At 43.5% G+C, this 144179-nt stretch overlaps 1 protein-coding gene across 1 annotated transcript; it reads right to left on the reverse strand.

The window, feature by feature from the left end:
- Positions 1-23149: 23149 nt before the first annotated feature.
- On the reverse strand, positions 23150-96498 carry LOC126249106 (uncharacterized). Its single transcript, XM_049950756.1, has 4 exons — positions 95629-96498; positions 30038-31574; positions 27746-28015; positions 23150-23172 (listed from the first exon to the last, which is right to left on the reverse strand). The coding sequence occupies exons 1-4, from the start codon at positions 96496-96498 to the stop codon at positions 23150-23152; spliced, it is 2700 nt and encodes an 899-aa protein (XP_049806713.1).
- Between the last annotated feature and the right edge of the window lie 47681 nt (positions 96499-144179).

A 144179-nucleotide genomic window follows, 5' to 3' on the forward strand; every position in this document is an offset into this window, starting at 1 on the left:
AATAATAAATGAATGGCAATGAATGCCAAGTACGGTGTTTGAATGAATTATCCTGTTAGAATTCAAACTTCCCACCATTTTTTCTGAAGGTTAGGTTAGTGGACGTAGCACAATTGGACTATTCTGCCGCCAAAATCCGCCATCTTGGATGACGTCATGCGATGTTGCCAAGTCTACATGCCGCCATCTTGGATTAAGTCATCGCCGCCATTTTGAATAAATTTGGCAACAATGCAACATGTGCTGGCACGAACCTTGTCCCTCTACTATCAGTGTTCAGTGGCTATCCAATGGGCCTCCTTACCACTAAATCTGAGGGAGGTGCCATGGGTGGTTCCTGTCGGCAGGAGTGCTGGGGGCAGTCTACTGTGGGAAGCGAGTTCCTCTTTCAGACGAGTTTAATAACTATTAACGGCGTGTTTAAATACATGAAAGCTCTCGGTAACAAGATAACATAAAGACGTTTAGTGGGCACTTTTCCATTGACACTGATTTCCCTTGGGCCCTGCATGGAGCTGAGCGTTGGCAATGTATGGTGGGCAAGGCGATTAGTGCGCTCACAGTTCGTTGTGGGTCTTATTTCTCGTGGGCCACACGCCACAGTTAGTCAAAAGTGGAATAGCATTTCTTGATCCAGAGTATTCACGGGGCAAAAGTTCTTGACAAAGTGGACTAAAATGCCTCAGATGGAAATGCATATCACCAGCAGCAACATGTTCATTGGTTTGCTCCAAAATTTATAATTGCAACGTCAAGATGATGGATAGCACTTTCTGTGAGGCATGACTGCATCATAATGCATTTTCATCACCACAGAAGATTCTCTGCCTCCATCAGGCACTGTTCTTTTTACACTTCGTCCGCGAACCAGTATTTCCTGAAGTCAGCAGTAAAATTGTTAAAGTGCAACAGTGCGTAATGCAGCCTGTTTTGTCCCAATTCACTTACATTACTAGGCTCCTATTCAGATTTAGGGAATAGTCAGCTTCGAACCAATATGGAAGTGTTAAAATAACTCAAGTTTGTTTCAAGAAGTGATCAGTTCTCCAGGGAAGTTGTCTTCGATTTGAAAGCAGGCATTTGTTCAATCATCTACGTGGTAGATTAAGTAATTCACTGCGGAGTAAACCTACAATGTTCTACATAAACAGCTAATTTGAAAGTATTTCACGGAATTTAAAAGGTCAAATGAGCAACGGTGACTGCAAAGTACATCTATGGATACCACAGATTAAAAGCATGCAACATTTCTAAAAGTGCAGTAGATTAGTAATCAGTGAATTAGTTCTTGTTCATGTTGCCAATGTCTATTCCTGTTGACATTCTCTCATTACGCTATAGACAGCATAGCAATATTCAAAAAAATGGTTCAAATGGCTCTGAGCACTATGGGACTCAACTGCTGTGATCATAAGTCCCCTAGAACTTAGAACTAATTAAACCTAACTAACCGAAGGACATCACACACATCCATGCCCGAGGCAGGATTCGAACCTGCGACCGCAGCGGTCGTGCGGTTCCAGACTGTAGCGCCTTTAATCGCTCGGAGCAATATTCAGTTGAAGTTTGTTGAAAGTCTTTCTTGGAGTATATATGCACTTAGATTTCTGAAATGAAATGCAAGAAAGTGAAACGTCCCCTTTTAATAATTTTACACGACTGTGCTTAAACTGAGACACAATATTTTATAGCGCAACGCAGTCTGACTTTCAAAATTCCCTACAAAAGAATGGCCCTGACTAACATTAAACTATACCTTTCACAAATCACTTACCTCACAAAAATCTTCGCTGCTCAAGCTACTGCAATACAGCGAGCGCCACTACTGCCAGCTAAATAAAAGATTCAAACTATGGAAGGCACTAACTACTGATAGGGATAGTTAGCAAATGAAAGATATTAATAGAGAACAAAGAATGTATTTACCTTGATATCATCATATATATAGCAGTTCATGACAAATTACAAAACTCCATCTCTCTCCCCACATCCACCACTGCTGGCGGCTCACCTCCAACTGCCCAACGCTACGCGCTGTTCACAGCCAGCTGCCTAACACTACAATGGTTGAGTATTACAACAATGCAAAGCAGCCACAGACTGCACACGGCACAGCCATTGATTTTCATACAGAGGTGGCGTTACGAATAAAAAACCTAAACAGCCTACTTACATAGCCCCCATGCTCCCCACAAAAAATTTTACAAATTGGTTTGGGCAGTGTCCAATACAGATTTGAAAATTTTTTTCATAATTACAATAACAAAGAAGTCAAATGCACACACTTATTGATACAATGTTGGTCAAAAGTTAAACTTTCTCACAGTCCATAAAGACAGTCCTAATCGTTCATCACAGTAAAATATCAGTGTTTTTCTCAAAGTCTGAGCAGTAAAAGAAAATGCACACGGAAGTAGTGGATTTCCATGCAGTCTTGAAGAAGTAGTGTTGTCCTTCCAACGGAAAGACAGTGCTGACTCTTGACATGCTGACAGGTAATGGGTCACAACAGAGCAAACCCACAGCGGAGTCAGTCGAAGTTTTGAAGAGTATTGGTGGGTAGGTCATCACAGAGCAGACCCACTGTAGTCCTGGTAGAGATTACGGTATTGGTGGGCCACCAGAGGTGCAGACCCAGTGTATTCCTGGTAGAGATTGTGGTACTGGTGAGTCAGCAAAGATGCAGACCCAATGTAGTCCTTGTAGAGACGGCCAACAGCCATCTGTTGCGACTGTGCAGGTGCACAATCACCATCAAAGAGTCTTGTGGAGAATATAGCAAGTCCATAACCACCACTTGTGCACTCACAAAGTTTTTGGAATTGTCTTTAGAACCAGCAATGCTGTTATCCAGTCCCTTGCTGAATTATTAACACACGTGCAAACACTAACAGTCCCTACTTACATATTGTCCATATACTATGACCAACAGAAACGTGTGCAGAGAAATGTAACTCACAAGTTAATAATATGATGAACTGGTGACAATTACAATTTTATAACAGAAGAATACAATTACAAAGGTACAAAATACATCATTCAAGAACGTAACAATACAGATAACATTTGTGGTAATAGGGGCTTTACAAAAGAACAGAAATAAACATATACGTCAGTGTTACAGGAATTATGAGAAAAGTAGATAAATAAAATAATGAGAATAGTTTTCGAAACATTAATTTCACATATGAGAATTGAAACAGAACAGAATTAATAATGTGTAAACATCTTTACAAAGAAAATTACATATTATAAATGCAAATTATATTTGAGGATAACAGTATTCCTCATCATAGTGAATGTAGCTTAGTATTAGAAGAGAAAAAAAATTCTATGAAACAGTACACAGAGAAAGGAAGAAAACAAATACACAAGGGTACACAAACACATAGGGGGATAACACAATGGAAAGGACAGGGTTCGTTTTCAGTGTAACTTTTGGTACTGCAGTATTTTGCGAACAAAACCTTTTTTGTTCTTGGAGATCTCCCTTCGTTCATCATTATTCCCAAAAAGTCCTATCTAAACCTCCTTCCTGTATTCTATTCATATTTCTCTCAAAATAATTATTTCTCATTGTACAATACTCATTTGACCCAAATCTTTTTTATATACCTTGTTAATGCATTGCTTCCAATTCATCATAGTTTCTTATATAGTCTACCCCCTCTTAAGCTAACTTAAATCTACTGAGCTCAGATATATATACCAAGGGACGAGGCAATGCAGCATCACATAAAACAATTAATATAAACAGCAATGAAAAAAAACGCAGATTTGCGAAGCAAGCAGCATTAAGCAATTAGCAAAGCAATTGTAATATTACAACTAATCTAAGGCAATGTGCAGCAAACAATAAAAATAAATCATTAGTAAAACTGGCTTAACAGAATAATACAAAGTCAAATTCAATAACACTATGCCTGGCAAACAGCAGCAACTTATACCTAAACATGACATAGCTCAAGCAGAAAAAATATTACAGTAAAAATGGCCATGTATGTCACATCTTAACACTAGAGTGATGCATCACGAGAACTTACACTAGCAGATAAGTTACCAAATCGTAAAGAAATTGTTTATGCAATTCCTGTGAAGGGAAATGTCTTTTTATGCTCCCTCATTTTTTGGAAATATATCACAAAACTATTATTTACTGGATCTGGAGACAGAAAATATTTATATTAGTACATCTATAAAATTCTATTTTAACCAGTGCTGCAGTGCAGCTAGAAACTAGATAATAAACCAAATGAGTAAATAAATACATAAAGCAAGCCATATGGCATTTCTCTCAATTCTCGTAGATAGACACTTGTCCTAATCAGGTGTGCAGACGTAAGAATGTTTCCAAGTTATTATTAGCGTGTCGTATTTACGATGCTTTCTACAAACGAATGTCAATAGCGAGGTTAATGGCCTCTTTTTTTTTCTCCACCTAATGGCTGTTTCTCCAGGTGGCTGGCACAGGTGGCCGCTCAAGACGCATTACGTCAAGGTCACTTACCTTTCTTAACGAAATATTTACGACAGCAGTTTTCGCTACAGCGACAGTCTCGTATAAAAATATTTCACAGGTCAAGAATTAGCATTGCAAATCTGTAGAAACAAAATCCTATAAATATGTGTCCCAAAAAAAATATTCGTCAGCATTGTGATACAGTCACGCATTTACACACATTTCCTACCTCTTAAAGTACGATTCTTGGTTTCCAACATATGTCTTCACAAGTCAGAGTTCCTAACCGCTACTCATTACTCCTTACCTTATTACACATATAAATATTCGTCGACGCTTCTTCAATATTTCACCATAACATATGAAATACGTAGCATAATCAAATTCCTCATATAGTATCAGCTTCTTGACCATAAACATACCTCAGCAGCATAATACACATCGTCGTCGTAAAAATAACATCATAATACCTCAGTCAAATCTCAAAAACGTCGTAGCTTTCTGCAATTATTTCAAACCCTAAAAAATATTCTCTGCTCATTTCAATAGTGTCATCTACCTCAAACGTACCTTAAAATCATGATCTCATACCAAATACATCATTCAAAGCTCTCATAGTATCACAATGGTTCCGGAAAAATATGAACAGTTTACAAAGTACAGACAAAATACAATTTCATAAGTGTGAAGGTATCCAACTGTGTAATTGCATAAACATCTGTCATTGATGTGGTAAAAAAAAATGTTTATCTCTGTTACATGATCAGATAGCTGTGTAATTTGTGTGTTACAGAAATATGGTACCGATGTGTAAAGTTGTATAAGCAAATACCATATTAGCTAGGGTTCCTTGTGGTTGCCACACACATGGTACACAAAGTAAGCGTGTACCCCCCTGAGGATAAATGTAATTATACCCTCAGGTGTTACAAATTACAGCAATGGAATGAAATGTATCACGGAAAACTTTCTTTGTAATAAAAAATCTTTAAAAATAAGTGTTTTAAGTATAAGATTAATCACTCAAATGGGTGTACTGTAGCGCTAAACTGTGTCTCTTGTAAGATAATCTCTGTGGAAGTGTCATAGTTATCGTCCTCCGAAAGCTAAGTTCTGCAGAAGTCAATGTACTTACCTCATGATAAACAAAGGTGAAATGCTTTGCGTATAGATATTGTAGTTATTACGCTTATTGTTGTGATGAAGAAAGTACTGTACTGTAACGTATTGTTGTGCCACGAAAAAGGCTGTCTCATTGTTGCTATACCACAAAAGTTACTACTAAAACATGTTTTACTTTTCAGAATAATACAGAAAAATTGTGCAGATATAAAACAGATACACCGCAAAAGCAACAATGTAAATTGTCACACATTAGTAGCGTCGTGATATAGTCGTGTAGCTGTCAAATAAACTAACCACTGTGTCACCTGGTATCTCTCAGAGAGCACCTTGAATCCATAATGTATTTGCAAGTAAACCAAAATGTTGCATTAAAAAAAGCAGATTATCTTTCAATAAACGGTTTTACATGTGAAATGTGGTGTAAACCTTTAGTCTTCCTACTACGCAGAGTTTCAACTTCAACGCAATTATAATGTGGTATACGTCGGATTCTGTAAGGTCCATTGTAAACTAGAAAGAATTTGTGACTCAAGTGTTTCTTCTTATGTGACAATGAATGAGCTTTAATGAGAACTTTCTGACCAATATACAATTTCTTTGCATTTGCTTCACCGTGTAGTTTTCTCCTTTTGTCTGCTGCAGATTTTATATTTTTAAGAGCCAAATCAATTATGTCTTTGTGTCGAAGTTTACGTGTATTCGGGAAAGGTACAAGCTCTCTGATTCTGTTCGGTGGTTTTTCATTCTTCAGTACAAGAGTAGGTGGTAAAGCAGTGGAGTCGTGAGGCATTTCATTCAGCACGTTTTGAAATAAGTGTAAATATGTCCCAATGCTGATGCTTTCTGTGCCAGTCTGCAAAGCTTATTGATTTCTTTCATAATCCGTTCGGAGAGGTTACAATGTGGTGAGTACAATGAAATAAAAACAAGTTTGATTTTATGGTTGCGAAGCATGCGAGACCAAACAGCAGATCTGAATTGCGGTCCGTTATCTGAAATGACTTTAGCAACGTGGCCAACTTCACGTAAGAAATTTTTAACAAAGGCGTTGGATACAGATCGTCCAGTGGCTTTACGTAACGGAGTGAAAGAAACAAATTTGGAAGTAAGTTCAACAGCGACTAGAACGTACGAAAATCCATTCGATGTTCTGACAAGGGGTCCCAATAGATCAACTGCAGCAAATTCTTTTAATTTAGAAGGAATGATAGGAAACAACGGAGCATGATGTGAGATAGATGGTTTTGCCTTTTGACAAAGTTTACAAATAGACAAGACTCTTCGAATTCTCTTTTCCATATTGTTAAAATAACAAGTCGTTCGAAGAATATAACATTTTCGTGGACCAAAATGTGCGTAGCTGAAATGAATGTACCAAATGAGCTTATTAACAAAATCGTAAGGAATGCAAAGTACCCATAGCTTGTCATCAACAGTGCAGCGTTTGAACAGTATGTTGTTTCTAACCAGATAATAATGCCGAATCTGTGTGTGTGTGTCTTTTCATGCCATTTGATGTCTTTCCAAATCGGATCTTTATCTTGTTCATGAGCAATGTCCTTTAAAGATGTGGTGATGAAGTTTTCAAAGGCGACTTTCTGAATGTAAAGAATACTGAAATTTTTCTCAATGTTGCCTTCTGTGTTACTTTTCTCAAGCCCAGCCGGTGGACGTGACAGCGCGTCCGCAACAATGTTCTCCTTGCCGGGAATGTAGACTATTGTGAAGCGGAATTCTTGCAGAAACAATGCCCAACGTTTTAACCTGTCATGATTTAATTTTGAAGACATAAGAAATTGTAATGCACGATGATCACTGTATACTTTTACGTGCTTACCAGAAAGAAAGAAACGGAATTTGTTAAATGCCCAAACGATAGCTAAAGCTTCTAATTCAGTAACGGAATAATTTTTTTCAGATTTTGTTAGCACTCGGCTAGCAAAAGCAATGGTTTTCTGAACAGTAGTGTCATTTTCTGTGGCTTCTTGAAATAAATGGGCACCAAGACCGACTTTAGAAGAATCCGTGCTAAGGCAGAAATCTTGTGACAGATCTGGATGAGCTAGTATTGGCGCGTTAAGAAGCGATTCTTTCAAAGAATTGAATTCCAACTGTGCGTGTTCGTCCCAGTTCCAAATAGTATTTTTTCCAGTGAGAGAACAAAGTTTTGGTGTAACAAGGATTTGCATATTCAGAAAACGACGGTAAAAATTTACGAGACCTAGAAAACTGCGGACTTGTCTTTTTGTGGATGGAACTGGAATGGCTCTGATTGCTTGTAACTTTTCAGGATCCGGCTGAATACCTTCAGAAGAAATACGTCCCAAAAACCTCACCTTTGACCTACCGAATTCAGACTTTTCCAAGTTAACTGTAATTCCAGATTCTGCAAAAATACGTAACAAACTGTTGAGGATGCGATTATGTTGTTCCCATGAAGCTTCTGCTATCAGAATATCGTCCACATATAAGGTGATGTGACGTTTTAAGAACTCAGGTAATATGGAATTTAGCCCACGAATGAATGCTGCTGAAGAAATGTTCAAACCAAAGGGAAGTTTCCGAAACTGATAACAAACGCCGAAACAAAGGAAAGCTGTGTATTTTCTACATTCTGGATGAAGTTCGATCTGATAAAAGCTGGATCTGAGATCAATGGAAGACAACACGTTTACACCATTAAAATTTTGAAGAAGTTCTTCCAACGTTTGCGGCCTGTCTGTTTCAGGAATAATGATAGTATTGATTTGTCTCGAATCTAAGACAAGCCTGATCGATCCATTTTTCTTCTCAACAACATGTAATGGATTGTTGTATGAGCTTACTGCAGGCTCAATAATGCCCTCGTCAAGCATAGATTGTATTTCTGTTCTAACACGGTCCCTATAATGCGCCGGAATTACGTATGGTCTAACACAAAATTTAGTATGCTCACGAACACGAAATTGGTATTGAAATCCCTTGATTGTTCCTGTTTTGTGAGTAAAAACTGTGGAATGTGCTTGTAAAATCTCAAAAAGATCCTGCCTATCAGTGTCATTACAATTCTCAATTGTTTGAATTTTATTCTGAATTAACTCATTAGTATCAAGTGCGCCGTCGATATCATCCCTGTCAGTACTTGCAGAGTGATTGTTAGTGTCTAGTTCCGTAGAAAACTCCGAACTGTTGTCTAACAGAAGGTAAAGCCGATTAATTTCCTCGTCATGGTTTGGGAGCCAATCTTCAAATTTCAAAGCTATTGACTTACCTTCTTTCTCTAAACTTATTTCAGCATCGTGAAAGCTTAAGATTGCTTTGTATTCATTCAAAAAGTCTACTCCCAGTATAATTTCCGTCGATAATAATGGAACAATAAGAAAGTTCATAGAGAAACTGTGGCTTTGACAAGAGAATTCTAAGTTGGTTTGTTGGCGTACATCTACACTTTTCCAAAGATTGCACCTTGTAATTTAATCTTACGTAACGGAAGTGTGGGGCAATCGTTCGATTTGTTGCATTTGCTAAAGGCTGTTTCACTAATTACTGAAATGGGACTGCCAGAGTCAAGTACTGCCGTAAATTTTACGTCATTTACTGTAATGTGAATCACAGGATATGCAATGTTAATATGTTTTACGTCGTGTTCTTGGAGTAAGCTGTCCCTAATGTCTTCCATTTTTACGTAATTACTAGCTACGGCAGCTGTGTCGTTAGTTTCATACGTGCGTTTTGTTGCTGCCAGCGGTGTGAGTCATTGCCTATTGTCTCTTTGTTGGCGCGCATCGTTATTGGGATTTGGAGACCTAACTTCTACAAATTCACCGTGACGAGAGGACCCTGCTCTGTTTGAATCCCGCCAGTTCTGATGCAATTCAGGTCTGTCGGTATGTCGGTAGATTTCATAATTTCTTCCTTGTCCTTCACGTGGTGGAGAATTTCTCCCTGAATCGTAACTGCGCGCTGGACCGTTGCGTCTAAAGCTATTCTGTCTCCCGTAATAATAATTATTTTGGTTCCCATATTGTCTGTTTCTCTGATTGTCTCTGTGATAGTCATTACTGCGGAGAGGTGATCTTTCCCTGTAATTATTACTACTCTGCCAACGGTTGTCATACGGGTGGTGTCTGTTTCGGTCACGATTTACGTTGAAAGAATAGCCTTGTCGTGTCCAATTATTACTTCTTTCATCGCGGAATTGCGACGGATGTGACCTGTAATTGTTGTGTTCCTGGTTTCGCGTTCCGCGATTGTGAGTGTCAATTTCTAATTCTTGTAAGAGTCCCTGAAATGCTTCAATGTCGTCTTTGCAACGTCCTGCTAAAATAATATGTCGTAAATGTTCAGGTAGTTTAAGCAAATGCGGATGAGTTCTGAGGGGCTGTATGGGTTTGAAAGATACTGATTCTTATGCAACATGTCTTCAAAATATTTCATAAGACTGGAAAATTCAGACTGTTCGAAACGTTTCATCATTATGATGCTATGTTTTACTCGGTCTTGTGTGGCTTGAGACCAATATGCTGAGAGGAAGGCATGGTAAAATTCTCCTTCACTGTGGCAATCGTGAATGACCGATCGCATTCTTACAGCTGGTTCATTCTCTAAGTCCACACATAAATTCTAATCTGTGCTCTATGGCCAGTTTGGAGGCAAACAATGAGAGAATTGATGGAGCCATGCTTGTGGATGAATGTCGTTGGCAGAATTCTTAAATGTTTTGAATTTTTGTGTAGTAATAAATAGCTTATAGTCAAAATCATCGTGTCGGCGAGTAGCATATCTGTCATTGTTACGTCGTGTCGGCGGTTCCATCTCAAAATTCGGTGCACCTTGCCAATTTCTTTCATAATTTCCGAAGTGTCCTGTGTTATTATCTTGTGGGTGTTCCGTATTTCTAAGTCCCTCTTCCCGTGTTGGGGCGCGAGTATCCTCTGAAATACGTAATTCTTGTATAACCTGCGTCAACTGATCTTGTACTTCCCGGATTTCTCTTTTGTACTGTGTATTGATTTGGTTTTGATTTTGTTTGAATTTTCTAATTTGTTCATACTCTTCTGTGTCAGTGAAGGCTAAAGGTCTTGTCATTCAGATCATCATATACCTTTGTAGATAAGTTAGTGACCTGATCCGAAAGTTCGGCTACTTTCTCCGATAGTGAACACATTTCCTCAGTGTTTTTTTTCTGAACCAAGTTTCAGAGTGTCCATTTGTGTTGAAATCGAATCTACTGTGTCCTTCCAGTTTTCCTGTGTTTTTGCAAGTTGCGTAACCGAATCGGCAGATGCAACTGAGTCAAATTTAGCTTGCAAGGTCTCATGATTTTCATGAACAGTAGTTTGCAGTTCTTTTATGGCTGCTTCGTGATTCTGTAGTGCATTTTCATGACGCGAAAAAATAGGTTGGAAATGCTCACAAATTTGTGTTTTTACGTCGTTACAGACTTTTTGACATTTCGATTCAATGTGATGTAACTCAGTAGTTAAATCCTCACGTGTTTGTTCAAGAGTTTGCTCCAATGAGTCTAACTTTTGAAGATTTTGTTCCATTGCGTCTAACTGTTGCTGTGTTTGTCTCTGATTTTGTTCAATTTGTCTCTGATTTTGTTCCATTTGTTGCATTAATTGCAATAATAATGTATTAGTGTCTGGAATCTGTTTCTCTATGCTTTTTGGCAGTGCATTTTCACCGGCAACATTCACATTTTGACAAGCAGAAAATGTCTTGACTCATTTGAGAAAACGGTGATGACCCAGAACCTGAATCTACAGTATTTGCGAAATTGTGTCCTGTCATTTCGGATTCCTGAGGCGAGCTGTCGCCGACCGATCGATCGATAATGCTTCCCTGTTCTCTAATTGTTTCGCTGTCTACACCATTGTTTGCCGCCCGCTCCATTTCCCTATGCACAATTACCAAATTATTACTTTGAACATCAGTTAATTCATTACTCGGTGGCGCTAACACACTGCTTTCGTTTTCACTGTCATTTCGCAGTTTACTTTGGAGCCTAGTATTACGTTTTTCACACGCCATTATTGTCACAGTATTTCACACGACAACACAGAAAAACACAATTTGAAGAGCAAAAATAAGAGAACACATTAACATAACACAGAAAATAATATCTAGTTAATTGCCGCTGCGAAATACTTGGTGCAAATCTACATGCATGCCACAACTGTTTTACTGTAAAACAATGAAAGACAACTACAAAGGAAATTCTCTCTATAATTACGCGCTAGCAATAAACAAAATCTACACTAATTACACAAACTACAAGAAAAAATCTGAGGTATCCTAGGCTAAGGGTCGACATATGAAACGTCCCCTTTTTTGAACAATTTTACATACGACTGTGCTTAAACTGACACACAATATTTTATAGCGCAACGCAATCTGACTTTCAAAATTCCCTACAAAAGAATGGCCCTGACTAACATTAAACTATACCTTTCACAAATCACTTACCTCACAAAAATCTTCGCTGCTCAAGCTACTGCAATACAGCGAGCGCCACTACTGCCAGCTAAATAAAAGATTCAAACTATGGAAGGCACTAACTACTGATAGGGATAGTTAGCAAATGAAAGATATTAATAGAGAACAAAGAATGTATTTACCTTGATATCATCATATATATAGCAGTTCATGACAAATTACAAAACTCCGCCATCTCTCTCCCCACATCCACCACTGCTGGCGGCTCACCTCCAACTGCCCAACGCTACGCGCTGTTCACAGCCAGCTGCCTAACACTACAATGGTTGAGTATTACAGCAATGCAAAGCAGCCACAGACTGCACACGGCACAGCCATTGATTTTCATACAGAGGTGGCGTTACCAATAAAAAACCTAAACAGCCTACTTACAAAAGAACTAATTTAGGGCCCACATGTGCAAACATGAGACAATGAAAAGATATCAATAAGCAGAGACTAAAGTGTATGTTAATAAGAGGCGAAAATGTCTGGTGGTTCCTTCAAAAGTTAGTAAAATTTTTAAAAAATGTTTACGGAAATCTTCTAATGCCAAAAAATTTTCTGAATAAAAGAAAATAGGCTAGCTAGTTTCGTATGTAAGTAAACCAATTTCACAGCATGCATATGAAAAATAAAAGTTGAACATGAACGGGAAATACCAGTAGTACATGTTATGCTGTTACATGTATTCATGTAGAAAGCAACATGAATTTCAAATTTTTGACCACGACTGAGTCACGCTGTACACTATATTCTTCAAACTGGCAGTATCAGTAAAAATCATACTTCATTAACTTTAAACTGTATGAAAAGGTTAAAGTATTTATGCACCGGCACAAACTGAGAGGCTTAACGCCCTCCTACTCAATAGTGAACCATAAAACAGAAACTGCCCCCCAGGGGATCCACAACTCTTTTGTGGATACGTGTGTAGCGAGCAGAGGACCCCGAGCTGATGTGGCCTTCTTTCCTTTCTGGGCTGCATACCTTCCCTTTCCGCATCCTTCCCCATCCCCCATCTTCGCCCCCCTCCCCTCACCTCTGGCTCTTTCCTTCCCTTTCTCCCCCTCTGGGGGTATGGTTTGTGCCTACGTCCGGAGACGGACGCTTGTAAATGTACGAAATTCTTCGCCTTCCTTGCTTGTAAGTCTTCATCCTTCCTTTGTCCTTCTCTTTTCCTTACCTCTTCTCTCTACACTTTTCTCCGCTGCGGCGTTTGAGACCTCTCTTCTTTCCTTTCCCTTTCTCTTTCTTCCTCCCTGTGCGTGTCTGAAGGCTGACCCACGCACATCCATGCGTAGCCGGTGACGGGGTAACGCATAATTCCCCACCCCGGGTAGACAGGTAGGACACGTACGTACCCCCTGGTAACTGCCAGGCCCAGGGAGGGGTGATTACCCGAGCTGATAACTACCGAAAGTGCCGATTGGTCCCTCCATCCGTTTGTCGGGAGGTGTGATCTGAGGTGTGAACAATCACCTAAGGCGGGAGTGCCCTCTGAGAGGGCCCCCGCAAGGGAGGAGTGCCCTCTGAGAGGGCCCCCGCAAGGGAGGAGTGCCCTCTGAGAGGGCCCCCGCAAGGGAGGAGTGCCCTCTGAGAGGGCCCCCGCAAGGGAGGAGTGCCCTCTGAGAGGGCCCCCGCAAGGGAGGAGTGCCCTCTGAGAGGGCCCCCGCAAGGGAGGAGTGCCCTCTGAGAGGGCCCCCGCAAGGGAGGAGTGCCCTCTGAGAGGGCCCCCGCAAGGGAGGAGTGCCCTCTGAGAGGGCCCCCGCAAGGGAGGAGTGCCCTCTGAGAGGGCCCCCGCAAGGGAGGAGTGCCCTCTGAGAGGGCCCCCGCAAGGGAGGAGTGCCCTATCGGAGACGCCGGTAATCATGGGGGATTCTTCCACAATGGTTTCCTCACCTTCCACTATGTCTGCTCACAAACGTAAGTTCACTGAGTCTCAGCCACAGACAGTTCTTCCATCGTTGCCACAGTTCCTTGTTTCTCGGTCTGCCGAAGGTCACTACTTCTCCACAGTCAACCCTTTCATTATTCAGGAAGGTGTCGACGCAATTGCAGGTCCTGTAAAGTCTTGTTCCAGATTACGGAATGGCACCCTGTTAGAAACCGTCAGTGCCCGCCAGGCACAAAAATTGCTGCGTACCTCACTACTACACACTTCCCCTGTCCGGGTGGGACTGCATCGTACCTTAAATTCCTCGCGTGGAGTCGCTTATACACGCTCCCTCGATGGACTGTCTGACGAAGAAATTCAGCACTACCTGTCTGACCAGGGCGTAACGGCTGTTTATAGAGTTTATGAAAAGGGTTGACACAAACATCATTCCAACCCGCACTGTCTTCTTGACATTTGACAAAGTTCAACTCCCATCGAAAATCAAAGCAGGCTATGAGAATTTCTGTTCGCCCTTGCGTCGCAAACCCTACGCGTTGCCATCGGTGTCAGCGGTTCAATCACACCAGCCAGTCCTGTTCCAATCCGGCCAAATGTGTTACGTGTGGCAAGGATGCCCATGAGGGTGCTTGTCCACCTCCAACCCCTCGCTGCATCAACTGTATGGGAGACCACGCTGCTTCTTCTCGAGATTGTCCCGTTTTTAAGGACGAAAAGCTCATCCAAGAAGTTACAGTAAAGGAAAAGGTCTCGACCTTTGCTGCTCGAAAATTATTCGCCAGTCAGCAGCCCACTGTGCCTCAGAAAGGAAAATACAGCACTGTCCTTGCTTCTCCTCGGCCAACAAAGGAGACGGCCACGCAGACTTGCGACATCACCTTTAGTGCCACGGTCGTCAGATCGGCCAGCGCAAAGATCGACCGTTCAACCTCACCACTTTCGCCTGCCCACTCTCTGGCTCACCCTTCGTCGAGTTCTGCTAAATCTCGAGCCCACAAGTCAGACACCAAGACTTCGAAAACAGAGCATACTCGTGAAGAGTTTTTACGTATGGCAATTTCCCAACCATCGTTTCCTCCTTCCTCTAAACATGATACTTCCAAGAAGGCTACAAAGAAACCCAGTTCCTCTCCTTCTCCGCCAAGGCGTGTCCCATCTACAGCACCACCTGGCGGAAATCACCCTCGGCCGTCTTCTGTGTCGCCGAGGCGCACTGCTGGCGGCCGATCAACCGGCCGGTCGCTGGTGGCAGGAGCTGCTCCTGACCAACCTATGGATCAGGATCTTCTGCCTTCGGCTGAAAGCCATTCCATGCTGTCGGTCGCAAGCTCAGAGCAGTCGTAGAGTTGAAAGCGACCTTGGTCACATTCCTCCATTTTCTGTTCACCCTATGTCCATTATCCACTGGAATATCCGCGGCATTCGAGCCAATCGGGATGAATTGTCGATCCTCTTACGATCGTACTCGCCGGTCATCTTCTGTCTTCAGGAAACAAAGCTGTGTCCCCATGACCGCTTTGTTCTCCCTCATTTTCAGTCCGTCTGATATGATCTCCCCTCTGTTGAAGGCACTCCAGCACATGGAGGACTCGTGATTCTTCTCCATGAAACTGTCCATTATCACCCAATCCATTTAAACACTTCCTTCCAAGCTGTCGCCGTCCGTCTTTCCCTTTCCGGATACACGTTCTCGCTTTGTACTGTATACATTCCATCGTCCACACCAATGGCACGAGCTGATCTCCTTCATCTTCTTCGTCAGCTTCCACCCCCATATTTGCTGGTTGGGGACTTCAATGCCCATCACCCGCTTTGGGGATCTCCACATCCTTGTCCACGTGGCTCACTATTGCTAGACGTCTTCCACCAAGCGGATCCAGTTTGCCTCAACACTGGGGTCCCTACATTTTTGTCTGCCTCCACGACAAATTTATCTCAATTGGATCTTGCGGTCGGTACTGTTCCGCTAGCTCGGCGCTTCGATTGGTTCGCCCTTGATACACACTCGAGTGACCACTTTCCTTGTGTCCTTAGACTGCAGCCTCAACTGCCCTTCATGCGCCCGCGACGCTGGAAGTTTGCCCAAGCCGATTGGACACTTTTTTCGTCTCTAGCGACATACGATGACCGTCACTTTCCCAGCGTCGACGATGAGGTCACACATATTACCAACGTTATTCTTACAGCTGCGGAACATTCAATACCACGCACCTCCGAATTGCCCCGGCGCCCCCCAGTTCCTTGGTGGAACGAGGCGTCCCATGATGCACTACGTGAGCGGCGACGTGCTCTTCGCGTTTTCCGCCACCATCCTACTATGGCCAACTGTATCCGCTATAAGCAGCTCCGAGCGCGATGCCGTCGTGTCATCCGCGATAGCAAGAAGGCAAGCTGGAAATTCTTTATTAGCTTATTTAACACCTTCACTCCCTCCTCGGAAGTTTGTAGTCGGCTTCGACGGTTCTCAGGCGCGCCTAGTTTTTCCCCGGTCTCTGGGCTCACTGTCGCGCATGACACATTAGTGGACCCCGCCGCAATTTCTAACTCGTTGGGTCAGCACTTTGCCGAGATTTAGAGCTCTTCAAATTACTCGCCAGCGTTTCTCCCGAAGAAACGTGCAGCGGAAGTGCGACCTCTTGCTCTCTCCTCTCAAAATGGCGAAAGCTACAATACTGTTTTCTCCATGCGGGAACTCCAACATGCAGTCTCTTCTTCTCGCTCCTCCGCCCCAGGACCGGATGGTATCCACGTCCAAATATTGCTGCATTTATCAACCCATAGTCTGCGTTACCTCCTTCGCCTTTATAATCGAATTTGGACAGACAGTACTTTTCCCAGACCATGGCGGGAAGCTATCGTCGTTCCTGTTCCGAAACCTGGAAAGGACAAACATCTCCCCTCTAGCTATCGCCCCATTTCTCTCACGAGTAGTGTCTGTAAGGTTTTGGAGCGTGTGGTGAATTGCCGTTTAGCGTGGTGGCTGGAATCCTGCAGTCTTTCAACACCTGCCCAATGCGGATTCCGAAAGCATCGTTCTGCAGTTGACCATCTTGTTGCTATCTCCACCTATATCATGAACAATTTTCTCCGGAAACGCCAAACAGTAGCAATATTTTTTGATCTGGAGAGAGCATACGATACCTGTTGGAGGACAGGCATCCTCCACACACTGTTCTCTTGGGGCTTTCGAGGTCGGCTGCCCCTTTTTCTTCGCGAATTTATGGCAGAGCGCACATTTAGGGTGCGGGTGAACACTACTCTCTCCCGTACCTTCTCCCAAGAAAACTGGGTACCCCAGGGCTCCGTGCTGAGTGTTGTACTGTTTGCCATTGCCATCAATCCAATTATGGATTGTCTCCTTCCTGATGCCTCGGGCTCCCTCTTTGTGGACGATTTTGCGATCTACTACAGCTCTCAATGGACCAGCCTTCTTGAACGACGTCTTCAAGGATGTCTCGATCGCCTCCACTCTTGGAGCATCGAAACAGGCTTCCGTTTCTCTCCCAGTAAGACCGTTTGTGTTAATTTTTGGCGACGTAAGGAGCTGCTTCCAGCCTCCTTACATCTAGGTCCTGTCAACCTTCCGTTTTCAGACGTCACTAAATTCTTGGGTCTTATGTTTGACAGAAAACTGTGCTGGTCCTCCCACGTTTCCTATCTTTCGGCTCGCTGTCTGCGATCCCTTAACACCCTCCGTGTCCTGAATGGTACCTCCTGGGGAGCGGACCGAGTGGTCCTTCTCCGCCTCTATCGCGCCTTAGTGCGCTCGAAATTGGATTATGGAAGCATAGTCTACTCCTCTGCTCGGCCGTCTATTCTTCGGCGTCTCGACTCTATCCACCACCGTGGATTACGTTTAGTGTCTGGAGCTTTTTACACCAGCCCTGTGGAAAGCCTTTATGCTGAGACTGCTGAGCCTCCGCTGTCCAATCGGCGAGCAGTCCTTCTGAGTCGTTATGCTAGCCATCTGTCTTCCATGCCTGCTAATCCAGCCCATGACCCTTTTTTCGACGCCTCCTTTGATGCAGGGTATGCCGGTCGCCCCTCCTCCCTACTACCACCGGGAGTCCGCTTCCGTCAACTACTCCATTCTCTTTCCTTCCACTTTCCTAAAACCTTCTTGACAACTTGGGGTACAGCACCGCCTTGGCTCCGTCCCCGGATCTACCTGCTCCGTGACCTTTGTCGATTTCCCAAGGATGGTACCCCTTCACTTGTTTATCGTCGGGCATTTGCTGCTCTATGTGCACAAATGACGGACGCCACATTTATTTACACCGACGGCTCGAAAACATAGTTAGGTGTAGGGAGTGCCTATATTGTTGGCGACACCCCAAATCACTTTCGGCTTCCCGACCAGTGTTCGGTTTATACTGCGGAGCTGTACGCTGTTCTCCAGGCTGTCCACTACATCCGCCATTAGCGGATACAGTACGTAATCTGCTCAGATTCTCTCAGCTCTCTCCTCAGTCTCCAAGCTCTCTCCTCAGTCTCCAAGCTCTTTACCCTGTGCACCCTCTGGTCCACCGGATTCAGGACTGTCTGCGCTTGCTCCACCTGGGGGGCGTCTCGGTGGCGTTCCTCTGGCTCCCGGGACACGTTGGTATCTGTGGAAATGAGGCGGCCGATATTGCAGCCACTGCTGCAGTCTTTCTGCGGCCAGCTATTCAATCGCTTCCCTTTGCCGATCTACGGAGCGTTCTATGTCGACATGTTGTTCATTTATGGCACGCGCATTGGTCGACACTTCCCAATAATAAATTGCGGGACGTGAAAGCTCTTCGTTGTGCTTGGACCTCTTCCTCCCGACCGCGTCATCGGGAGGAGGTAATTTTAACTAGACTCCGGATAGGGCACTGTCTTTTTAGCCATCGACATCTTTTAAGCGGCGATCCTCCCCCACTCTGTCCCCACTGCTCTGAGCTGTGGACGGTAAAACACCTTTTGAGTGCCCCTATTTTAATCCGTTACGCTCCCGTCTACAGCTATCGCCTGATATATCGTCGATTTTAGCAGATGACACGCGCTCCGCCGACCGCGTTCTCAAGTTTATTAGTGCCAGTGAAATGACGTCAGTCATTTGAAGCTTTTTTAGGGACAACCAACTCCTTTCTGTAGTGGATTTTTAAGCCTTCATTCCGCTTTTAGTTTCTCCAATTTTGACTTTCGTTCTCATTCCTGCTGGTTTTAAATTTCGGTTTTTTACTGTTTCCTAAGTCACGGACCGGGCGCTAATGACCATAGAAGTTTTGCGCCCCAAAACCAAAACAAAAAAAAGTTCGTCCGTGTTTACAACGGTACATAATAATCATAATAAAATCGTGTTGAAGGGTTACAATTTGAGTGGCATGGCTGATATTATGTCCTTCAGTCCTGTAATATGACGCTATGTTTGGAAATAAAACAAACTTTCCTTCTCACAGCGTTCACTCAGCTTTAGTTTGATTGAGAAATCTGATTAAATACACAACCAATACAGTAAAAGTAAACAGCACAACCGAAATTCATGTATATCAAACAAAATATCGCTTGAACGAGTCACAAAATAAATCCTGCACTTATACGTAAAATTCCAATTAGAATGATTAGACAGTTTTAAACGACTCAAGCTGGCAGTTTCGATCAAACCACTTCCACTAGAAGTTGTTTGTGGCAACTGAGCTAGCGGACGTGGGTTTGAAGTTTCAGACTTCATGAAAACTCGCCGTCTACAAATACGCAGCCACCGTAAGGTGCATGGCGGAAGGTACAACATACTATTACTCATTTACTTTCCTGTTTCACTCGAAAAGTGTAAGGGAAATGATTACATAAAAACTCTTGAACGAGACCGAATTTCTCGTTTCTTCGTGGTCCTTGAGTGAAACCCATGTTTGCGGCTGCAGAATTGTTCTGCAGTAGGCCTCAAAGGACTGTTTCCTAAATTAGCGCAATAGTGCCTCGCTAAAAGAGCGTAGTCTTCCCACCAGGGATTCATATTTGCGTCCACGAAGCATATCTGTAACAATTCTATGCTGATCGAACCTAGTGGTAACAAATCTACTAGTAACATGCCTCCGAATTGCTTCGACGTCTTCCTTTAATCTGCCATGGAGATGCCAAACACTTGAAAAGTTCCCAAGAATCGGTCGCACTAGGGTTATCTACGCAGTCTCCTTTATAGATTAGCCACACTTTCGTGAAATTCTCCCAACAAAACGATGTCGACCATTTGCCTTCTTTACTACCAACTTCAGGTGCTCGTTCTATTTCATATCGCGTCACAATGTTACGCCCAAATATTTACTGGATGTGGCTGTCAAGGAAAATGTTATTGCTGTACTCGAACGTTGCAGGATTTTTCTATTCCTCTGCATTAACTTGCATTTTTCTACGTTTAGAGAAAGCTACCATTTGTCGCCAACTTAAAAATTTGTAAGTCACACTGTGTACACCTAAAATCACTCAACACCACCTTCCTGTAGATCTCAGCGCCTTAGCAAGGAACCGTAAATTTCTGATCACCCTGTCTGTCAGATCATTTATGTATATAGAGACTGAAAATGCTGCTATCACGCTTTCGTTGGCGCACATGACGATGCCACTATCTGAACACCTGCCGTCAAGGTACTGGTTTCTGTTACTTAGAAAGCCAGTAACATAGTCTCATTTTCCCGCTCACCGCTCTCTTCCAATGGAACGTTGGCGCCATTAGATCAAACTAGGAGGAATTGCAGCTACTCTTACAATCTCAGCGTCCACTTGTTTTCTGCCTCCAGACAACTAAATTTCGTCCTAGCGGCTATAAGCTGGTGCAGTCGATTTTCCTTCACTTAAACTTGCCTTTTTGTACTGTCTACATCGCTTGACCATTCGGTGTCACCAGTGAAGACTTCCTCCAGTTTATTAAACTCCCACACCCTTCTTCGCTGCTTGGTGACGTTAATGCACACCATCCCCTCCAGAGCTCTTCCATAACATGTCACAGTGGTACCCTCTTGGCTGGCCTTCTCTATCGACACAACCTCATCTGTCTTGACACTGGAGCACCCATGTTCCTTTAAAACTCCTCTGTTTCTCTAGCTGTCTTTCCTTCTGTCGGTTGTGCCTAACGTGTAGTCACTTTTAACTCCTTTCTTTGTCTTGTTCTACAGTACTGACATGGGAGCGAATGACCCCAAGTGTTCTTGAGAAACAAAACAAAGCAACACCCCCATCCTCCATTTGTACAGATTCCTTTTGGCCTGCATTGACCATATCCGCATAAATTAAGGCACATAACACCTGAAAAAGCGCGCACACTTCCACTAGGTATAATTGTGATATTAGTAAAGCGGTATTAACATGAATGTGGTTCATACTTGAGGGTGGCGTAGGGTGATATGTTCATGCATTGTCAGCTCAACATAAACTAACGAATAAGGGAATTACATAAATAAGTGGTAGAAAATCCGAAGAAATTCTGGTCGTATGTAAAGTACACAAGCGGCAAGACGCCGTCAATACCTTCGCTGCGCAGTACCGATGGTACTGTTACCGACGACTGTGCCGCTAAAGTGGAGTTATTGAACGCAGTTTTCCGAAATTCCTTCACCAGGGAAGACGAATGGAATATTCCAAAATGTGAAACACGAACAGTTGCTAGCATGAGTTTCTTGGAAGTAGATACCTTATGGGTTGCGAAGCAACTCAAATCGCTTGATATGGGCAAGTCTTCAGGCCCAGATTGTATACCGATTAGGTTCCTTTCAGATTACGCTGATACAATAGCTCCCTACTTAGCAATCACATAAAACCGCTCGCTCACCGATAGATCTGTACCTACAGATTGGAAAATTGCGCAGGTCGCACCAGTGTTTAAGAAGGGTAGTAGGAGTAATCCATCGAACTACAGACGTCGGTATACAGTAGTGTTTTGGAGCATATACTGTATTCAAACATTATGAATAACATCGAAGGGAACGATCTACTGATACGTAATCAGCATGGTTTCAGAAAACATCGTTCTTGTGCAACGCAGCTAGCTCTTTATTCGCACGAAGTAATGGCCGCTATCGACAGGGGATCTCAAATTGATTCCGTATTTCTAGATTTCCGGAAAGCTTTTGACACCGTTCCTCACAAGCGATTTCTAATCAAGCGACTGGATTCGTGATTTCCTGTCAGGAAGGTCGCAGTACGTATTAATGGACGGCAAATCATCGAGTAAAACTAAAGTGATATCAGCTGTTCCCCAGGGAAGCGTCCTGGGACCTCTGCTGTTCCTGATCTATATAAATGACCTGAGTGACAATCTGAGCAGTTCTCTTAGGTTGTTCGCAGATGATGCAGTAATTTACCGCCTAGTAAGGTTATCCGAAGACCGGTATCAGTTGCAAAGCAATTTGGAAAAGATTGCTGTATGGTGTGGCAGGTGGCAGTTGACGCTAAATAACGAAAAGTGTGAGGTGATCCACACGAGTTCCAAAAGAAATCCGTTGGAATTAGATTCCTCGATAAATAGTAAAATTCTCAAGGCTGTCAATTCAACTAAGTACCTGGGTGTTAAAATTACGAACAACTTTAGTTGGAAAGACCACATAGATATTGTGGGGAAGGCGAGCCAAAGGTTGAGTTTCATTGGCAGGACACTTGGAAGATGCAACAAGTCCACTAAAGAGACAGCTTACACTACACTCGTTCGTCCTGTTAGAATATTGTTGCGCGGTGTGGGATCCTTACCAAGTGGGACTGACGGAGGACATAGAAAGGGTACAAAAACGGGCAGCTCGTTTTGTATTATCACGTAATAGGGGAGAGAGTGTGGCAGATATAATACGCGAATTGGGATGGAAGTCATTAAAGCAAAGAAGTTTGTCGTCGCGGCGAGATCTATTTACGAAATTTGTCACCAACTTTCTCTTCCGAATGCGAAAATATTTTGTTGAGCCCAACCTACATATGTAGGAATGATCATCAAAATAAAATAAATCAGAGCTCGAACAGAAAGGTTTGTGTGTTCGTTTTTCCCGCGCGCTGTTCGGGAGTGGAATGGTAGAGAGAATGATTGTGGTTCGATGAAACCTCTGCCAAGCACGTAAATGTGAATTGCAGAGTAATCATTTAGATGTAGATGAAGTGTACTTTTGCTTTTCTTATCTTTGTGGCAGAGGCGCACAGCCTCTGATCACTTAAACATCTTAAGAGTACCTACTTGAAATTTCATTGTAATAATTGGTGTGTTAGTGTTTTTACAGCTGAATGTTGTCTCCCACTGAAATTGAACATACAGTGCAAAGAGTATGGAACCAAAAGTACATTTAATTGTATGTCTAATTCCTTGATTTGAGATTTTATGTTCTGCTAACAACGAATGAACACCTGTTCACCAAATGCTGCCCATGGGTATAAACCATATGCATGAAGTGGTGGATACATACGGGGGACGTCCTCCCCCTCCCTTCACCCCCTTGCGGGGCCGCCCGCATTGCCGCCCGCATTGCCACCCACGCCACCCTGCAAGTCTGCATGCATGCTGTTCGTTGGTTTCTTTCCTCAGCCGACTCGATTGAGTAGTTATAGAGTAGTTCTACTTGTGTTATCACGCGCGTCCGCGTCGTCGTCTTTTATACGTTTGTCTGGCACATAGATAGCTAACACATACCTACGAGAGAAGTCGCGGCCATTCTAGCGATCACGATACGTGATTCTGCCTGCCATTTGTTCGAGAAAACTCGCGAATACTGTTTTCGTATACAGAGAACCTCCGATACGTAGCGTTGTAAATACGGACTATGTGCCGAATAGGAAGCTAGTTTACATTCAAAAGCAGAAATATTAAGACTGAAGAGTGAATAAGTAAAAATGCGTAGTTGTAGAAAGTGTGAAAGTCATTAAAGAGTGAGAGACATCAGTTGATAGTAAAGTATTAATAGTAGTAATTCATAGTAATTTCTCATTAAAAATACTCTCATGAGACTGGTAACAATTCTCACTAATATATTACAAAGTTTCCCATACCTAATTCGGAATAAGAGTTAGGTATGAGAAACCATTGATACATACATCGCTGGCAATAGCGACTTTAGAGAAGATACCTAAAAACGCATTGTTACTATATAGGCCCTCCATCGAATGCATTGAAAGGAATGGAATCCACGACAAAAGTTCCACACACAAATTGCCAGACGTCACTGGAAACTCGACCTTACATTATTCGTCTTCAGGTACATATTGGCTTGTCGCTTTAACAATAGGTATTGGTTCACACTGCATAAGTCTAGAAGCGAACTGGTTCTCGAAACAGCCGAGCCACATATATATAAGGGAAGTCGCTGCCAGGTTGTCGGTTAAAAAGCTACAATCGTCAGTATAACTTGAGAGTGATAAAAAGTGAACTGTCATTATTGGCTATCACTGACCTGTCAGTGTTGTGCTTAGTGATATTAGAAATACTAAGACTGATCATGTGTGCTTTAGTTAAGTGTACTAGTGTTGCATTTTCAGTGCGAATAGTGTTTATTCGAAAATATTTGCATCTAATTTACCTATGTCGTAACAATATGATAAAGTGGATCGTTATGTAATAAGTAGAAACAGCTGAATATACCGGTCACCATGCAGCTCCCCCCCAGGGGGTCCACAACTCTTTTGTGGATACGTGCGTAGCGAGCACTGGACCCCGAGCTAATGTGGCCTTCCTTCCTTTCCGGGCTGCATACCTTCCTTTTCCTCCCCCTGTGGGTCCAGGGTAAGAATAGGCCCGAGGTATTCCTGCCTGTCGTAAGAGGCGACTAAAAGGAGTTTCAACCGTTTCGGGCTTCCATGTGATGGTCCCCCTTGGGGTTTGACCTCCATTTTTCAAAACTCTACAGAAGTACGAGCCTTTTGGGGAAGGAGGCCATACGTGGTCTACCACTGGTCCTCAGTGCACTAAGACCTTGGCAATCAGCATTGTACCGGCGTTGTAACCATACCCACTATTCCTCCAATTGGGCCTCAACGCCTGATGGGTTGTACAAGTTACGCCCATAGTGCGTCCCCATCTGCACCTACGATCATGATGGACTTTCCATGGCACCAGAAATCCAGCACGGTAGCCAGCCCATTGTGGTGGGGTCGTGTACCCTCTAGGTTGTAGCCCCCTGACAACACAGGGATCGTACTGCCGATACCTGAGCTGCACCCTCCCCACGTTGGCCAAGAAGTAGATGCCCGTCTCCTTGGGACATCAGGACTCCCGGCAACGGTCATCCTGCCAGGTGGCCCTTGCTGAGGCTGGGTGGCGCCCATGGGGAGAGCCCCTGGTCGGAGTGGGTGGTATCGGGGCGGACGTTTCGCTGATGAAACGTAAACACGTATCACGTCCATCTGCGGCCGAGTCTTTCAAAAGGAAAGGTACTGGTTCTGGTTCTCCTGCCCTTTCCCCCTTGGCCACTCCCTGGGAGGAGGGACAGGCCCGCCGGCTTGGGGCGAAGTACTTCCCCCGCTATTTGGTCTGTTCTCGAACTGATGGGGGGACGTTCGCCACCTCCAAGCCCATGTTCTTTGTTCAGCACATTGAGGACATCTTCGGGGAAATGGAGGCTCTCAGTAAGATGCGTTCGGGGTCCGTTCTTATAAAGACCACCTCCGCCACACAGTCGGTGGCGCTCCAGGCGTGCGACTGCCTAGGGGATATCCCAGTGTCCATTGTCCCGCATCTGGCACTAAATAGGACGCAGGGGGTTATTTTTCATCGGGACCTCCTGCTGCAATCTGATGAGCTCAGGGCCAACCTGGAGCGCCGAGGCGTGCATTTCGTCCGGCGGGTCCGGCGGGTCCGGCGGGTCCGGCGGGTCCGGCGGGTCCGGCGGGTCCGGCGGGTCCGGCGGGTCCGGCGGGTCCGGCGGGTCCGGCGGGTCCGGCGGGTCCGGCGGGTCCGGCGGGTCCGGCGGGTCCGGCGGGTCCGGCGGGTCCGGCGGGTCCGGCGGGTCCGGCGGGTCCGGCGGGTCCGGCGGGTCCGGCGGGTCCGGCGGGTCCGGCGGGTCCGGCGGGTCCGGCGGGTCCCCAAAGACCGTCGCATCGACACTGGGGCCTTTATCCTCGCCTTTGAGGGGGACGGTCTCCCGGAGAAAGTAAAGGTGATGCACTACCGGTGCGATGTGAGACCTTACGTCCTGCCTCCTATGCGCTTTTTTCGGTGTTTGCGCTTTGGGCACATGTCGTCACGGTGTGAGGCTGAGCCCCTTCGTGGCAATTGTGGACGTCCTCTTCGTGAGGAACATACATGCACCCCACCACCTCAGTGCGTTAATTGTTCTCTCTCTCTGTGTGCGTGTGCGTGTGCGTGTGCGTGTGCGTGTGCGTGTGCGTGTGCGTGTGCGTGTGCGTGTGCGTGTGCGTGTGCGTGTCTGAAGGCTGACCCACGCGTTCGCACGCGTAGCCGGTGACGGGGTAACGCGTAATTCCCCGCCCTGGGTAGACATGTAAGGCACGCGCGTACCCCCTGGTAAAGGCCAGGCCCGGGGAGGGGTGATTGCCTGAGCTGATACCTTCTGACCATGCCGATTGGTCCCTCCGTCTGTTTCTCGGGAGGTGTGACCTGATGTGTAAACATTCACCTAAGGCGGGAATGCCCTCTGAGAGGGTCCCCACAAGGAAGGAACGCGCCAGCGGAGACGCTGGCAATCATGGGGATTCCTCCGCAATGGATTTCACTCCATCTCTCTCGACTTCTGCAGAAAAACGGAAACGTGACCAGCTACCAGTGACAAAAGTACTACCGCCTGCCCCACAGTTCCTCGTTGTTTCTCGATCTGAGGACGGAAAGGATTTTTCCTCTGGCAACCCTTTCGTTATCCAGAAGGGCGTCGATGCCATAGCCGGATCTGTCAAATCTTGTACCAGGTTGCGTAACTGTACCTTATTACTCGAAACTGAGAGCGCCTTTCAGGCACAAAAACTGCTTCGGGCCACACTCCTGTACACATTCCCTGTCCGGGTGGAGGCTCACCGAACTTTGAATTCGTCTCGTGGTGTAGTCTATACTAGCTCCCTCGACGGCTTGACTGACAAGGAGAGTCAATCTTTCCTCGCTGAGCAGGGCGTGACTGCTGTCCATAGGGTCATGAAAAAGGTCAACAATGACCTTGTACCGACCCGGACACTTTTCTTGACCTTCGATAGTGTTCAGCTGCCATCGCGCATCAAAGCGGGCTACGAGGTTATTTCTGTTCGCCCCTACGTTCCGACATCTACGCGCTGCTACCAGTGTCAGCGTTTCAATCACACTCGCCAGTCTTGTTCCAATGCGGCTAAAAGTGTCACTTGTGGCAGGGATGTCCATGAGGGTGACTGTCCACCTCAGTCTCCTCGTTGCGTGAACTGTCAGTGACCATGCCGCATCCTCCCGCGACTGTCCTGTCTATAAGGAAGAACGCTGTATCCAAGAAATTCGGGTCAAAGAGAAAGTGTCCACCTCGGCTGCTCGCAAGCTATTGGCTAGTAGGAAGCCCACGCTGCTCCCAGCGGGGAAATACAGTACTGTCCTCGCCTCTCCTCGGACTGCCAGGGAGGTGGCAACCCAGACCTGCGATCTGACCTTCAGCACCACGGTCGTCCGTTCGGCCAGTGCTAAGATCGCGCGGTCGACGTCTCCTCTTCGTCCCATCACCCCACAGACACCAGCCCCTTCATCAGCTTCTGCTAAGACGAAGACCCAGAACTCTGATGCACGGGCCTTCAAGAAGGAACCGTCCCATGCAGACTTCCTACGTACCTCGACCTCCCAGCCTTTGACCGGTACTTCCACCAAACGACCTTCCAAGAAGGCTAAAAGGAAGCGCGTTTCTTCTCCGCCTCGGCGCGTTTCTTCTCCGCCTCGGCGCGTTTCTTCTCCGCCTCGGCGCGTTTCTTCTCCGCCTCGGCGCGTTTCTTCTCCGCCTCGGCGCGTTTCTTCTCCGCCTCGGCGCGTTTCTTCTCCGCCTCGGCGCGTTTCTTCTCCGCCTCGGCGCGTTTCTTCTCCGCCTCGGCGCGTTTCTTCTCCGCCTCGGCGCGTTTCTTCTCCGCCTCGGCGCGTTTCTTCTCCGCCTCGGCGCGTTTCTTCTCCGCCTCGGCGCGTTTCTTCTCCGCCTCAGCTCGTTTCTTCTCCGCCTCGGCGCGTTTCTTCTCCGCCTCGGCGCGTTTCTTCTCCGCCTCGGCGCGTTTCTTCTCCGCCTCGGCGCGTTTCTTCTCCGCCTCGGCGCGTTTCTTCTCCGCCTCGGCGCGTTTCTTCTCCGGCGCCACCCAGCGGTTGCCGCCCCAGGCCGCACCGCTGGTAGCCGAACATCGGGCCGTTCACCGGCGGAGGAAGCTTCCCCTCCCGGCCATCTTCCCAAGATGGCTGACGAACCTATAGACCCAATGGGCGATGACTGTCCGCCTACTGATAGCGGCGGCAGTGCTCGCTCGAAGCCAGGCCCTCAGCGGCCTTTGAGGTGACCCCTTCTTTCATCTTCCCTTTTTTTTTCCTTACGATGGAACTTATTCACTGGAATATTCGCAGCATTCGCTCCAACCGAGAGGACTTCAAGTTGCTACTCCGCTTGCACCGTCCGCTCGTCGTAGCACTCCAGGAAACGAAGCTACGCCCATGCGATCAAATTGCCTGGGCACTCTACACCTCTGTGCGTTTTGACCTACCCCCTGTGGTAGGTATCCCAGCTCATGGAGGGGCTATGTTGCTGGTCCGGAATGATATTTACTACGATCCCATCACGTTGCACACCGGCCTGCAGGCAGTTGCCATCCGCATTACTCTCCCCACTTTTACATTTTCCATTTGTACCGTTTACACTCCATCGTCGTCTGCCGTTACCAGGGCAGACATGATGCAAATTATTGCTCAGCTACCTGCGCCATTTTTGTTAACTGGAGACTTCAATGCCCACAACCCCCTTTGGGGCTCTCCAGCATCCTGCCCGAGGGGCTCCCTGTTAGCAGACCTTTTCAACCAGCTCAATCTTTTCTGCCTCAATACTGAGACCCCCAACTTTTCTTTCGGACACATCTCATACCTATTCCCATTTAGACCTCTCTATATGTACTCCCCAACTTGCACGCCGGTTTGAGTGGTATGCCCTTGCTGATACATATTCGAGCGACTGCTTCCCGTGTGTTATCCATCTCCTGCAGCATACCCCCTCTCCGTGCTCATCTAGTTGGAACACCTCCAAAGCAGACTGGGGCTCTTCTCTTCCAGGGCGACCTTTCAGGATCAAACATTCCCAAGCTGCGATAGTCAGGTCGCGCACCTCACGGAAGTCATTCTCACTGCTGCTGAATATTCCATCCCTCACCCTACTTATCCACGTCGCGTACCGGTCCCCTGGTGGACCGCAGCTTGTAGAGATGCTTTCCGTGCTCGCCGACGTGCTTTACGCACCTTTAAACGCCACCCTACAGTGGCGAATTGTATCAATTATAAAGGATTACGTGCACAGTGTCGTCGTATTATTAAAGAAAGCAAGAAAGCCAGCTGGGCTGCTTTCACCAGCACCTTCAACAGTTTTACTCCTTCTGTTGTCTGGGGTAGCCTGCGCCGGCTATCTGGCACTAAGGTCCACTCCCCAATTTCTGGCTTGAAGGTCGCGAATGAAGTCCTTGTGGCCCCTGAGGCTGTCTCCAATGCCTTCGGCCGCTTTTTCGCCGAGGTTTCGAGCTCCGCTCATTACCACCCTGCCTTCCTCCCCCGCAAACAGGCCGAGGAGGCTAGGCCATGTGACTTCCGCTCCTCGAATTGTGAAAGTTATAATGCCCCATTCACCATGCGGGAACTCGAAAACGCACTTGGCCGATCACGGTCCTCCGCTCCAGGGCCTGATTCTATTCATATTCATATAAAGATGCTGAAGAACCTTTCTCCTGCGGGTAATGGGTTTCTTCTTCGTACTTACAATCGCATCTGGATTGAGGGACATGTTCCCGCATGCTTTCGCGAGTCTATTGTTGTCCCGATTCCTAAGCCGGGGAAGAACAAGCACTTGCCTTCCAGTTATCGACCCATCTCGCTTACCAGCTGTGTCTGTAAAGTGATGGAGCGAATGGTTAACTCTGGATTGGTTTGGCTGCTCGAGTCTCGACGCCTCCTTGCCAATGTACAATGTGGATTTCGTAGGAGCCGGTCTGCTGTTGGCCCGTCTGTTGGCCCGTCTGTTGGCCCGTCTGTTGGCCCGTCTGTTGGCCCGTCTGTTGGCCCGTCTGTTGGCCCGTCTGTTGGCCCGTCTGTTGGCCCGTCTGTTGGCCCGTCTGTTGGCCCGTCTGTTGGCCCGTCTGTTGGCCCGTCTGTTGGCCCGTCTGTTGGCCCGTCTGTTGGCCCGTCTGTTGGCCCGTCTGTTGGCCCGTCTGTTGGCCCGTCTGTTGGCCCGTCTGTTGGCCCGTCTGTTGGCCCGTCTGTTGGCCCGTCTGTTGGCCCGTCTGTTGGCCCGTCTGTTGGCCCGTCTGTTGGCCCGTCTGTTGGCCCGTCTGTTGGCCCGTCTGTTGGCCCGTCTGTTGGCCCGTCTGTTGGCCCGTCTGTTGGCCCGTCTGTTGGCCCGTCTGTTGGCCCGTCTGTTGGCCCGTCTGTTGGCCCGTCTGTTGGCCCGTCTGTTGGCCCGTCTGTTGGCCCGTCTGTTGGCCCGTCTGTTGGCCCGTCTGTTGGCCCGTCTGTTGGCCCGTCTGTTGGCCCGTCTGTTGGCCCGTCTGTTGGCCCGTCTGTTGGCCCGTCTGTTGGCCCGTCTGTTGGCCCGTCTGTTGGCCCGTCTGTTGGCCCGTCTGTTGGCCCGTCTGTTGGCCCGTCTGTTGGCCCGTCTGTTGGCCCGTCTGTTGGCCCGTCTGTTGGCCCGTCTGTTGGCCCGTCTGTTGGCCCGTCTGTTGGCCCGTCTGTTGGCCCGTCTGTTGGCCCGTCTGTTGGCCCGTCTGTTGGCCCGTCTGTTGGCCCGTCTGTTGGCCCGTCTGTTGGCCCGTCTGTTGGCCCGTCTGTTGGCCCGTCTGTTGGCCCGTCTGTTGGCCCGTCTGTTGGCCCGTCTGTTGGCCCGTCTGTTGGCCCGTCTGTTGGCCCGTCTGTTGGCCCGTCTGTTGGCCCGTCTGTTGGCCCGTCTGTTGGCCCGTCTGTTGGCCCGTCTGTTGGCCCGTCTGTTGGCCCGTCTGTTGGCCCGTCTGTTGGCCCGTCTGTTGGCCCGTCTGTTGGCCCGTCTGTTGGCCCGTCTGTTGGCCCGTCTGTTGGCCCGTCTGTTGGCCCGTCTGTTGGCCCGTCTGTTGGCCCGTCTGTTGGCCCGTCTGTTGGCCCGTCTGTTGGCCCGTCTGTTGGCCCGTCTGTTGGCCCGTCTGTTGGCCCGTCTGTTGGCCCGTCTGTTGGCCCGTCTGTTGGCCCGTCTGTTGGCCCGTCTGTTGGCCCGTCTGTTGGCCCGTCTGTTGGCCCGTCTGTTGGCCCGTCTGTTGGCCCGTCTGTTGGCCCGTCTGTTGGCCCGTCTGTTGGCCCGTCTGTTGGCCCGTCTGTTGGCCCGTCTGTTGGCCCGTCTGTTGGCCCGTCTGTTGGCCCGTCTGTTGGCCCGTCTGTTGGCCCGTCTGTTGGCCCGTCTGTTGGCCCGTCTGTTGGCCCGTCTGTTGGCCCGTCTGTTGGCCCGTCTGTTGGCCCGTCTGTTGGCCCGTCTGTTGGCCCGTCTCCCCCTTTATTCGTTCCTTTTTAATGGATCAACAGTTCAGGTACGTGTGGGTTCTGTCCTGTCAGACACCTTTCGCCAGGAGAATGGCGTGCCACAGGGCTCAGGCTCCGTTTTCGTGGACGATTTTACCATCTATTGCAGCGCGCAGCATACGTGTTTCCTGGAGCGCTGTCTTCAGCGTTCTCTTGACCGTCTTTACTCGTGGAGTGTCGCCAATGGCTTCCGTTTTTCTGCCGAGAAGACTTCTGTATTAACTTCTGGCGCTACAAAGAGTTTCTCCCACCGTCCTTACGACTCGGTCCCGCTGCTCTCCCGTTCGTGGAGACAACAAAATTTTTAGGTCTTACATTTGACAGGAAACTTAGTTGGTCTCCACATGTCTTATTTGGCTGCCCGTTGTACCCGTTCTCTCAATGTCCTCCGTGTTCTCAGTGGTATGTCGTGGGGAGCGGATCGAACCGTCCTACTTCGCCTATATCGGTCGCATCGTCCGCTCCAAGCTGGATTATGGGAGCTTCGTATACTCCTCTGCACGGCCATCCATCTTACGCCGCCTCAACTCCATACAACATCGGGGTTTACGACTTGCGATCGGAGCGTTTTATACTAGTCCCGTCGAGAGTCTTCATGCTGACGCTGGTGAGTTGCCACTCACCTACCGGCGCGATATACTGCTTTGTCGGTATGCCCGTCGGCTACTGGCAATGCCCGACCACCCGTCTTATCGTTACTTTTTTTGATGACTCTCTCGACAGTCAATACGGGTTGTATGTCTCCGCCCTGCTACCCCCTGGAGTTCGCTTTCGTCGCTTCCTTCAACACCTTAATTTTTCACTCCCTGCCACCTTTCGAGTGGGCGAGAGCCACACGCCACCTTGGCTCCAGGCTCAGGTTCGCGTCCACCTTGACCTCTGCTCGCTCCCGAAGGAGGTTACCCCCGGTTCAGTCTACCACTCCCGTTTTGTCGAACTTCGTTCGAAGTTCATTAATATGACCTTCATTTATACAGATGGCTCTAAGACCAATCACGGGGTCGGGTGTTCTTTTATTGTCGGGGCATAAAGTTTCCAATATCGGCTCCATGGCCATTGTTCGGTCTTCACAGCTGAGCTCTTTGCCCTCTACCAGGCTGTTCTTTACATCTGCCGCCACCGACATTCTGCATATGTCATCTGCTCCGATTCCCTGAGCGCTATCCAGAGCCTCGGTGATCCGTACCCGGTTCACCCTTTCGTGCACCGGATGCAACGCTCTCTTCAGCAGCTGGTGGACGTCGGTTCTCCGGTTAGCTTTATGTGGGTTCCTGGCCATGTCGTTATCCCTGGGAACGAAGCTGCAGATGCCGCGGCCAGGGCTGCGGTCCTCCAGCCTAGGACAGCTTCTTGTTGTGTCCCTTCGTCAGATTGTAGCAGGGTAATTTGTCGGCGCATTGTATCGCTGTGGCATGCCGATTGGGCTGCACTTGCAGACAAGCTTCGGGCCTTGAAAGCTCTTCCCGTGGCTTGGACGTCCTCCTCACGCCCTTCTCGGCGGGAGGAGGTAGTTTTGGCCCGGTTGCGAATTGGCCACTGCCGGTTCAGCCATCGCCATCTGCTGACGGCTGCGCCGGCGCCGTTCTGCCCATGTGGGCAATTGCTGACGGTCCGCCACTTTCTAACGTCGTGTCCGGATTTTAACACCCTGCGTCTCGATCATGGCCTGCCATGTACTGTAGAAGCCATTTTAGCGGATGACCCAGGAGCAGCTGCTCACGTTCTTTTTATCAATTTGACAACCCTCTCAAAGGACATTTGATTATGCTGTTTTCTTTTTTAATCCTATACCTGTCAGTATGTCTTTCATCGTGTTTTCCGTTTCGTTGCTGTTTTAAACTTGTGACTCGCGGTGCATTCTTAAAGTAGTCTGGGCGCTAATGACAGTTGACGTTGTGCGCCCTAAAACCACACAAAAAAAGATATAGTGCACAGGATTGATGACGGCGATATGCATGTGGGCAGCATTTGGTTTACTGACGAAGCTTATTTTTACCTGGACGGCTTCGACAATAAACAGAACTGGCGCATATGTGGAACCGAAAAGCCCCATGTTGCAGTCCCATCGTCCCTGCATCCTCAAAGTACTGGTCTGGGCCGCCATTTCTTCCAAAGGAATCAATGACCCATTTTTCAGATCCAAAACGATTACTGCATCACGCTATCTGGACAATCTTTGTGAATTTGTGGCGGTACAAACTGCCTTAGACGACACTGCGAACACCTCGTGGTTTATGCAAGATGGTGCCCGGCCACATCGCACGGCCGACGTCTTTAATTTCCTGAATGAACATTTCGATGATCGTGTGATTGCTTTGGGCTATCCGAAACATACAGGAGGCGGCGTGGATTGGCCTCCCTATTCGCCAGACATGAACCCCTGTGACCTCTTTCTGTGGGGACACTTGAAAGACCAGGTGTACCGCCAGAATCCAGAAACAATTGAAAAATTGAACAATTGAAGCAGTACATCTCATCTGCATGTGAAGCCATTCCGCCAGACACCTTCTCAAAGGTTTCGGGTAATTTCATTCAGAGACTACGCCATATTATTGCTACGCATGGTGGATATGTGGAAAATATCGTACTACAGAATTTCCCAGACCGCAGCGCCATATGTTGAAAATTGTAACTACTGTAATTTCGAAAGTTTGTCTGCCTGAAAATGTACTGTTGTCCCAAGCATATTGCAACAAACGGTGTATTTCTATCGCTGCTCGTTCAGTTTTTATTGCCATTTCAAATATACCGGTCATTTTTTAAACACCCTGTACTCTCTATCTACTTTATTACGTGATTTATTCAGTTTTTGGTTTATATTGACTTTTTGATCATCTGGTACTTACATTTGTCTCTTCTGCCTGGCTTTTGGCTTCCTACAGTAGCAGTGAGAGTAGAAGCAATATTCTGTGCAAATGTCACTTCGTTTTCCCACAGAACGTTAAATTTTGATTATTTCCCCATAATGGAAACAAATTTCGTAGTTAAGAAGGCTGTATTGTGGTTATTTATACTGACAAATCCAGTTTTGGTTGATATGCTCTGATATAACTTCTTATACTTCAGTTCAACAAATAACAGCAACATGCACCAAATCATACATCGTTAAATTGTTTAGTTCTTCCCCGCACACACTGTAACAGGTAAGGAGTTCTATATAGTCAATTTGGTCGCGCTGTTACAGATCCAGCAAGGATGGATACAAAAGCAAGATTGCATGTGAATCTATCGTTCAGTTTCTGAGGGCTCACATGTGTTTGTTGTGGAGATACAGGCTGTCAAATACCTAAGCCACAAATGCCTACATTGTGCACATAAGCTCTTTACATACCAACTTCTAAGATAATCCGTTAACATTGAATTTTTCAAATAAGACTGCTACTACGTTAAGGCATAAGATATGCCAGACGGTACAACCTGCTTACTTAGTTTCGAAATGTTGATTTCTTGAAGTGTGTGGCCTTCAATGTACACACATCAAAGTTCTGCATCATCTCGGTTCCAAGAGTTCTGAAACATGTACAGAAAATTGGCATATAGACAGACATTTTCACTCTTATTGCTCGTGAAAACCACACACTGCATGTTCTACCACCATACAGTGAGACCTTCAGAGGTGGCGGCCAACTAAATACCTCTACAACCCAGTAGCACGGCATCTTGCATTGATGCACGCCTGAATTCATAGTGGCGTACTATGAGCAAGTTCAAGGCACCAAAGCAATGTTGAAGAGTCCCACTCCTTCACGGCGATTTGGCGTATATCCCTCAGTGATAGGTGGGTCATGTCGACCATGAACAGCCCTTTTCAATCTCTCCCAGGCACTTTGGATAAGGTTCATCTCTGGAGCATGCTGGCCACTCCAGTACAGCCTGCAAACTGTACCTCCTCGTACAATAGCGACAGTGAACCATCCATTACCATGTGTAAATGTGTCGTTAGTATCGATGCTAAAGTTGAATTTACATCCAAAAACACAGCTGGTCCATCCAGAAGGGAGTGGGCAGCAACAGATTTTACTGTATTCTTCTTCTTGTCTACAGCTGATGTTGTCATTTCAACATCTTCAATTGTCTTACATATTGTCTGTCTTGCGCGACGTCGTAGCCTTCTGTATTTTGGAAAATCAACCTATATGTCACCCTCACCCTTTGTCCTGTATACTCGTAATAGACGTAAGCTTAATGTAAATGAAACTGTATTTAATTCGTGTAAAGGAAAAGGAGTTTGTGAATATGTTAAATTAGTTGGAGATTGTACACCGTACTTTCATAAATAAAGTGATCTGTAGCGTAGCCCGGGCGAACGCGTTATGCAGGAAATTTTTTTTTTTTTTTGGCAGGGGGGAGAGGGGGGCGCAGCCCCCCCCCTGCAACGCATAGAGTTAGCCACAGTAATGCTCCGCTGCGCGACGTCACTCGCAGCGCGCGTTACGCAACACCCGGCTCTGCAGGCAACTCGGCCCTTAAAAAGACTAGGGCCGAGTGGCCGAGTTTACATGGAGCTTTCAACATTGGAGATAAGCGCTCTGCTGTACGCCTGCAAACTCAGCCACAGCGTGTATCTAAGTTCTGCCGGCCACGGAGTGTTATATAAGCGAGCGATGACGTGTCGGTCGTGTCGGTCGTGTCGGTCGTGTCGGTCGTGTCGGTCGTGTCGGTCGTGTCGGTCGTGTCGGTCGTGTCGGTCGTGTCGGTCGTGTCGGTCGTGTCGGTCGTGTCGGTCGTGTCGGTCGTGTCGGTCGTGTCGGTCGTGTCGGTCGTGTCGGTCGTGTCGGTCGTGTCGGTCGTGTCGGTCGTGTCGGTCGTGTCGGTCGTGTCGGTCGTGTCGGTCGTGTCGGTCGTGTCGGTCGTGTCGGTCGTGTCGGTCGTGTCGGTCGTGTCGGTCGTGTCGGTCGTGTCGGTCGTGTCGGTCGTGTCGGTCGTGTCGGTCGTGTCGGTCGTGTCGGTCGTGTCGGTCGTGTCGGTCGTGTCGGTCGTGTCGGTCGTGTCGGTCGTGTCGGTCGTGTCGGTCGTGTCGGTCGTGTCGGTCGTGTCGGTCGTGTCGGTCGTGTCGGTCGTGTCGGTCGTGTCGGTCGTGTCGGTCGTGTCGGTCGTGTCGGTCGTGTCGGTCGTGTCGGTCGTGTCGGTCGTGTCGGTCGTGTCGGTCGTGTCGGTCGTGTCGGTCGTGTCGGTCGTGTCGGTCGTGTCGGTCGTGTCGGTCGTGTCGGTCGTGTCGGTCGTGTCGGTCGTGTCGGTCGTGTCGGTTAAATGTTAACAAATTACTCTTCTTCAGAAACGCTTCCTTTGCCATTGCCAGTCCGCATTTAATATCCTCTCTACTTCGACCATCATCAGTTATTTTGCTTCCCAAATAGCAAAACTCCGTTGCTACTTGAAGTGTCTCATTTCCTATCTAATTCCCTCAGCATCACCTGACTTAGACTACATTCCATTAGCCTCGTTTTCCTTTTGTTGATGTTCATCTTATACCCTCCTTTCAAGACACTGTCCATTCCATTCAACTGCTCTTCCAAGTCCATTGCTCTCTCTGACAGAATTACAATGTCTTCGCGAACCTCAAAGTTTTTATTTCTTCTCCATGGATTTTAACACCTACTCCGAACTTTTCTGTTGTTTCCTTTACTGCTTGCTCAATATACAGATAGAACAGCATCGGGGAGAGGCAACAATCCTGTCTCACTCCCTTCCCAACCAATGCTTCCCTTTCATGTCGCTCGACTCTTATAACTGCCATCTGGTTACTGTACAAATTGTAAATAGCCATTCGCTCCCTATATTTTACCCCTGCCACTTTCAGAATTTGAAAGAGAGTATTCCAGTCAACATTGTCAAAAGCTTTCTCTAAATCTACAAATGCTAGAAACGTACGTTTGCCTTTCCTTACTCTTTCTTCTAAGATACATCATAACGTCAGTATTGCCTCACGTGTTCCAACATTTCTACGGAATCCAAACTGATCTTCCCCGAGGTCAGCTTCTATCAGTTTTTCCATTCATCTGTAAAGAATTCGCGTTAGTATTTTGCAGCTGTGACTTAGTAAACTGATAGTTTGGTAATTTTCACATTTGTAAACACCTGCTTTCTTTGGGATTGGAATTACTACATTCTTCTTTAAGTCTGAGGGAATTTCGCCTGTCTCATACATCTTGCTCACCAGATAGTAGAGTTTTGTCAGGACTGGCTCTCCCAAGGCTGTCAGTAGTTCTAATGGAATGTTGTCTACTCCCGGGGCCTTATTTCGACTCAGATCTTTCAGTGCTCTGTCAAACTCTTAATGCAGTATCGTATCTGCATCTGCCATTTCATCTTCATCTACGTCCTTCTCCATTTCCATAATATTGTCCTCAAGTACATCGCCCTTGTATAGACCCTCTATATGCTGCTTCCACCTTTCTGCCTTCCCTTCTTTGCTTAGAACTGGGTTGCCATCTGAGCTCTTGATATTCATACAAGTGGTTCTCTTATCTCCAAAGGTCTCTTTTAATTTTCCTGTAGGCAGTATTTATCTTACCCCTAGTGAGAAAAGCCTCTACATCCTTACATTTGTCTCTAGCCATCCCTGCTTAGGCATTTTGCACTTCCTGTCGATTTCATTTTTGAGACGTTTGTATTGCTTTTTGCCTGCTTCATTTACTGCATTTTTATATTTTCTTCTTTCATCAATTAAATTAAATATTTCTTCTGTTACCCAAGGATGTCTGTTAGCCCTTGTCTTTTTACCTACTTGATCCTCTGCTGCCTTCACTACTTCATCCCTCAGAGCTACCCATTCTTCTTCTACTGTATTTCCTTCACCCATTCCTGTTAACTGTTCCCGTATTTTCTCCCTGAAACTCTGTACAACCTCTGGTATAGTCAGTTTATTCAGGTCCCATCTCCTTAAATTCCCACCTTTTTGCAGTTTCTTAAGTTTTAATCTATAGTTCATAACCAATAGATGGTGGTCAGAATCCACATCTGCCCTTGGAAATGTATTACAACTTAAAACCTGGTTCCTAAATCTATCTGATACCTTCTAGTATCTCCAGGATTCTTCCATGTATACAACCTTGTTTCATGAACCAAGTGTTAGCTATGATTAAGTTATGCTCTGTGCAAAATTCTACCAGGCGGCTTCATATTTCATTTCTCAGCCCCAATCCATATTCACCTACTGTGTTTCCTTCTCTCCCTTTTCCTACTATCGAATTCCAGTCGCCCATGACTATTAAATTTTCGTCTCACTTCACTACCTCAATAATTTCTTTTACCTCATCACACATTTCATCAATTTCTTCATCTGCAGAGCTAGTTGGCATATAAACTTGTACTACTGTGGTAGGCGTGGGCTTCGTGTCTATCTTAGCCACAATAATGTGTTCACTATGCTGTTTGTAGTAGCTTACCAATATTCCTATTTTCCTATTCATTATTAAACCTACTCCTGCATTACCCCTATCTGATTCTGTATTTATAGCCCTGTATTCACTTGACCAGAAGTCTTGTTCCTTCTGTCACCGAACTTCACTAATTCCCACAATATCTAACTTTAACCTATCCAGTTTCATTTTTAAATTTTCTAACCTACCTGCCCGATTAAGGGATCTGACATTCCACGCTCCAATCCGTAGAACGCCAGTTTTCTTTCTCCTGATAACGACGTCCTCTTGAGTAGTCCCCGCTCGGAGGTCCCGTCTGTTGGGAGACTACTTTACCTCTGCAGTATTTTACCCAAGAGGACGCCATCATCATTTAACCATACAGTGAAGCTGCATGACCTTGGGAAAAATTACGGCTGTAGTTTCACCTTGCTTTCATCCGTTCGCAGTAGCAGAACAGCAAGGCCGTTTTGGTTAGTGTTAAAAGGCCAGCTCAGTCAATCATCCAGACTGTTGCCCCTGCAACTACTGAAAAGGCTGCTGCCCCTCTTCAGGAACTGTATCGTTGAGGCACGCAAGCCTCCCCACCAACGGTAAGGTCCATAGTTCATGGGGGGAACTCCCCATATCTTAGGAAATTGTAAGAGTCAGAACGCGTGTTCAATAAGCACATTTTTTGTTGTGAAAGAACATTGGTTTTATTCAGGATTCCAGTACACTGTATTATTCACCTCTGGTTCCGTTATAAAAGCCTAATTTCAACATAACCTCTGTTCAAAGCGACGACCTTACTGGGAACGTCTGTATGCAAGCATAGTACCACTCTATTGGTCCATGTCTGAGACAACATAATGCTGCATGAATAACCACCCCATCATCAACGTATTGCTTACCTCAACTGAGTTCTTAATTGGGCCAAATCGATAGAAATATGAAGGTGCGAGATCGAGGTTGTAGGATGGATGTGAAAGAACAGTCCAATAAATTTAATGAGCTCCTCTTTGGTGCACAGACTTCTGACACATTGCGTTGACTGTTTCCATTTTTGTGGCAATGAACACGAGGAAGTCAGTTCTTGAATTTCATGAGAGTAGCAAAACAAACTTCAGTCCCAAAAGACTGTCACTATAACTTCACCAGTTGAGGGTGCAGCACGAACTTTTCCTTCAGAGGAGAGGTGGTATAGCGCCTCTCCGCTCCACTGCTTCCCATTTTGTTTCCGGTATTAAGTGATGAAGCCATGTTCCATCGTTTGTGAAGTTGTTCTAGAAAAAATTAAGGTCAGTCTCGTAATGCACAAGTAATTCCCCAAAAATCATCCTTCGTTCCTCATGGTCTCTCATTAGGTGCCAAGGAACCCAGTGGACTCACACTTGTGAATACCCCGACTGGCTGGTTGGTTCGTTTAAGGATTAAAGGGGAACGAGCTACGAGGCTGTCAGCCCCTCCTACTCAGAAAAGGCAAGGCAACAGAACTACACGCCAAAGAAGAGCCCAGCGCGTGAAACCCAAAGGCAGAAGACCCCCAAGGTCTATTGTAGGTCAACGAAACCTACAGAAAGGATCGAGGATGATGAAAAATCATAAGGAAGAAAGGAGGGCGAGTTAACCCATCCAGGAAGCAGCTGGAAGCCTTCAAAGGCAGAAAGTGCAGTGGGGGACATAACCTTGCCACTTACTAGAGGCACCCAACCCAACAACACACTGTAAAGACTAAAGATACGGACAGGGTTAGAGAAACATAAGAAAACGGAGGAAGAACAGTCAGACAGTATGTATGAGACGGGAAGAAAAGCTAAAGAATGGATAGCGGGAGAGATGGGGCAGACTGCCAAGCCCAAGCAGCCTTGATCGGTCGAGGCAGAGGAGAAAACAGGCTAACCCCTAAGTGGGCTGATAGTGCTAAGGCGCCTTCCCTTAGTGCCTCAGCAACTCAAATATCTTAAAGGTTTATTGATGAAGGGGATTTTTATCACTCTCCGTCCACTAACATTAGGGGTAGCGAGCCAGGAAGATTAGTAAGTCCACCGCAGGGAGGCTAGGTGAGGAAAATGAAGCAAAATGTTGTTGCGCCTGTTTGACAGCCACCCGCATCAGTGGAGTGGATCCTTATGATATAGGAATAGTCAGTATCGGCCAAGTACGGCCGATGCAGGGCCGACAAAGGGTGATAGTCCTTGCAAGAGGCCCACATGGATATCTTACACAAATTTGTGCTTTCTTTCGGTGCCCTTAGCTTTTTCAGTAAAGTCGAGTAACTCATTCCATATTACAAATTCCAAATTACAAATTCCAAATTACAAATTCCAAATTACAAATTCCAAATTACAAATTCCAAATTACAAATTCCAAATTACAAATTCCAAATTACAAATTCCAAATTACAAATTCCAAATTACAAATTCCAAATTACAAATTCCAAATTACAAATTCCAAATTACAAATTCCAAATTACAAATTCCAAATTACAAATTCCAAATTACAAATTCCAAATTACAAATTCCAAATTACAAATTCCAAATTCCAAATTCTTAAAACTTGATGAAATATTACTGATCGAAGGTAGGGTGCTGGAATACTGATCTCAAGAGTCGGCTTTCTGGTAGCCAATTTGGACAGCCTGTTAGTTACTTCTCCAGGTGCCCAATGTACCCTGGGCTGAGCATCCACATTGAGGGCAAAAACTGAATCCTAGGTAGGCAGGACCAGGGGATGGTGAGGTTAACACTGATAAACTGTTTGTTTCATACAGTGATAATACTGTGTATGTACACACCCAAGGACTAAGTTTTCAATGAACATGAGTCTTTGGGATTTAATAAAAGTAAAATCTCTGTGTTTACACTAAATTTCTGACACTTCAGATAATCCGGTGCCCATACATACCACGAATGGCTGGAACAGTATGTAACATTAGCATAGAGATATACCAGTTTACCCCACTCAAACAGTAAAGTTGTAATTAAATGAGATAATCTTCTGATAAAGGAAAAAATACTCAGTTGGCTAGAATTTTGTTAGGTCCTGTATAAATGAATAAAACATAGTTAAACCACTAATTACATCATAAGCTGTAGTATTCAGGAAAACACATACCCTAAGAATACAAAAATAAGCGTTGTTCAACCAGTGCATAAGAAGGGAACTAGGGTACAAAAGAATTGATCCTTCCCCAAGTTTAGTAAGGTCTTTGAAACTATTAATACTTTATCTTTTTAAAATAAGGCAAGGGCCGGGAAAGGGTAAAAGTGCCTTTACAAAAGATTGAAGAAACTCAGGAGCTGCAGTAGTTGTGTAGCAAAGTGCTGATCCTCTTGGACGACGAAATGAGAACAGGCACATTTTTTCAAAGCCTTCAACTCTGTCAACTGTGGGTTGCACATTAAGAAAGTGTATGCCTCCAAAATCACTCTTCCACAGTTACGGTCCACATACTTTAATCTGAAGAAGGGCCCTATACTAGTAGAATAACGTGACGTTGTTCAACTCTCGTCTAGTACGCTATGCTGATGACACCTCATTTTATGAGAAAGACAGAGGCATTACAGTCACTTAAAACGGTGCAATATAAGTAACAACATACACATACACAGAGGCCTAAATTCTAATGCCAGTAAATCCAACCAGTAAAAATAAAAACAGCTGGTTCTCATGAGGTTGAAATTAACGTGCTACTACATCAGTAGGAACATACTACTAAGATTATGGGTGTCCACCTTGGCTAAAGTCTTAGTCGGGTAACCCACATTAATTCTGTATATGAGAAAATCAGCTGCATCCTCTATCTGATACGGGAATTGTTTTTGCCAGTCAAAATCAAAACTTAGTGTAATGTGGAACAATTTATCGACTCACTAATTATGCTGCTGAATTGGGGTGCTGTGGGGCATACATACCCCTGAAAAGAATATTGCTATTTCATACAAGAGCAATTTGGTTAATGAACTGAGGAAGATCCAGATTCTTCTCGTGAAACCTTTGATAAATATTTAAACATAAACTTCATAAATTTGTATTTACTTCTTATAGTATTGTAAAAAAGCAAGCAAGTGCTGTGATAAACAATTAAGCACAATAAGTAACGCCCCTGCAGTGTCAGGGGCTAGAATAGATCCTCAGCCCTTTTTTTGCCTGTCGTAAGAGGCAACTATTTGGAGTCTATCTTATTGGGTCACGTTTTTTCACATTGGTCTTGTGACTGTTTTCGGACTTTCGAATGTTTTTCCACTTCCCACTTTAATACTTTCTCCTCAAATTCTTTTGGCTTTCTTAAATCTGGTCCCTTTTTTGTGTTCGACCTCGATTTTCCAAATTTTACCCAAGTGCGGACTGTTGGGGGAAGGACACCTTACTGTGGGTACACACCTCTCCACTGTGCGCTATTAGCTTTTGCATCTATCAGTGAAGTGGAGCCAATGTTCCTCATTAAAAATATTGGAGATCGATTTGTGGAGGTTATGGCAATAGATCAGAAACTGATCTTGGCTGATCATAACATCACACTCAAACCAATCGTGTCGTGGGCGCTTCAGGTCTGTCCAAAGTTGAGAAAGTGTGACTGGTATATCACCCAACAGGCTCAACAGAAAGCAAGGTGTTATCTTCCTGTGCCGGCCGCGGTGGTCTAGCGGTTCTAGGCGCTCAGTCCGGAACCGCGCGACTGCTATGGTCGCAGGTTCGAATCCTGCCTCGGGCATGGATGTGTGTGATGTCCTTAGGTTAGTTAGGTTTAAGTAGTTCTAAGTTCTAGGGGACTGATGACCACAGATGTTAAGTCCCATAGTGCTCAGAGCCATTTGAACCATTTTTTGTTAGCTTCCATTAGGACCTAACACTTCATCAGTTTGAAGAGCTGCATACTAATCTGGTGCGACATGGAGTCCATTTTGTTTGCCGCATTCAGAAGGGACCAAAGGATGATAATGGACATTTGAGCTTCTATCCTAGCCTTCGACAGCAGCATTTCACCTGATAAAGTTAAGGTTTTCGTATACAGGTGCGATGTCAGGCCTTACTTTCCTCCTCTGATGAGGTGTTTTAAGTGTCAAAAGTTCAGACACGTCGTCCTGCTGTTCTAATGAGGCCATCCATAGAGTATGTGGATAGGCGTCGCACGAGGCAGCCCTTAAGACCAACCCCCTCAGTGTGTCAACTGTCCTGAACTGCACCCTCCTCATTCGCCGCAATGCTCAGGCGATCAAGCGTTTTATACCCTTGAATTTCCTTTTCCCTCTTGAACACTGCCTTACCAAGACGCAAGGAAAAAATTTCCGATTTAATTCGACTGATGCAGACTCAAAATTTGCGACTGTCATAGCGTGAGGTTTGAACTGCGACAGGACAATGTCTCGCACGAAACCTCCAGGCTCTGGTCATATTCTGGGGCTTGCCCTCCAGTTTGGGTAAGGAACATCAGCTCCTTCATCCCCTACACCTCTAGTGCCGGTAGTTCCCACACCATCAGTGTGGCGAGAGATGCCTGGTCATCTGTGGCATCAGGTATGAGGACACCTGTGAAAATGAAGGTGCCCTGTCTCAAGATGAGGACCAGCAGCCACAGGCTCTGGGCTAAGGAAGAGTACAGTCCTCTCCACTCTCGGAAGATAAAATGAAGAAATCTTCACAGAAGTCGAAATCTCAGGATAAGCAGAAAAGTAAACTACCTTCTGAGGATTTGGACGTTCTGCTCCCCAACCCTGCAGCAGTCGAGCCTATGCACATGGACGACAGATCACGCAATCAGGTGGACCACGACCTGGTAGTAAGGTAATGATACCCATATTTTCCATTCGCCATTCTCAGACCTGACAACGCACCTTCAATGGAACTTTAACAGTTACTGTCGCCATTTGATTCAACTCTGTCAATTAATGGCTACCTATTCCGGAATTGGGAAAGCACTTCAGGAACACTGGTTTATGGCAACATACCAGTATTGGGGCAAAATAGTTTCTATGCCAAAGTACCGTCATCCGAGATGGCGGCCGTGACGTCAGTTGATGGCGCCAGAACTATTAGCCAAGATGGCAGGGAAGTGCCATGCCCCCTGCTATAGCCCCGCTGGTGAGAAGTTCAAATTCCATCAGGACAATGCAAACTCCACTACCCTAAGAAAATGGGGGGAAAGAAAGGGCACTTGGGCTACTTCCACTAACTTAAGTCGCCCGACCGGCACCACCTCCTAGTAGGGATTGGTTGCGGAGAGGACTCGACCAGTGCTGGACATAAGTCTTTATTTTCAAGTCGTCAACAGTGACAATCTCCCCCTCCATGGAGACCGAGCGAGGTGGCGCAGTGGTTAGACACTGGACTCGCATTCGGGAGGACGACGGTTCAATCCCGCGTCCGGCCATCCTGATTTAGGTTTTCCGTGATCTCCCTAAATCGCTCCAAGCAAATGCCGGGATGGTTCCTTTCAAAGGGCACGGCCGACTTCCTTCCCCGTCCTTCCCTAATCCGATGACCTCGCTGTCTGGTCTCCTTCCCCAAAAACAACCAACCAACCCTCCATGGAATACTCACTACTAGGGGGTGTAATGGGGACTCCACCATCGATCCTAGGTGCCCATTTCGCCTACAGTTATCACTTTCATAACTCTTTACAGTGACATCACCTGATCGGCGCGGGAGTCGATATTAGCTAAGTTTGAGACACGTAAGTTTCATGTACACGTCTTTTGAATGCATTAAAGAGGTGTTATGAGAGTTGTTTCTTTATATATGTGTATGGCATCACATGTTTCGAATTCTTTAAGCTCAATATACAGTTAATGTAAAAATAGTGATGGTAGAACGAGTGTCTGTAAACTTCCACACTAGGCCTATTTTTTTTTTATCTGGTCGTCGTGGTCCTTACGCACAATGTGTCTTCGATGCGTTAGAAACGTCAGGTAGCTTGAAACGAGGTTGTCTAAATTTAGTGTGTAGTGTTCCTAGAAAAGAACACCGTCCTCCAAGGAAATGTTTGAATTCCAAAACCAGCTGCAGGGCACTTACAGCTAACAAATAAGCTGAATTGCCTCAATCTGACCTGGTATGGATCAAACACACCAGCAAAGTAGACAAGGCGCTAGTGAAACTGGATCCGAACGTTAAAGGTTTGTTCCTCCCAGTCATCTTAATTAACTTGCATTTTACCACCTTTAAAAGTAGAAGCGATTCATCACGCGAATTCGAAATTCTGTCCCAGTGCTCCTGAAGTTACTGAACTTTGAACCCTTATCGTAGACCACAGCAACCTCAGCTGCCTACTGCCCGCCAAATTGTTTACCTATAAAAAGGAAAAACGTGGTTGATCCTATCACACTGAACAACACATTGGATATACACATTTATGCGCCTCTGCGCGTATTCCATATATTTATGCCTTTGTTATCGTGCTGCGATCAGAGGTTGCATCATATACCTTAGTCTATAAATATGTAATATAGCCGCTAGCCCTCGTTCATAGATCTCGATGTACGGTAATGCTTTCGAAAGCCATCCTGATTAATGAAGACAAAGAGCTTAGCTTGAATAAAGTTTATTATATTAAACCTGATACTTGGTACACGGATTATGCAGCAAACTGAAGTTACCGCTAATTGTGAGCAATTTTCCATGTCCGTTCCTTCACCTTCCGTATATACTGTATTCACCACGTCTTTTTTTTTTTGTCTGTGTGTGTTGGATGAAAGAGAGTGAGATACATGATAAATGTATGCTGGGTAACTGAACAAAACTTTACAACAGTCCTAAACGTGATTATTTGTCGAGTATACTTACCAGGATGTACGCACTGTTCTTCATGCGAGAATGATGTCTTACACATTAATTTAAAAGGTACGCTTCCGTTTTGCTATCTTCAACTTGTGCACTGGACTGGTCAACAATGAGCTGAATGGAATCCTTAGACTCGGTTACCGATTTCAGATACAAGCTGAATTGCTACCCGTGTAATATAACTGACTCAATACATGACCTTTTTGTGTCAAGGGTACTTGATTAGTAAATAAACTGCATAAATATGACATTGTTTAGTGTTCCCACCAGTACAAGGTTCATTATAAAATATTGTCTGACCAAAAGCGGCCTGGGATCTGACAGGTTCGCTGTGTGTGTGTGTGTGTGTGTGTGTGTGTGTGTGTGTGTGTGTGTGTTAATTATAGATATTAATTCAGCTTGTGGTCAACTGTAGACTATATCGATGTCTGTGTTGCTGTGTTGCATGGAGGATCAGTCAAAGATAGTCTCTAAGTCTAGACGAGCCTGCTTCATTTGACACTGACTTTACACATCATGTGATAACTCAGCTTAGCATGTTTCTAGACAGTGTGTGGAGTGTGGTAGATACATCCCGACTACTACTCAGCTCTGAGCTAAATTGGAGTGATCAAATGCTTAAAGCTGGATAACTAAAGGCAGTTGCATAATGTATGGGGTAGTTATCTAGAATAAGGTTTGAATTTTAATGTAGTCGATAGATTCGAGAAAGGTGGATCGTCTGGAGATAAGGGGGTTCCAGATATATGATTCACTAGTGTTTGTAATCATTAAAGGTCCCATTGCAGGTATGTGGTTCAATAGAAAGACTTGATTCAAAATCATCTACATCATTTCTAACAGGTAGCGTAGCATTAGAGATCCGAAAAGCTAGTGTGCATTTTTTACAGCCTCAATCAGCACACGATATACAACTGTTTGTGATCCCTCTCAACCAACCATCGCCTATAACTCAGTGAGTATATCATAGAACCTCTGACATGGTATCGAGACAGAATACATTAAATATACTGGATAAATATCTAGAGACAGCTGTGTGATGGGGTTGGACATTTCGGCTTCATACCACATTCCTTAGCTAAATCACCATCAAACTTCAGCGATTTTATCACTAGGTTGCATCTTGGGTTACGTATAACCGAACCTCCGGTCTGATAAAATACACTCCTATGATCATGGTCTTGGTGTTCGTTTGTTTGGAAAGACCAATTCATTCGGGGGGTAATGCCATATCTCGATTTATAAAGCCAGTATAGCTTTTGACATGGATATTGGTGTGTACATCTAGAACAAAGACCGCTTGTGACAATAGTTGTTGCGATCGGGTTTTTTTAACATCTGGTCGATTACGCCTCTCTCTCCAGGGCAGAGTGGTAACACTCACAAGAAAAACTTATTAGACATGCCCATCCATCGTTGATTTTCGGTCAGTATTAATTCGTATTGCCAGATATCAGTTATTGATGAAGTATTATACTTACTAGTAGGGGGTGCGTGATATGTTCCCCTTGAGCATCAGGCTTATAAAGAGAGAGAGAGAGAGAGAGAGAGAGAGAGAGAGAGAGAGAGAGAGAGTGAGAGAGTGTGTGTGTGTGTGTGTGTGTGTGTGTGTGTGTGTGTGTGTGTGTGTTCGCTCATTGTCGAATGCCATTCAAATGAGACCGTGATCGTACCATTTGGTTCCAAGTACAGGGATAAAATATATATGTGTCCGATTTCTTTGGATGATTCTACATGTGCAAGCTCAGCTTGCAGCGCCGGTGTCCTGTGTGGGGGTGATTAACGTTTCCTGTTAATGGTAGGAGCTGTCAGACTGGAGAGGCCTGTTGTAGTGTATGAATGTAGATGAATTAACCGTGTTGTCCTCTAGACGACCGAATAGCGAACTAATACCTAGTCCGTGTTTGATAGTTTTGGTGACCGCATGGAAATATGTGAAGAGTGAATATGGGGGTGTGTTTATGCTGGACAGTTATTCCCTCCCATGTAAATTGTTCAACTGCTTCCAACCATTTCCTGTCTTTATTTAGTTGAGAGAATACCGATTGCAAGTGTTCAAAGGCAAGTTGAAGCATACTATCCATCTCTGGCGGGGATGCCATCACACACCCGCCACTGTCCCATTAGGACATCTCCAGACCTGTAGCTGTAGGATACCGAAAATTCAGGACATTTTTTTCTCTTCTGTATGACAGTGCTTCGAATTCTGTTTGCATAATTGTTCTGAATAGCCCCCGTCTGTGCTTACACAGTGATCTATTTCCAACCAAGGTTCAAATGGCTCTGAGCACTATGGGACTTAACATCTGTGGTCATCAGTCCCCTAGAACTTAGAACTACTTAAACCTAACTAACCTAAGGACATCACACACATCCATGCCTGAGGTAGGATTCGAACCTGCGACCGTAGCGGTCACGTGGTTCCAGACTGAAGCGCCTAGAACCGCACGGCCACACCGGCCAAACTCCAGCCAAGGAGAATGGTTTTATGATTAAGGGTGTTTTCGCATGCATGCACAGGCTTTTAACTGTTTGAATGTTTAACGTTTGAGAGAGGAATATTGACACCAGGAAAAACATTCCACCATGAAGCATGAGCCACGCTGGGTATGGAGACATGGCTAGACATAGCTCGCATGTTCCATTAGGAACCTGAGGAACAAAGGACCCTGTGAAATTCTGGTAACGATTTCTGCAGTGTCTGCGAGGGTGAGTCGCTAGGCAATTAAGTTTTCACTGGACTGCAGGTTGAGAGAGGGTTCACATGCGTGCATGGCCCAGAGGTTGACTTGACGCATATTTAGACAGACAGACAGACAGACAGACAGACATGTGACGTCAGTATAACAAAAGCTCCTGCACTGGCTTGCCCTGATAGCTGTGGTCAATGATAGTTTGGAATGCATTGAGTGTCTGTGCACTGGATTTTTTTCCCTGCTATTTAAGCGCTGTGAGGGTTAGACATGCAATATGGATTGAGGATTTAGTAGTTGTTTTGGTGTTTGGTGCATAATTTTGTGAACGGTTATGCTGTGCATGAGTTCCAAAGTTGACGATTAGGCAGTGTGTTTGGGGGAGTCTCTTAGTTGGAGTCGGTGCACATGCGCGCTATTGGAGCATCTGCACTCTGAAAACAGGTCTTCGCCCACATGAGGTCGCATCAGCAATGGTGCCTTGGTGATCACGTATTTCGAGAGGAATTTATGAGGTGTCAAGTATGAAAGGGGTGCCACCACCTCATGCTTGCGGGACCTGTGCATCATTTTGCAGGGGCTGCTGCTGCATCTCGACTTCTGGAAGCATGTGTGGTCCAGTGGACAGGGGGCAGCAGTCGGTGCCTGCAAGTGTCTGTTGCATTATTTTGCGAGCAGGTCTGTAGGCTGCGCTATGCGTTATTTGGACGGGGGCAGCGGTCGGTCTGTGGGCTGTGGGGCATGGCCCCATGCATGTCAGAGCGTGTGTTTTGCATCAGTGTGATAAATATACTATCTTTCAATATCCCTCCCTAAATAAAATGTGCAAAATAAATAAAATACACTCCTTTCTTACTCTCTCCAGCAGCCCAGCACAGTCTGAGTCCTTTTCCCACCAATCCCTAGGAAGAGGTGGTGGTCAGATGACTGAGGTTAGTGTAGATAGTCAAAGTGACGTATTTCCCTCGATTTTATTATGTTAGAACAGATAACTGTGGTGTGGTGTATTATCCTGATGGAATTTGAACTTCCTGCCATTCCCTGGGGGAGCGAAGGGGGTTAGGTTAGTGGAGGTCGCCCAATTGACCTATCTTCCCACCAAAATCCGCCATCTTGAATGACGTCATGGCCGCCATCTTGAGTGACGTCATGTGCTGTTGCCAAATCTACACATACCATCTTGGATGACATCATTGCAGCCATCTTGGACACATCTGGCAACAATGCAAAGTGGTGCAGAACCTCCTTGTCCCAATACATTTGTTCATGAACAGCATGGTTTTAGAAAGCATTGCTCATGCGAAACTTGGCCTGCCCTTTTCTCACATGACATCTCGAGAAGTATGGTCGATGCGTAACAGGTAGATCCCACATTTCTAGATTTCAGGAAAGCATTTGACACAGTGTCCCATTGCAGCCTGTTAACGAAGGGACAAGCATATGGAATAAGTTCAGAGATAAGTGAGTGACTATGTTCAGCATGTTGTCCTCGATGGCTAGTGTTCGTCAGAGACAAGGGTATCGTCATTGCTGCGATAGGACAGCTGCTGTTCTCTTTATACATAAATGATTTGATAGACGGCAGTGTGCTGCTGCTGTTTGCTGACAATGCTGCAGTGTACGGTAAGACATCAAAGTTGAGTGACTGTAGGAGGTTACAAGACGACTTAGACGCCATTTCCAGGTGGTGTGATGAACTACCCCCTAGCCCTAAATGCGGAAAAGTGCCAGTTAATGCTGATGGGTAGGAAAAACAAACCAGTAACATTCGGATGCAATATTACTAGCGTCCTGCTTACTTCACGGGTGTCCTTCATCCGTACCAGGTCGGATTGAAGGAAGGAAACGAAGCAGTTCTGAGAATGGCTGTTTGATGTGTTACCTGTAGGCCTAAAGAAAATGTAAGTGGCGCTAAGATGCTTGGACAACGGCATTCTTTTCTAGGAACACCATAGAGGAAATTTAGAGATCAGTATTTGAAACTGACTACCAAACGATTCTACTGCAGCCAACATAAATTGCGCATAGAGACCACGAAGACCAGATACCATAAGTTAGGTCTCATATGGAATTCTACAGTCAGTCGTTCGACCCTCGTTCTATTTTAGATTAATTGTGCATGGAGTCCACTGAAATTAAAGAATTCGTAACATGCATTGCCATAGACGTCTACAAAGAAAGACATTCTGATAATACCTTCTCTATAACGCATTGAAATTGCGCATACGTGAAAAGCAGGAAATTTATCCGTCTTGCATTTCGATAATATTGGCTCTAACACCGACCAGGTGCTTCGATTGAAGTGACGCCCGACAGTAACAACAATATGTGAAGTGGAAACCTAGGGATGGTTATGTTTGCGTGATTTATGTGCACTACTACATACACTCCTGGAAATGGAAAAAAGAACACATTGACACCGGTGTGTCAGACCCACCATACTTGCTCCGGACACTGCGAGGGGGCTGTACAAGCAATGATCACACGCACGGCACAGCGGACACACCAGGAACCGCGGTGTTGGCCGTCGAATGGCGTTAGCTGCGCAGCATTTGTGCACCGCCGCCGTCAGTGTCAGCCAGTTTGCCGTGGCATACGGAGCTCCATCGCAGTCTTTAACACTGGTAGCATGCCGCGACAGCGTGGACGTGAACCGTATGTGCAGTTGACGGACTTTGAGCGAGGGCTTATAGTGGGCATGCGGGAGGCCGGGTGGACGTACCGCAGAATTGCTCAACACGTGGGGCGTGAGGTCTCCACAGTACATCGATGTTGTCGCCAGTGGTCGGCGGAAGGTGCACGTGCCCGTCGACCTGGGACCGGACCGCAGCGACGCACGGATGCACGCCAAGACCGTAGGATCCTACGCAGTGCCGTAGGGGACCGCACCGCCACTTCCCAGCAAATTAGGGACACTGTTGCTCCTGGGGTATCGGCGAGGACCATTCGCAACCGTCTCCATGAAGCTGGGCTACGGTCCCGCACACCGTTAGGCCGTCTTCCGCTCACGCCCCAACATCGTGCAGCCCGCCTCCAGTGGTGTCGCGACAGGCGTGAATGGAGGGACGAATGGAGGCGTGTCGTCTTCAGCGATGAGAGTCGCTTCTGCCTTGGTGCCAATGATGGTCGTATGCGTGTTTGGCGCCGTGCAGGTGAGCGCCACAATCAGGACTGCATACGACCGAGGCACACAGGGCCAACACCCGGCATCATGGTGTGGGGAGCGATCTCCTACACTGGCCGTACACCACTGGTGATCGTCGAGGGGACACTGAATAGTGCACGGTACATCCAAACCGTCATCGAACCCATCGTTCTACCATTCCCAGACCGGCAAGGGAACTTGCTGTTCCAACAGGACAATGCACGTCCGCATGTATCCCGTGCCACCCAACGTGCTCTAGAAGGTGTAAGTCAACTACCCTGGCCAGCAAGATCGCCGGATCTGTCCCCCATTGAGCATGTTTGGGACTGGATGAAGCGTCGTCTCACGCGGTCTGCACGTCCAGCACGAATGCTGGTCCAACTGAGGCGCCAGGTGGAAATGGCATGGCAAGCCGTTCCACAGGACTACATCCAGCATCTGTACGATCGTCTCCATGGGAGAATAGCAGCCTGCATTGCTGCGAAAGGTGGATATACACTGTACTAGTGCCGACATTGTGCATGCTCTGTTGCCTGTGTCTATGTGCCTGTGGTTCTGTCAGTGTGATCATGTGATGTATCTGACCCCAGGAATGTGTCAATAAAGTTTCCCCTTCCTGGGACAATGAATTCACGGTGTTCTTATTTCAATTTCCAGGAGTGTACATACCAGGCAGTTACAGTGAATCATCCATTAGGTCAATGAAGTTGCAGCGCTGGGAAAGGGCATCGCACACACACACTTCTTATTTCCTCATTTTCAACTTGCTCTTCTATAGACTTAACTTCACGCTCATTCAACGCCGTTCCTCCCCGGCCCCCACCCCAAAAAAAAAAAAGAACTTGATATAAGTTCCCAATGTTCAGTTCCTCTACTTTCAACAGCAACGACTTTCTCTGTTATACGAAAATATATTTGCTTTAGCTTATGCCTCGAAGGGGAAGAGTAATGGGCTGGACTGAAAGACAGACCTAAAGACTTAACATCTGTGGTCATCAGCCCCCTAGAACTTAGAACTAGTGAAACCTAACTAACCTAAGGACATCACACACATCCATGCCCGAGGCAGGATTCGAACCTGCGACCTTAGCTGTCACGCGGTTCTAGACTGAAGCGCCTACAGCCGCACGGCCACACCGGCCAACCTCACTTCTCCATGGCTACCCTGTTCGTGTCAATGCCCATTGAACTTTGAATTCTTCCCGTGGCGTAATTTACACCAGAATGCTCGACAGTCTAACCAAGGCCGAAATCTAATCTTACCCCTCTGATCAGGGTGTCATTGCCATCTGTCATGTACTGAAAAAGGTAGATTCCTCCTTAGTACCCACCCACACTCTTTTCCTCACATTTGATAGAGTGGTGGTGTCGCCAAACATCAAAGCAAACTATGAAATCATCCTAACCTGATGGGCTGCTACCAGTGTCACTGTTTCAGTCACACTAGAACATCTTGTCGACACCCAGCCAAATGTGTAACCTGTGGTAGGGATGCACATGAGGGTGATCCTCCTCGTCCTCCTCCTCCTCCTCCTCCTCCTCCTCCTCCTCGCTGTATCAACTGCAATGGCGACCATGCCGCCTCCTCTCTGGATTGTCACGTGTATCTTGATGAGTGTTCTTTCAAAGAAATTCGGGTAAAGGACAAACTGCTTTACCCAGTAGGTCGCAATTTAAAATTTTATTCTCCTGTCAGGCACCTATAGTTCTGTTCTTGTTAATCCTCGATCCATGAAGAACATGGCCACGCAGACATGCAACCTCAAATTCAGCCCTGAGGTTGTGAAATCGCCCAGTGTCAAGGTAGCATCGCCATCCCCCGTCCCGCTATGCAGCAAACCATCAAATTCTCGCCTCAACTGTCGAAGCCACCAGCTACACAACCAGTTGGCAGGAAAGAACAGGAGTATTACTTCCGTGGAGACTTCCTTTATCCCTCCAGCCAAACAACACCAGAGTCTTCCTCTAACCGGAAAGGCTCAAAAAGCATACCAAAGGCAAACAGCCTTCTCCTTCGCCAACTCGAAGATCCTGTTCGATGACGTCGCCATGTGGGACGTTAGCCCGCACAACATCTCTCTCACAGGTGCGCACCACGAATCATTTATCAGCGTTAGACTCCATGTACCGACTGCACAAGCAAGCCAATGCTTGTGTAGAACCCATGGAGCAGGATCCTCATGCTTCGGTGTCCTGTAGTAGCGACTCTACACCAGCTGTTACTCGGCGGCTGCCGAGTTGACACCTCTAGATCTCTTCCTCCTCATGACTGTCCTCCAATGGAACGTTCGCAGACTTCGATCCCACAAAGAGGATTTACAGCTGCTTTTGGCATTGCAGCATCCCCTTGTACTCTGCCTTCAGAAAACGAAATTGCACCCTCACGACCACTTTGAGTTTTCACATTACTTCCCAATTCGTTTTGACATTGCCCCTGAGGTCGTCATTCCATCTCTTGGGGGCCTCACGTTGCTCATACAGGATGGCATTCATAGTCAACCCATCTCCCTAACTACCTATCTCAAAGTTGTTGCAGTTCGCCTTTTCCTTCCCCACCTGATTTTTTTTCCCCTCTGTACCATTTGTGTCCCTCCTTCATTCGACGTCACCAGGGCAGTCTTCCTTCACGTTATTGATCAGTTACATCCCTTATTTTTGCTACTCGGTGACTTAAATGCGCATCATCCCCTTTGGGGTTCTCCTAGGACATATAAGAGAGGTGCCCTCTTGGCTGTCCACCTTAACCAAATGAACCAGCTCCGTCTTGAGACTGGAGCACCGACTTTTCTTGCCGACTCTTGCACATTTAGTCCCATTTGTACCTACCCTTCGGCACAGCCCAGCTTGCCCATCATTTGGTCTGTTCTTTCTGACATCTACTCGAGCGACCATTTCTCGTGTGCTCTCTCTTTGCTGACTCCTACCCCATCTGTGTGCATGCCCAAAAGGCAGCTTCATAAGGCTCCTCCCTAGCGACCTTCAAAGAACAAGATTTCCCCATTTGTGATGACTAGCTTGACTATCTCACCAATGATATCCATACTGCTGCAGAACGTTCCATTCCTCACACTTCCTCTTTACCACGTCATGTCCCAGTCCTTTGGTGGACTGAGACATGCCACGATTCAGTTCGCACATGAAGACGTTTTTAACCATCATGCTACGACGGCAAACTGCATTCATTATAAACAGATGTGTACAAAGTGTCGTCGCTCTCTTTGGGATAGCAAAAGAGTTAGCTGGATTTCGTTCACTTGTGCTTTTAACATTTCCAACCCTTCCTCTGCTGTGTGGGCCAATCTCTGACGGCTCTCTGGGACCAAGATCCATTCGCGAATATCTGGGCTGACAGTAGCAGATGTCACCGTGGACTCTATTGCTGTCTCCTACATTCTGGACCGCCATTTTGCGGACATTTCGAGTTCTTCCTACTATTACCCTGCCTTCTTCCATCGGAAACGAGCGGAGGTGGCTCGGGCGATACCCTTCTCTTCTCCAAATCATGAATGCTACATGCCGCCTTCAATATGAGGGAGCTAGATCACGCTCTGTTTATCCCGATCCTCCACCACAGGGCCAGACGCCATCCACATTCAGATGTTGTAGCATCTTTCTCTTGCGAGCAAACACTTCCTGCTTAATATGTGCAACTGCATCTGGGCAGAGGGCACATTTCCTGGACGCTGGCGTGAAGCCACCACCATACCCATACCTAAGCCCAGTATGGACAGAGACCTTTCTTCTCGCTACTGCCCTCTCTCTCTCCCACCAGCTGTGTTCACAAGGTGATGGAACGTATGACTCATGCCCATCTGGTATGGTGGCTCAAGTCTCACAATTTAACTGACTAGTGCACTGTGTGGATTTAGTGTGGCGTTCTACAGTTGGCCATCACATCACTTTTTCCACCCATGTCATGAATGGTTTTCTACAGAAATAAGACTGTGGCTGTGTTTTTCGAGTTGGAGAAGGCCTACGACACCTGCTGAAGAACTGGTATCCTCTTTACATGTGGGGCTTCTGTGAGAGTCTGCCCTGTTTCCTTCAGGCATTTTTTAAAAGATGGAGTTTTCAAGGTACATGTGGGTTCTGCCTTGTCGGCAATGTCTATCCAGGAAAACGTTGGGCCTTAGGGTTCCGTCCTGATTGTCGTCCTCTTTGCTACCGCCGTTAATCCTATAATGGCCTATCTCCCACTGGGCATCTACAGCTCCCTTTTTGTTGACGATTTTGCCATCTACAACAGTTCTCCATAAACCTGTCTCATCGAGTGGCATCTTTACTCCAGGAGCATCGAGAATGGCTTTCGATTTTCCACTGACAAAACCATCTGTCTGAATTTATGGCGGCGCAAATGGTTTCTTCTACCATCCTTGGGTCTTGTCCTTCCATTCGTTGAAACTACGAAATTCCTGGGACTCATGCTCGATAGTAATCTCTCTCGGTCCTCCCATGTGACTTGCCTCGCAGCGGGGCGTTAAAACAAAACAAAACCAAAACCATACAATGGAACTTTCTCTAAACCTGGTAGAAAATACAAAAAGTTTCTGTTCGTATGTGATGCGAGCTAGTGGCAAGACCCAATCAATGCATTCTCTGCACGATAGCAGTGGTAATATTGTCGACGACGGTGCTGACAAATCAGAGTTGCTTAACAGAGCCTTCAGAAATTTCTTCACCAAAGAAGACGAAGTAACTACTCCAGAATTCGAATCAATAACAGTTGTCAACATGAGAAATGCAGAAGTAGAAATAGTCTGAGTAGTGGAGCAACTTAAATCATTCAATAAAAGCAAGTCTTTCAGTCCAGACTGCATACCAGTTAGGTTCCTTACAGTGTGTTAAGTATGGAACTATTGCATCAGCATCATCATACACAACCGCTCGCTCGACGAAAGATCCATTCCCAAAGATTGGAAAGTTTCGCAAGTCACACCAATATTCAAGAAAAGTAGGAGTAACCCACTAAATACAGGCCCATATCATTGCAGCAGGAGTGGGAGAAACATATTGTTTGAACATCATTAATTACCTCAAAGAGTACAGTCTATTGATACAGTCAACACGGATCTAGAAAGCATTATTCTAGTGAAACACAACTAGCTCTTTACTTGCATGAAGTGTTGAGTGCTATTGACAAGCGATTAGAAACTGATTCCATATTTTTAGATTTAGAGAAGACTTTTGACACTGTAAAAAACGACTTGTAGTGAAATTAGGTGCTTACGGAATATCGTCTCAATTATGTGACTTAATATGAACTGTGGATTTGTGATTTCCTGTCAGAGAGGTTATTGACGAAGATTCATCGAGTAAAGCAGATGCCGCTTCTGGCGTTGCCCAAGGTAGTGTTACAGCCTCTCTGCTGTTTCTTACCTATATAAACAATTTAGGAGACAATCTGAGCAGCCGTCTTAAGTTGTTTGTAGATGTTAACTAGATAAACCCATCAGAAGATGAAAAAACTTGAAAAACGATTTAGAAAAGGTACTTGAATGGTGCGAAAATTGGTAATTGATCCTAAATAACGAAAAGAGTGAGGTAATTCACAGGAGTGTTACAAGGACTCCGTTAAACTTTGGTGACAAAGTAAATCAGTCTAATATAAAGGTCGTAAATTCAATTAAATACTTAGCTACTATAATTAAGAACAACTTAACACTTTGTGTGTTCCTTCCAATTTGTTGTAGGTAGAACACTTAGAAAATCCAACAGATCTACTAAAGAGGCTGCCTACATTACGCTTGGCCATCGTCTTTCAGAATACTGCTGCGCAGTGTACGACCCTTACCAGATGCGACTGACGGAGTACATAGAGAAAGTTCAAACAAGGGCAGCACGTTTTATATTATCGCGAAATTGGGGAGTTTGTGTCACTGAAATTATACAGGATTTCGGGTGGACATCATTAAAACAAAGGCATGTTTTGTTGCGCTAGAAACTTCTCACCAAATCGCCATCACAAATTTTCACAAAAAAATGGTTCAAATGGCTCTGAGCACTATGGGACTTAACTTCTAAGGTCATCAGTCCCCCTAGAACTTACAACTACTTAAACCTAACTAACCTAAGGACATCACACACATCCATGCCCGAGGCAGGATTCGAACCTGCGACCGTAGCGGTCGCACCGTACCAGACTGTAGCGCCTAGAGCCGCTCGGCCACCCCAGCCGGCCAAATTTTCTCCTCCGAATGCGAAAATATTTTGTTGACGCCGACCTACATAGGGAGAAATGATAATCATAATAAAATAAGGGAAATCAGAGCTCGCACGAAAGATATAGGTTTTTTTTTTCTCTCCACGCGCTGTACGAGAGCGGAATAATAAAGAATTATTGTGAAGGTTGTTCGATGGATCCGCTGCTAGACACTTCAGTGCGATTTTGCAGATTATCCATGTAGATACCGATTGCCACCTTAAAACTCCATCCTCCTTCGTGATGACCCATGACAGTGACATGAATACCTCTTGACTTTTTTATGTCTAATCTGGTCTCTCGCGACATGATGATCCAGGGGAATTGCTACCGATGCCTCCGTCAGCTATGGGAAATAGAACGCAGAATGGGAGACAAGACGTTGTCTTGCTCTTCAAGAAACGCACTTCCATGATAGCCACTCTGCAACATTTCGTGGTTATCGGGCGTTCCGTCGGATCCGTGCTGGCCCCAGGATAGCATCTGGCAGGGTCTCCACTTCGGTTCGCTCCGATGTAATTAATGAGTGCGTTCCCCTCTGACCACTTCTGCTTCCGGGTTGGTACAAACTGCAAACGGCTCCGGCGATCACTGTCAGCAGTGTCTACCTCCCGACAGGTACGCCACTTATGTTGAACTGTTAACCTTAATACAGAAACTCCCACCCCATTTCTCATCCGTGGGGACTTACTCACCACACACAGTGGACTAGTGCCACTTAAGGTGGTAGGGATCTCCTGATTGACCAACTAATTACAAACTTCGATTTCTCTCCTCAATGACTGTTCCACTACCCACCCCACTGCCGCTCATGGCACCCTTACTGCTATCGATCTCACGATCTCCTCCCCTGCTCTCGTGGCTCCCTACATTGATCACACTATAATGATCTTTTGACAATGATCACTGTCGGTGACCGTATCGGTCCCTGCTGCTGCCAGGCAGACAGGCCCCCACGTCAGGCATTCTGCAGGGCCAATTGGCTTTTTTATACACCGGCTGCACACTTCCACACCTTCCTCTCGAATTCCACTGATGCTGTCGTGCAAGGCACCTCTACCACTATACTTCATGCTGTTGGCACTGCTGTCCTACTATCCACAGGTCCCTCACGTCGTCGACCGGTACCGTGGTGGACCGAGGACGCAGTAGTCGCTGTCCAGGACCGCCAACGTGTGCTGCAGCGCTTCAACCACCACCCTTCACAGACCACCTCGCTTTTATCGTTCCAGCGCTAAGGCTCGGTACCCTACTAAGCAGAGTAACAAGGAATGCAGGGAGTGCTGTTTTTCCTCCATGGGGATGTATAACTCGTCATCGCAGGTTTGGTCCCAGCTCCATACCCATTTGGGCCGCCAGCGACAGTCAACTGTCCAGGGTCTTAACCCACATGGTGCTCCATGCACTGGACCTTGCAGAACACCACGTGACACACTTCACAATGGCACTGGCGCCTCCTTTCTATCCTGCTACCTCTTTCTGGCAGAACGCTGAGTTCCACAGAACCCCGTTTGTCGGCCGCTGTGGCCGTGCAGATCTAGGTGCTTCAGTCCTGAAATGCGCTGCTGCTAGGGTTGCAGGTTCGAATCCTGCCTCAGCCATGACTGTGTGTCATGTCCTTAGGTTAGTTAGGTTTAAGTAGTTCTAAGGCTAGGGGACTGATGACCTCAGATGTTAAGTCCCGTAGTGCTTAGAGCCATTTAAACCATTTGAAGATCCCCCTTTCAACTCGCACCATGCTGAACCCTATAGTGATCCCTTCACAGAATGGGAATTTTTGCAAGCTCTTGCCTCTTCACATGACACTGCTCCAGGCCCGGATTCCATCCACAACCAGCTGATGCAACGTGTGGAAGTTATCCAGAGGCAATACGCACTCAGGGTCTTGGACCACACTTGGCTCACGGGTGCCTTCCCCTCACAATGGCAGGACAACATAGTTATACCCCTTCCTTAGCACAGAAAGAACCCAACGACTCGAGACACCCAATTAGCCTAATGAACGTACTTTGTAAACTGTTCGTGAGGATGGTTAGCTTCAGATTGTTGAATACTCGAATCTCAGGTATTTTTGTCCCACCCTTCTCAGATACAGCAATTCCACATGCTTTTACTAAACCCTGGCACCTTCTCGTGTTCTTCTTTGGCCTACATAAGACATACCTCATGGCTTGTTGCCATCACATATATGTTACTCTCCATAACTGGGGCTTCCATGGCCTCCTTCCGATTTCTGTCCACGAGTTTTTATCTCGGCAGCTCTTAGTAGTCACAGTTGGCACTTCACTCAGCGCCCCTCACGTTCAGGAGAATGGTATCCCACAGGGTTCTCCGTTAAGTGTCACTCTCTTCCTCATTGCCATCAATACGCTTGTAACCTCTGCTGAGCTTGTGGTTACCCCTGCATTGCACATCGACAATTTTTGCATCTGGTGCAGCTCCCACTCAGTAGCATCTGCTGAGTGCCGGCTCAAAGGAGCCATCAGATGGGCCTCTGTGTGGGCCAACCCCCATGGCTTAGTTTTCTCCCTCCAAATTGTGGGTTACACATTTTTGCCATTAACTCAAAATAAGATGATGTAGCACAGACCTGTTTCTTGAGCCTTACTTTTGATAAAACGCTGATGTGGCTGCCTTCATATTCGTCACCTGAAGACTACCTGCATGTGTAAGCTTAACATTCTCCACTTTCTGGCCCAAACATGTTGTGGTGTAGACTGTACCACCGTTCTCCATCTTTACCATGCTCTGTTTTTCTCCAGGCCAGTTTCTGGTTGTCAGGTTTATGGCTCAGCGGCTCCTCCCACTCTGCAAATACCATTGGGGGTGCGTCTGACTATTAGTGCCTTTCACACTGATCATGTTCAGTCTCCTCGCAAAGCTGGGATTCCCCCTCTGAGAATACGATGGAGCCAAATCCTGGTTTCTTATGCAATCGCCATTCTCCAATTTTTAACAGTCATTACATAAGATTTTATAAACGCCAGAATTTTGATATTTGATGTCATTTAGACCAATGGTATGTCTAAGTCCATTCTGAAGCAAGTTGCTGCTGATAAAAGCGGTTGTCAATTCGGGATTTTTAAATTATTTTCTCAGAAACATTCCCCATATATGTCATTTTGGAGACAATCTGTCTTACATTTTCGTGCATGTGTATGTGAAATTACATTGTAGCATTAAAGAATTTGCAGTCGTAGATTCCAAAATATTAGTCTTTTCACACGACCATTACTTACTTATTTTTGAAAAAATACGTTCAATGGCTGCATTTGAGCCTGGAAGGCAAAACATAAATTCTATAGAACTGTTATTGCAATGTTTTTCTCCTTGAATATTTTGAAAATTCCCACCCACCTTTCTTGTACTGCCACATTGTTAACATTCCATTTAAATAATTTTTCTGCCATAATTGTTTTAGTCACACAAAATTTATGAGATAAGAGTGAACAGTCAAGGATTACATTACGTATGTCATGTATTGTTGAAATACTGAACTCCACATCTGACCATTTTGGTTTTGTTTTCAATGTAGACCAATGGAAGTAAGTGGCATGTGGAAATTTCTGACTCCAAGAAACTAGATAGTCACATGCTACACTGTGTCACTCTCATACAATTTCAGGAACATGGATTTAACTTGGAGACTAAAATTATTCTCTGTCCTACTTTTCCTCTTTGTTTTTAGTCTCTCGTAACAGTCAGATACTTTTGCAACACACATATTCTGCATTTCAGTCTCTAGAATGGTTGCCTGTGCAGTGTTACGTGGCTTTATGCTTAATTATAGACTTACTGTTTCATCAGTTGATTTGTTTTCACCACGTAACGCCAGCGGTTTACGTCCTCCTTCGTTGCTGAGCGATGTATCACCTTTCGTTCTGACGCCGCAACTCTTCCTTTCCTATATCTTTACTACTTTTAGTCTATATAAATGATGAAATATTGGTTTTGCCGTTTAACACCTTTTTAATAACTGTGGAAGTATTACAAGCATCGGGTCCCACCTAATGTCACCCGCCTACACGTTTTACAAGAACATTTTTAAGACTCGATCGATCTGTTTACAAAGAGAAAGAGTATCTCTTCCTTTGACGTTGTAAGGTGTCAGACAAATCCAACACCTTCCATGAAAACCCTGACATGATAAGCAAATCCAGTAGTATGTCACATAGCTCCGAATAAATCGGGCATTAAATTAACCAAAGTAATACGAGTAACGAGTGAGCAAATGGAATACCACAGACTAACACAAGAATGCCTAAATGCATGTCATACCTTCCCACCGTGAGGCAGACGCAGTTCCGAGGGGAGAAACGAGAACAGAAGCCGAGAGCAGAACCGTGTTAAGCTGAAAGGCCCTACGATAAGGGACGGACGGACACCCACGTCGCCAGCTAACTGCTAGGACCACACCACCCGCAAGTTTTTAGCGTGAGACTTTTTCGCGTCTCTGTTACGTTAGGACCACCCCCCAGCCCATGTTAAAAGCTAGAGCCCTCCAGAAGAACAGTATAGATCTTACAATAACACAAAAAGGGCTCCACCACCCGCAAGTTTTTGCGTGACACTGTTACGTTGCAAACTTTAAAAACATTGCCCCACCACGAAAAGTAAAACGTTTCTCATTGGATAGACAGAATTTTTGTAGGTGGAGCTTAAGGTTAACATTGAGACCCTGATTGGTCAGATGAAAACACAGCCAGATAGTTTTTTTTTTAACCAACTTCGGTAAATACTAATAAGGAGAAGTTAGGAGAGAGTTGCTTCAGAGTTACTTCTGAGACGGCGAGGTGAGCGGAGCTGTGCTGCCCGCCGCCCCCTGACGAACACCGACAAGGTAATGAACGCACGCGATGCATTTTTGAGCGCATAAGGCTTCACTCAGAACTGCAGAAGTCTCATCTGTTACATCCCCTTTTTGCGTAATACTAGTGTCGATCGTCAATTAAAGCTCATGGTGTTCACATTTGCCACTTGAAGTAAAAATCTGAAACGCGATGATTTTTCTGTTGTATAGTTATTGAAAACCCACATCAGCCACTGTAATTTACGACAAGTTAGATAAGTAATTAAAGACAATTGAGGGTCACTGTAGACCATTTTGATAGTTTTCTCTCTTGTGAAACTTAATTTAAACCTAGATTATAGATGTGATGTGGCATAGGTCATCCTTCGATCCATTGTAGAATTTGGAAACCCACTCAGGGAATATTCGTTCACATTTTTGTTGAATGCAGTTGGTTGTTACCATCCTGTATTAAAACATTTCCTTTTATCAATAGTGCAATTTATAAACAATGTTTTGTGAGTAGAAAAAAATTTCCAATGGTAAACTTAAATGCTTTTTCGACGTTATTTTACCAGCTAACTAAAAATAGGAAAGCCTTGAACCCCTTCCACTAAATTTAGTTAGTATTAAGATTCTTTTACAGGGAGTGCAGTGGAGCTGATGCTGAGATCATTAAGTATTTGTGAAAGGTTTCTGTTGGATTCCTTTCATGTTAATTTCTTAAATATGTTGTCATTTACGACATAAATTCCTCTTCTAAATTTACTGTGGTGTTTCTGATTATCTGGGAGGAGACTGAGCAGTGAAACGTGTTACTTTTACACATAAACAAGAACGATCTGTCACACTACTACACTTGAAAACACAGTTTATATGTAATTCATGTCACACAGTCTCATACGGAACCTATATCCGCTTTCTTTTATATACTGTATATGATAAGATACTGTCATCCCCCTTCCCTTCTGTGTGAGAGGATGAATGAGCAAATGCATTTTTAGTTGCATGCTGGATGGTAGCAGACAAGCCTGTCTGCTAGAGAACAGTAGGACCAATGTCGGAACAGCTAGCTACGCTTTCTAAAAGCAAAGAGGTTTCTATCCTTAGTATGGTCCTGTCCGTCCCTTGTCATGTTGGTATAGGAAGCTGCCTCTCGGGTCACTTCCGTTTTGTATAGGGAAGCACCCTTCGTAGGAGCCCAGGTCACTCTGTCCGCGGCGAGCGTCTGAAGTGGTAAGATCTCCGGCTAAGCGCGTGTCTTCTAAGTCCGTAGGACAATGGATTTCTTAAGATCAGCCTAACTGAAAATTTAATCACCTTTATTTCAGGTTTAGCTCTAAAATATCTAATGTTACCTTAAATTACTACGCAGTGTAATTCGAGTGTGAAGTTCAGAATATATTCCGGTAGTTGCTTTGTCACTACTTTGTGAGTAAAGTGGAACCACGTGTTGATCAGTAACTCTATCTAAGATCATCAATCTTAAATGCGAATGTGCGTGAGATTATAATGTCTCGTCTTGACAGTATTTAACAATATAGAAACTTTTCTTTATGTTCAACCCACGTGGGGTGTACTTTGTGAGACCATTACCACGTGCTTACACAATTGTTTGACCCATCAGGTTAATAGTAAGACGATAGTAACCAGTTCGAGGTTTTTCTTTTGTAAATTACGTTTCGACGTAATTTAATTATCAAAATTATTGTGGAGTTACACTCTTTGTGTAAACCAAGTTGACCATGTGAAGCATGTGGTGTAATCATCAAAGCAGCCCTCAGCTATTCTTTTTGGGCAGATTTCACAGGGAGTTAGTATGAATTTAGTATACCAGTGTGTGGTAATTACATGACGGACAGGACTGTGCTAAGAACGTAACTTCTTTGGGTGAAAATTGAATCTGTTGGTTGTGGTTAATTTCCTCTTGCATATGTTTCAACGTTCTTCATGTGTTATTTTATGGATGCAGTGTTGTACGCAGTCTCCCAGTCTTGGCTCCATATTTGATGTGTTCCGTAAGATTACAATCTCACATTTTCACAATCCTAAATAAGGCACCAGTTTAGTTATGAATCAAGTTTAATATGCTGAAATTTCAATGATCAATGTTAAAATAAATTTCCAAATATAAACTGATTTCTTTTTATTTAAATTGTCTTTTATATATATATATATATCACCGGTTGTCGTATGACTATTAAAAGATTATAATTAATGTTAGTCTGGTTGGGAATTTGGTAAGCTAGACTGGATACCTGGTGAAACAGTTGCGCAGTAATGCAAGGTTAACCTCCCCGGACAGCTCACAGCTTTTAAACCGCTTTTATTTTCTACCAGCACCGCTTGCAGAACAAATTAAAGCAACAACCTTACACATGGTGACCCTGTTCTGTGATTCCGCTAGACTCTGGAATCTCTGAAACGTTAGATTGCGAGCGTTGTATAATCTTATGTTTTTTTTCCCTGCAGCGCTCAAAAAATTTCTGCGTTCAGAATGAGATTTTCACTCTGCAGCGGAGTGTGCGCTGATATGAAACTTCCTGGCAGATTAAAACTGTGTGCCCTACCGAGACTCAAACTCGGGAACTTTGCCTTTTGCGGGCAAGTGCTCTACCATCTGAGCTACGGAAGCACGACTCACGCCCGGTACTCACAGCTTTACTTCTGCCAGTATCTCATCTCCTACCTTCCAAACTTTACAGAAGCTCTCCTGCGAACCTTGCAGAACTAGCACTCGCAGGAGAGCTTCTGTAAAGTTTGGAAGGTAGGAGACGAGATACTGGCAGAAGGAAAGCTGTGAGTACCGGGCGTAAGTCGTGCTTCGGTAGCTCAGATGGTAGAGCACTTGCCCGCGAAAGGCAAAGGTCCCGAGTTCGAGTCTCGGTCGGGCACACAGTTTTAATCTGCCAGGAAGTTTCAATTTCTGCGTTGTTTCTGAGCAGACTTTCACAAGATTCACGGCGTTATTCAGCGGCGTTGTGTTGTTTGTCTTGTTTTGTTTTCTATATTTGTGTGAACCATGGACCTTGCCGTTGGTGGGGAGGCTTGCGTGCCTCAGCGATACAGATGGCCGTACCGTAGGTGCAACCACAACGGAGGGGTATCTGTAGAGAGGCCAGACAAACATGTGGTTCCTGAAGAGGGGCAGCAGCCTTTTCAGTAGTTGCAGGGGCAACAGTCTGGATGATTGACTGATCTGGCCTTGTAACATTAACCAAAACGGCCTTGCTGTGCTGGTACTGCGAACGGCTGAAAGCAAAGGGAAACTACAGCCGTAATTTTTCCCGAGGACATGCAGCTCTACTGTATGATTAAATGATGATGGCGTCCTCTTGGGTAAAATATTCCGGAGGTAAAATAGTCCCCCATTCGTTCTCCGGGCGGGGACTACTCAAGAGGACGTCGTTATCAGGAGAAAGAAAACTGGCGTTCTACGGATCGGAGCGTGGAATGTCAGATCCCTTAATCGGGCAGGTAGGTTAGAAAATTTAAAAAGGGAAATGGATAGGTTAAAGTTAGATATAGTGGGAATTAGTGAAGTTCGGTGGCAGGAGGAACAAGACTTTTGGTCAGGTGATTACAGGGTTATAAATACAAAAGCAAATAGGGGTAATGCAGGAGTAGGTTTAATAATGAATAAAAAAAATAGGAGTGCGGGTAAGCTACTACAAACAGCATAGTGAACGCATTATTGTGGCCAAGATAGACACGAAGCCCATGCCTACTACAGTAGTACAAGTTTATATGCCAACTAGCTCTGCAGATGATGAAGAAATTGATGAAATGTATGATGAGATCAAAGAAATTATTCAGGTAGTGAAGGGAGATGAAAATTTAATAGTCATGGGTGACTGGAATTCGTCAGTAGGAAAAGGGAGAGAAGGAAACATAGTAGATGAATATGGATTGGGGGGAAGCCGCCTTGTAGAATTTTGCACAGAGCATAACCTAATAATAGCTAACACTTGGTTCAAGAATCATAAAAGAAGGTTGTATACCTGGAAGAATCCTGGAGATACTAAAAGGTAACAGATAGATTATATAATGGTAAGACAGATTTAGGAACCAGGTTTTAAATTGTAAGACATTTCCAGGGGCAGATGTGGATTCTGACCACAATCTATTGGTTATGAACTGTAGATTGAAACTGAAGAAACTGCAAAAAGTTGGGAATTTAAGGAGATGGGACCTGGATAAACTGAAAGAACCAGAGGTTGTAGAGAGTTTCAGGGAGAGCATAAGGGAACAACTGACAGGAATGGGGGAAAGAAATACAGTAGAAGAAGAATGGGTAGCTCTGAGGGATGAAGTAGTGAAGGCAGCAGAAGATCAAGTAGGTAAAAAGACCAGGGCTAATAGAAATTCTTGGGTAACACAAGAAATATTGTATTTAATTAATGCAAGGAGAAAATATAAAAATGCAGTAAATGAAGCAGGCAAAATGGAATACAAACGTCTCAAAAATGAGATCGACAGGAAGTGCAAAATGGCTAAGCAGGGATGGCTAGAGGACAAATGTAAGGATGTAGAGGCTTGTCTCACTTGGGGTAACATAGATACTGCCTACAGGAAAATTAAAGAGACCTTTGGAGAGAAGAGAACCACTTGTATGGATATCAAGAGCTCAGATGGCAACCCAGTTCTAAGCAAAGAAGGGAAGGTAGAAAGGTGGAAGGAGTATATAGAGGGTTTATACAAGGGCGATGTACTTGAGGACAATATTATGGAAATGGAAGAGGATGTAGATGAAGACGAAATGAGAGATAAGATACTGCGTGAAGAGTTTGACAGAGCACTGAAAGACCTGAGTCGAAACAAGGCCCCGGGAGTAGACAACATTCCATTAGAACTACTGATGGCCTTGGGAGAGCCAGTCATGACAAAACTCTACCATCTGGTGAGCAAGATGTATGAGACAGGCGAAATACCCTCAGATATCAAGAAGAATATAATAATTCCAATCCCAAAGAAAGCAGGTGTTGACAGATGTGAAAATTACCGAACTATCAGTTTAATAAGTCACAGCTGCAAAATACTAACACGAATTCTTTACAGACGAATGGAAAAACTGGTAGAAGTCGACCTCGGGGAAGACCAGTTTGGATTCCATAGAAATGTTGGAACACGTGAGGCAATACTAACCTTACGACTTATCTTAGAAGAAAGATTAAGATAAGGCAAACCTACGTTTCTAGCATTTGTAGACTTAGAGAAAGGTTTTGACAATGTTAACTGGAATACTCTCTTTCAAATTCTGAAGGTGGCAGGGGTAAAATACAGGGAGCGAAAGGCTATTTACAATTTGTACAGAAACCAGATGGCAGTTATAAGAGACGAGGGACATGAAAGGGAAGCAGTTGTTGGGAAGGGAGTAAGACAGGGTTGTAGCCTCTCCCCGATGTTATTCAATCTGTATATTGAACAAGCAGTAAAGGAAACAACAGAAAAATTCGGAGTAGGTATTAAAATTCATGGAGAAGAAGTAAGAACTTTGAGGTTCACCGATGACATTGTGATTCTGTCAGAGACGGCAAAGGACTTGGAGGAGCAGTTGAAGGGAATGGACAGTGTCTTGAAGGGAGGATATAAGATGAACATCAACAAAAGCAAAACGAGGATAATGGAATGTAGTCAAATTAAGTCGGGTGATGCTGAGGGGATTAGATTAGGAGGCTCAAATGGCTCTGAGCACTATGGGACTCAACTGCATTAGATTAGGAAATGAGACACTTAAAGTAGTAAAGGAGTTTTGCTATGTAGGGAGTAAAATAACTGATGATGGTCGAAGTAGAGAGGATATAAAGTGTAGACTGGCAGTGGCAAGGAAATCGTTTCTGAAGAAGAGAAATTTGTTAACATCGAGTATAGATTTAAGTGTCACGAAGTCGTTTCTCAAAGTTTTTGTATGGAGTGTAGCCATGTATGGAAGTGAAACGTGGACGATAAATAGTTTGGACAAGAAGAGAATAGAAGCTTTCGAAATGTGGTGCTACAGAAGAATGCTGAAGATAGGGTGGGTAGATCACGTAACTAATGACGAGGTATTGAATAGGATTGGGGAGAAGAGAAGTTTGTGGCACAACTTGACTAGAAGGAGGGATCGGTTGGTAGGACATGTTTTGAGGCATCAAGGGATCACAAATTTAGCATTGGAGGGCAGCGTGGAGGGTAAAAATCCTAGGGGGAGACCAAGAGATGAATACACTAAGCAGATTCAGAAGGATGTAGGTTGCAGTAGGTACTGGGAGATGAAGAAGCTTGCACAGGATAGAGTAGCATGGAGAGCTGCATCAAACCAGTCACAGGACTGAGGACCACAACAACATATGTATGTGTTTTTCTTCTTGCTTGTAAATTGCACTGACTTCGATCAAAGATAAAAATTTGTTTTGCGTGTGAAGAAGTGCGTACTAGGTTGGGTACCTTTCGTGTAACTGTCGTAATTTTTGGGGGATATATTTATTGTGATTAGTGTGTTGCGTACCGGGTATAAATTGAACTAATGCAGACACATAACCAAGCTAAAAGTAGGCGGTCCAACAACTTAAGCAACATGGACCAAGGGGATAATTTGATTTCGAATATTAACGCGTCGGTCGGTTCCGAAAATTCAATGGGGAATACTTCAGACGAAATGCAAAACAGGACGAATGGGCTTACACTAGAGCCAGAAATTAATTTGCCTCCTACTAACCAAATTGATTTGGCAGAACTCATGAAAGCCTTATTGCAACAAAATAAAGAAAACGCAGAGAAATCATAAAAATCGTTCCGAGAACAAAAAGAATCATCTGAAAAATCGATCCGTGAGCTAGGCGAACAAATGACGCAGAAATCTGAAAAATCTATCTGCGAGCTAGGCCAACAAATAGACGATAAACTAATCCAGCAGACAAATAAAGTCGACAAGTCGATGCAGAGAGTGTCCGATGATATCTCACAAAGAATAAACAATCTGGCAAGTGAAATAAAAAGTGATATTATGAAAGAATTAGGCCGTACATTTGAACAAATCGATGACCGTCTGCAAGTCTTAGAAAAGGAAAGCGGAATCGCGATGTGGAATCTAAAGAGAGCGAGGAACAGCTAATTAGGAATTACCAAGCGCTGAGAGAAGAATGCCAAAGAGAACACCAGCAGGTACTCTCGAGGGTCCAGGAGGCGGAAATGCATTGTCCCGCGTCCGTTAGCAACACAGTAGCGGACAACAGTCAAGCGATTCACGCACTCGAACAGCAAGTAGAACAATTGAAGCAGACTGGGGCGGAGGACAACAGACAAATACATGATACGATTGCGTCATTAGCGGACATCGTAGGCACGATGAAGGTGACGGAGAGCGATAACAATACTACACAGGTAGCGGTCGCAGAGACCGAAGAAGTGCGTTCGCTTCTTAGATTCCAGAAGGGACAGTTCGAAGTGAATAGGCGCCACAAAGCTGTAACAGGCGAATTACAAGAACGTGTGGCGCATCTTGGTAAGCCGCATGGGGTGTGATTCCGAACTCGCCAATAGCACTAAAAATAGCTGTACGAACAGTGCAGAGAGGGACTCCGGCCACGAGGGAGATTTTGACGACAGGGAAGAATGTATTTTGAGTGGCAGACATGAGAAAAATAGAAACATTCAAGGGCCTCGCCGGGAGGAAATGCGGGGATTTGATTTCAAACATTTCCTTACGGTGAGAAAGTTTGAGATATTTCGAAATTCGCAAAAAGGAATACATCCACGAGCATGGCTCGAGCAATTTGAGTGCTGTCTTCCCCCCGACTGGGCAAGTTCACATAAGATAGAATATATGTGTGGCTATTTGGAAGGCGAACCGGCGATTCGCATGAGGTCGGCAGCGCGTCACTGCAACTCCACTCGGGAGTTTCGACAAGCCTTTCTGTCCGCCTATTGGTCGGAAGCGGCACAAGATAGGGTCAAGCATGGCATAATTATGCTGCCAAATTTGAACCAGTCTGGTTTCGGCAGCCCAGCACGCCTATTCGACCACATGCTGCAGGCAAATCAATTTCTATACACCCATACGGGCCTGCGGAACTAATTAGGATATGCATCACCAAATTGACGATGCACTTGCGCCACGTCATTCTTGCGGGACGATGCAAAGAGGACGTGGAAACGTTTAAGACAGTTCTCCAAGAGTTGGAATATAATACAGCAGAATACCCGCCTAATCAGGCACGAAGTTATTATGCGGCACAGAAGCGCGATCGCAGTCGTGGCCGTAGTACTAATCAACGGCGTGACTGGTCTTCGCGACGCGAACGGAACAATAATCGGGACCGGCCGTATAGAAACTGGGGTAACAGTCGCGAACACAGGTGGAACAACGGAAATGATCGAGGACGTGGACAGGATCGTGAATGCAATAGTTACGGCAACCAGAATCGATACTACGGTGGGAATAGGACTGTAGGCGGAGCACCTCATGATGTTGAAATTCGGCCGGCTAACCCTAGACATAATCCAGCAAATGGAAATGAACAAAACCGGCAATGACAAACGATCAGCGCAGAATGCGCCCAATCGGAACAAATGAGCGACATGGCAAATGAGTGCATAGGGTATATAGAGAGGGAAGATATTAGAGAGGATTTGTTGCAAGAAACTACGAGTGCTAAAGTTTCGGGAAGAAATCCAGTCGTGACAGTTGCAGTAAACGAAATATGTTTTAAAAGTGTCATTGACACTGGATGCCCTTTCTCGATAGTGAGCGAGGCAGCATTTCAAAAATGCGAAGGGACTGGGACTTGGCCCGTTTTTCAAGTGCGAGGAATAAAGGTGAAGGGCGCAATCTACGGTAAGAGTGTAGAAATCCGAAGGCAGACTCGGCTTAATTTTACCTGTCAGGGAAGAGAGTTTGAGTAAAACTTCTTTGTGCTCCCAATGCTGAATGTGGCAATGATTTTAGGAAATGACTTCATGAATGCTCACCATGCAGTAATTGACATGGGTGGAGGAGTAATGACAGTTCAAGTTGGGGATGAGCCAATTAATTTAGTATTTGATGAATGCATATTACGTGCCGAGTCAGAAATTAGTTGCCTAAAATTTCAAGCTCAAACCGAGTCGCAACCCAGACTGGAGCTACTCGTGAACTATGTAAGTGAGCCGTGCTCTACGTCTGGTGAGCAGGGGAAAGATGTCGTTTTTGCTGATGCACTGAGAAAGAGCATCGCAGGTGTCAGAACCACGGACAGGGAAAAGGAATCATGAACGGGTATTTTCTGAGACTCCGGGGGCGATTAAGGGTTTTACTTACCAATTCAGAGTACGTGACCTTCAGAAGTTTTCTGTTAGACCATACCCTATTCCCATGGCGTATAAAGCCCAGGTGGAGAAGGAAATAAACAAGATGTTAGAACAAGGAATAATTGAGCGGGCAGTAAGCTCGTACAACTCACCCTTGCTTGTCGTACCAAAACGCGACAACTCGGTTCGTTTGGTACTAGACTCGAGACAGATAAACACAATTATATGTCGGAAACGGACAGGCCTGACAGCCTTGAGGAACTCTTACAACGTTTCCACGGGGTAAAGGTACTATCATCTGTCGACCTCCGTTCGAGTTTTTGGCAAATCATGCTACACCCATCTTGCAGATTATATACAGTGTTCCTGTGTTATGGAAATTGTTTCCAATTCCGGCGTCTCCCGTTCGGACTAAACGTCTCATCAGCTGCTTTTATAAGGGGATTAAATAGCATTTTGCCTGATGATTTGAAACAGCGAGTGACAATTTACGTGGATGACATATTAATTGCGGAAAAGTCGTGGGAGGATCATAATGACGTTCTGAACAGACTACTGGATGTTTTTGAGAAGGCAGGTGTAACAGTCAACTTAGATAAGTCACAGTTCGGACGAGAGAACATAAAATTCTTAGGCCATATTGTCTCAACAAATGGAATACAACCTGACCCGGAGAAAATTGCGGCGATAGCGGAGTGTGCAATGCCGACAAATAAACAGTTGCGAGCATTCTTAGGCCTGTGTAATTTTTATAAGCGATTTATAAATTTTAGTGTACTTGGTACACCCCGTCTATGTGGACTAAGAGGGAAGAACGCTTTGTGGGTCTGGGATCTAGAGGCACAGGATGAATTTTATAAATCGAAAAAGGCAGTGGTAGAGGCTCCCATCCTCGTGCATCCCGACCTGACACAAGAATTCTGTTTAATGACGGACGGTTCCTTGTCAGGATTAGGTGCGGTACTGTTTCAAACGGAAGGAAAGGATGATATTACAACTTGAAAAACAATCTCGTTTGGGAGCAGGGTGCTCTCTTGATGTGAAAAAAATTATTCCGTGACAGAACTCGAAGCACTGGCGATAGTTTGGGCATTCTCAAAATTTAGATATTTCTTATTTGGGAGGACTACCAGGGTGTACACTGACCATCGTGCACCCCAGTTTCTTATGAGCACAAAAATCACGCATGGGAGACTAGGACGCTGGGCACTATACCTAGAGGAATATAATTTCCCTGTAGAATACATTCCGGGACAGAAAAATGTAATTGCTGACGCTTTATCGCGCAATCCTATAGGTTTGGTTCACACAGAAGAAGGGGAACTCGGTGAAAATAATTTTAGCATCCTATACTTACACAATGTAGCGTTCGAGAACTTTGTTACCACCTCTTTAGGGAGTATAGCGGACGAACAGGATAAGGACGCAGTATTGAAAGATATAAAGAAGTGGGAGGACAAGGAGAATGTAGGAATACGCCAGTACTACTTAGTGCGCAATAGAATACTATTCAAGAAACGAGCCCCGGACGACTCCAGATGGGTGTTGGTGATTCCTGAGGAACTCGTAAACAAACTTATATGGTACATACATTTGAGTTATGGTCACTTCGGAGCACAGAAATGTTGTGAAAAACTGTAGGAGACATGCTATTTTAATAACATGCTACGGCGTATTCGTTTTGTACTTAGTGTGCGGACCTTGTCAGCGAGCAAAGGCGGCCACAGTGACGTATGCTGCATCATTGCACCCGATAATACCAAGCAAACTTTGTGAACTCGCGGCCGTGGATCTATTTGGGCCACTAATACGATCTAAAGCAGGTTTTGCATATGTTTTCGTAGCGGTGGAGCTAACCTCCAAGTTTGTGTGTCTGACTCCGTTGAGGCGAGCCACAGGAAGGGCAGTGGCATCTGCATTTGCAAAGCAGTTTCTGCATGAAGTTGGGCGTGTGGAAAGGGTTATCTCGGATAATGGACCACAATTTAGATCGCAATACTGGCAGCGGATGCTTCGAAGGAGAAGAATTAAACCTAATGATATATATATATATATATATATATATATATATATATATATATATATATATATATATCTATTTCACCCCAGCTCGAACCCCCGGTGACGTATTATGCGTGAATTAGGAAAATTATGTAGGTTATATTGCAGTCGTGATCACCGATCGTTGGACATACACCTAAAAGGATTTCAGAACATAATTAATGAGTTGCCTAATACGTCAACAAAGCTTCCGCCAATCACTGTGCTAAAAAACAAGGAGCCTCCGAGCAAAATCAAAGAGGTGGTGCCTTGGCCACTAGAGCCGAGACTACGCCGGAACGCAATTGTTGACTTAGCTTTACGCAACATCAAGCGTGCAGCAGAAGCCAGAGTCAAGGCGTATAAGAAAAACGTGAGAAAAACAGTGTTTCATGTAGGACAAAAAGTTCTTATCAGATCACACAAGCTGTCTAACAAACGGTCAGGAGTCTGCAAGAAATTTTTTAATCTCTTTAACGGCCCGTATCGGATAAGGAAGATTCCCCATGAAAACGCCATAGAAGTTGAAACTCTTCGATCGAAGAAATCAAAAGGGCTACACCATGTGTCAAACGTAAAACCATACATTGAGTAGAAAGGACAGTGAGGAGTAGAGAGGATGGTGAAGAGAAACAGTTGATTAGTTTACATTTGTGATAAATGCATTTTGAGTAACATGTTGGTAAAAATAATGATAAAGATGTTTCTATGTGATTGATTGAAGTGATGTTTATGGCTTTTTTGGGTAAATTGAAAAGAGTCGCTCCTAAGGGAAGCAAGATCTGTGTTGAATTAATGCGAAACTCAGGGGAATATCCGATCTGTGGGTATTATGGGTCTGGCAAACCCAGGTCCCTAGCTGTTGGTAGCCGTGTTTCCGATTTTCTGCTTTCAGTGCTACTATCTATCTATTACTATTCTATATCTGTCAGTATAATTGAGGATCTCTTACTATAGTATGCGTACTGTATGAATATTTTAAGATAGGAGAACTCTGAGAAAGGAATGAGTAAGTTTAGAATCTTGAAAACAGGATGCAATAATACGATTGTTTAACCATTGGCTTCCCAAGATGAGATGATATGTTAATATTGATGACATATGTCTTTTTTGTTCTTTATAGCTGAGTATGTAAAGTGCTGTCTGTGGATTTCGTCAGTATATTGATTCCCTTCAAGGTGAAAGGAGAATTGTGGTTTGTGTAATTTACGTGGCCCTGAAATATTATTGTGGTAGTCAAATACGAGCAGTTTTTCAGTAAATGGAGAATGGAACAGAAATATGGATCCTTTCTGTAGTCTTGATTGATGTTGAGCCAGAGCCTGAAAAATTATTCTGCGTTAATACTTGTCCTAGAAAAGCGACGTTTATGTGTTTTGCTGATGCTGTGAGCATTACAGCTTACTGTTTTCGCTGGTGTGGGATGCACTGCAGCCTATATGATTTGTACTGAGGAAATTTCCCTCTTGAAGGTAGAGGAAGATTAAATAATTTTGATTATGGGACCGAAGGAAAGCTTGGTTTAAGGTAATAAGGATGAAGCAAAACATTTGTCATTTAAACTACAGGAGGATTCGGATCTTTTGTGTCTGTTGTAAGTTCAATATGTTAAGATGAAACTGTTTTACAGAATAGAGGAGACCACAATTTTGCCATTCATGAGAAATGAATCCAGAATAACCACCACAGGCGAAATAATTGATTTGGAAGCGAAAGGTAACTTAAAGAAGGAACGAAATGGGTAAGAAAATGTAGTATAACCTGTATAATGAAAATATTATTACCCTTCTCAGTCATCTGTGTGATTAATTCTTGTGATAACGTAATTTTAGATGAAATTTTCTTACTGTTTTATGTGTGAATATATGAGTATGATAAATGTATAATTGCGAGTCTATCAGGTGTGTCAACTGGTACAAATGTTTTGGCGTGTAAATAGCCATTGTTCTTTTTACTGTGTAGTTTCTCCACATTTATCATGTGACAAGACATATGCGGCGAGTGTAAGGAAGAGGACGAATTAGAACAATGTTGTAGTGGTGTTAACACTTTGTTGAAGTAGCATTGAAGTAGCTTGTTGGATTAACTAGTAGTGGATAGAAGTAGAATTTTGAGTAATGCATGTTTATGGGTAGTTAGTTTGTAGTATAGACAACAGGTGTGTGTGTGTGTGTGTGTGTGTGTGTGTGTGTGTGTAAATAACATGTGAACCCTATGCTGCCCTGACCTATACTTGAACAAGGCATAATCCTATTCATTTTAGTGAATTAATAAGTAGCATTTGATTTATTAAAACGGAAGTGAACCACATTAGTGATGTGGATTTAGATATTATATTGTCAGTTCATTTAATTTTTATTTTTATACTGTCAAGTCATTTCACTTTTATTTTTTTATATTGTCGATTCATCTAACTTGTTTATTTAAAAAAAAAGTAAGTCTCACTTTTGTTCTTAAAAATTGTGAAAGACAATACTAAGTGGTATTATGTATGACATTTTGTAATCACATAACTATGATGAACAATTTCCGTGAATGCAGTTGAGAACGTGAAAGCGAACCGGCTAAACTCTTACGTGACAGCGGGAGCAGCGAGGAGGAGGGCTAGTTGTAAACTGGCGGGTTTCCCAGCAGGACACTGTCAACCGGGCCACTTCGGGAGCGCGGTCGACCACAAAAGAAGGGTCTCGGCAAACACTTTCCCTTGCACCCAGAGCTAATGGCTGGCCGCACCAGTGCGACCCTTCGTGGAGGCGATGACCTGAGATGGCTGAGCGGTCCACCGCGTGGAAATCCATCTGCTGGCAACGCACCACACGCACGCGACCGTGACGAGATGGCCACGGTGAAACGACAGAAGACAGGGGATAAAGGGCGTGGAGCCTTTTGACAGGTACTGTCCAGAGAAACTTGCAAGCGTCAACGACGCCTATCGACGTTTCTTGACAGATGCCTACTGTCAAGCGACAGTAAATCATGGTTCGATGTTCTCTGGTCGCTAAGGGTGGCACAAAGAAGAGCCATTAAGTGTCATCCTTGCCCAGGAATATCAACCTGGCGTGTCAAACGAGGATACCGCACGAATTTGACAACACAAACATGGAACCAAATCGAGATGTACGTGACACGGGCCACCGAGAAAAACTTCATGAGAGGGCAGAGACAGCGGGATTGCACGCAACAGATGGACAAAAATCCCTACTGACAGCTGCGGCGACGAACCCCCCCCCCTCCTATATTGTGCCTTGAAACAGTGGAACTACTCAGTGTGCCAGTGAACAGTGATTATACGGTTCCTAGTCCAATGCATATACGTGTGTTCTTTCAGAGAAACTTTGATCGTGTATTTTGCAGGGGTTCTATTTATTGGTGTTTTTTTAGACGTTGACTATTGTACTTTCAGAACTGTTTTATTGATCAATGTTTGTTCTTGTGTGATGTATTAGATTTGTGATATTTTGTTTCGTAAATTCATTCCTGTGGCATTGCTTCGTTTATCAGTCAGATAGCTATTCAATCTCATTGGACGGTGATCGATTAGCCTTTGCATGGGGCATATTTATAGTGAGGAACCCCATAAGGGTAACAATCACATATTTAATTGTAGTTTCATTATAATGACACAGTGATCATTGTTTGCTAACTGAAATATAGTAGATTGATTAAATTAGTGCCACAAAGTTATTTTCATTCTACAAATTATTAGTTTTATAAGATATAGAATTTTTTTGCGATAACCACTTTGTAAAACATGTTTTTTCTCTTATCTTTTTTTTGCCTTTGCGGATTGTGCATTGCAATCTTCTGCTTTATAATACTGATATTATTTTCATGTCTTTTTAATTGCTGTGGCACCTTTGCTATTTTCATAAATTTTACTTGTTAATAAACAGTCATAAATTTTCCTCTGATCCGTTGGCTCTTGCAATGAGCAAATACTGGTGAACTCCATAAGGGTAGCAACCAGAAATTGTTTTCGTATTAATGACATGGGAACCATTGTTTTTACTTGCTGACCGAATTAGGTCTACACTATCTTTTAAATAGGTGTCACAGATTGTTTTTTTTCTCTTAGAAATTGGTAGATTCTATAGATGTTGAAATTATTGTGTTTTAGCAAGTAGCTGGTGACCTTTTGTCTTTTCTTTACATTTTTGGTTTAAGTTGGGTGTGAGAAGCCTGCTTGGGAATGTCCTAGCATGGCCAGAAAATTCCCTGCACAGTCCTTTCCCGGAGCGTTGGGGTTATGAAAGGTTTCTGTTGGATTCCTTTCATGTTAATTTCTTAAATATGTTGTCATTTACGACATAAATTCCTCTTCTAAATTTACTGTGGTGTTTCTGATTATCTGGGAGGAGACTGAGCAGTGAAACGTGTTACTTTTACACATAAACAAGAACGATCTGTCACACTACTACACTTGAAAACACAGTTTATATGTAATTCATGTCACACAGTCTCATACGGAACCTACATCCGCTTTCTTTTATATACTGTATATGATAAGATACTGTCATCCCCCTTCCCTTCTGTGTGAGAGGATGAATGAGCAAATGTATTTTTAGTTGCATGCTGGATGGTAGCAGACAAGCCTGTCTGCTAGAGAACAGTAGGACCAACGTTGGAACAGGTAGCTACGCTTTCTAAAAGCAAAGAGGTTTCTATCCTTAGTATGGTCCTGTCCGTCCCTTGTCATGTTGGTATAGGAAGCTGCCTCTCTGGTCACTTCCGTTTTGTATAGGGAAGCACCCTTCGTAGGAGCCCAGGTCACTCTGTCCGCGGCAAGAGTCTGAAGTGGTAAGATCTCCGGCTAAGCGCGTGTCTTCTAAGTCCGTAGGACAATGGATTTCTTAAGATCAGCCTAACTGAAAATTTAATCACCTTTATTTCAGGTTTAGCTCTAAAATATCTAATGTTACCTTAAATTACTACGCAGTGTAATTCGAGTGCGAAGTTCAGAATATATTCCGGTAGTTGCTTTGTCACTACTTTGTGAGTAAAGTGGAACCACGTGTTGATCAGTAACTCTATCTAAGATCATCAATCTTAAATGCGAATGTGCGTGAGATTATAATGTCTCGTCTTGACAGTATTTAACAATATAGAAACTTTTCTTTATGTTCAACTCACGTGGAGTGTAATTTGTGAGACCAATACCACGTGCTTATACAATTGTTTGACCCATCAGGTTAATAGTAAGACGATAGTAACCAGTTCGAGGTTTTTCTTTTGTAAATTACGTTTCGACGTAATTTATTTTAATTATCAAAATTATTGTGGAGTTACACTCTTTGTGTAAACCAAGTTGACCATGTGAAGCATGTGGTGTAATCAACAAAGTAGCCCTCAGCTATTCTTTTCGGGAAGATTTCACAGGGAGTTAGTATGAATTTAGTATACCAGTGTGTGGTAATTACGTGACGGACAGGACTGTGCTAAGAACGTAACTTCTTTGGGTGAAAATTGAATCGGTTGGTTGTGGTTAATTTCCTCTTGCATATGTTTCAACGTTCTTCGTGTGTTATTTTATGGATGCAGTGTTGTACGCAGTCTCCCAGTCTTGGCTCCATATTTGATGTGTGTTCCGTAAGATTACAATCTCACATTTTCAGTCCTAAATAAGGCACCAGTTTAGTTATGAATCAAGTTTAATATGCTGAAATTTCAATGATCAATGTTAAAATAAATTTCCAAATATAAACTGATTTCTTTTTATTTAAATTGTCTTTTATATATATATATATATCACCGGTTGTCGTATGACTATTAAAAGATTATAATTAATGTTAGTCTGGTTGGGAATTTGGTAAGCTAGACTGGATACCTGGTGAAACAGTTGCGCAGTAATGCAAGGTTAACTTCCCCAGACAGCTCACAGCATTTAAACCGCTTTTATTGTCTATCAGCACCACTTGCAGAACAAATTAAAGCAACAACCTTACATTTGGTTATATCATCGCTGGTCTCACTGAACTCTTCTGTATTTTTCATGTCATGTGTGGTCTGGCGTCTCCTTACCAGCAACAGGTCCCAGGTTCAAACTAGGCAATTCCCTAAAAAACACGCTCAGAGCGTCGTTGCGCGAAACGGGTAGGGAGACACGATATAGAACAAACAGACACCACGCAGAATGTTTAGAACGTTGTCCAACAACGACCTAGGAAGCCCGACGCCCTCGCGGCCCAAGCTCTTCTGTGGCTCGCGGTAGTTTGCAGCATTCGTTTTATTACTTGCCCACTTGCCGCTGCGTCAAACTTTCGTGGTGATCGTTGGTCAACTTCTTCCACGTTATCTGCAACATAAACAAACTTTCTTCCCACAGTATTTCTGAAAACCCAAAACACAAACTTAACGAGCATAATAATACCAACTGTTCTTACAATTTTTAGTATAAGTCTTGGTCGATTTAATGAAGGGTGGGGCAGGCCTAAGCCTTGTGACCCCACACCTGAAAGATATTTAGCTGACTATGCTCAAACCATAACCATATTTCTGATTCCTCGTTACTGAAACATGAATGCAAAGCTGCAGGGTACCGGGATTCTGACAGGAGAAATGGTTTTAAAGCAGGATACAATTTCACAAACCTTTAAAGTGCAGACAATAATGGTAAACACCTTGGCTGCTGTAACCCAGTACTTGGTAATATTCAGTATTCACAAATTCACAGAATTCCTTTAGTTGTTCCACCCTAACACTTCGTATATGGAAATACTTACAAATTTTACACACAATATTTTTTTTACATCGATTGGTAACTTGCCTACTGTTGTTTCTACGCTGTTGTGAATTATATGTACCATGCAACCAATCCCTACAACAGACTTTTTTAGACTCACTTCTAATTTGCTGAAAATGTTTTCTTTACGTCCTCTCTTAATCACACCAAACATACTATTCGTATTATCAACTGTGACACACAACTTTAGACTCCAAATTATGGGCCTGTAGAACATACTATACACGCTTTGGCCTCGTGATGACCGGGTGTTGTGTGCTGTCCTTAGGTTAGTTAAGTTTAAGTAGTTCTAAGTTCTAGAGGACTGATGACCATAGATGTTAAGTCCCATAGTGCTGAGAGCCATTTGAACCATACACGCTTGGATAAGACAGCTGATGTTTCATTTTCGACAGAACAGAAACCTAAAAAATTTAGAATCCCCACTTCAAGGTTTGAAATATCTGAGAAGGAGAGAAAGTAGTTTAGTAGATTGATGATTGCTGGTATCGACAGAAATGCTTCCAAATTCACTTCATTAATGTCTTCAGTAAGAAGCTCTTTGCACCATGGAGCCAATATATTATCAACAGTACATTCTGTTTTTGTCCTTTTACACATAAACTTGATGTCATACAGCTTCTTAATCAGTTTATTAATCAGATTCGATGTACAGTCCGTGGATCTATAGCTGTGAGTGACATGCAGAGTGGCAGGCAAATATTTCTTCTGCCGCAGCCAGTTCTAATTCTTCATTGCCTGAGACAGAAGAAACTTGTATTAGCTACTAACAAAAAATGTAGTAGTTAATAATAAAAGTAGAAGATTTCAATAACGTACCTAATGTTGTACTGGGGAAGGAGGTGATCATTTTCGATGATGTAACAGAGCTGTTGAACCCAATTTATGTTTCTTAGCTTTCTCGTGTTGTAAAATTTCTGAACTTCCACCATGTGCAATGGGAAAAAGTGTTATGGCAAGTTGTGCAATAAGCCTCACACTTTATTTTGGTACTTTCCAGAAAAGGATACTTTTCCTTGAGTTTAGATGAAAACATGCATTGCGTTTAGGCATAATTTGAAGAAATGTTGTATTGCGGTAGGGAAGAGAGATTCTCTGAATACTGAATGTGAATACAATACTGAAATGATTATTCACAAAACTGAATACTAGCACATGCACTTCTTAAAGCATTCAACGCTCAATAGTCACCACTGAGCTGAGGTCGGCACAAAAATGCACAGAAAATAAATAAGAATTGTCGATATTCAAATATATAAACAAAACATGTGGTTAAATTTAGACCTTCGCTAAACAATAGTTTTACTTACCAGCTAAGTCGTGCATTGTTGATGTTGGAAAGTAAATATTAACGTGGTTTAGTGTAATCGAGATATAGGAGGGGTAGAAGGATAGGAAGCGATTGATGACCATTCTAGTGTTGTGTGGAAGCATACAGGTACTTCAACAGAATCCTTAAAAACAAGGCGGTAACGTAGAAAGTAAGGTAATTTTACTTAGTATTTCAAAATTACATGTCCCAACACTTTCAGACAATTATGCGTAACTTAAATATAAATCAGCATTATTAATTTATGGCATAAAACGTATTTGCGAAACTTTAATATACGAGACATTTTTGCGTCCCGACAAAAATTACGGGGACGCCGGACACCTGAGCCAGAAAAGAGGACTGTCCCGTTTTTTTACGGGACGTACGGTAGGCTTACACCTTGAGAATAAAAATAAAGATCTAATTTCAGCATTAAATAACTATCAATTTCCAATGTCTGTAAACTGCTGCCTTCGGATTTAAGATTTTTACCCGGGAACGAGCGTTTACGCCAATTTCCTCTGTCCTTGGCTCTAACAAATATAGGGCGTCGCTTAGTGACGAATCAGCTTCTCATTCCCTTAAGACTACCGCAGTGTGCGATTTGCAGGGGGGATGGGGGGGGATTTCCCCCTCTCTGCATCAGACCATCCCCTCCTCTGGTTTTAGTTTATGCATCCCAACCTGGGATGTTTGTTTCCCACGCACTGGAGTAAAACTTTACATATAATTTAAATTTGTGGAGCCGAACACTGAAAGTTTTTAATACAGTCTTACTATTAATACTATTAATATGTTTGCTCATTAATTCTGAAAAAGTGTTGTCTAGTAGTTATTGTTGTTGTCTTCAGTCCAGAGACTGATTTGATGTAGCTCTCCATGCATGTAGTAGTTAAGCATATCAAAACGTTTAGAACTAAATCGTCATTAACATGTTGTCATTGTTGCTTTCGTCTAAGGTGCGTCATCCGTTTACTTGCGAGTTGTATCATGATAGACGAAAGTACAACGGTTTCCAATAAAACTTGTATAATAATATATATACGTTTGTCCTTTGAGGGAGTCGCCTGCGATTATTTTTTTGACATTGTTGAATGAGAAAGTGGGACAGGAGAATGCATTTTCAGCACACTGTTAGCAGCTCTTGAAAAGTATGGCATTACAAATGATGAACTAAAAAAAACCTTGTAGGTGTCGCAACAGATGGTGGCTCAACAATGCTTGCACCTTACAAAGGCGTAGCCGCTCTACTGCGTAGTCATTTACATAAGAATTTAACTGTCGTTCATTGTATGAACCACAAAATGAAATTAGCTGTCCACGATGTTATGAATGATGTAGCAGATGTATACCATACAAAGGTTTTTTTTTAGGGGAGGGGGAGGGGGGGAAGGGGGAGGGGGGGAGGGTGGGCAGGTCATACTAGTCTCAGGAAACGAGGACTCGAGACAACATATACAGCACTTCTTATTAAATAAAACAGTAAACCAGTGAAAACCTGCTTTTAATAAACATTTTAAATATAAGAATGCACTTGTACAATCCGAGAAAACATGCAGCATTTCTTATTAAATAAAACAGTAAACTAGTGGAAAACTGCGAATATCTTCTAGGGGCTGGGCTCTGAGCACTATGGGACTTAAGATCTGTGGTCATCAGTCCCCTAGAACCTAGAACTACTTAAACCTAACTAACGTAAGGACATAACACACATCCATGCCCGTGGCAGGATTCGAACCTGCGACCGTAGCGGTCGCGCGGTTCCAGACTGTATCGCCTAGAACCGCTCGTCCACTCCGGCCGGCTATCTTCTAGGGGGGCAGCTGCCCCCCCCCCCTCCTGCCTCTCGCTGGGTACGCCCATAGTCGCTTGAGTTAGGAGAGGAATGATACTATTAGTGATTCTGAACAAAAAAAAAGGCATATGAACAGATGTCCCGTTCTTAAGTTTCAGAAGAAACTAATGAAAAAACAATGGAGACCGAAAGAAATTCAAGTGATGGTAAATTAAATACTGTGATCTAATACCTTGTTTAATTGTGTACATTTCTCACAAAAGACATTCAAAAGTCCACGTCAATGCATTTTGCAGTTCTTATAGACAGCTGCTGTGTTGCTGATTTGAGCTCTTACGTAAGGTCCTCCACTTGGCGAAACGCGTGTAAAACAAGAGCGAGACCTTCCTCCTCCTCCTTTCTGTCCACTCTGCGCTTGTAGACTGCCTTCTGAAGCCAACCCCACAAACAGTAATCTACCTCCTTGGATTGTATTCTCATGAAAGTACTGATGAAGAACGACATGGGACTGGCGCACGTTATTTTTTAACAACTGTACGTCGGAGACGGTTTTTTTTTAAAAAAAGGGCATATGTTCGTTAGAAGTTTGTTCAGTCACCAGTACTATCACCCCTGAAAGTACGCACCTCTCCTTGAACTCACTTTGTACTGCGGAATATATCTTCGCAATACACGACAGTTCCTGGCGTGACTTAGTGATTTTCGGACGTGCAAACAACTGATACGCGACGCCATATGAATACAAATATGCCAGGAAACTCAGACGAATCTGCTGAAGTGCAAAAAAATGGTTCAAATGGCTCTGAGCACTATGGGACTTAGCATCTGAGGTCATCAGTCCCCTAGAACTTAGAACTACTTAAACCTAACTAACCTAAGGACATCACAACATCCATGCCCGAGGCAGGATTCGAACCTGCAACCGTAGTGGTCGCGCGGTTCCAGACTGAAGCGCCTAGAGCCGCTCGGCCGCACTGGACGGCAACTGAAGTCCACTGAGGGGGATAGTTTCACTGAGTATTTAGTACTGATTCAGTAATTAACTGTAGAAAGTTCGACAAAAGTGGTTTAAGTACAAGGTGCTTCTGCCTTCGTTTCAGAAGCTTCAATTATTCTTTGCAGAAATACGAATGGCACTATCTACCGATAGTCTCCAATAATGAAGCGTACTCTCTTCATCTTTACAGATCGCTTGCATCATTTTGGGAAGTGAAATCCGACGAGTATATAAAAAATATCTGTTCTCTGTACACAAGGTGTAATGAAGTTCACAAATTCGTCGGAAGATTCCTCCACCTTCATCTTTAAATAATGTTCCGATTGTCATCTGACTGTGCTGCAAGTTCTATAACGCGTTAGTATGGCCGTATATAGAACGGATCGAAGCCACGCTTTCTCCCACCGCCGCTTCCTATGGCATTTCTTTTTGCTAGACGTACCGACTACAATCGCAGTACTGTGCATTCGAATTCTAAATCCTCGCGCACCGACATGTTCCTACTAAGTCACAGTTCTAACTGACGCATCTCGGGCATACAGTAAATATTACGCAATAATATTGTGCCGTTCTTGGCTTCGCACTTTGGCGCAACATATTGACACAATATTATTGCGTGGTAAATATCGAGGATGTTAGGGCTCCTTCATTAATGAATGGGTACTACGGCAAGAAAAAGGGATAAAAGTGAGATAGTGTTAATACTTTCATCCTTCTTTACCTCCTCTGGATTACTGCAGATGACGAGTCACTGAGCACATTTGCACTGTGCATGCAGTACACGTGAGGTGCCTAGTTGTTTCCACTGCCCTGTGTGGAATACATGAGTTCTTGTCCACTTCACTAACCTGCTGTCTTCATGATGATGATGATGATGATGATGATGTCCCCAGCGCAGAAAACAGCACGCAGGTCATGGATTCTTTTTCTTGAGGCTGAAATTAACTTCGCAAGGAACTGCTGCTACGAATAAACTATAACTCATTTAAGATACCACTCGCGTTTTTATTGATATAGACACGAGAAACAATTCTTGATCACAACGTATTGAACATATCTTTCCACAGTCATTATATCTGGCTAAAATAACATGAAATACATCCTGCCACAGACAACATGTCTGTACCTAGCGACGGTCGGAACTGTAGTAAATAAAATTGCGTGAAACAAATACTGCTATAACAGACAACGTGTCTGTCTACTGGAACGGTCAGAAATGGAGAGCCGGACTGCCCGAGACACTTCGCGCGCCAAGCCAGCAAGGCGTGACCCGAACGCCACCGAAGTCCATCGGCAGTAATATCGTCAGTCTTTTGTTTTAGTAATACTTTGATTTTAATGAATTTATAGTGACTGATTGATAGCTGGCTGTTGATGTTTATTTAAAAAAATGAAGTAATTTGGATGACAAGCTTAATTAATAATAGCAACTAAAGTTTAACGTTTTGGCGCCCTACCGCCGATCACAGCAGCCAATCACAGAGCAGCAGCATCATGCAGGCGGTCTTTCTCACGGGAGTGGTACCGAATCTAACATCTGTCACTGGTACCTCATTCCACACTGCGTCATCTCTATGCTTCTTGCATCTCCACTGCCCTGGGAATAGCTTCCTGGTGCCTAATATGATTGATGAATAAGCCAGAAATATTACAGTGCGTTAAACTTCTGTACGAATTACCAGTAGCCGAAAACGGACGGATGATTGCCAAAGGGCGATGTAACTCATATACTGTACACACTTTCATATTTTAGTTGTTCAGAAATTCGAAATTTTGTTTCGACATTCTAGTAAAATGCTCGGACAGGTATATATCGAGCATCAGCCCACGAGCTACATTTTCAGAACCGTCGCGATTACTTGAAAAGGAACTGCGATTTCTCTCGCTCTTCCCAACTCTTTCATTCCTCATGTGACCTAAGAACAGTAGAGCCGCACTCACCTCCACTACCTCGCATTCGTCCAGTTTGTGGCAATAGTGTGGTTCCACGTACACACTTGTGTCCCACAAACTTATTGCCGCAAACATCGCCGGGCCACAGCGGCTGGTGTTGTTGTTGTATATGTGGCTACAATGTTGCTGGACAACGTTGTCGGGATAGATCGTCGGAAACATGCTATTTTTGTGGCCCTTGTAAATGTGCGTTTAGGATGTGGCGCCAATCGGGGGTGGTATAACACTGGTAACGGCTTATAACCAAATTCTCTTACTGGGTTTCTCAGCGTGGTTCACACAAACATTTCACTTATACGAGGTGCGGCTAGAAAAAAACCTGACTGATGCTGGAAAAAACATTTATTTACAATTTCATGTTATCTCCTTCAATGTACTCTCCTCCTCGGTCTCTACACCGCTCCATACGAATTTTCCACTGTTCATAGCAATGCTGCAGATCATTTTCGGTAAGTCCATACATTACTTCCGTCGCTTTTTCTTTTACTGCTTCAACAGTCTCAAATCTAGTTCCTTTCAAAGCTGACTTGACTTTAGGGAAAAGAAAAAGTCACAGGGGGCCAAATTAGGTGAGTAGGGTGGATGATCTAAGATGGGAATGTTGTGTTTTGCCAAAAACGTCTTCACTGACAACGCACTGTGAGCTGGGGCATTGTCTTGGTGAAGGATCCATGACTTTTTTCTCCACAAATCGTTCCGTTTTCTCCGTACTCGCTCACGTAGGGTAGCCAGGACGCTAATGTAGTAATGCTGATTCACTGTTTGTCCCTCTGGTACCCAATCAATGTGCACAATCCCTTTGATGTCAAAAAAAAAACAATCATCATTGCCTTGAATTTCGATTTTGACATTCGTGCTTTTTTTTGTCGTGGAGAACCAGGAGTTTTCCAATGCATCGATTGGCGTTTAGTTTCGGGATCGTAAGTAAAAAACCACGATTCATCGCAAGTAATAACATTTTGTAAGAAGGTGGGATCACTTTCAATGTTTTCCAGGATGTCAGAACAAATCATTCTTCGGCGTTCCTTCTGTTCAATTGTGAGACACTTTGGAACCATTTTTGAACACACTTTGTTCATGTTGAAACTTTCATGAAGAATCTGCCTAACACTTTCCTTGTCAACTCCTGTTAACTCAGACACTGCTCTGATTGTTAAACGGCGATCTTGTCGAACAAGTTTACCGATTTTTTCAATGTTTGCATCAGTTTTTGCTGACAATGGTCTGCCAGTGCGAGTGTCATCACTGGTGTCTTCGCGGTCATCTTTAAATCGTTTAAACCACTCAAACACTTGTGTTCGCGATAAACAATCATCGCCGTACACTTGTTGTAACATTACAAACGTTTCACTTGCAGATTTTCCGAGTTTGAAACAAAATTTGATGTTAACACGCTGTTCTTTCTGTACACTCAACATTTTCCGACGCACAGACAAAACGTCAACTACTTAAAACAGACGCCACGGGCAGACTGAGTGCACGAGGCAGATGAAACTCGAGCAGTAGGCGGAGCGAGAGTCACGTAACAGGCCACGCGACTTTCAGCCTTATTGCATTCGTTTTATTGTTTCACCAGTACTAGTCCGGTTTTTTTCCAGCCACACCTCGTACGTCACCAGGTGATCCGTTTAAAAGCATTCTCCTGCAATTTTTCCCCTTTTTTAGCCTTTTACGTTGTTGTGGTTCCGATACCCTCCCGCTCGCATTTGTCTAGTAGTAGTTTGATTTAACAGTTGTTTTATTCTGATCACCTCGTTTCTACTCGGTACCGTCAGTTTTTTTTCCGGAGAACAAGCACGTTCTATTTTTTTCTTACTCGCACTGCTTTTTGTGTTGTTCCTCAATTGTGATTTGGAATTGTGTGGCTTACTCCCTGTCTTATTTCGACATTTCGTATTTTTTGGCCAAATGCCCCATAGCCTACATACTTTTGCTTCTGTTTCTGTAGTACTGGGATATCACATCCTAAAGACGTGGGGCGGCCTGAAAATCTTTAATTATTCTCAATATAGTCTCCACGGAAAGCAAGTAGAAACTGACTCGGAAAAGGTACACACTACAATAAGTCGCGCAACATTGTCGCATGTTGCCCGTCTGCAAGTGGAACCTGAGACTTCAGACAATGTTGCACGACTTGTTGTAGTCTGTATCTTTTTCAGAGTCAGTTCCTATTTGCCTGCCGTGAAGACAACATTTAAAAGAATTGAAAATTTTCAAGCTCTCCCATACCTTTGGGATGTGGCAAGCCAATACGACAGAAATAGAAGCAAAAGGAGATATTTCGTATTTTTTGGCCAAATGCTCCGCATCATTCACAACAAGGGAACACACACAAACTGAGCGAATAAAAAACATGGTCCCCCTCCAAAAAATTCAACCTGGTTTGGTGACCGCCCAACCTTCACTACAAGGCATGGAATCCAGGGGAAGTCGACGCGTGGACTGCGACGAAGACAGAATCTTAACCCTAGATTACTAAACCCTCGTAAAATTTACGATTGCAGTTGGTACCAATTCGCGGTTCCAGCCAATAGAGTATTATCTGTATAGGGTGTAAAACAGGGATGTTGCACTTACTTCGTATGTGACATACCACTGGAGACTTCATAATTGTAGTTACCCAATGCATCAGCTATAAATTATGACTTGCTTCGAATAAAATGTGGAGTAGAAAAATTTACGATATTTTAGTAATAATGTTATATTGTCCCTCTTTCACTGTTATAGGCTGAATCATATAAAGAAGTTTTATTTTATTTCTCAATTTATTCTGTACAGAACACTAATATCCCTCATATAGTATAAGTAAGGGTCAATTATATATGCATACGAATGTTAGGATTCTTTCTAACGCTGTCTAAAAATCCTACGTGTACATAGTCTGTAAATTAATATTCCCCCCATCCGCATACTAATACCACATATTATAACAAATAATTCCGTACCGTCATTGTTACTTATCTGATAATTGCCGCTTGAGACCAGTTATAATCCATTTTTTTAACAATTCCCGATTCCTGTTGTGTAGCTGACTCCGAAATTGTAGACTTCGTGCGGGGACTGTTGAGATACGATTCGTGACTTTGTCTCTAGCTCTATATGAGGCTTAAAAATTCTTGCTTAGTATAGTGAAGAGGTGCAGTATTCAGCGTTACTACGTGTCCCTTCACGCCGCGCATTTTGATAAGCTGGACGGCGTTGCAAGAAAGCACTTCGTCAGCGCACTGAAGGGCCAAGTACAGCGACGGGTAATTTAGAAGCAGGGAAAAAACTATAACGCAGAGCTGACTGTTCTTCATATGCATCAGTTTCAAGTTTTACAAGCCTTTCATGCAATTAATTCGATATCTCTTAGGAGGAGGAACGTTCAGTCGTTGCGGCATCACGAGCAAGCAACGGTGTTGCACACAGCATTGCAATAAGTGGAGCACCATTTCCAAACGCTGTTCAAATCGTGGTTGCCTGATGTCCTAGAGCGCGTAACGGCAGGATACGTAAAGAAATTTGATGTAGTTTGCCTCTCCAAGCATACAGTTTCCAGTCAGATCGGAGATATGGGCGCAAATCTGGGAAACGAAGCGAAGGACAAAGGTCAGACTTTTGTCGCTTATTCGTTAGCACCTGAGGAAACCACCGATGTAACAGACTATGTGTAGCTTGTAGTATTTGTGCGGGGTGTTGAGACACGGAACTACTGGTTTTCGAGACGCTACTAGATGTCATACCTATGGATTGTACAATCACAGGTCGCGATGTATTTGAGGTGGTATGTGAATCAAGTTAAAAACGTGTGATTGCCATGAGACGGGCATTCTTCTGTGGCGACAAATGGAGCACAACGGAAGGTTGGGAATCTGCAAGGTTTTCCGTCTCATATAATGACGGAAATAAGAGACTGGTTCAAGAGTGCTATTGAAATCTAAGGTGGAAAAAAACAGGCCATGAAGGCTCAACGGTACCGACCGGCCGCCGTGTGATCCTCAGCCCACAGGCGTCACTGGATGCGGATATGGAGGAGCATGTTGTCAGCACTCCGCTCTCTAGGCCGTATGTCAGTTTACGAGACCGGAGTCGCTTCTTCTCGATCCTCAGTTCGTCTCAAAAGTACTGAGAAGCAGCAAACTACTAGTAATGTATCCGAACATTACGGGTTTCGTTTTCCTACTCATCGGCATTCACTTAATGAAGAAAAATTTAAGAGCCAGCTGCCATTAATCACATCAACTAGAATATTTTTTAGGTCATCCCGTATCAGACTACAGTTAGTTGTTTTCGACACCTTCCCGTACACCACATCATCATCAGCGAACAATCGCAGATTGCTGCCCACCCTGTCTGCCCGCCGGGAGGAGATTATTTGAACTCGGCTGCGTATTGGGCACTGCCGTCAATTGCTCAATTGCGCTGCCGCACCACTTTGTACGCATTGCGCCCAAATTTTAACAGTCCGCCACTACCTGTTGGAATGCCCTTTTTTACTAATTTACGTTCCATCTTGGGTTTTCCATCTGATTTATTAGCTGTTTTTAGCAATTGACGCGCGTGCTGTCACCCGCATTTTACAGTTTATCCGCCGAAGCAATATGGTGAAGGCCATTTAATTTTTAGTTTTGGATCATCATTTTTGTATGGTGTTTTTTTAGCCCTGTTTCCCCCGTGCCTTGTTTAGATGTCTCCTATTCTTTCCATTCGGACTGACATATAGCCGTTTCCCTTGTCTCTGTGTTTGCCTTCTATGGTTTTGAGTTGGGCGCGTATGATCTCAGTTGTTTTTTGCGCCCTAAAACAAAACAAAAGAAAACAAACAAACAAACAACCCTGTCTGCCAGATCATATATGTACACTACTGGCCATTAAAATTGCTACACCACGAAGATGACGTGCTACAGATGCGAAATTTAACCGACAGAAACAAGATGCTATGATATGAAAATGATTAGCTTTTCAGAGTATTCACACAAGGTTGGCGACGGTGGCGACACCTACAACGTGCTGACATGAGGAAAGTTTCCAACCGATTTCTCATGCACAAACAGCAGTTGACCGGCGTTGCCTGGTGAAACGTTGTTGTGATGCCTCGCGTAAGGAGGAGAAATGCGTACCATCACGTTTCCGACTTTGATAAAGGTCGGATTGTAGCCTATCGCGATTGCGGTTTATCGCATCGCGACATTGCTGCTCGCGCTGGTCGAGATCCAATGACCGTTAGCAGAATATGGAATCGGTGGGTTCAAGAGGGTAATACGGAACACCGTGCTGGATCCGAACGGCCTAGTATCACTAGCAGTCGAGATGACAGGCATCTTATCGGCATGGCTGTAACAGATTATGCAGCCACGTCTCGATCCCTGAGTGAACAGATGGGGACGTTTGCAAGACAACAACCATCTGCACGAACAGTTCTAAGTATGGCTGTAACAGATTGTGCAGCCACGTCTCGATCCCTGAGTGAACAGATGGGGACGTTTGCAAGACAACAACCATCTGCACGAACAGTTCTACGACGTTTGCGGCAGCATGGACTATTAGCTCGGAGACCATGGCTGCGGTTACCCTTGAGGCTGCATCACAGACAGGAGCGCCTGCGATGGTGTACTCAACGACGAACCTGGGTGCACGAATGACAAAACGTCAGTTTTTCGGATGAATCCAGGTTCTGTTTACAGCATCATGATGGTCGCATCCGTGTTTGGCGACATCGCGGTGAACGCGCATTGGAAGCATGTATTCGTCATCGCCATACTGGCGTATCCCCCGGCGTGATGGTATGGGGTGCCACTGGTTACACGTCTCGGTCACCTCTTGTTAGCATTGATGGCGCTTTGAACAGTGGACGTTACATTTCAGATGTTACGACCCGTGGCTCTACCCTTCATTCGATCCCTGCGAAACCCTACATTTCAGCAGGATAATGCACGACCGCATGTTAAGTCCTGTATGGGCCTTTCTGGATACAGAAAATGTTCAACTGCTGCCCTGGACAGCAAATTCTCCAGATCTCTCACCAACTGAAAACGTCTGGTGAATGGTGGGCGAGCAACTGGCTCTTCACAATACGCCAGTCACTATTCTTGATGAACTGTGGTATCGTGTTGAAGCTGCATGGGCAGCTGTACTTGTACACGTCACCCAAGCTTTGTTTGACTCAATGCCCAGGCGTATCAAGGCCGTTATTACGGCCAGAGGTGGTTGTTCTGGGTACTGATTTCTCAGGATCTATGCACCAAAATTGCGTTAAAATTTAATCACATGTCAGTTCTAGTGTAATATATTTGTCCAATGAATACCTGTTTATCATCTGCATTTCTTCTTGGTGTAGCACTTTTAATTACCAGTAGTGTATATACAGGGTTATTACAAATGATTGAAGCGATTTCACAGCTCTACATTATTTACTCGTTCGGCATCACAGAGGCATAATTTACAATATTCTTATCACTATATACTAAAAAAGAAAACAATATAATTCTACACTATATTAGATATGTTTTTGAGCCACTCTATGGCTGAGTCACTGAGTCTATGTATGTCCATGAGTTCACCACCATAGCCATACACTTTGCACACGAGTAGATGGTCCATTGTCTGTATTTCTCCGCACTCACATACAGCGCTGTCTGCCAGGCCCCACTTGTTCCTCAGGTGTTTACATCTCCCAACACTCGTTCTGACCCGGTTTAGAGCTGTCCACACTCTTCTTGGTAGGTTGAAGCCATCAATCTTCTTGTTCGGATCGTGTACTAAATTTTTGTTCTTAAATTCACTTGCCGACCATACTTCGTTCCAGGCCGTTCTCGGCTCAAATGCTTGTAGTTCTTCACCGATTTTCCAAAAGGGTGATCTGGATTTAAGCCTGTTTGTCGGTGTCAGGTCTTGGTGGATAGGGAGGTCCGGGTTGTCTATAATTTTCCTGTAGGTTTTTAGGGTTAGCTGTGATCGCCTGATTTCTGGAGGCTCTATGTTCGCTAGTACAGGAAGCCATGCACAGGGGGTGGCCCTGAGTGTTCCCGAGATTATTCGCATTGTCTCCCTCAGCTGGACATCCACTTTAGATACGTGTGCACTTCTCCTCCAGACTGGTGAACAGTATTCAGCTACACTGTAGACAAGGGCTAGTGCTGAAGTTCTCAAAGTGCTCGCTCCACATCCCCATGTTGTTCCAGCCAGTTTTGAAAGGATAGCATTGCGGGATTTTAGTTTTTGCTTTGTGTCTTCGAGGTGTGAGCTGTACGTTAGGGTCCGGTCTCACTCCCAAATATTTAGGCTTATTGTCATGTCTTATGCTTTGGCCATTCGAAAAGATCTGTAATTTTCTGTGTGTCTCTCTGTTGTTGAGGTGCATTATAGTGCTGGTTGTTTTGTTGGGGTTGGGAAGTAGGTGCCACTTGGAGTAATAGGTGTTCAGGACTTCAAGGTCTGCATTCAGTGTTTCGTCGAGATCGTTGTAGTTTTTACTCTGATATGCGATGGCCAGGTCATCTGCATATGCAAATTTGCGTGATTTAGTTTCTGGCAAGTCAGCTATGTATAGATTGAAGAGAGCGGGTGCTAGTGCTGAACCCTGTGGCAGACCATTATTCAGAACCATGCTCTTACTGTTCGTGCCATGGAGTGAGACCTTGATTTTCCTGTTCGTTAGTATGTTCTTGAGTAGTTTGTAAGTCTGCTTGCAATTTATGAATCTAGTTAGCTTAAGCAGTAACCCTTCAATCCATACTGTGTCGTAAGCTGATGTGAGGTCTATGAGGACCAGGCCAGTTTTCATCTTGTTCTGGAAGCCTTTCTCAATATAGGTTGTGAGGGACAGCACTTGATCGCAGCAGTTTCTACCTGCTCGGAAACCCGCTTGGTATGTTGGGAGGTTGGCTTCGATGTATGGAGTTAATCTAGTCAGCAATATTCTCTCGAATAATTTATAGGAGGTACATAGCAGGGATATTGGTCTGTAATTCCTAGGATTATCTCCAGTCTTTCCGGGTTTCAGCACTGCGATGACTTTTGCTTCTTTCCATTCCTTCGGCACAACCCCCATGCTTATGCATTCCGTACAAAGTTTGGCCAGCCACCTTCTTCCTAAAGTTCCCAATTCCTTTAAGAGTTCTGGTAGGATGTTGTCAGGTCCGGCTGCTTTTCCTGTCTTCATTAGCTTCAAGGCCTGGGATATCTCTTCTGTCTCCACTTCTTTTACAATGCCCATGTTGGTTGGGTTATTAAGCAATAAACTGCTTAGCTCTTGGGAAATTTCTCTCTTTTTGGCTGTTTTTAGCTGGATTTTGGAGGTCTGTTTCAGGACAGCTGCAATCTCAGATGCGCTGGTTCCAAGAGTCGGCCTGTTAGGCGCTGTGGCACCGCCTAATTTCCTCAGCAGGCCCCAGCTCTTCCTGCTGGAGTGGGTAAAATCTAGATTCTCCATCGCCTCCTTCCATCTACTCCTACGATCCTCATTCATGGCGTTGACCAGTTGGTCTGCAGTCTCCTCGTCCCCGGTCTTCTCATATTCCTCCAGTAGTGTTTCACACTCTTTCGTCCAGCAGGGGGTGTATTCCTTTCTCGATCCTCGTGGAATTGCATTTAGGGCCGCTTTTTGTACTAAGTTTACGAATCTTTTGTAGTTATCGGGTTTTGGTGGTATCCGGTTTATCGTTTTCTCAACATAGGATCGGTATTTATTCCAGTCAGCTTTCCTCAGGTTCCACCGGGGGATTGGGAGGCTTTTTATGACTGGGATTGATAGTCCGATCTCCACTATTACTGGATTGTGCTGGCTTCGGGGGAACGCCTTGAGGACCCTTCTTATAGCTCGCACGGGTGTACCTGTTGCTCCACGTGTGACGAAGGTCAGGTCAGGTGTTGACATTGTGCCCCACGCCTTGGTTTGAAGGTCGCTGTGTCCTTGGGGTCGAAAAGGAGGTGTAGGTCCCGGTTGTCTGCCCAGTCACTTAGTCCAGTCCCTTCAGCTGTGGATCTCGGGTATCCCCATCTGGTGTGCTGAGAGTTAAAATCGCCAGCGTAAAGTGCTGGGTGGTTAGCCTCGGGTAGGATACCTGTGGGCCATTTCTGTGATGGAGGTTTGTAGACATTATACAGTGTCATCTCTCCCAGTTTTATGCCTATCGCATGCTCTGCTGGTACCACTTTGGTGTCCAAATTCCTTAGGAGTTCGTTCTTCACTAGGGTGGCTATGCCATGTTTATCGTGTCCAGTGTAGCTCACAGCTGTAAATCCTGGTATTTTGAGTCGATTGATGGTTTCATCTGTGAGGTGGGTCTCTTGTAGGAGTACGACACTTACTCGTTCTCTCGTTAAGATCTTTTCGAGGATTTCTCCCTTGGTCCTCGTGTAGCCTTCTATGTTGAACTGGCATACGTTCAGCTTCTTCGTGCTAAGACTCTGCTCTATTTGCCTCTGTGTGGGCCGGGAGGCATTGTCGCGTCCGGCCGCCGTGGATGTGTAGACTTTTCGCCGCTGTGCCATGTTACAGCGTTGCCCGGGGTACACCATCTAGGAGGTTGTCTACACTTCGTACCCCACAGCTCTACAATAACTTTATTATTTGAGATATTTTCACAATGCTTTGCACACACATACAAAAACTCAAAGTTTTTTTAGGCATTCACTAATGTTCGATATGTGCCCCTTTAGTGATTCGGCAGACATCAAGCCGATAATCAAGTTCCTCCCACACTCGGCGCAGCATGTCCCCATCAATGAGTTCGAAAGCATCATTGATGCGAGCTCGCAGTTCTGGCACGTTTCTTGGTAGAGGAGGTTTAAACACTGAATCTTTCACATAACCCCACAGAAAGAAAACGCATGGGGTTAAGTCGGGAGAGCGTGGAGGCCATGACATGAATTGCTGATCATGATCTCCACCACTACCGATCCATCGGTTTTCCAATCTCCTGTTTAAGAAATGCCGAACATCATGATGGAAGTGCGGTGGAGCACCATCCTGTAGAAAGATGAAGTCGGCGCTGTCGGTCTCCAGTTGTGGCATGAGCCAATTTTCCATCATGTCCAGATACACGTGTCCTGTAACGTTTTTTTCGCAGCAGAAAAAGGGGCCGTAAACTTTAAACCGTGAGATTGCACAAAACACGTTAACTTTTGGTGAATTGCGAATTTGCTGCACGAATGCGTGAGGATTCTCTACCACCCAGATTCGCACATTGTGTCTGTTCACTTCACCATTAAGAAAAAATGTTGCTTCATCACTGAAAACAAGTTTCACACTGAACGCATCCTCTTCCATGAGCTGTTGCAACCGCGCCGAAAATTCAAAGCGTTTGACTTTCTCATCGGGTGTCAGGAGTTGTAGCAATTGTAAACGGTAAGGTTTCTGCTTTAGCCTTTTCCGTAAGATTTTCCAAACCGTCGGCTGTGGTACGGTTAGCTCCCTGCTTGCTTTATTCGTCGACTTCCGCGAGCTACGCGTGAAACTTGCCCGCACGCGTTCAACCGTTTCTTCGCTCACTGCAGGCCGACCCGTTGATTTCCCCTTACAGAGGCATCCAGAAGCTTTAAACTGCGCATACCATCGCCGAATGGAGTTAGCAGTTGGTGGATCTTTATTGAACTTCGTCCTGAAGTGTCGTTGCACTGTTATGACTGACTGATGTGAGTGCATTTCAAGCAAGACATACGCTTTCTCGGCTCCTGTCGCCATTTTGTCTCACTGCGCTCTTGAGCGCTCTGGCGGCAGAAACCTGAAGTGCGGCTTCAGCCGAACAAAACATTATGAGTTTTTCTACGTATCTGTAGTGTGTCGTGACCATATGTCAATGAATGGAGCTACAGTGAATTTATGAAATCGCTTCAATCATTTGTAATAGCCCTGTAGAAAATAGTAACGGCACTCCTGATGTTACCCCTGTCTCTGACGAACACTCACCATCGAGGACAACATACTGGGTTTTATTACTTAAGAAGTCTTCTAGCCTGTCTCACATCTGGGAAGCTCTTCCGTATGCATGTACAATCGTTACCAGTCTGCTTTGGAGTACCGTGTCGAATGCTTTTCGGAAATCTAACAGTATGGAATTATACTGCGAACTATGGATGAAGGACAACAGGCTATCATCTGAGAAAAGAAAAAGCTGGGTTTCGCACGAGCGATGCTTTGTAAACAGGAGCCGATTCGTATAAATGAGCTTTTCTGTCTCTAGAAATTTTATTATATTCGAACTCAGAATATGCTCTAGAATTCTGCTGCAAACCGATGTTAAGGATATTGGCCTGTAATTTTGCGGGTCCGTTCTTTTACGCTTCTTATATACAGGAGTTACCTGCGCTTATTTCCAGTCCATTGGCATTTTGCACTGGTCGAGATATTCACGATAAATGCAAACTTTGGGGCCAATGACGTACAGGAATTACTCTTTGTGAAACGGAATTGGGATTGCATCCGGACACGGTGACTTATTTGTGTTGAACTGTTTCAGTTGTTTCTCTGCGCCAGGGGTGCTTACCACTATGTCATGCATACAGGACTCTGGACGATGGTCGAACGATTGTACGATTCTCCTGCATGAACGATTTATTAAACGTGGAAATTGAAACTTCGGTCTTCTTTTTGCTATCTTCCACTGCCAAACCAGACATGTCAACGAGTGACTGAATGGAAGCCTGAATCTACCTTGACAACGATGTATTTCCGGACACATGTTCATAGGACCTTTTTCCACCCCATTTACAGTCAGGAATATGTCGTCAAAAATTTTGAAGCATAAGATCCTATGATGACAGCATAGCTCTGTCAAAACCGGTCATCGAATAAAATGCTTTTTTTATTAGCTATCTTGGCTTGTGAAGCTAGCTTCAGTTATCAGAAGAGTTTCACAGTAGCGAAGATGAACAAGTGGTCATAGCTCCTAAGGAATTCATCGTAGAGCCCATGTTTACTGCACTTACCTGTCTTGTTTTGGTCCATACTACCACTTTTGAAAGTTGCAGACACTACATTTTTAGCAACAACAGTATCGGTACGTGTGTTCCATTGTAACGTTCGTCCGCAGCTGTGGTATGGTGGCTAGCGTTGCTGCCTCTGGATCACAGAGTCCCGGGTTCGATTCCCGGCCGGGCCAGGACTTTCTCCGTCCGGGGACAAGGTGTCATGTGTTGTCCTCATCATTGCATCGTCATTCGGGAAAGTGGCGACACTGAACTATGCAAGGATTGGGAATTTGTACAGGCGCTGATAACAACGCAGTTGAGCGCCCCCAAACCAAATATCATAATAATAATAATAATAATAATAATCATCATCATCGTCTCAACTATAATGATCGACGCGGTTGTTTCCCGACCAGGTTTCCTTACCTCAAATTGATACACAAATGGAAGGAGGATCATTGCTGTCGGCTGCAGCGGGACATTAAGCGGAATAAGTGGCGGCGAGGGAAAATGTGTTCCGGACCGCGATTCGAACCCTGGATCTTCTGCTCAGTAGGCAGGTGCGGTAACCACGGCGCCTTCCGGGACACAGTCCGTGCAGTTGTGATAACGCAATCTCGGTACGCGTCACGGGCGATCCACACTCCCACCGACGCTACCTGTCGACATTCCCTGTTCATTATACTCTGTACGCTACTCAGAAATTCCCACAGGAAGTCGGACGTCTTTCGTGCATTCGCACTGAAGAAAGTAGATCCATTGCTCAACAGGCTTATCCATTATATGGTGTCTGTTCCTTCAAAAGAACAGACACATCGTAGATCCCGCAGCTGTGATACATTTACTTTTTCCCATCCTCCCCCTATGTAGGTCATGGTACGGAAGGTTTAACTGACCGATATGTGGCTGGCAACTTGGAGCACTATGGCCGTCTACGGACCAGTGAGTAAGGGCCGGCGTGCAGTCGCCGGGGCAGCGGCTAACGACGTCACAGGGGTGTGGGAGATACGTGGCCCGCCAGCGAGCGGGAGTGGCCTGGATTTCCCCACGGTGGAGCGGCTGAAGGCATAAGACACTGCGTAGTTGTGGACTCCAGGAGAATGGCGAGGTTGTGACTGAAAACGGATTCCTTCGGTTGTGACATATTTATTCGAACGAACCTTATATTTGTTTCGGACACAAAGTAACGCGAAACTGAGCATGGGCAGTAGAGCCAGTTTTGACCATCAGAACCAATGGGGTAAATAATCAACATAAAAAGGCTATGTGTGCGTGGCTGGCAGGAACAAACACCACTAGCCGCCATATTTTATAACGCCAACACACTCGGCATTTTAGTTAAGTGGACGCAACACAAAGACATAAACATCTCATACCTCTTTGATGCAACAGAAGCTTTGATTTACAGTCGAAATTCCACGTTAAACCATTTCCTGTATCATTAATCGTGCCCAGTGTACCATATGTTAAAAGTGGCGGAAAGGGTGTTAAGGAATTGCCAGATGTCAGTAGAGGAGAATAATTTTCTCATAAATTTATATCTTGATATATTCAGATTATTGCGGGACAGACTGAGTTTATTTACTGGGTATGATCACCTAATAATGTCCTCTTAATTTGGAGAAAAATGTTAGTGCATTCTGATAAAACTGCTGATAAAATAGGAAACAGAATTTGAAGACGAATGTCATTAGTGCATTTTGACAAAGCTTCTGTTAAAACATTACTTCACTTGTAGGTTGCATCATTTGTGCGAAACTAAATCAATGGAGGACAGACGAAAACAGATGCGACAAATGCACACAAATTTAATGTTGTTTAAAGAGCAATGTTGGGCTTTTCCTGTAAACTGGACTGCTTAATGTAGAAATATAGACTCAGCCACAGTTTAATGTCGACTAACTGTAGACCTAAGTAACAGAGCACTATTTATTATTAAACTTATAACAGACGTTATGGAATACAGTAATTGACATCATTTCTCATTACTCCTATTAGCTTTACATCAGAAATATTAGTGTGTTAGTAGAGACTTGAATTTTAGCTCAATGCACAATATCATGAATAAGTTTTTTTTTATCCATTATCAAACGATTCTTGAAAGCCTGCCATTTTTAAAACAATGGTTTGACTTCTTAAACAGTAATACTTGCTCTTATACAGTGACAATAACAGAAAAAGATAATTTTTGGTGTCCTGTAGGATGTTTAGGATGTGGAATCATGCAGCAGGTTACGCAACTGCATGAATTTTCAACCTAAGTGAATTGATCATAGGGGATTTGGCAGTTGCTCTTTTTCGAGGAATAAATATCCGAACACAATATCTCATGAAACATGAGGCTTGATTTCCATTAGACCTGCTCAAAACCACAAAAGTCTTGCCTACACACATGCAGTTCTCCTCAAGAGCATCGATAATTACGCATTCTAACCACGTTTTCAAAATGTTTGATTACTCGATTATATTTAATTTTAACTGACGTTGGTGAATTCGGCATTGGGCAACTTAAAGTTTGCCGCTTACGTCAGGGGCGCAGTCGAATGGAGCGCGGCCACTGATACGTTACTGTTCGTCTTCCAACGCTAACACTTCTCGAGCGTGCGCAGTTAGCACCGATCAGCTGCCATGGTATACATGTCAAACGTAGGTAACTTGATACTTGACTGTGCATTACAGAGACGGTCATCTGCAGATGTAGTACATCGTTATAACGAGTAATATCCAATAAAATTAAGGCTGTTGTAATACAATGCAATGAGCAAAAGAAAAATGTCATGCAAAACATTTGTGATAGTGTCCGATATTGCAATTACTGTTAATAACTAATATAGCATACTGTTAATTGGTAAACACTATAAATCAGTAAGATCGATGGGGGAAGGTGTAGTAACGTGGCCAGAACGGGAAGAGTGGCCATTGCCTATTTTTTTCCCCCTGAACAGGGCTGCTGCCTGCCGAGAATTGGTCAGACTAGTGTTAATATATATCACCATTGTTGACGGTGATACTGACAGAGGAAGCTCGTTCTGTTAGTTTTTAGCCCGCATCTCGTGGTCGTGCGGTAGCGTTCTCGCTTCCCACGCCCGGGTTTCCGGGTTCGATTCCCGGCGGGGTCAGGGATTTTCTCTGCCTCGTGATGGCTGGGTGTTGTGTGCTGTCCTTAGGTTAGTTAGGTTTAAGTAGTTCTAAGTTCTAGGGGACTTATGACCACAGCAGTTGAGTCCCATAGTGCTCAGAGCCATTTTGTTAGTTTTTAGCCGACCGTTGTGACCGAGCGGTTCTAGGCGCTTCAGTCTGGAACAGCGCGACCGCTACGGTCGCAGGTTCGAATCCTGCCTCGGGCATGGATGTGTGTGATGTCCTTAGGTTAGTTAGGTTTAATTAGTTCTAAGTTCTAGGCGACTGATGACATCAGAAGTTAAGTTGCATAGTGCTCAGAGCTATTTGAACCATTTTTTTGTAGTTCCTTGTTATTTAATTCATTTCGACAGTTTCTTCTGTGATCACGGCGTTCGGTCGGGAAAAGTGGCCGAAGTATTCACCCCAGTAATAGTTACTTCCAAAAAATACGCTGAATACAGCAGATAAATCTGACTTTTAAACCCTTTTATATACAAAGCTGTCATCCGCCTTTCTATCCCTTTGTGAAAATTTTGAATTACTTATACTATTTAAAACCGTCTCTGTTCTATTTGGCCGAGCCCAAAACGCCGACTGGAAACGGGCTGCTGCAGCCGCTTGGTATTGTTTCAGATACTAAGACGTGAAGACGCCTTAAAAATTTGTCCAGAAATCAGTAAAACAAACATGGGATCCTGCTGCGATGGCACTGGCCACAGTACCCACTAAGGTGCGGAAAATTGGTCATTACGTAAGCCTTCAGAAGAAGGCATGTAGTTCCAGTATATTCTTTTCAGCTCAAAAATATTTGTAGTGATACCTAATAATACGTAGACTCAAAATGTGTAAGTGGTAAGCTTCTATCAATTACAATGGTTTGGCGAAATTTGAATTTCTGAGTAACCACTTTACATACACCGCCTCCCTTTTCCTGCGCGGCCCGAGGTGTAGCCCTAAAATGTTAATATTGGCTTTTATGCAAAAAAGTTTGGTGAACACTGTTATAGATTAAGTTAAATCGAGTAATCGACAGGACGCCAGTTGTGTCGTATCCATTTTAACTAATGCACACCCCAAAAACGCGACCGAGTACAGTTGGTACACCAATCGCAGCGCTGTTGGTAGCACTGACGCTTGCAGCGGCAAAAGGACTACCTGTCCTTACGGCTCATTGTGTCAGAAGCTAGCGTTTTCGTAGGTTCTGTGTATCTTTCTAGCGCGACTCGTTGTGCGAGACGGTGAACTTGCCGCTGTGATTTTTGCCCGATTTGTAAAGGTAAGAATTACTTCTCGTGCTTCAATTCGTACACGCGATGTAATATTTTTTAGACAGCGGTGATACAATCTTGAGTTCTGTTTGAAGAAAACCTAGCTTTTCACGCGTCTCAGTGTTTATGATGGCGTAGAATGATATAATTTTGCGGGTGCGTTCAGTGCTTTACGTAGGTACTGTCTGCAAAGTGTACGGCGAATAAAGTCGATTGTAGTGAAGTAATAAATTAAAACGTATGCCTCATGCTGAAGTTTTAGAGAATCCGCAGCGAAAATTTAAGCGATAAACTTTTTTCTGTTCATTACTTTTGGAGGATGCTAGCGAGAAAAATTTTGAGAAAGGGTTGAAATTATGTGTAACGTTTGATGGGAGTCGCAAAGTGCACTCCTTCTTCAAATACTAAATGAGTAAAATCTGGGTGATCTGTACGTCGTCGGCTAAGATGGATCAAGACATTCTTTTACGGGCCGCGCAGTTTCTTCTAGGATATGGGTTCCGCCTTTTTACAAACGTATTTATCTTACTTTATACCCAAAGATGTTTCAGCACCTCCGTGCTATCATCAGTGGGTTTTTGTTTATTGAAAACTGTGAAAAGTGGAAATGTTATAACTGATTTAATAAAGTGAGGCATAAAGAAAGTTTCTTTGTTCGTTGTGCTTCTTACCGTGATTTTACATTATATGGATTTTCAGGACCAACTGTATGGTGTCCTGCATAAATAGCTCTATTACTATGTTGTTGTTGTTGTTTCATAACCAATTTGGCGTTCATTCTCTCTCTCTCTCTCTCTCTCTCTCTGTGTGTGTGTGTGTGTGTGTGTGTGTGTGTGTGTGTGTGTTTTCCTTAGCTATTTTTGTAGCCTTTTCTGTGAAGTTCCTTTTAAGTGGAGTGTTTTCATTTAAAACTTGTTTGCATTCTGCTGTTGCCTTCTCTGTGTGAATGTTCTCTTCTGTTGTCAGTTTGTGGTATAGGCTGTGGTCTACTTGTCTCTACCGTCTTGAACTTGTAACATAAGAGCATACCTCTTAATGAGCAGATTAAATTTTGCCCATAAGTACGCCAGATATTGCTCAGTACTGAAGATCAAATTTACGTTCCCGTTTGAAGCCGTAAGTTAGGCAACATACAATTAACATTGGGTTACGCGATAGTGATTTAGTTATGAAGATATCACTGTATTGCTATGAATTCTGCTGCTAAACAGTTCTTGGGAATATCCATGAATATTATCGTGATCTTGTCAGTTCGAGTAAATTGCGAAATTAAATACTTAGTGTTCTCCTTCATGTATGTAACGAACAAGAGCTGCGGTGTGGTGCTTGTTAGTGAGGAATGACAGTTCATAGCTGTTATAGAAATCTCGGGTCAGTGGAAGTGTCCGATTCCACCCGTTGCTTTGACGTATGACGTAAAGGTGGTGTGGTATGTGACGTCATTATAGCGTGGAGTTTGTGTGTTGTTTGTAGGTTCGTTTGAGCAGTTACCAGACAGCGCCAGACAACAGGCTGTACTGCGCACGCGCAGCTACGATGACGTACGCAGCCCGTGATTGGTGCTTGCTCTGCTCATACGCATTTCGTCGCGGAATTACGTGGGTGGTGTAGCATCGCGTGACCATGTGCAGCCCTGCGTCATGTTGTTGAGAGGACATACAGAGTTGTACTTAGAGGAATTGTTTTATCATATCCCACCCAGATAAAGGATGCAAATAAGGAAGCAGTTCTTGGCATAATATCATTTCAAAATTAGACTCCACAACTCAAAGTACCATAACATTTTGCTATGGGGTGACTTTGACAATTTTATTTTTTTTTTTTTAAATTCGTACTCTGCGATATTGTTATGTAGCATTTCCAGTCAGATTTATATTTACACAGTACTGCAAAAAGCTAGTAGGATGGAATACAAATTTCTTGCAAAATAAACATTTTCTTGTGTAGCTTACACCGGAATGAAGTACAATAAATTTCATGACTATTTCAAAATGTGTAAAAAAATTAACAAGGTTATCTGTGGGGCAAAGAAAATGTACAACTGACAGTTTATGTTCTACTCTAGGAATAAATATAAAGTCATGTGGGGAGTTAAAACGATAAAACACGGTATGCTGCCAGTCTACAATTTAGCATAGAATGGCATTCTATAAATTTAAGGTGTAAACACAAATTAAGAAATAACTTCAGGACTAGTGGAAGTACTAGACAAGTGCCTTGTGATCGAAAAATGCTGTTTCACAGAAGGCAGATTTGTAAAATTCTGCTACAGCTGTCAACATATTTGAAACAAACTTTGTAGTTCAAAACTTCTGACCAAATTTGCCTACTTAGCTTCAAGTCAGTGTTTGCGTATGTTCGTACGTATGTAACATTAAGAGATCTTGCAGTGTCATAAAAGGAACAGGACATCAGAGACTACTCCAGCAGCATTGGAATTTCATAAACCATACTAAAATGCTTCATTCCGCTCTAATTGCACATTTCTACGTCCAGATGCACTCTGAAGTATCTGATATTCAGTTTTTCTATGTGGTTTTCTTGATACCAGTTTTCTTGGAGGTCCAGTACTGTATTCTCATGTTTAGTTCTTTATTGTGATATAATGTCATTCGTCCCAGAAAATGAAAATTTGCACTTGAAATTGAACGAAGTTAAAAGTAGCCAATAGTGCGGAACGAAACAATTCGTTTCAAATAAACTAAGTGCCTCAGCGGAAAAAATTAATAGAAGCAAATTTCTCTACAAAACAGACAGAAATAGCTTCATTAAGACATTAATAGTTGATTGCTAATAACGTGGAAATAATATAAAACCGGAAAATTGAAACTACTAACTTATTTTGGTCTTTCATGATGATAATGTGTATGAATTAACTTGATGGCTCCCGGCCACAGAACTCTGTTTCGTTTTCATTTGACGTGGGAGCCGTAAACGAAGAGACTAACAATATCACGAATAGTGATGGGGACCTCGTGAATGAGTCGTTCAAGTGAACGCTTCACTCAAGTGAAGTGTGAACTAACCACTCAATTTCAATGAACTGGTGCTTCAAACTCTTCACAGAAGCACACTCCACACTTTTTTCTAGTTCACTCACTCTCTTCCCCTCTCCCTCCCCCACTACATCGGCGCTACGTCACTCATCCTCCCCTCACTTCAGTCCTCCCTCTACTGCCTGTCGACGAATCGCGCGGTGTTTGTGGGGAACGATAGGTTTACGATTGGTTGGGTTGGGAAGGTGTGGGGCGAGGGGAAAGCAGCGTCAGTTGCTTCCTGCAGTGCTGACATCATTACCCGTGACTATTTGTGCAGTTAAACTTCGCGTCTACGGGTAGCCTACCGTTGGCAGCGCTTGCAGACAAATGAATATTAAAGATACAAACGAAGAGGCTGGCTGTGTGAGCACGCACAGCCAACGTGAAAATAAAAGGTTTGTTAATAACACTGAAAGAGGGATTTTACCTGAAATCGTACCAATGACTACAGGTGACAGTTAACGTTTTGATTCTGGAGGGTTATTATTCTCAACAAAAATAAAATCTTCAGGAAAACTTCTGAATAATTCCTTAACGTAGGTATATAGACTTTGTGACAGGGGTAAACATTTCGCATTACATTTTAAAAGGAACATGAAATTGGACTGCATTTCGTTGGTAGCCCTAGTTTTTAGTCCATGAATACAACAAATAATGTTTCATTTGGCAGATAGACTTTTTTGGGCGCTTCATGAGAGAATGTCGAGCCAGATTAAATGTAATACCTTCTTTATATGTGACAGGCTTCTCTGTTTATCTTTCCTTTGTCGCCTTCGACCATGCTCTATTTAACTCAGACGCTGTAAGAGCGTAAAACGTTGCGTGCACGTTACTGCATAGTTCTGCCATCTATTGGTAAAATTATGAAGTATTATGAAGCGTTATTGTACGAGCGAGGAGAAGCGAGCGTAGCCGCGGCTGAGCGGCGAACTGGGCAACTTCGCCAGGCTTCCGTACTTCGTGAATGAACTACTTCATTTGAACGCTTCCCGGCAAAGAGTGAAATGAATGAAGTCGTTCACGGGAATGAACGGTTCGACCCATCTCTAATCACGAAACATATACACGGGTCACGTGTTGAAGACCCCCCCCTCTCCACCCACTATAACTCAAGCTTGCTCTGCGCATGCGCGAATCGGGCAGCTTGGGCGCGCCGGAAAAATTTTTCCGCGTAGCATCTGGCTAAGTGCTGCTATACTCATACGGCAAACAGCCATGCTTCAAGAAGCGGGAGGAAGGCACTGCTCATACGCAAATTCAGCTCTGCGCTTGTGCACGAGCCCGCTGGCAATTGCTCAAACGATTACGTAGGGATTTTTTACTTTTTCAGGTGTTGTGGTTTTGGTTGTTTTTCGTAGTTGTAGGTGATTTTTTCGTATCAATAGTTACGGTTGACCTGTATAGGTCAAGGGAAATGACCGACGATTTTCGTAATTTTGTATGTAGGTATTGGTGTTTTGGTATCGTCAACTGTGGTCAAGGGAAATGTCTGATTCCAATTTATCGTGATTTTGTTGTTTTTCTGTTGTTTACAAATGCTATTCATACGCCATGGAACGTCGAAACAAATGTATACAAAGATCTCAATCTGGAAAAAAATTAAAAATAAAAGAAATAGGCAATCTCTTGCTGATTAGGTCGGGATCACGCATGATTCGGCATAAAAAAAAGTACGGCGATTTCGAAGCTATGCCAAATTCGAGGCAAGAAACTTGGGTGGGAGTGGAAGCACAAGTGGCTGTGCATTTGATGCCATGTTTCACACTATTTCTAGACGTACTGGAAGCAGGAATTGGTAGCATAAACAATGGTACATGCTGTTTAACAAAAATAAAAGTCAAAATATTATTCCATTTTCAAATCTCCCTTAATATCATTCCTTCCTTCTACTGAAGTATTGTATACTCTTCGTACCTTGAGGATTATTGATGAATGCCACAGTTGATCACCATATGGGGCGGGGGGAGGGAAAGTATTGAAATTAATTGAACCTATTTCGTAGAGCTTTATTTGGCTACGTCACAGAATACACTGAATTTTTCATTAACGCCAGCTGCGTTGTGCGTATCTTTCCAGTGTCGTATTTGCAAAATAATCTGATAGTCATCAATGCCTTTTTCAATTATTACTCAATGACTTCAAAACACTGATGTCTACGGAACTGTCTTCAGCAGCATCAGCGTTGCTGGTTTCCATAACTCTTGTTGTAAATTGTGTGAGAAAATTAAATATCATGAAATTACGTAGTTATGTCTCTAGAATACGTACGTACTAAACATTTACATTAAAATGCCCATTTAATACCTCATTCAGTTTGGAAGTTAAAATTTTTAGTAATGTGTCCGTTGTTTTATAAGTAACTGAAAATCGCCGACTGGAGCTCAGTATATTATGCCTGTTACTATGAATGTAACATCTACAGCACAAGCCCGAAAACGCTACTCACTGCAAAATCTAAAGGCTGCCGTACAGGATCAAACAATTTGTCAAACTTTACTGTGTTTACCAGTTATTTCACGGTAAACGGTGCTGTTTGACTGGTTTGTCAAGCATAGCTCGTGTTTACGAGGAATTTTGATTGACGAAAGTTTGACAATATGACGGACGTTGCGTACGTCAGTGTTTCGCGGCATATGTTAGTGAAAAAAAGTTTTATTACAGTTTGTCACTGTGTCATCAGTTTCCGCAACTACGCTAACTACGATGAAAGGTAAAAACAAAATAGCACTGTCAGTTGCCAAAATGGTAGATGTGTCGCATCTTTCCCAGCCATATATTACACAAAAAAGTTAAAAAAAAACTTCTTTAGCTTGTGGCATCCCGAGTTCAAAAACAAACTAGAATGTAGAGCTAAGAACAATTTCATTTTATTTTATAGTATGTCGTCCTCTATTCTGGCTTGCTGAAAGGGTGCCTTGGTGGAAAGGGTGCCTTGGTGTTTCTCGATGTCGAGATTGATAGCTGTAGCTGTGACTGTGGATTTAAAGTCAGCTGCAGCATATCCCACAAGCACACGATTAATAGCATGCACTGTTCCGTATGCTTACTCCCTCACCCCTTTCGAAGCAAGGTTATGTCGAAAGAACACACCAACTGTAACCATAACTTGGCATGCGGGCCCCCTAGTTCCAGATCGGAAACTATCGGCAGCAGTCGGGAGATTTCGTGGCGTGGCGATTTGTACGTGTTGCCAACTGTGCGGCGTAGACTATATTTGTCGTCTGCTTTGTTGCCTGCTATGTCGGTCGCTTAGCATTGCTGTTGCTGTCAGTGTGTAGTAAGTGTTTTCACTGTTTCGAAAGTGAGTGATGATACGGTTACTAGACCATCGCGGGAGTTACCGTCGCCTACAGTTCTGAAAAAGAATCCGGTTATAAGGAGCAATTGTCTGTAAAATGGTGACGAAGGTATTGAAGTGAAGTGCTGCGATGATGAAAAAAAAAAATCACTGTTACTCCCGATTTGGCAGTCTTTCCTCACAACTCCGACGTACACTGGGAAGTGTTTGCGTAGTATTGCGAAAGTTAGAAAATTTGCCAGAAACCACCCAGACGTATCCCCAGTAATTCCTGGCAAAAAGAGGCTTGTTTCAGTTATAATCCTATTAGGAAATATTTCTAAATAGCTTCACATTCGGTTGTAATCACTTTAATTTTACCGATAGAGCTAGTAGAAATACAGAAGCTTGTAGTAATGACTAATCGTACACTTAAACCAATTTCTGAAAATATTCGAATGCATTTTCAGTTCGTAAAAAAGCGTTTTATTCTCTTCGACGTAGGAAAAAAAGCGGGGAAATTGACGCAGTTGTTGATGACACCAAAAAACGAGTCATCAGGGAAACAATAGAAGAGTTTTACACTGTACGAAAGTCTTGCCCACTGTGCGACAACTTGTCATCCGTCAGTCCCATCTGATGCGGATCCCACCCCGCACAGCAATATTCTAGAATAGGGCGGACAAGCGTGGTGTAAGCAACCTCTTTAGTAAACCTGCAGCACCTTGTAAATGTTCTGCCAATGAATCGCAGTCTTGCTCTACCCACAATATTATATATGTGATCGTTCCAATTTAGGTTATTTGTAATTGTAATCCCTAAGTATTTAGTTGAATTTACAGCCTTCAGATTTGTGTAACTTATCGTGTAATCGAAATTTAGCTGATTTCTTTTGGTACTCATGTGAATAACTTCGCACTTTTTTTTATTCAGGGTCAATTGCCACTTTTCGCACCATACAGATATCTTATCTAAATCATTTTGCAAGTCGTTTTGATCATCTGATGACTTTACAAGACGGTAAATGACAGCATCGTCTGCAAACAATCTAAGACGGCTACTCAGATTGTCTCCTATGTCGTTAATATAGATCAGGAACAATAGAGGGCCTATAACACTTCATTGGGGAACGCCGGACATTACTTCTATTTTACTCGATGACTTTCCGTCTATTACTACGAACTGTGACCTCTCTGACAGGAAATCACGAATCCAGTTGCACAAATGATGCGATACTCCGTAAGCACGCAGTTTGATTAGAAGACGCTTGTGAGGAACGGTGTCGAAAGCCTTCTGGAAATCCAAAAATATGGAATCAATGTGACATCCCCTGTCGATAGCACTTATTACTTCATGAGTATAAAGAGCTAGTTGTGTTTCACAAGAACGATATTTTCTGAAACCGTGCTGGCTATATGTCAATAAATCGTTTCCTTCGAGGTACTTCATAATGTTCGAATACAGTATATGTTCTAAAACCCTACTGCAAATCGACGTTAGTGATACAGGCCTGTAATTCAGCGGATTACTCCTACTTCCCTTTTTGGGTATTGGTGTGACTTGAGCAATTTTCCAGTCTTTAGGTACGTATCTTTCTGTGAGCGAGTTGTTGTATATAATTGCTAAATATGGAGCTATTTTATCAGCACACTCTGAGAGGAACCTGACTGGTATACATTCTGGGCCGGAGGCCTTGCCTTTATTAAGTGATTTAAGCTGCTTTGTTACACCAAGGATATCTACGTCTATGTTTCTCATCTTGGCAGTTGTTCTTGATTGGAATTCAGGATTATTTACTTCGTCTTCTTTGGTGAAGGAGTTTCGGAAAACCGTGTTTAATAACTCTGCTTTAGTGGCACTGTCATCAATGACTTTACCGTTGTTATCGCGCAGTGAAGGTATTGTCGTGCCACTGGTGTGCCTTATGTATGACCAGAATCTTTTTGTGTTTTCTGCCAGATTTCGAGACAGAATTTCGTTGTGGAAATTATTAAAAGCATCTCGCATTGAAGTACGTGCCATATTTCGAACTTCGGTAAAACTTTGCCATTCTTGTGGATTTTGCGTTCTTTTAAATTTGGCATGGTTTTTTCGTTGCTTCTGCAACAACGATCTGACCCGTTTTGTGTACCATGGGGGATCAGTACCATCACTTATCAATTTATGTGGTATACATCTCTCAATTGCTGTTGATACTAACTCTTTGAAAACATTCCACGACTTTTCTACACTTACATGATCAGATCGGAAGGAGTGAAGACTGCCTCTTAAAAAGGCGTTAAGAGCATTTTATCGGCTTTTTTAAAGAGATATACTTTGCGTTTCTTTTTGATGGTTGTAGGTGTTACGGTATTCAGCCTAGCAGCAACTGCCTTGGGGTCACTAATCTTTGTATTAGCCACAACACTCACTATTTGTCCGGGATTATTTGTTGCTAAAAGGTCAAATATGCTTTTGCAACCATTTACGCTTAGAGTGGGCTCATGAACTAATCGTTCAAAATGATGTTCTGAGAAAGCATTCAGTACAATTTCGGATGATGTTTTATGCCTGCCGCCGGCAGTTTTTATTTCATTCTCATCTGGCCGTTATGTTTTTTTTACATTCTGTTATACAATAATTCCTGTCTCTCTACCGTTCCCTGTCCAAGTGGTAGATCGAAATAGGTTCTTCTACGTTTATTTATTTATTCGTATGGCTCACATGCACTTCAGAATTGCAGGTGTATAACATTAATAATACTATATATAACAAGAATATGGAAGTACATATAAAACTAACTAAATGTCAATATGTAGATCCCTAATGCATGTAAGAGCCATATCATCAGCTTTTATGAGGTCGCTCGAACTCCCCTGGTTGGAACGCACGGAGCATTGTAATCTCTAATGTGCCTGATTGTCTGGTTCGGAGCCCCACAGTCACAAACCGGAGACTCTGTAACACCCCGTTTTTAAAGAGAGAGTGCACATCGCCCATGCCCAGTGCGAGATCTGTTCGACTTGACCCGTGGTTTCCTGTCTGGTTCTGTGCCAGCAGTATCACAGTATTCACGCTCTTCAGGATTTTCAATAAGTGGACAGCTCTGGTCCCACAGGTTTCTCACCCCGGTATTACTGGCATGTAGCTGTTCTGCTTGCCGTAATGGTGGGTTTCTTGAATGGAGTTCCTTTTCGTCGTAAACGTGGTATGTCTTCCTGTATGGGTAATTCCAGGTTCTCCTGTAGCTTGCGGTATCATCTAAGCGTTGGCCACCTACCGATTGACTCCTTATAAAGGTTCCTTCAGTTTTCTTTCGGAGGGCACATAGAAGTTTTGCTTTCATTTGTCACACCCTCGGTGGTAAGGTCGGCAGAACTGTTATTGTACTAACAAGATCTTGCAGACAACTGCGATAGAATTGTGAGATTAATCGGAACCATTGGGCTTTGTCACCTATAGTGCGGAGAAACTTGGAATATCAGGCTTAGCTTGCGTGAGCCACCATTCCAAAGTGCTTTTAGCGTGGCACCACTATTTGAGTACTTCTTTCCATGTGACGAATAAGGCTTGTCAACATTTGGTCCCACAAATTGTTAATGTTAAGCTTCCAAATGGCTTTATTTGGACGAAAATGTGTTTTCGAGAATTCAATTTAGCAGATGTAAATGATCCGAGAATATCTACGGTTTTATTTCAGTTTTAACTATTTGAGCTTGAACTGAAGGTGACACTTATATCCTGTCAAACATGTCATGTTCACTAATATAAAAAAAGTGAACTCGGTTTTGTTGGGGTTAAAAATTGGCTAAGTGTCTTGAAGATGGTAACTGTCAACAAGTGCTTTGAGTTCGTTACACTTGTATGGAACATGTTTCTGATCATCAACACTAATTAGTTAAAATCTCCATCGGTGGCATTGTTGTTGTAATTTCTATGAAGTCACTGGCAAAGTTCTTGACCAAAGAAACGGCTTCTATTGGCTTTGTTTTCACTACCAGATGGAGCATAAACGTTCACAAGAGTTTCATCGTGAATGGCCCAAGCGATTCCATGTCCACTCAGTAAAAGTTCTACATTCTTTAATACATCGTGACATAAAAATGTAGTGGCGATAGCAGTTCTAGACTCTGGGTCGATGTTAGAAATTATTGTGAAGTCAACAACTTGTTTAGCTGCTTCGCTTGTGACTTTTTACTAAAGCTATATGAAATTTAATCTCCTTTAAGAAGTTGTTAAGAGTAACTATCTTAGTAACATTGGATATCTTATTTATGTTTTAAGAGAGAACATTCCAGAGAGTATGACGTCTGCCCATTCCACTGGTTTTACGCTTTCTTCATCACTTGAACGGTATGAGTAATATCGAAATCAGATGCTCGCACAAATTTCTTTGCATATCGGCCTTCAGATTTCGTTTTCCCTGTTACCTGAGGTGGGTCTTTGTTCTTTCGTTTCCCTACTTGAATTTGGCTTGATTGTGCATCAGGCTATTCGTAGATGACATCTTTAATCTGACATGATTTTGTAACTGTCTATTCAGGGGTATTATCTTTAACTTCAGAGGCCACTGGGTTTTTGACAGCCCGTTTTCACTTTACCTGAGCGGGTTGTCTGCTGTATTTTCGATTGGCGTAATCGTCTGGGGCATATCAGTTTCGAAGGTAACGCTACCTTGCATACGTGGTCTCGGTTCGACACATCTCCTAAATCCTCAGGTTATTTTTTTTTTTTTTTCAAACTTGAATTTGATTGTGTTTCATCGAAATTTAACATCAGTTGCTCACATGAAAAAAATCATTATTACAGGTGTGGTACATCATATTATTGTTATTGTATTTTTGTTATTGCATTTTAATTGCTTTTTGTAAATGCTTGTTAAGTATTTACGCTGATAATGTCAATCATTATCGACAGGAAGTGCAAAATGGCTAAGCAGGGATGGCTAGAGGACAAATGTAAGGATGTAGAGGCTTATCTCACTAGGGGTAAGATAGATACTGCCTACAGGAAAATTAAAGAGACCTTTGGAGATAAGAGAACCACTTGTATGAACATCAAGAACTCAGATGGAAACCCAGTTCTAAGCAAAGAAGGGAAAGCAAAAAGGTGGAAGGAGTATATAGAGGGTCTATACAAGGGCGATGTACTTCAGGACAATATTATGGAAATGGAAGAGGATGTAGATGAAGATGAAATGGGAGATACGATACTGCGTGAAGAGTTTGACAGAGCACGGAAAGACCTAAGTCGAAACAAGGCCCCCGGAGTAGACAACATGCCATTGGAACTACTGACGGCCTTGGGAGGGCCAGTCCTGACAAAACTCTACCATATGGTGAGCAAGATGTATGAAACAGGCGAAATACCCTCAGACTTCAAGAAGAATATAATAATTCCAATCCCAAAGAAAGCAGGTGTTGACAGATGTGAAAATTACCGAACAATCAGTTTAATAAGCCACAGCTGCAAAATACTAACACGAAATCTTTGCAGACGAATGGAAAAATTAGTAGAAGCCGATCTCGGGGAAGATCAGTTTGGATTCCGTAGAAATACTGGAACACATGAGGCAATACTGACCTTACGACTTATCTTAGAAGAAAGATTAAGGAAAGGCAAACCTACGTTTCTTGCATTTGTAGACTTAGAGAAAGCTCTTGACAATGTTGACTGGAATACTCTCTTTCAAATTCTAAAGGTGGCAGGGGTAAAATACAGGGAGCGAAAGGCTATTTACAATTTGTACAGAAACCAGATGGCAGTTATAAGAGTCGAGGGACATGAAAGGGAAGCAGTTGTTGGGAAGGGAGTAAGACAGGGTTGTAGCCTCTCCCCGATGTTATTCAATCTGTATATTGAGCAAGCAGTAAAGGAAACAAATCCATGGAGAAGAAATAAAAACTTTGAGGTTCGCCGATGACATTGTGATTCTGTCAGAGACAGCAAAGGACTTGGAAGAGCAGTTGAATGGAATGGATAGCGTCTTGAAAGGAGGATATAAGATGAACATCAACAAAAGCAAAACGAGGATAATGGAATGTAGTCGAATTAAGTTGGGTGATGCTGAGGGAATTAGATTAGGAAATGAGACACTTAAAGTAGTAAAGGAGTTTTGCTATTTGGGGAGCAAAATAACTGATGATGGTCGAAGTAGAGAGGATATAAAATGTAGGCTGGCAATGGCAAGGAAAGCGTTTCTGAAGAAGAGAAATTTGTTAACATCGAGTATAGATTTAAGTGTCAGGAAGTCATTTCTGAAAGTATTTGTATGGAGTGTAGCCATGTATGGAAGTGAAACATGGACGATAAATAGTTTGGACAAGAAGAGAATAGAAGCTTTTGAAATGTGGTGCTACAGAAGAATGCTGAAGATTAGATGGGTAGATCACATAACTAATGAGGAAGTATTGAATAGGATTGGGGAGAAGAGAAGTTTGTGGCACAACTTGACCAGAAGAAGGGATCGGTTGGTAGGACATATTCTGAGGCATCAAGGGATCACCAATTTAGTATTGGAGGGCAGCGGGGAGGGTAAAAATCGTAGAGGGAGACCAAGAGATGAATACACTAAGCAGATTCAGAAGGATGTAGGTTGCAGTAGGTACTGGGAGATGAAGAAGCTTGCACAGGGTAGAGTAGCATGGAGAGCTGCATCAAACCAGTCGCAGGACTGAAGACCACAACAACAACAATGTCAGTCATTAGGTTGGTCAAGTCGTAGAGTTTATAAGAGAGGGCATAATGTCCCACTGTAAAGGATTAATGTTTTTACCCTTAATCGATGTTTTTCGAAATGTATAAAGGCTGTTCTGATAGCTTTTGTGTATTTGGTTTTTAAGATATTACTATCTGCTTTTGCGTTAAGTATATTCCTATATAATTGTCTTGTATTTTACGTCAGAGGGCGGAACTTTGTCTTTTTTATTGTGCCTGTACTGCGTTTTTAAACTTTTGCTATGACTTCTGAAGGTAAAAAATCGTCTTGTGATTTTAAAGGTTAAATGGTTCAAATGGCTCTGAGCACTATGGGACTCAACTGCTGAGGTCATTAGTCCCCTAGAACTTAGAACTAGTTAAACCTAACTAACCTAAGGACATCACAAACATCCATGCCCGAGGCAGGATTCGAACCTGCGACCGTAGCGGTCTTGCTGTGTCAGACTGCAGCGCCTTTAACCGCACGGCCACTTCGGCCGGCTTTTAAAGGTTATTTTATGTAAGCTTTGGTTTTTCTATTGATAGTATTCGTTAGATTTATGTCTGCGTGTTGTACACTTCGGAATATGGAGGGCACTATGGTGATTGTTTTTGCAATGCTAAGCTTAGCTAGTTGACTGTGGAAAGTATAAGCTGACTGTACGTTGGATCGGCAACTCTTAGGTTACAAGATAGGCTCTTTCGTGAATTTAATAATTATTGTATGCAGTAAAAGTGAAGATATCTGTTGGAAGTTATCATCACATTACGTGTTACGCCTCATAGTATGTGATGAGCTATTAAGATATGGGTCTACAAGTTTAGGATTATTTGGTATGTACGAGAATCTTTTGTATGTTGATTATAATTAGGGCCACATTTGTGTTGAGATCCTCATGTCTGTTGGTTTTTATGTATTTTTAGCTGTGAAGATGGTCACACAGTGACCGAAATCGATCTGTAAAATAAACAATTTCATTATTTATGACCGATGCTGCCAGTTATCCAAAACATATTGACAATGATGTGGTTGTGGAGCACACGGTTCCAATTGAATTAGATATAAAAAAGTACGTTCCGTGTGCAATTTAACTATAATATTTTTGTTTGAATGAAAGATATCTAGTTTCTCTTCCTGTATCAAACTGTACAATGCATATAAACATGTGTTCAAAAATGGTTCAAATGGTTCTGAGCACTATGGGACTCAACTGCTGTGGTCATTAGTCCCCTAGAACTTAGAACTACTTAAACCTAACTAACCTAAGGACATCACACACATCCATGCCCGAGGCAGGATTCGAACCTGCGACCGTAGCAGTCGCACGGTTCCGGACTGCGCGCCTAGAACCGCGAGACCACCGCGGCCGGCTATAAACATGTGTCAATCATCATCTAATTACTGTGGAATCACTGAACACAGAGACAGTACTTGATCCACTCTGCTCCAGTGCCATTCTATATATCATAAACTTTGTAATGGATTTACTTTCTTTGTTTTTTTACTTTTTGTGCATCTTTTTCCTTTTCTTTCTTATATATGATATGTGTTGCTTTGGGGAAACACGTTTCTGTGGATTTTGCCATTTAGGCTTCTTCCATCGCATTAATATGTTAGCATTATTAACCTAATGTTGTGTATCATAATGTAGCAAGTAGTGGTTTTTATTTTTTATGTTCGTTGTTTTTGGTTTCACAGGACTAGGATGCCATATCACGGTTTTAGCAATCCTGTCACACATTTAGGAGTCAATGACAGAATTCATTTCTACACCTTCTCGTTCATATTTACAAAACTTAACAATACTCGATGGAGTAAAAAAAAAAAAATGCATTTTCAGTATTCCATACAGTTGCGGTCATAATCTACTCATTGATAAGTAGAATCTTGCGTTACAGTTTTAACACAGGAAGATAGGTTTTACGATTACAAATTTTGTGTTTGCCTTGAGGCAGCCTAACTGAAGGCGCAGAAATAGCCAGACCAGTACTTGAGAATGAACACTTAGTGACTTCAAACATATTTAACACACAATTTGAAACCATTTCGAAAAGTTTTCTCTCCTACACGTACTCACAAGGTAACGAAAGAAAGAAGTTTGTCGCCTACTACATTTTCGCTGTTCATGGTGTAAGACTTGCGTATCAGGTATGGCATTTTAATTTATTATTTCTGTGCTACTAACTGTATTTGCAACATGTTCTACAGACAGTTTTCACATATAGCGCTCAATGTACCAGCAAAATTATATCATTCTCCCCACACTTGAGGAGATAAGACGTCATAAACATTGAGATGGGTGGAATACTAGCTTTTGCGTAAAACGGATCCCAAATTAACGAGACAATATTCATCCACTGTTTGATAATGGGAGGACGTTGCGACTTCTAGCAAACTTCTAACATAATTTCAAATCTTTTCTAAACGTTTTCTCGCTTACATCCCCACAAGAGATTTCGTTTGGACTTTGATTATTCACCCGTAGCGTAATGAAAGACAGTTAAAAGCAACAGAATCAGGGTTTTGCATCTTCGTCCGTAAAGGTTTTACATGCTCAAGGTAGTCACCGAGCGAGGTGGCGCAGTGGTTGGCACACTGGACTCGCATTCGGGAGGACGACGGTTCAATCCCGTCTCCGGCCATCCTGATTTAGGTTTTCCGTGATTTCCCTAAATCGCTTCAGGCAAATGCCGAGATGGTTCCTTTGAAAGGGCACGGCTGATTTCCTTCCCCATCCTTCCCTCACCCGAGCTTGCGCTCCGTCTCTAATGACCTCGTTGTCGACGGGACGTTAAACACTAATATCCTCCTCCTCCTCCTCCTCCTTAAGGTAGTCAGACGTTTGAAGCTGAAGCTGTTTCATACAGGGGAGCTGGATTCTTTATAGAATCGGGGTGTCGCGGTTCCTGGCGTAGATAGCACAATAAAGCTGCAAAATTTGCGTAATAGGTCGACCAGTTTTCCCACAATCCGTCGCACATACAATTTATCTCTCTAACGTCCTAACATATTAAGGGAAATTTGGAATCATTAGTGCGTAGAATTTCTTTGGGGTTGCTCGGATTCCAGAACATGTTGAGTAAAGGCCTTGGTAAATGAATTGGTAGCCCCTTGGATTGTCCGAGATACCTGTTATTACGCGGAATACTAGTTTTTGGAACAGTGTTATAAAAGAAGCGATCGAGTTAAAAATTTCTGGCAACACCCTTAATAAAGACCGCGGCCTGCAGCTAAGCTCAGCTTGGAACCCGGCCATCGGAAAGCTGAAGCGGGCGCGGCAAGCGCGCGATGAAAACGTTACCATATATGGCGCTGGAGCGTGCACCACTGACGTCACTCAAGACAGCGCGCCCATATAACAGCGGCAGCAGCAATCATTCGACAGTCATCACTTGACAATGGCCGAGGAGAACTCAGCCGAAAGCTCGTGGATGTTAAACGAGTGGGCGCGGCTGAAAGCCTGAGAAAATTTTATCTGGAAGGGTGTTAATAGAGCCGATGACATAGATGACAAATATAATACTTTCCTTAACACATTGCTCATGCTCTTTGAATGTTGCTTTAGTGATCACTCGTGAAGGAAGTGTCTGGCCAGCAGCACAAGGTCGACGATATAAAGTCATCAGTAACAGAAATATTTTTACTACGAGCTAAGTCAGTTACATGTACAGTATTTACCAATAATTTTCTAAACATTGTTGGTGAATTAAATGAAAACTTAATTTCTACAAGAAATCAAATGAATCTCTCGGAAAATGCCTTTCTGAGACTGATGTCTGAAATACTCCTCTGTGGTACTGACAAGGGGGAGATTGAGTCAATAATCGAATCACTGAAGACTAAGTATATACTTATATGGATATGGTGTCTGTTCTTTCGGACATGACGTCCTTCTCCTGTGCGGATGCACACATATTCCCCGAACTCTTACAAGAATGTCTTCCACGAGTAATAAGTGTGTTGGGGTGGGAAACTAGGAATGTAGTGTGTGGACATACAAGGTGAGAATGTGGGTCTCGCGGGTGGCGTGCGCGAGATAGTGCCTGCAGTCGCACTATCATCTGTGCCCTCGGTGGCTCAGATTGCCGGCACGGTAGCTCAGCGTATTCGGTCAGAGGCCTGCTCGCCTTCTGTAATAAAAAACTGAGTAAAGGAATCAACGATCAACTAGAACGGATGTCTTGTGACGTCCGCCCAGACCAAATGTAACGAACAATACCGAACAAAATGAGGGGGGAAAAAAGGATAGAGCGTCTGCCATGTAAGCAGGAGATCTCGGGTTCGAGTCCCGGTCGGGGCGCACACTTTCACCTGTACCCGTTGATATCTATCAACGGCCGTCAGCAGCTGAAGGTATTAATATAATTCTAATTCCTAAGACTAAGTACTCTCATGCATGTACTGGAGTGCCTAGTAGATTATTGAAGTACTGTGCTGCACATGTTATCCCTGTAATCGCCGTATTTGTAATTTTTCTTTAAGAATGGTCAGTTTCCTGAACGATTTAAGTACTGGCTGGCTCTGAGCACTATGGGACTCAACTGCGGTGGTCATCAGTCCCCTAGAACTTAGAACTACTTAAACCTAACTAACCTAAGGACATCACACGCATCCATGCCCGAGGCAGGATTCGAACCTGCGACCGTAGCAGTCGCACGGTTCCGGACTGCGCGCCTAGAACCGCGAGACCACCGCGGCCGGCGATTTAAGTACTCACAATCAGTAGTAAAGCCGCTGTGTACGAGGGTTGCCCAGAAAGTCATGCACCACATTTTTTTTCTCAGCCGAAAACAGTGCTACGAATGCGAAATGTTACATTTGTATTATCTGAAGGCTCCTGAGTGAGTGTGCCAAGTTTGTCACTTCCAGCAGATAGTGTAGCTGCAGGAAAGTTTCAAAATGGCATCTGTAGGTGATGTACGTTACAAGCAACGTGCCGTTATTGAATGTTTCACTGTGGGGAATATTCACAAACATTTCTGCGAAGTCTATGGAGCATCTGCAGTCAACAGTACAGTTAGTCGCTGTGCACGGAGGGTGAGGCCATCAGAAGATGGTTCGGCGGAGCTCCACGATTTGCAGCGAACTGATGTCATTCGCGAGGACAGATGCATTACGACGCTGCAGTTGGCGCTGCATCTGTCAGACAGCAAAGGATTCACACAGTGAAGCACTGGTTCAGCCACCACGTTAAGGACTGGTACCGACAGGGCATACACGCCCTTGTTTCGCCCTGGGGGAAGGCCATAGAACGGGATGGAGACTACGTGGAAAAATAAGGGTGTGTAGTAAAACACCATTATTTCGTGTGTGTAATTCTCATTGTGTTCAATAAAGAATTGTTGGACAGAAAAATGCGGTGCATTACTTTCTGGCAACCCTAGTAAAAATTGAGACAGGGATGATGTAAACAATTTTAGACCTATTCCTATGCCATTCCTGAAGTTACTGAAAAGGTTGTGTATGTAAGGATAATTGATCATTTATTTTATATAATTTGCTGTCAAATGTACATTTCATTTTTAGAAGTGGTTTTACAACTGAAAATGCTATGTTCTTTTCTCTGTGAGGTACTGGATGGATTAAAGAAGGCTTCGAACACAAGGCATGCTTTTTCATTTGACTAAGGCGTTTGGTTGTGTTGATCAGAAAGTATTACTCCAGTAGTTGGACCATTATGGAATATAAGGAATAGGTCACAGTTGCCAGAATGAGATTTTCACTCTGCAGCGGAGTGTGCGCTGATATGAAACTTCCTGGCAGATTAAAACTGTGTGCCCGACCAAGACTCGAACTCGAGACCTTTGCCTTTCGCGGGCAAGTGCTGTACCAACTGAGCTACCGAAGCACGACTCACGCCCGGTACTCACAGCTGTACTTCTGCCAGTATCTCGTCTCCTACCTTCCAAACTTTACAGAGCTTCTGTAAAGTTTGGAAGGTAGGAGACGAGATACTGGCAGAAGTAAAGCTGTGAATACCGGGCGTAAAGTTTGGAAGGTAGGAGACGAGATACTGGCAGAAGTAAAGCTGTGAGTACCGGGCGTGAGTCGTGCTTCGGTAGCTCAGTTGGTACAGCACTTACCCGCGAAAGGCAAAGGTCCCGAGTTCGAGTCTCGGTCGGGCACACAGTTTTAATCTGCCAGGAAGTTTCAGGTCACAGTTGGTTCACGTCTTACTTTGGGCCGCGCGGGATTAGCCGAGCGGTCTTAGGCGCTGCAGTTCTGGACTGTGCGGCTGGTCCCGGCGGAGGTTCGAGTCCTCCCTCGGGCATGGGTGTGTGTGCTTGTCCTTAGGATAATTTAGGTTAAGTAGTGTGTAAGCTTAGGGACTGATGACCTTAGCAGTTACGTCCCATAAGATTTAACACACACACACACACACACACACACACATACACACACACGCGTTTTACTTTAACAACAGACAGCAAAAGGTCATTATCCACAGTGTTGAGAATGGCTATGACGTGGGGTTTGAGTGGGGTACGGTCAAATGGTGGTGGTGGTGGGGGGGGGGGGTTGCCCCAGGGATCAGTGCTGGGGCCACTCCTATTCCTTATTAATATAAAAGATACGCCCTCTAGTATTACAGGTGAATCTAAAATATTTCTGTTTGTTGATGACACTAGGGTGATAGTAAAGGATGTTGTGCAACATTGTCACTGTTTCAAATAGTGCAGTGCGTGACATAAGTTCATGGCTTATACAAAATAAACTAACGCTAAATCACAGTAAGACTCGATTTTTATATTTTCTGACACACAATTCAACGAAACCTGACGGTTTAATTTCTCAGAATGGGCACACGATTAGTGATACTAAACGGTTCAAATTTCTAGATGCTCAGATAGATAATAAACTGTCTTGTAAAGCCCACGTTCAGGATCTTGTTCAGACTTATTGCTGCCATTTTTACTATTCGAAGTGTATCTGAAGTAAGTGATAGTTCAACACGAAAAGTAGTCTACTTTGCAAATTTTCATTCGCTCATTACGTGTGGTATTATATTTTGGGGTAACTCTTAATATACTCAAAGTATGTGTTTGGCTCAGAAACAGGCGATTCGGGGAACTAAGTGGTGCCGGCCGCGGTGGCCGTGCGGTTCTAGGCGCTCCAGTCCGGAGCCGTGCTGCTGCTACGGTCGCAGGTTCGAATCCTGCCTCGGGCATGGGTGTGCGTGATGTCCTTAGGTTAGTTAGGTTTAAGTAGTTCTAAGTTCTAGGGGACTAATGACCACAGCAGTTGAGTCCCATAGTGCTCAGAGCCATTTGAACCATTTTTGAACTAAGTGGTGTATGTTCGCGAACCTCTTGTCGATCCCTGTTCATTTGTATGGGTATTGTGACATTGGCCTCTCAAATACATGTATATATTCTCTACTGTCGTTTCTTGTTAACAATCTCAGCTAATTCCCAAGAATTAGCAGCTTTCACTCAGTTAATACTAGGCAGAAATCCGGTCAGCATTTGGATCGCTTTTCCTTGACTCTTGTGCAGAAAGGTGTGCAGTATACTGCTGCATCTATTTTCAGTAAGCTGCCACAAGAATTTAAATATCTTACCAGTGATGCACGGGCTTTCAAATCGAAACTGAAAAGTTTCCTCATGGGTCGCTCCTATTCTGTCGACGAGTTTCTTGAAAAATTAAGCTGATTCCTGTGTTATATTGTTGATTGCGCTTACATAATCTTATGGCTTGCCCTTTTTTTGGCTCATAATCATTTTATTTTATCTGTTATTGCTTTTATGTTGTAATTTCATGTACTAACATGTTCCATGAACTTGGAAGTTTGCTCCTCAGTTTGGTCTTGCGGAACTGGACGTGTAAAATAAAAAAATAAATAAATAAAAATAAAACAAAAAAGAATAACTGTGCTGTAAGTGTCGAAGGGTTAGTGAAAACTGTATGTACTCGTTCTTTCATTTCTGGATCTATATGCTAGGACAGACTTGCTGGCAGTACGTAGAAATGGCGACAATACAGAACAAATGTTTAAATAGAACGGATTTTATTAATTACAGACAGACCTGATGATACCAGCTAACTTGCTCAGTATGAAACGGTAAGATATATCTTCGCATTCTGTTGACACATGTAGTGCAACTAAATTTTTTACAGCTTTCTTTAATTGAGGAACATCATACATCGCCTCAGGGCAGGCCGTGTTTCTGCACAACGTATTAAGATGCAAACTTTCGATGTTAGCAGAAGAACAGGACGACAGACACGTTGACCACACCAGTAGCCTTTGTATGTATCCCCAGCATTTTCTTCTGTATAAAAATGCGGCATAAGTCTAGAGCAGTGGTTCCCAACAGGTGGTCCGCGAGCTATGCCAGAGGGGTCCGCAAGATGCTATTAGAATAAAAAATATATTAAATATATTTCTTATAACAGATTTTTTTGTTTTGGCAGCTTCCTGCATGAGCAGAACTTTAGCGAACTTCTGCGTCTAGCGTCTTCCTAGAGCCAACTGACACTAGCACACTCGCGCAAAACTAGAATTAGATAGAGGCAAATAGTTCTGCTGTATGCCGTTAGACTGCACGCGCTGCCTCTTTGCAGCTGACAACTGACAGTCACTTTACACAGAAACTCACATTTCAGACGACAATCGGCCATTGTTAATGTATTGCCAGTGCTTTCACAGATGAGGGGGTTCTCGAGAAAATTTTGTTGGGAACCCTCTGGTCTAGAGTGAACAAAGCTGTGCTCAGATGAAAGGCGCCGTTGTACTTCTCGTGTAATTCCCCATCTGTTGACGTCCTTGCCATTTGAGAAGTAAGCGTTCCATCCTAGATGGTGGCGTTGAAAATGAGCACAATGTTGGTAATTTGGACTCACAAAATCCCCCCCCCCCCCCTCCCCACTTCTATCTCATAAAATCTGAGTTTAAATTTCTTTTTATCCATCTGTTTTTGTTTTGGAAGCGTAGTTAGACACCTTGTGGACCAACCTGTACAACCATTGTTTAAGTGCTTTAATAATTACGAAACTGAGAATTAGGCTTAAAAACATTTTCATAGGCTTCCTATTGTGATTACCACCTAGCTGTTACGTTCTGTAGGACCATTCGAACATTATCACATATTGTAATATTTATCTGCAACGAAATTGTTTTTATGAAGCTGGCTTGCAATTTATTTTGAAACGTAATTTTGTTATGCGAAAATATTTCGCGACTATAATTATTTTGTGACTGATTAGTATTTCTCGTGGCTCCTATCTTTCTCTGCATGATAATCATTTGTAGTAATACGTACAGTAACATGGTACATGTTTTGGATGGAGATTCGTCGACATACCAAGAAATAACTTCAGGTGTGTCACAGGGAGGTGTGTTGCTTGTTCTTTATTAATTACTATGCAGACAATACAAACATCAACCTCAGACTTTTCGTAGATACGCAGTTATTCTTAATGAAGTACTGTCCGAAAAAAGCTGCAGAAGTATTGTTAGAACTTGATAAGATTTCAAAAGGGTGCAGAGATTGGCAACTCGTTTAAACAAAATTTTGCACTTGCAAAACGACTTAACGTAGTATATTCTCCGACTACAGTATCACTGAGTCACTGTACCTGGATATAACAATTCGTGGTATAGGAAATCGAACGATCGCGTGGTCGTTGCTTAAGCAGGTGGCAGTCTTCGGTTCATTGTTAAAATACCAGTGAGATGTAATCAGTGTACAAAGACACTGCTCACAAATCACTTGTGTGACACGACCTAGAATATTGCTAAAGTGTGAGATTCCTGTACCAGATGGGAGTAAACAGGTGATATTGATTGACCGCAGGGAAGGGCAGTAAGAGTGGTTCCAGGTTTGACACACAGACGAGTGTGACGCAGATCCGGAAAGAACTGAAATGGCAAACCCTTGAGGATACTATCCTGTGAGAACGTACCAAGGAATTTTCTAGATCGTTCTTGAAGTCATGTATCTAGGAGTAGACTACAATCACCTACCGCTCTCACAGCGATCGCCAAGACATCAGAATAATCACAGCGCGCACAGAGATGTTTAAAAAAAGCATTCTTCCCGCGCTCCATACGTAGATTGAACGCGAAACCCCAATAACTGGTACGGTGGGAAGCACCCTACCGTGCAGTTGACAGTGGTTGACAGAGTATAGACGTAAATGTAGAGGCGTACGCAGCAGGACGGAGGCGTGACGGAGGGTGCTCTATTCCACTGTCAAGGATCGAGAAAGAGCTGTCGGCATCCCTCCGAGCAACTACTTAATCTAATCAGTTTCCAGAAACGTTGATAAATATTTATTTTGACCAAAATGTTAGTCCGAAGTAATGAACAGCATTTCCATGCTCTTTTGCTAATAATTATTGTTATCGTTGATGAAATGCTCAGTTCGAATTCTGCAGTACCCACATCGACAACAGTATATTTCAATAGAACTGTCAAATACGCAAAGTAAGATTAATGCCTTAACCCAAAGATTTTTTCAAAATGTTTTCCAATATTTTTTATTAAAAAAATATCCTATAAAGAATGACATTACATATACACATATAAAGACATGGGTTACAAAATTTTGAAGATTGCCAATAATAAAATCCCGAGTATATTCGTGCATTGGACTTTGAAAAATGAATTAAAATTTCTGGATATTTTAGTCGGTATTTGTGTAGCTATGAAGTCTAACCATGTATTTCACAACGGTTTCCTGTGAACATAAATATTGGAGCAACTGACTGTAGCGCAGTGGCTGTATTTATCACGTACCACTGGCGAGCACTTCCCATTAAACTGACGAAATGTCGTCACTTCCAGTCTCTAATGAAGTACCATCACATTGTCCTTCACTTTGAGCCGCTAAATTTAATGTCAACCTCAGGATACCTATAGCAATCCTTTTCTGAAAGCATTACATTAACAATGATACAGGAGAGAGTCTGAAAGCTCGCGTTTTGTTGTCAATTATCGAAAGCTGGACACAGTAAAGACAATAACCAGTGACAACCACCTAAACCAAACGCGATAGCCAGGCTATAAGCGTAATACCAGATACAGGTTGTCCAGAAAAGTCTCCCTAATTTCAAAATTAAATATCTCGAAAACAAAGATCGATAGAGGAATGCAGTAAACGGTATGTTTATTGTGAAAGCTGTAAGAAGTTTATACAGCAGTTTGAAATAATAGTTACAAAAGCTGCTAACAGATGGCGCTGTAATCGCCATACGTAATGCCTAGTATAAATAGTGATTCGAAGCCCAGAGCGATCAGTTCCACTATTGAAACGTGAAAGGAGGTTAACGTACCGAAGGAAGAGATTAAAACCATCTACTCCATTGAACAACGCGTTTTTCTGGTGCTAGAGTATCACAGGTTAGAAGAGAGTCCTACGGCAACAAGGCGAAGTTTTCAAGCACGATTTAATGTTCCAAAAGGACCAGATGCGAAAACCATTCGTACTCTCTTCGCAAAATTTCAACGAACAGGCAGCGTAACTGATGATCTAGTGGGGCATATTGGCCGCAAGCAAACCGCAGTTATGCCTGAAAATATCGCCACAGTTTCTGGAATTATTCAGCGCAATCCAATGTCATCCGTCCGTAGAATTGCATCTGAGACTGGTTTGAAGCGTTCCAGCACGCAGAAAATACTGAGAAAGAGCCTACACATGTTTCCATTCAAAATTCAAACGCACCAGGCCATACCCGTACGAGCTGTGCAACAAAGGGTTGCCTTTGGTAATCAGATGCTCATAAAGATTAATAGTGAAGGATTTGATGTTGGCTGCATCTTGTTTACAGATGAAGCACACTTCCACCTGAATGGATACGTGAATAAGCAAAGCTGGCGATTTTGGGGTTCCGAAAAGCCATATTGGTGTGAAGCGAAACCCCTGTATTCTCCTAAAGTTACTGTGTGGGCTGCAGTATGCAGCAGAGGCATCATTGGCCCTTTTTTCATTCGAGAAACGGTCACTGGTGCACGTTACGTTGCAATTTTGGAACAATTTGTCGCCACACAGCAAGCGTTAGAGGATCGACCAGGTACTGAATGGTTTATGCAAGATGGAGCCCGACCACATCGGACCGAACAAGTGTTTCGCTTTCTTGAGGAATACTTCGGGAATCGAGTCATTGCTTTGGAATATCCCAAATTTACTGGTGCAGGCATGGATTGGCCTCCATATTCGCCGGATTTGACTCCCTGTGACTTTTTTTTGTGGGGCACAATGAAAGACATGGTCTACCCGAAGCATCCCGCCACGCTGGACGAGCTTAAATCGGCGATCTCTGTGGCATGTGAATCCATTTCGGTTGACACACTACGAAATGTGATGGCGAATTTCATTCTTCGTTTGCGCCACCTCTGTAGTGCCAATGGTGAACATTTTGAAAACATTGTGATGCGATTGTTTGAAAAGATTGTTTTCATACGATTATTTCACTTATGTATGCTGATATGAGCTGTACAGCGTACAGCGCCATCTGTTAGCAGCTTTTGTAACTATTATTTCAAACTGCTGTATAAACTTCTTACAGCTTTCACAATAAACATACCGTTTACTGCATTCCTCTATCGATCTTTGTTTTCGAGATATTTAATTTTGAAATCAGGGAGCCCTTTTCTGGACACCCTGTATTTAACCATCAGCGCTGAAACGTATGTAAGCAAGGTTTTATTTTTCGTAGGTTCCTTCTTAAGTTGCCCGAATGTACGCAGGTGTTTGTTTCTGTCAAATTTATCGACTAACCCCGTAACCTTAAACCCCGAGTTATCTCTTTTTTATTATTTTAAGTGGGGGAAAAAGCAAGTTGCGAAGAGGAAATTACATTCAATTGATTAATACATTGTTTTCCTGATCCATCTGTCGCCATCCACTGTCTTTCACTTTCATAGCACACTGACGCACGACAGCAGTTCAGAAGCGGAGCAACTATTTGCTGCCAACACGCAGTCGAATTTCTGCGGCCGGCCAGAAGCGCGGGCCAGTGCCACTGGCACATTCGACGGATCGCGCCCTCATATCTGAAGTCCTGTCGTTTCCACTGAAGTGCAGGCCCCGCCTTTCGGATCTGTTATAATCTCTCCGATCTGCCCGCAGGCCAGGCCCGTTCGTGTCGGCGGATTTTCGCCATTTATTCGCGAACCCCCCCCCCCCCCAACCCCTCCACCCATGAACTAGGAACTTGTCGTTGGTGGGGAGGCTTGCGTGCCTCAGCGATGCAGATACCCGTACCGTAGGTGCAACCACAACGGAGGGGTACTTGTTGAGAGGCCAGACAAACGTGTGGTTCCTGAAGAGGGGCAGCAGCCTTTTCAGTAGTTGCAAGGGCAACAGTCTGGATGACTGACTGATCTGGCCTTGTAATACTATCCAAAACGGCCTTGCTGTGCTGGTACTGCACACGGCTGAAAGCAAGTGGAAACTACAGCCGTAATTTTTCCCGATTGCATGCAGCTTTACTGTATGGTTAAATGATGATGGTGTCCTCTTCGGTAAAACATTCCGGAGGTAAAATAGTCCCCCATTCGGATCTCCGGGCGGGGGCTACTCAAGAGGACGTTGTTATCAGGGGAAAGAAAACTGGCTTTCTACGGATCGGAGTGTGGAATGTCAGTTCCCTTAATCGGGCAGGTAGATTAGAAGATTTAAAAAGGGAAATGGATAGGTTAAAATTAGATAAAGTGGGAATTAGTGAAGTTGGGTGGCATGAGGAACAAGCCTTTTGCTCAGGTGAATACAGGGTTATAAATACAAAATCAAATAGGAGTAATGCAGGAGTAGGTTTAATATGAATAAAAAAATAGGAGTGCGGGTAAGCTACTACAAACAGCATAGTGAACGCATTACTGTGGACAAGATAGACATGAAGCCCACGCTTACCAAAGTAGCACAAGTTTATATGCCAACTAGCTCTGCAGATGAAGAAGCTATTGATGTAATGTATGATGAGATAAAATAAATGATTCAGATAGTGAAGGGAGACGATAATTTAATAGTCATGGATGACTGCAATTCGATAGTAGGGAAAGGAGAGAAGGAAACGTAGTAGGTGAATATGGAATGGGGGTAAGGAATGAAAGAGGAAGCCGCCTGGTAGAATTTTACACAGAGCATAACTTAATCATAACTAACACTTGGTTCAAGAATCATGATAGAAGGTTTTTATACGTCGAAGAAGCCTGGAGATACTAGAAGGTATCAGATAGATTCAGGAACCAGGTTTTAAATTGGAAGACTTTTATAGGGGCAGATGTGGACTCTGACCACAATCTATTGGTTATGAACTGGAGATTAAAACTGAAGAAATTGCACTGCAAAAAGTTGGGAATTTAAGGAGATGGGACCTGGATAAACTGACTAAACCAGAGGTTGTAGAGAGTTTCAGGGAGAGCATGAAGGAACAATTGACAGGAATGGGGGAAAGAAATACAGTAGAAGAAGAATGGGTACCTTTGAGGGATGAAATAGTGAAGGCAGCAGAGGATCAAGTAGGTAAAAAGACGAGGGCTAGTAGAAATCCTTGGGTAACAGAAGAAATACTGAATTAAATTTTTTTATGGGACTTAACAGCGGAGGTCATCAGTCCCTAAGCTTACACACTACTTAACCTAAAGTATCCTAAGGACATACACACACACACACACACACACACACACACACACACACACACACACACACACACACCCATGCCCGAGGGACGACTCGAACCTCCGCCGGGAGCAGCAGCACAGTCCATGACTGCAGTGCCTTGGACCGCTCGGCTAATGCCGCGTGGCTGAATTTAATTGATGAAAGGAGACAATATAAAAATGCAGTAAATGAAAGAGGCAAAAAGGAATAGAAACGTCTCAAAAATGAGTTCGACAGGAAGTGCAAAGTGGCTAAGCAGGGATGGCTAGAGGACAAATGTAAGGATGTAGAGGCTTATCTCACTAGGTGTAAGATAGATACTGCCTATATGAAAATTAAAGAGACCTTTGGAGAAAAGAGAACCACTTGTATGAATATCAAGAGCTCTGATGGAATCCCAGTTCTAAGCAAAGAAGGGACACCAGAAAGTTGGGAGGAGTATATAGAGGGTCTATACGAGGCGATGTTCTTGAGGACAATATTATGGAACTGGAAGAGGATGTAGATGAAGATGAGATGGGAGATATGATACTGCGTGATAGATTGACAGAGCACTGAAAGACCTGAGTCGAAACAAGGCCCCAGGAGTAGACAAAATTCCTTTAGAACTACTGACGGCCGTGGGAGAGCCAGTCCTGACAAAACTCTACCATCTGGTGAGCAAGATGGATGAGACAGGCGAAATACCGTCAGACTTCAAGAAAAATATAATAATTCCACTCCCAAAGAACGCAAGTGTGGACAGATGTGAAAATTACCTAACTATCAATTTAATAAGCCGCAGCTGCAAAATACTATCGCGATTTCTTTACAGACGAATGGAAAAACAGGTAGAAGCCGACCTCGGGGAAGATCAGTTTGGATTCCGTAGAACTACTGCAACGCCCTACGACTTATTTAAGAAGATAGATTAAGGAAAGGCAAACCTACGTTTCTAGCATTTGTAGACATAGGAAAAGCTTTTGACAATGTTGACTGGAATACTCTCTTTCAAATTCTGAAGGTGGCAGGGGTAAAATACAGGGAGCGAAAGGCTATTTACAATTTGTAGAGAAACCGGATGGCAGTTATATGAGTCGAGGGGCATGAAAGGGAACAGCGGTTGGGAAGTGAGTAAGACAGGGTTGTAGCCTCTCCCCGATGTTATTCAATCTGTATATTGAGCAAGTAATAAAGGAAACAAAAGAAAACTTCGGAGTACATATTAAAATCCATGGAGAAGAAATAAAAATTTTGAGGTTCGCCGATGACATTGTAATTCTTTCAGAGACAGCAAAAGGACCTGGAACAGCAGCTGAACGGAATGGACAGTGTCTTGAAAGGAGGATATAAGATGAACATCAACAAAAGCAAAACGAGGATAATGGAATGTAGTCGAATTAAGTCAGATGATGCTAAGGGAATTAGATTAGGAAATGAGACAAAGCGATTTCGATTGCCTCCCTGTAGAGCCTCCAGCTGGAGTGTATAGGATCCCATGCAGCTGTGGAGATGTTTATGTGGGTACCACTAAAAGAACTGCTTCTAAACATTTGGAAGAGCACAAGGGAAATTGTAGAAGAGGAGAAACGGAACGATCAGCTGTTGCGGAGCATGCTTTCCAACCAGGGAACCACATTATTCGTTTCGGGGAGACGCAAGTACTAGCGGCCACAAGCGGATATTACGAAAGGCTCTACAGGGAGGCAATCGAAATCGCTAAACACCCAAATAATTTCAACCGGAAGGAGGAGGGCGTGAAATTAAACGGTAAATGGATGCCGGTGTTAAAGAAGATGTGTACCACCCGTCCACTACTGGGTGATGGCAACGGCGATCGACGGCGACGGACAGCGGCCAATTGCACTGACGTTTTCAAAACACGTGATGTCACGCCGCGGCGTGGGAGCGCGCGGACACGGAATTTAGCGGCAGTCAGTGGCGAGCCAGTGGGAGTGTTGGACCTCCCATCGACCTACGGACCCCCTTGAAGCTGTCTCCCGCAGTCGGAGAGAAACGTTGGGAATTGACACAGAATTCATCAACCGACCACGGCATAACAGCCCGGATAATTATAATGGACATGATATTTCCGGCCGTGAAAGTCTACATTTTAGTATAATATAGTTCAATATAATAATTATTATCCTCATCATTTGTCAGGAGATTGTCAAAATTATGAATATATTACAGTAACTGCTAATATTTACAGAATTGATACACTGTCAGAATAAAACACAGTTACGCACTTAATAAATTTATCATACACAGAATACACGATCTTGACTGTTGCAACCAAGTGCTGTCAAAACTGAAATATAGCAGAATTTTTACCTAAACTGGTCTATCAGTCTCTGTTACGATATTCACCTACAGAGTATAAGGAGGGGTCAATGGAAGCGTCCGATTCCACCCGTCTGCTTCGACGTAAAGGTGTTGTGGTGTATGAATGTCATTACGGCACGGTGTTTGAGTTGGTTTGTGTGTGTGTGTGTGGGGGGGGGGGGGCTGGCTGATCTAGTTTGCAGTGCCGGAATTTGCTGGTGGTAATTATTTTTTTTTTCTAGTTGTGATGTTTTGTGTATTTGTGGAGTATTGAATGTGATTTAATTTATGTAGGGATGATTGATTTGTGGACTTTTGGGATTGTGGTTTTATTTCTCGCAGTTGTAGGTGTTGGTTTTTTGGCATCAGTAGCTGTGGTGGACCTATATAGGTCACCGGAAATGGACCGATTCCCATTTTCATAGTTGTACGTGTTGATGTTTTGGTATCGTCATCTGAGGTAGACCTATGTAGGTCAAGGGAAATAACCGATTCCAATTTTCGTACTTTTAGTTGTGGGTATTGGTGTTTTGGTATGATCACCTATGGTTGACCTATATTGTTCAAGGGAAGTGTCCGATTCCTGCAGATTTTTGTTGTGGTAGCAGAATGCTGTATTTTTTTTCTTTTTGTTCTTCATTTTGTGTTTTAGGATGATGATTTTTTTTTTTTTTTTACTAGCTTGTCCTCACCCTAAAACCCCCAACTTGCCGCAGTTGTCCCGTTGGTTTGATTGTATTTTTGGTGGGAGATGTTATTGTATTATTTACATGTATCTTCGTGTTTGTTGCCATGTATATGTAGTGACGTCATAGACACTTAAAATAGTCATTTCCAGCATATTGATGAGGGTGGAATCAGACACTTCTGTATCAAAAAGTCTTTCAAACACACTGTAAACCGTGCTTTATCTGAAACCAAGTTTTTAATGGTTGCTGACTTATTTATTTATTTATTTTATTTATTTATTTATTGTTCCGTGGGACCAAATTAAGGAGAAATCTCCATGGTCATGGAACGAGTCAATACATGAAATTATAACACGATATTAGAAACAGATAAAATGAAATATAGAAAAAAAACATATTCAGGTGACAAGTCATAAGTTTAAATGAAGACAATCAACAATGTAACACTGGAATTTGCTTAATTTTTTAGCTCTTCCAGGAGCTCCTCGACAGAATAGAAGGAGTGAGCCATGAGGAAACTCTTCAGTTTAGACTTAAAAGAGTTTGGGCTACTGCTAAGATTTTTGAGTTCTTGTGGTAGCTTATTGAAAATGGATGCAGCAGAATACTGCACTCCTTTCTGCACAAGAGTCAAGGAACTGCATTCTACATGCAGATTTGATTTCTGCCTAGTATTAACTGAGTGAAAGCTGCTAACTCTTGGGAATAGGCTAATATTGCTAACAACAAACGACATTAAAGAAAATATATACTGTGAGGGCAATGTCAGAATTCCCAGATTTTTGAATAGGGGTCGACAAGAGGTTCTCGAACTTACACCACATATAGCTCGAACAGCCCGTTTTTGAGCCAAAAATACCCTTTTTGAATCAGAAGAATTACCCCAAAAAATAATACCATACGACATAAGCGTATGAAAATATGCGAAGTAGACTACTTTTCGTGTTGAAGTGTCACTTATTTCAGTTACTATTCTAATGGTAAATAAAGCAGCATTTAGTTTCTGAACAAGATCCTGAACATGGGCTTTCCACAACAGCTTACTATCTATCCAAACGCCTAGGAACTTGAACTGTTCCGTCTCGCTTATAACATGCCCATTCTGTTTGATTAAAATGTCAGTTCTTGTTGAATTGTGAGTTAGAAACTGTAAAAACTGAGTCTTACTGTGATTTAGCATCAAATTATTTTCCACAAGCCACGAACTTATTTCATGAACTAAATTATTTGTTACTGTTTCAATATTACACACAAGATCCTTCACTATCAAGCTGGTGTCATCAGCAAACAGAAATATTTTTGAATCACCTGTAATACTAGAAGGCATATCATTTATATAAATAAGAAACAGCAGTGGCCCCAGCACCGACCCTTGGGGAACGCCCCACTTAACAGTGCCCCATTGGGACTGAACATCACTACCACTCTCAATATTGCGGAGAATTACCCTCTGCTTTCTGTTCTTAAAGTAAGAGGCGAACCAATTGTAAGCTACTCCCCTTACTCCATAATGGTCCAACTTCTGCAGTAATATTTTGTGGTCAACACAGTCAAAAGCCTTCGTTAAATCAAAGAAAACACCAAGCGTTCGCAACCTTTTATTTAATCCGTCGAAAACCTCACAGAGAAAAGAGAATATAGCATTTTCAGTTGTTAAACCATTTCTAAAACCAAACTGAACATTTGACAGCAAATTATGTGAATTTAAATGCTCCAGTAACCTTGTATATACAACCTTCTCGATAACTTTAGCAAACACCGATGGCATAGAAATAGGTCTAAAATTGTCAACATTATCAATGTCTCCCTTATTATAAAGTGGCTTCACTACCGAGTATTTTAATCGATCAGGAAACCGACCACTCCTAAAGGAAAAGTTACTGGGCTAACATACATAGAACAATACTTCAGTATTCTGCTAGATACCCCGTCATATCCATGAGAGTTCTTGGTCTTTAGTGATTTAATTATTAACTCAATCTCCCTCTTGTCAGTATCATGGAGGAGCATTTCAGGTAACAGTCTCGGAACACTTTTTTCTAAGAGTGCTATATGATTCCCTGTTGGAATTAGGTTTCTATTTAGTTCACCTGCTATATTCAGAAAGTGATTATTAAATACTGTACATATATGCGACTTATCAGTAACACGGACATTCCCACTACGCACTGATTCTATATCCTCGACCTGTCTCTGCAGACCAGCAACTTCCTTTACGACTGACCATATGGTTTTAATTTTATCCTGAGACTTAGCTATTCTATCTGCATACCACATACTTTTTGCCTTCCTAATAACATTTTTAAGCACCTTACAATACTGTTTGTAATGGGCTGCTGCATTTAGATTTTGACTGTTTCTAACGTTTTGATATAATTGCCACTTTGTTCTACAAGATATTCTTATCCCTCTAGTCAGCCACCCAGGCTACTTGCTGGCAGTTTATTGAAAATGCATGTTCCTGAATATTGGACCCTTTTTGGACCAAGGTAAGTGATTTTAGGTCTTTATATAGATTGCTGTTCCTATTTCTAGTACTGATATTATGTATTGAGCTATTGGTTGGAACTACTTTTAACAAATTTCATTAAGGAATAAATATACTAAGAAGCAGTGGTTAGAATACAAAGTTCCTTGAACAGCTTCCTACATGATGTTCTTGAATTTATACCACAAACGATTTTTACTACACGCTTTTACATGTGAAAAGCTTTTGCTGCGTTTGATGAGTTACCACAGAATATGCTCCCTTATGAAATAATAGTGAAAAAATGTGGTATGCCCTTCCCAACTGAATTTATTATCGAGTTGTAGTCCCAGAAATGTAACACTGTCAACCTTTTCGATCTGCATGTCTTCATATGTTATAAACATGCTGTAGCTGGAGAAATCGAGCAGTTTCTAAATCTCACATCAAACTTGGATTAGCGTACCCACACTTTCCCCAATAGTCCTAATCTTTTACAGCACAGGAGTAAAGTAATCTGTCACATTACGCATATTTTTTGTTGTATTACAAGGCTGTACACTTTATTCTATTATGTGAGCAGCACAAGAAATTAAGCTTCGAATTTAACCTACAGTACTCAGTTTACATATTACTTCATACTTAAAAACGCACGTTGTTAACATTTTACTTAAACAGTGCTGTGGCGAAGTTCTGCGTACATTCTGTTGCAGCTGCGAAGATAATATTTCTAATAGCGACCGATAACCTACAAACATATAATATGAAACACTAATAATCGTTCTAACATCAACTAAAATGTACCCGGAGTTAATAAGCTAAGGTTATGACACGATTCATACGACATTCCTGCCATTTCACACTACTCGCAGTTATACTGACAACTAAACTGATGGATTCCAACTATCTCGATATTTAACCGTAGCCCCTCGGAGTATTCGGTATTCGCTAGCGAAAAATAACTTGGCAGTTATTAATAACCGTTAAAAATAACGGTTATCAAAGAATAACTGGAACTGTGATAACGGTTACTGCAGAATAACCGTTTGGCCCACGCTGCCGCGTGTCGCGCTCCAGGTCCGCGCCGCCAATCACAGTGCGCGCTGAGCGTGACGTCAGACACAGAACCCAAGCTACACGAACTTTCGCTGAAGCGCTGGCGCGGACGCGGCGGCAGCTATGAAATACTTATCATCCGATTCCAAGGAAACTACTTGGTGAAAAAAATTCATTCTTCTGTATCTTACACACTGATATCTTCGCTCGATGAAGGACTGAATTTCTTTTCGTTATTCGTCGTGATTACTTGCTGTATCGCTTTTATGTAAACCACTACCCGATATTTTGAGTGTGCAGAGGTAGAAACGCATTGCGTGGACTTTGCGTATAGTTCGTTTTAGGTAATACATTATTGTGTATGAAATTTAATCAACATATCGAAATTGTTTTTAAAGTTGAGAGCAAAACGATAGCTATCACCGTTCTCGAGATATTGAATGGTATGTCGGCGGATGGGCAGTGCGCGGGTCGCTCACGATGCAACAGATACTTCGACCGCTCGTCGTAAACCGTGTGATTGTATCAACCGCAAATTTCGTCAACGGTTTATGAAATCGAAACTTTTTTTCTTTTCAAATGATAACTTGAAAAAGTCATGTATTTCGTCGCATGATAAATATCCAACATCGATTTATCTACCGAGATATGAAAGTAACTACAGTTTTTCAGAATGGATCGATGAATTTTTTTTTTTTAAACGGCATTTAATAATAGCATGTGGAATGAGAATTACAGTGACATGGAACACGTTAATATTTACGATATTCTATATAAACTTACAGAAGTTAAATTGAAACTAATTTGCTGGTAATTTGCTAAGTATCTTGATTATTTCCTTTGGTAAGTCACAAACTTTTTTTCTTGCTCCAGTGTACTTTATTTGTTCAAGACGCATTTTGCCTTTTACTTTAAGGCATCTTCGGTGGAATCTAGAATGATTGTTTTGTTTTGACATGTGATACTTGAAGATTGTAAAAGAGTTCACTTTTTTTTACGTGAATAAGTGATTACTTATCGTTAATCTAGTTTTTGGCGGACATCTGCGTTTCTCCTCACATGGTCACATGCTGGAGGTTGAACTAAAACTTAGCTTATGGAACATAAGCACTTCATGTTCTCTCTTTTTTCTTCTCTCACTAGCTGTAGACATTTTACCGAAAACACTGATATAAAGTCATAAAGTCGTAACTACAGTGTATTCACCTCATGTCCCTTCCTGTTTGGTTTGTTTATGTACAGGTTGCCAACCTAAAGAATTATATACTGAAAACTAACGTTTGTTTATTTCTGTTCTCCTTATATCTGTATGCATGTGTGTTTAGCCAGTGATAGTTATAGAAAGTTGAAAGTGAATGTAGTTGTCAGACAGTTCGAATCAGCTGAACACGAAAACTTTCAACTACGCTCTGGCATATATTACATTCACATGCAATTTCTTCAGCTCAGCCTGACTAACTACATGCACACACAAACACATATAAAGAAAACAGAATGAACAGACTTTAGTTTTCAGCATATGCTTCGTTAGGTTGGCAACGTGTACATAAACAAACCAAATAAGAAGAGACATAAATTGAACATCCAGTTGTTACGACTCTAAATCAGTTTTTGGTAAAATATTCGGAGCTAGTGACAGAAGTATAATTGTGCTCCACACCAATTAGCGCAAATAACATAAAAATTGTGAAGAAAAAAAAATTGTAACGTGAAATTAATGTGCTTACGTCTCGTAAGTGATTTTATAGTGCAATCTACAGCCTGCGAACAAGTGAGAGGAAACGCAGACGCCAGCCAAAAATTCAGTAGTCACTTATTCACGTAAAAAAAAAGACCTGAACTATCTCATAGTCTACAAATAACGCAAAGGTTCCACTGGAAGTGCCTTAAAGTAAAAGGCGAAAGGCGTATAGAACAAATAAAATGTCACAGGCAGAAAATGCCGTTTGTTATTTACGAAACGAATATTTCTGTACTTGCTGCAGGTGATGGCCACGTAAACTAATTTCTTATTTATTATTTCGTTTTGCCTTAAGATATTTTGTTTATTTCCAACGTTTAGAATACTTTATAATTACATGTAAAAAACACCTGGTTGTAAAGACTGTTTTAGCGATGCTGGAAAGAGTAATTGGCAGTCAGATGTATAGTCTTTGATAAGTCGATTTCTTTTACCGAAAGATTTTACATCCCTGATCGAATCTTTGAGCCAAACACATTGGCATAAAGCACCAAATATAATATTACGTGATTCGTTTTCAATATCCATAAAGTCTCACTGATCAAATTGATTCAAATGGCTCTGAGCACTATGGGACTTGACTTCTTTGGTCATCAGTCCCCTAGAACTTAGAACTACTCAAACCCAACTAACCTAAGGACATAACACACATCCATGCCCGAGGCAGGATTCGAACCTGCGACCATAGCGGTCGCGCGGTTCCAGATTGTAGCGCCTAGAACCACTCGGCCACTTCGGCCGGCTCACTGATCACAGTCTTGGAAGTAGTTATGAAGGACCAGTCATAATTGCTTTCACAGTTAAGACTTTAGGCGTTATAATCCAATTGCCGATTCCATATTCGGTTGCCAAAATATCTTATTTATTTTTTGATTTACCTGCTTTCCCCGACAAAAAAGATAATTAAAAATACGACGTTCGTGCATCCTTTAACATGGCTGAGAATGGTCATATGATATCTGAAGTCAGCGGAACAGCCTCCACTGCACAAAAAACGTATGGAAGCATATGTAAAAGTTCAATACGATACATTTGCCACTGATGACTTTACGCAGTTTGAGAACTACCAGTGCATTCGAAAGTCATGGATAATACGTAACCAGTCATTGGTTGTTGTTTCATGAAGGAATACATGTCTTATGGAAAATACTACAGATGGCAGAGTGGTCATAACAGTAATTAAACTTAATCATTTGTTGACAGTCGCCATAAGAAAACTGCCTTCAAGTTGTAATTTTTCCCTATCATAAGGCTTTGTGCGGAGACTAATAGAGATGTATACACAAATACATCACAAATATATGTGTTAGAGGCTACATTAAACGAATATTCTGGCAATAAATACGCAACTGACCTACCTAATGAAAAGTTATGTTATTTGCTGTTGGGCTGCATTAACAAGAAATACAATTCGTCTGTGTGTTGATACAGTCTTCCACACTAGTCTATCCTCTGCGGCCTCTTCATCTCTACATAACTACTGCATACTACATCCATTCTAATCTGCTTGTCGTTGTTAAGCCTTGGTCTCACTCTACCATTAGCCTCCCTTACCAAACTGACGATTCTTTGATGCCTCATAATATGTCCTGTCAACTAACTCCTCTTGTAGTCAAGTTGTGCCGTAATTTCCTCTTCCTCCTCTATTTCATTCGGTACCTCTTCTTTAGTTACACAATCCTCGTATCCAATCTTCAGCGTTCTTATTTATCACCACGTTTTGAAAGCGTCCACTGTCTTCTTGACAGAACTGTTCATCGTCTACGTTTCACTTACATACAAAGCTACACTCCACACAAGAGACCTTCGTAAAGTAGTACCCAACCATTAAAATTTATATTCGATGTGAACAAATTTTCTTTTTCAGAATGCTTTTTATGCTGTTGACAGTCTTCATTTTATATCCTCTCTACTTCTGCCTTCTCAGTTACTGCTTCCCTTACAAGTGATTGAAGTCTTAAAAATGCAGTTTGGTTTCTGCACAAGTTGTAGATAATCTTGTGTCCCTGTGTTTTATCCATGACATCTCCAGAGCTTCAAAGAATGTTTTTTAATTAATATTGTCAAAACCTTTCTCTAAACCTGCAAATGCTATAGACACAGTTTCGCAGTTCTTCAGTCTGTCTACTTAGCTAAGTGGTAGGATCACTTTCCTTGTGTGTTCAAACATTTCATTGGAATCTAACATTGTGCTTATGTTAGTTTGTATAACCCTTCCCCATCTCCTCTCTACATATTCCTTCCATTTTCCAGCCTTCTCGTATTTGCTTAGTTCTGGCTTGCCAAATGACTTCTTGCAGTTGCTTCTCCTTTGAGCAAACTTTTCTTCTTTCTCATTTTCATTCTCCTATGTTTTCCAAGTGTAAAATTGCGTTGCGATTTTGGACACTGTCAACGTCATGTGTAGACATTTCTATTTCCCATGGCGTTCTTTATTTGCTGTATTTTTATATTTTTTCCTCTTGTCAATTAAATTCAATATATCACGTTTTATCCAACGATTTCTTCTTTATCTTTTTCCCGCTCACATACTCTGCTGCATTCACTACTTTTTCTCTCAAAGATATCCGTTCGTATTGTAGTGGATTCCTTCCTCTGTTTCAGTTAGTCGTTGCATTACGGTAACTTTAAGATTATCGAAAAACTGTGGTTCTCGACTTATTCAAGTTATATCTTTTTAATTTCCTACCGTTTACTGTCTCTTCAGTTGTAAACTGCAGCTCGTAACCAATAAATTATTGTCGGTTTGCGTCTGCACCGGGAAATGTCTTGCAACTTAAAAACTGTGGTTCTCGACTTATTCAAGTTATATCTTTTTAATTTCCTACCGTTTACTGTCTCTTCAGTTGTAAACTGCAGCTCGTAACCAATAAATTATTGTCGGTTTGCGTCTGCACCGGGAAATGTCTTGCAACTTAAAAACTGCTTTCGAAAATTCTGTTCCTAATATGTATTACTCTTTCATGATTCTTAAGCAAGGTTTTGGCGATGATTACATTATGCTCTGTGCGAAATTCTATCAGGTGGCTTCCATTTTCATTCCTCCCCCCCCCCCCCCCCCCTATCTCACAAGCATTTGTGTTATTTTTTGCCTGTACCTGCTACCGTATCGTATTTTAAATTTTTGTCTCGCTTAACTATCTGAATTATCTCTTTTATCGTATATTGTTTCAGTGTGTTAGGAGATAGTGAACAATCATGAACGGTAGTCATGAAAACTGTTTATGGTGAAATGAGAAAACATGAATAGTAGATAGTGTCGGAAGTTCCATGCGGCTTTTCGCGGATGATGCTGTAGTGTACAGAGAGGTTGCAGCATTAGAAAATTGTAGCGAAATGCAGGAAGATCTGCAGCAGATAGGCACTTGGTGCAGGGAGTGGCAACTGACCTTTAACATAGACAAACGTAATGTATTGTGAATACATAGAAAGAAGGATCCTTTATTGTATGATTATACAGGGTGTTTCAAAAATGACCGGTATATTTGAAACGGCAATAAAAACTAAACGAGCAGCGATAGAAATACACCGTTTGTTTGCAATATGCTTGGGACAACAGTACATTTTCAGGCGGACAAACTTTAGAAATTACAGTAGTTACAATTTTCAACAACAGATGGCGCTGCAAGTGATGTGAAAGATATAGAAGACAACGCAGTCTGTGGGTGCGCCATTCTGTACGTCGTCTTTCTGCTGTAAGCGTGTGCTGTTCACAACGTGCTAGTGTGCTGTAGACAACATGGTTTATTCCTTAGAACAGAGGATTTTTCTGGTGTTGGAATTCCACCGCCTAGAACACAGTGTTGTTGCAACAAGACGAAGTTTTCAACGGAGGTTTAATGTAACCAAAGGACCGAAAAGCGATACAATAAAGGATCTGTTTGAAAAATTTCAACGGACTGGGAACGTGACGGATGAACGTGCTGGAAAGGTAGGGCGACCGCGTACGGCAACCACAGAGGGCAACGCGCAGCTAGTGCAGCAGGTGATCCAACAGCGGCCTCGGGTTTCCGTTCGCCGTGTTGCAGCTGCGGTCCAAATGACGCCAACGTCTACGTATCGTCTCATGCGCCAGAGTTTACACCTCTATCCATACAAAATTCAAACGCGGCAACCCCTCAGCGCCGCTACCATTGCTGCACGAGAGACATTCGCTAAAGATATAGTGCACAGGATTGATGACGGCGATATGCATGTGGGCAGCATTTGGTTTACTGACGAAGCTTATTTTTACCTGGACGGCTTCGTCAATAAATAGAACTGGCGCATATGGGGAACCGAAAAGCCCCATGTTGCAGTCCCATCGTCCCTGCATCCTCAAAAAGTACTGGTCTGGGCCGCCATTTCTTCCAAAGGAATCATTGGCCCATTTTTCAGATCCGAAACGATTACTGCAT

This window comes from Schistocerca nitens, chromosome 3 (genome assembly GCF_023898315.1).
Source record: "Schistocerca nitens isolate TAMUIC-IGC-003100 chromosome 3, iqSchNite1.1, whole genome shotgun sequence".
Classification (NCBI taxonomy): domain Eukaryota; kingdom Metazoa; phylum Arthropoda; class Insecta; order Orthoptera; family Acrididae; genus Schistocerca; species Schistocerca nitens.

What these genes read in the sequence shown, in the direction of transcription:
- LOC126249106 (XM_049950756.1), bottom strand. Translation starts at nt 96,498, where the DNA reads ATGTCAACACCTGACCTGACCTTCGTCACACGTGGAGCAACAGGTACA. An exon ending in AAGAAGCAAAAGTCATCGCA is followed by an intron (nt 31,575 to 95,628) that starts GTGCTGAAACCC and finishes TCCATTAAAAAG; the next exon opens with GAACGAATAAAGGGGGAGAC. An exon ending in CGCCGAGGCGGAGAAGAAAC is followed by an intron (nt 23,173 to 27,745) that starts GCGCCGAGGCGG and finishes GTTCAATTTCAG; the next exon opens with TGGGAGACAACATTCAGCTG.